Source organism: Notechis scutatus, chromosome 3 (genome assembly GCF_049901735.1).
Source record: "Notechis scutatus isolate UNSWTSFEM ecotype Mainland chromosome 3, rNotScu1.2, whole genome shotgun sequence".
NCBI classification, from domain to species: Eukaryota; Metazoa; Chordata; class Lepidosauria; order Squamata; family Elapidae; genus Notechis; species Notechis scutatus.
In genome coordinates this window covers 152128428-152272606 of record NC_142011.1, presented here as the reverse complement: position 1 = coordinate 152272606, position 144179 = coordinate 152128428, and the positions used below count along the sequence as shown (strand labels likewise).

At 36.7% G+C, this 144179-nt stretch overlaps 4 protein-coding genes across 15 annotated transcripts; 2 read left to right on the top strand and 2 right to left on the bottom strand.

Moving 5' to 3' along the window:
• Nucleotides 1-28078: 28078 nt before the first annotated feature.
• On the bottom strand, nucleotides 28079-51133 carry FBXO15 (F-box protein 15). Its single transcript, XM_087961468.1, has 10 exons — nucleotides 50823-51133; nucleotides 47108-47215; nucleotides 45631-45735; nucleotides 44109-44354; nucleotides 43540-43743; nucleotides 42387-42516; nucleotides 35810-35889; nucleotides 33377-33522; nucleotides 29409-29533; nucleotides 28079-28490 (listed from the first exon to the last, which is right to left on the bottom strand). Exons 1-10 carry the CDS (start codon nucleotides 50984-50986, stop codon nucleotides 28221-28223), a joined length of 1578 nt encoding a protein of 525 aa, XP_087817594.1. The 5' UTR covers nucleotides 50987-51133; the 3' UTR covers nucleotides 28079-28220.
• A 3624-nt stretch (nucleotides 51134-54757) lies between these two features.
• Nucleotides 54758-63601, top strand: TIMM21 (translocase of inner mitochondrial membrane 21). 3 transcript variants are annotated; one of them, XR_015748852.1, is made up of 7 exons: nucleotides 54849-55383; nucleotides 58450-58512; nucleotides 58618-58715; nucleotides 59383-59456; nucleotides 61940-62045; nucleotides 62832-63002; nucleotides 63099-63601. XR_015748852.1 is itself a non-coding variant. In XM_026669903.2 (6 exons), exons 1-6 carry the CDS (start codon nucleotides 55089-55091, stop codon nucleotides 63189-63191), a joined length of 729 nt encoding a protein of 242 aa, XP_026525688.2. In that variant the 5' UTR covers nucleotides 54758-55088; the 3' UTR covers nucleotides 63192-63601. The 3 variants fall into 3 exon arrangements, 2 of the variants coding, with proteins under 2 accessions (XP_026525688.2, XP_026525689.2); XM_026669903.2 differs by lacking the exon at nucleotides 62832-63002 and having other exon boundaries at nucleotides 54758-55383; XM_026669904.2 differs by lacking the exon at nucleotides 62832-63002 and having other exon boundaries at nucleotides 54838-55383; nucleotides 63075-63601.
• A 14562-nt stretch (nucleotides 63602-78163) lies between these two features.
• On the bottom strand, nucleotides 78164-95820 carry CYB5A (cytochrome b5 type A). 2 transcript variants are annotated; one of them, XR_015748853.1, is made up of 5 exons: nucleotides 95535-95820; nucleotides 86358-86486; nucleotides 84886-85198; nucleotides 83305-83339; nucleotides 78164-79078 (listed from the first exon to the last, which is right to left on the bottom strand). XR_015748853.1 is itself a non-coding variant. In XM_026669905.2 (5 exons), exons 1-5 carry the CDS (start codon nucleotides 95682-95684, stop codon nucleotides 79000-79002), a joined length of 423 nt encoding a protein of 140 aa, XP_026525690.1. In that variant the 5' UTR covers nucleotides 95685-95820; the 3' UTR covers nucleotides 78164-78999. The 2 variants fall into 2 exon arrangements, 1 of the variants encoding a protein (XP_026525690.1); XM_026669905.2 differs by having other exon boundaries at nucleotides 85169-85198.
• Nucleotides 95821-97692: 1872 nt separating this feature from the next.
• C3H18orf63 (chromosome 3 C18orf63 homolog) lies at nucleotides 97693-130730 on the top strand. Of its 9 annotated transcripts, none has more exons than XM_087961459.1 (14): nucleotides 97693-97814; nucleotides 100022-100188; nucleotides 102523-102545; nucleotides 106225-106281; nucleotides 114039-114088; nucleotides 115247-115288; nucleotides 116779-116855; nucleotides 118112-118221; nucleotides 119735-119831; nucleotides 119986-120062; nucleotides 122404-122587; nucleotides 125438-125516; nucleotides 125618-126390; nucleotides 129548-130730. In XM_087961459.1, the coding sequence occupies exons 2-14, from the start codon at nucleotides 100174-100176 to the stop codon at nucleotides 129629-129631; spliced, it is 1668 nt and encodes a 555-aa protein (XP_087817585.1). In that variant the 5' UTR covers nucleotides 97693-97814; nucleotides 100022-100173; the 3' UTR covers nucleotides 129632-130730. The 9 variants fall into 9 exon arrangements, with proteins under 9 accessions (XP_087817585.1, XP_026525672.2, XP_087817583.1 ...); XM_026669887.2 differs by having other exon boundaries at nucleotides 97702-97814; nucleotides 102523-102601; nucleotides 113977-114088; XM_087961462.1 differs by having other exon boundaries at nucleotides 97703-97814; nucleotides 113977-114088.
• Nucleotides 130731-144179: the final 13449 nt, after the last annotated feature.

Below are 144179 nucleotides of genomic sequence, written 5' to 3'. Positions count from 1 at the left end.
CTTCTGGTCTTAAGGAATATATTCTTAATTGTTCATTATCAATTTTTGTTGGTTGTCTTTGTATTCTAAAACTGAGAATGTGAAGCAGTATGTTTCTGAGTGATCTAGATTTCATGATAAAGGGTTGAATTAATCTTACTGATATTATTACATGGATATTTTTTATTTCCTGTATGTTAATTTGATTTTAAGCTTTATAATTATGTAGGGTTTTTTTTTTAATGTACAACTGCTTTTGTAGTTTCTGGGTGTTGTTATCTGTTATATTTCACCAATACATTTTTTGAAAAAGATAAATAAACACCTTTACTTCTTTAATGGGATGGCTATTGATTTTCTACAAATAGTGGCAATATCATTTTGTGAAAAGCAACACTTGGTTTTTTTCAACAATGCTTTCCCATAACTCCTGGCCCAAGTGAGACTTGTCATATGGATCTTGTTTCTTTACTTTTTATCTCAGCCTACAATAGAAAAAAGCCCTTAAACAATAGGATGAGCATGAATTTTATTAACAGCTTCTTTCTAAATTTGTTTTATTTTTATTCATTCATTCATTTTAAAAATCATTCCTTTTTTCTACTAATTGTTATTTCTGATTCTATTGCTTTCCATATTATTGAAATCCAGTGCTATGCTGGTCAGCTATAATGAGTGAAAGTAAATAACTTGGTAGATTTTACTAGACACAGTATCCCTTGTGTATCACAGGCAATTAAATGTTGATCTATCTAGATGGACCTTTAATTTGCTCCAATATGTCATTCTTGTTCTGAAAGCTGTAACAAGATCTGTGATGGTATTTTTAAAAATGGAAAATCCCAGGCAATTATCTTTCATAAGTGGCAATGTGTAATTATTCCTCCTCTAAAATTTGAATGAGAACACATTTCCAATAGGAACCTTCCACTATTATCTCATCTATAAAATAAGATAGGTCTGTGGGGGCATTCATAAGCGCACCAACGTGCCTACCGTCGCTGTCCTATTGTTTCTTTTATATATTTTTTCTTATATGTATCCATGTATTCATAACTATGTTTTTACTTATGCCTATTATCTTGTAAGCAATTGACAAATAAAAAAATTGGGGAATGAGTAAACTCTATTCTAACTATTAGAAAGGAAATGGAAACTTTTTCTTTTAATCCTGTCCTCACTTTTGACATTCTTTCTATAAAACCCATGAAACCTTCAAACTCACATTGGCTGTGATTTTCCTCCTACAAAAGTATCTCCAAGAAAAAGAGAAAAAGGTCTACTGCAGTCTTTATGTCCTGGTTTACCATCATTCTGTGAGAGAAGAAATTTGAGGTGTCAAGTGATGCTTTTCAAAAAGAAATGTGACCAAGAGACTAGCAGTAATATTCTTAATAGCTTCTGTAGACATGTGAAGACTTGCTGTTTGGTGCTGCTCATTTTGAAAAGAAAGATCTGATGGGTCAGAAAAATTACCAGGCACAAGATGAATGAACAACTACAGTCAAGGTCACTTGATTCTTGGCAGTAGGGATAATAATGGAATCTTTGAAGAATAATAACTCATATAACACTAAAGAACGCATTCCAACTAAAAGTCTTTTATCTTTTTCTCATCTCGTGACAGATGAGAAGGTATACCAAAAAAAGAAAAAGAATCAAATAAATGTCTTTAAATATTCTATCTCCTTTTCCAAAAGTTCCAATACTAAAATACAAATATGTGCAGTTATGAATCTTTAGTCCTTCTACTCAATTAGTCCTTGCATTTAATACTATCGGTTATAAACATAGGTTTCCCTAACCATACACAAATATTTATTCCTCACGTTTTAACGTTAAAGAAATAATTACCTTTAATATAAGCAGAGAAGCAGTTTCCAAAATGTTGGCTGGCTTGAAGTGGATCTAATTTCCATGTCTTTTTATTTATACCAATGCGCTTTTGCAGATGTCAAATAATGAGATAAAGCAAACTGAGCAACAGAGGACTCATAAGAAGTAATACAATGGACTACAACTGCAAAGTGAAGTATTGTGCTATGTATTGCTATTCTATATGTATATATGTATCCATCTTTATTCAACACACCTGTCTGCATTTTTACGCTGTCCTGGGGGATATAGCAGCAGCAACTGTCTTGATTAAAATCTTCTACTTCAAAAGCTACTGCTGCTTTCAAATGACTATTTGGGTAGGCTTATTAAAGCTGGAAGTGCATATGCCAGAGATAAAGGAGGCTAAAAATGGAGGATATTCAGCGTTGTACTTCAAAACCTAACAAGTTCCTCAATTCTTAAGCAGCAGCAATATCTTTGAATAAAGGTAGAATTTCTCCTTTGGAATAGTAATATTGCCAACATGTACTTAGAAAATTATGTGTGGATATGAATAAATGTTATCTACTTCTTAATTGAATAAAGGAGAAATACAGCTCCAGTGAAAATGCAAGTTAATGAAGTGAGTTTATCATCCTTTTAAAATAATCCTGTGCACACACATGCAATGAGCATTTAACCCCACAAACGTTTGTATCTTTTAAATGAAGCATTTGCTGTCAACAAGCAGCTTAATACTTGATTTAAATTACCTCCCTGTGTCATTTTATGGGTAGCCATAAAATAAATCTGTGTCTGATTCAGGGATCAAATGAAGCACAATTTATACTTCTTTAAGGTTTTAGCATTGCTCAGAACTGAGCACCTGTTTGTTTCAATACTGAAATAAATTCATGAAGACTAGAATGCCTTCTAGTTATATATTTTTACCAGAAATATCTGATCATATCTCAAACCTTCAAATTTGCATCAATTAATTTTTTTAATTTTATTTTCTCTCAAAAAAATTAATTAGCAAAGAACATATACAGTAGTTGATAAGTAATCATTCAACTAATACATGGACATACTGAACTATCATTTATCTATAACCATACTCACTGGATGCTTCAGAATATGGGTCAGGATGGTTGAAGTGCTTATTTAATCAATATATAGATGACTTCTCAAAGTTTATCCAAGCCAGAAGCCCCTGCAAGGGGAACAGGGTAGGTGCAGGAGCAAGGAAAAGAACGTATATTGTTATAATATAAATCCCGTGGCTTACACATTTGTACATTCTGCCATTTTTCCATCTGAAGAGGGTTTTACTTTTGTTTTTTATGGTTTTATAATTTTTGCAGTTTTATTGTTGCAGCAAGTTGCTCAGATTGTTCCAATTTTATTGTGGATGGTTGTAAGCCGTCCATACAATTCATTAAAATAAATAAATAAGCTAGAATGAAATGCAAATCCATATAGAAGAGTACTTTGAAACCGGTGGTAGATAATCAGATCAACTCCTGGGTCAAGTAGGCATGTAGTAACATAAACGTCCCAACTCCTTCACAGGCAAATGAAATGTACATACATTATAGAATTCCTTATTGGCCAAGTGCGATTGGTGACACACAAGGGCTATTCTGCATTTGCTCATATGCTACAGTCATTTAGGTTCCAATTTTGTCACAATGGAAATGGCGGGGGGGGGTCTTTTTGATCTGGAGGTGTAGTTTGCTGTTACGAGGGTGGCAAATGTCTCAGGGAAAAAAAACAAGACAGGGAGGCTATTTATAACAATTATTTACAACATAGATCGGGGTGGGATTCTACCAGTTCGCACCTATTCACTAGAACCGGTTGTTAACATTCTAAGCAGTTCGGAGAACCAGTTGTTAGAAGAAATTACTGGCCTAATCCTGTAAGGAAGGCAGGAAGGAAACATTCTGGTGTTGTTTACAGAAACTGCCTCTCCGTTAACCCTTATTACATTCTTGGCAGGATTAGACTCTGGAACATCTCTGGAGTTTTTTTTCCCTCCTTTGCTGATACTTTGCTTGTGTGGGGTGACTATTCAAAGTTACAATGGCACTGAAAAAAATGACTTATGCACACTTATGACTGTTGCAGCATCCCCACAGTCATGAGAGGCCAGGCAAGGAGATGCGTGCCTCGATGTGAGTGATGTTGAGTTGGCCACGCCCAGCCAATAACCTGACCACCAAGCCATGTCCACCAAGTCACATGACCACCAAGCCACGCCCACCACCTAAGCCATGCCCACAGAACCGGTTGTTAAAAAATTTGAATCCCACCTCTGACATAGATCATAATGTCAGGTTTCTTTCTGCCAGAGATATTTCATCCCCTTTCTCTCCAGGCCCCTGCCAGCTTTCAAGGTTAACGAGAGAGCAGATGAAAAGGAAGGAGCAGGCAGGTATTTAACAGTCATGTACTTAGCATGCCTGTTCAGCCAAACACCTGCTTCTCTGTTGGAGGAAGAATATCTCTCAGGGTGTTCTATTCAGTCCTTTCCCAGACACCAGGGTTCATCACCAACAAACAAGCTTCTCCTTCCTTTCTTGGGTGTTGGGTGAAGTTGACACCTGCAGCCAGCCATCTTCCCATTCTTCCCATTCTTCCCTTTTTCCCATTTTTAGTTCTTGGGGGCTTTCTAATCCCTCTAGATCTTTATTTCCCTCCTTCCAGGAAAACCACACCTTGATCCTTATTCTCTCTACCTGATTAAGAACCAACAGCTGCTCTGCATACTTAACTTTTCTCTCCAGTTACTCAATTCACCTTGCCAAATTTTTCCTTCCTTCTCTCTCTCTCTCTCTCTCTCTCTCTCTCTCTCCCCCTCCCCCTCCCTCCCCCTCCCCCCCTCTTTCTCCAATTTTTACTCAGACTGGCTACATGTGCCCCATCAACCAAAGAGGCACCGGACCTCTAGCCCCCAACACGTATTTACCAAACTGACCAATGGGACCGCTGCCTTGATATCTACCCACAATAGTCCTGCTAGGTCAGTTCACTTGCTAGGTCAGTTCACTTTTACTCACTCTGAGGCTAGCTCACATCACCAGAACATGCCAGGTTACAAAAATATGCCACAAATTTACTTTTCTTTTCTCCTAGTGAGGGAAGGCATCAATTTTCTGCAGTCACTGGAAGGAATAGACATAGTCTTCTTCCTTTTCCTTCCTCAGCAATGTTCATCAAGATCACTGTATCCTGATAAACCAGCCATTTGGGGAAGAATGATCAAGGAGACATTTTCCTTCCTGCTATTCATTTATTTCATCCATTGGTAACTAAGTATTTGGTCTCTGCAACAATCTCTTTCTCCTCCTCTTAATTAATCTATTTCCTGATGGCCAGTAGGATACCCTGATTACCTAGCTGCCAGAAAAATATGGGTGGGTGGGACTTCCAAGTTAATTAAGAAATCCATTCTTGCAATACAAGTCTGCGTGCATACCTGTTAATTATGTATTATCCATTTGTCCCAAATATATCCATACAGTAAGTAACTATAAGGATGAATAAAATGGAATTTGTCTGTACTTTGTTCTTCACTTCTACATTGTACAATCTCTTTTCTTTTAACTGATATCAAAACATTAGTGTTAAACAATAAACATAATAAAAAGAATAGGTTTTGCTTTAAATAATTCCTTACTAAATAGAATAAATTCATTATCATTTCATTTCATAGATTCATCCCTTTTCCCACTGCATCTCTCCTAGTGCTTTCTATTCTTTTTCAGATGGCTATTGTGTCCCAAAACTCAAAAGGAGAACAGAAGGCTCTGGTGCATGGAGAGATGGCACCTAAGAGTCTCTGGATCAACCCCTTAATTAAAAAAACATTATTTGAACAAAAATAATAGTATTTCAGATTCCATAGGCATTACAAATTTGAAGCAATAGTTCCATATGAGAGGAGTTCCTAAAAGAGCAATTATCAAATTATTGTATTTCATACTATTCTTCTCTAAATATTCCAGTGGAAAGAATTTAACCATGTAACGGTTTTATCTACTTTATACAACACAGCATGAGATCGATGCTACTTTGCTGATCTAAAGAGCTATGGAGTTTTTGAACGAAATGAGCAGACTTAAATAAACATAGGCAAATTATAAATGAATTATGTGATAATGGAAAAATCTCATTCCAATATAAGGTGAAATAATCAGTTATAGGTAATTTAATATATATCTACTTCATCTAGGAACATGGGTTCCGCATTGGATAGTAGGAAAATCAAAGAATTCAATCAGCTTTGGTGTTTGTATTAGTTAGAGCAATATTCCAATCTAATAGATGTGGTTCTTAAAAAATAAAATAAAATTCTATAGAAAAACTTCATAACTGTTTTAATTCTTAATTTCTCCTAACATAAAAAAACATTAAATGAGTCATTTCAAAGTTTATGTTGCTGCTAAATAAACTATCCTATTGTTTTTTTAAACTATAAAAATACTTCTCTTTTTGGGGACATGCATTTCCATAGTGCATGCTTTTTTCATGTAAACTTCTGCAGTGTCAAGTATCAAGTGTTTTTTTCTGATGAGACTTGTCTATCAGGGCAACATGGTCTACCCAATTATGGGATGGAGCATACTGCTTCCGCTTTCACCTTTCAGACCCAATCCAGGAGGCTTTGCAGGCAGTCACTTTTGCAACGAACTATTTTTGTGTTGAATTTATGTTTACCGACAAAGAAATTTTGCAGTGTCAATTCTCCAAAACAATAAACAGATTTTAAGGAAATTCTAAATCAATCAAAGTATCTAAATAGCATTTAAATCTTGGGTTTAATACAATATGGGTCGAGGGTCCAGTACATCCAAATGTTTTTAAATATAAAAGGCATTTGTGTGTTTGTATCTGAAACCCATCTACCATTCTGTGGTAGGGCACCAACAGGTATGCAGCCTCAAGTGTACTGCAGCCAGCTCATCTCTCAATCTTACCAGCATCTCCCCATTGATTTTCATGGCCGGCTGCCCAGATTGATTGATTATGTGCCATCGGCTCATTGTCAATTCATAGCAACCACAGAGATAGATTTTCTCAATGACAATGTCCCTAACCTGATCTTTCAGGTTTTCTAGCAGTGCACTCATTGGCACTGTAACTGAGTCTATCCATCTTGCTGCTGGTCATTCTCTTCTTCTCATTTCTTCTACGTACTTTTCCCGTCATTGCAACCTTCTCTAGAGCTCAGTTTTTCCAAAATACGGCATATCTGAAGTAGAATAATCTGAGTCTGGGCATTTCAGCCTGGAGTGAGAACTTCGATCCCATTTGTTTGATGATCCATATGTCTGTTGTCTTGTCTGTCCATGATATTCTCAGGGGTCCTTTTCAGTAGCCTGCCAGGGACGGTAGTAAAACCTTCATTTAACAGACTGTTATTTGGAGCAAATGTACAGAATTATATTGCACCCACTGCATTCAAAGTCTGTTAAATCAATTTTTACTAGGCACAAAAGTCAAGAAGAAAATTGGAAGACATGTTCAGCATTGTATCAGTTATGAGTGCCATGCATCATGAAATGATGGCTATGCTTTGGTTTATATATCAAAAGAATAATTCAAGTCACAAAATCCACAGTTAGAATTACAGGGAGGATAATTGTTTGTTGATCAGTTAAGAAAAAGCAAGGATGCTGTTCAAACAGTAAAAACAATTCTTCCCATGTGGTCATCAGTTACAAACAACAGCTCAAATTCCAAATCTTTACTTATCATGAGCTATATAGTTATACCTCAGAATACACCAAAGCATTCATTGATAATAATTCCTTTCTATGTCAATCAATCACCAAGCTGGAACTTAAATACATTTTTTATTTTAATTAAAAGCAATTAATAACATCTGTTCACACAACAAGCTAAAGGCTGTCAGTGAAATTTGAAACACCAAAAAATGTCATTCCCAAATATTGGAAATTTAAAGCAATGAAAAGGAAGAAAACACACCATTTAAGAAGTTAGGCTGAGAAAACCAAAGGCCAAGTCATATGGTATGTACAGGTAGTCCTTGACTTATGACTGCAATTGAGCCCAAAATTTCCATTGCTAAGTGAGACAGTTGTTAAGTGAATTTTGCTACATTTTATGATCTATTTTGTTAAGTTAATAGTATTGCTGTTAAGTGAATCTGGCTTTTCCATTGACTTTGCTTGTCAGATGGTAGCAAAAGGGGATCCCATGACCCCAGGACACTGCAACAATCATAAATATATGCCAATTGCCAAGCTCCCAAATTGTGATCACGTGTCCATGAGGTTGCTGCAATGGTTGCAAGTGTGAAAATCGATCATAAGTCACTTTTTTCAATGCCACTATAACTTCAAATGGTCACTAAACAAATGGTTATAAGTCAAGACTCCCTATATAGATGATTTGGTTACTTTCTCTCAGGGTTTTGAACAATATGTCCCCAGAATAAAAATCATTTCTCAGTCCCATCAGTCCGATGGCTCCAAACTCCACCTTCCTCCACCTGCAGACACCTTCTCTGTTCCCACAGGAAAGAATGCGATCTAGACCTAACATTCCCCCCTTATCTCTATAACCCCCCCACACACACACTTTCCAATAGCTAGAGTGTGGTGAGCCTGAAGTACTGTTAAAATCTTTTGCAGAAACCTAAAGAAATCTAAGAAAAGTATAGACAAAGGCTAAAATAAAACATGGCTACATATATGTCATCTTCAGGGTCGACATTTTCATCATTTTTTGCTGGATTGCCTATCCTTAATTTACCTTATATGAACATAATAGTTTACATTCTGTTTCTATCCCTTCTTGCTTCATCATGCTAAAGTGAAGCTACAATAACCATGTTATTGTTTCCTACTCAACATCTCTTACTTCCCATTTCTTTGTGAGAATGAAGGTTTCTAGCAGAGGTGGTATTCAGCAGGTTCTGACCAGTTCTGGAGAACTGGTAGTCGAAATTTTGAGTAGTTCAGAGAACCAGCAAATACCACCTCTGACTGGAGATTTTACAGTATCCTTCCCCTGCCACACCAACCAAGCCACACCCACAGAACCAGTAGTAAAAAAATTTGAATCCCACCACTGGTTTCTAGTATATGTGGAATAGTTCACCCATATGCTAAGCCTTTGTTCCACAGACATGTGCACTATAAGCACAGAGAACTTCTGTTCGCTTACGTCCTCAGCATAACTAGGGGAACAGAAAAGGTGCTGCTACCAGTTCTTTGAAATTATAGTACTCAAAAAGGAAACGCTTGAAAAAAATGCTTTTTTTCCCTCTTTATGCTTTCAATAGGTTGCAAGAGCAGGGGGATAAAATATTCACAGGAATATTTTAACTGGAGGAATAGCATGAAGGAGGATTAATAACTAAACTTCTCTTACACAGAGAAAAGTCATGGAGATCCTGTCATATGTATCCCCAATACATCAACTTCATCTCTGAAATTTTAAAAAATAATAATAATTCCACGGTATCAGATGCGCACCTTTCACCAAACCTGGCTACTGAACTGACATGCTGTACTCCTTGTTTCTTCTCTGCAAATAACCATCATTCTGAGATCGAAGCTGAAATAGGAGTGTTCAAATGCCATCTAGAGGAAGCTGTTAAATTCAAAATTGTGCTGATGGAGAAGTCACTGAATTCGTGCTTAAGAAGGCTGATACAAATTTGGTTTTGCTGTCACCTGATGGTGAGTGGAAAGAAACAGGGAGCACATTATCTCCCAATGATGCTTCCAAAGCGGAGAGAAAAATCTACACTAACTTTCTGAGGGCTGCCATTTTTTGTGTAAAAATCAGCGACTGGTAGCTGTCAAAGAGCTACAAGGCAGCAAAGCTTATTGCCGAGTAAAAAAAAAAACAGTAAACAAACTAAGGTGGATATTCTGGTGAACATTCTCTAACCCACCTGTCATTATCCACAATAGCAAGCTTACAGACTTTAATGTGAGATGCTGATACTGGTTTATATTCACCCACTTAATAACAGGGGTTCTCAAAAGAAAGCTATTTTCTCAAAAGAAAGGTATTTAGCTACCCTAAAAACATTTCTCTCTCTCTCAGGGGCAGGATATGGATCTATGACAAAACTTTCCCTCCCATATTCTTATGTTCAATGCCACAAAGCCAGTGGTGCAACTACAGTCATTTGCACAAGGGGTTATTTGGCCTTCTCCACCTCCAAGTGTTTTCTTCATTCGTAGTTTTGCTTGCAATTTAGCTAAATTCATGTCCTCTGAAAATGACATCTAATCAGTCATTTTACCACAGAGAAAGCCATTATAAAGAAAAAATAACTAGTTCGCATACAAGGTATGTCTGCTACCATGTAATTTTCAAGAAAACAGTGACAAATTGCTGTCTTGGTCAATAATACTGGAATTGTAGATCAGATAAGTTCCCTTTAGAAAAAAATCTACATTGATGTCAAAAATGACTGCACTCGATTTAAATGTGGTTACATATCATCATCGTTTCAAAACTATCAGAAGGCTTCCTCTTCCCTTTTTCTGAGCCCATTTGTATAGTCCACTACAGTAATACTTATCCTATAATAATCTATTATTTACAAATGTCCATAGAACATTCCTATTCAATGCTTCCCAAGGTCTCTTCCTGGCATTTTATTATTTAAAGAAAAGGGAACATGGGGGGGGGGGACCCCATGGGGCATTCAAACTTCCATCCCAAAGGCAAACATGCTGGCATGAATGACCCAGATACCCAGCCTGAAATGCAGGCTATTAAGAGACTTCTGTAGGGTAGACCAAATAGATCCTATTAAGAGTATATTCTACTGAACACATGGGCTAAAACTATGTGGCGCCGACACCTCCCCCTGCATTTTCAATTTAATGGAAAAGAAACTCCTTTTGAAATGTCATTCAGGGAAGAAATTTCTCCTTTGAAAAGGGATTTCAAAGCTGTCATTTGTTGCCCAACGCAGTTGATTAGTTTCAAGGAAGATGCCTCAAAGTCTGATGAAAACTAAGCAGGCTTCAGCACTTTCCTTCAGCACATCAACCCCTGCCACCTATACCTCCCATTAGTTTATCTTTTCATCCATCTAAATATGCTCCTGATTTGATCACACTTTAAGGCACTTTGGCCTAAATTTTTACAGCAATTTGTTCAATATTTCAACAGGAGTTATCCATCCCTTCCCTGACAACCTGTTGCCCAGCAGAAAAGGTATCAGAAAAAGAAAGAAAATATGTAAGAAAGTAAAGACAGGATGTCAGGAGGAGTGGGAGAAAACAGGGACCTTCTCATTTTTCATTCCCACTTCATCCATAAGTTGCTTCATTCTCATCTATATTTGAAATATGATTTTGGTGGGATTTTTAAAGTTATATACTCAAATATAAATCCATCTGCAGATAAGCCATGAAATCACACCCAACATGGCAGGAAAAAAAAGTGCCACTCACAGGTTAGCCAACTCTCAAAATTAGAACCAAACTACTGATTATATATTTAATATATTGTTAAAACTGGAGAAATAGATCAATGCTTATTTATCTCAAATTTTCTGGCAGCAACAGAATGGTTTGTCTCCTCCACTCTGCTAATAACTTTTAGCTTAAGAGCTACATCATATGCTAATCATTAGCAATTTCTAGACCTGATGATTATTTATCTACCAGAAATGTGTACAGCAAAAGACAGGAAACTGCAAGTGTTTATGTCATCATTTAAGCCCCTCAATTAAAAAACAAAAACCTACACTTCATCAACCATATAAGCAAATTTTCAGGGTGTGTTTTGTAGCCAAAAGTCCTCATCATCTATATAAGTATATATAGTATACATATAGTATATGTGGCTAGTGAAACACATTTTGTGAAAGCAAATAAAGGCTATATAACCTAATACCCTATATAAAAAAAATAACCTCAGCCAATTGCAAAGTCATTCTTTCTTTCATGCCACAAATCCCAATGGTCACAATGGTCCATCAGTCAATGGAGCCCAGCTTTACTATTTCACGAACAATCTTTTCAAGCTGAGAGGCATCAGAGTTTGACATATGGCTGGATCAATTTGCAGATGCTATAGTCTCAACTTCAGAATGATCCACATTTAGGGAAAGATAAAGTTAATATGACAAAATACAAATTGCAGTGTAAAGGAGAGGCAGTGTTTATTTAAGACAGTCAATGACTATAGCAGAAAAATTGCTACCAACTGCTGTCAATGCTGCTCACCTCAGTTGTAACAAGTTTCAGTGCTCCACTAAGTGACATATTGGTTCTGGGACAGGAGACTAAGGCATCCCTGTTCCTGAACAACATAATAGGAATTACATTCCCGAATATTCAAAGTCGCTGGAGTTGGAGGGATTAGCACTTCCCCAAGGAAAGAGGCTACATAGATCAGCTAAGGGTGTCAAACTAGAGATAAAATATACTTCATCCCTTAACCTATCCTCATTTTTTGGAGAAATTCAGGTGCCATTTGCTATGGATCATTTTTCTCTGTGCAGAAAGATAACAGGTTAAGATTCTCTCTCTCTAGGCTTGTCTCCTGGTGAGTACACGTACACACACTATGTGATTTTCAGCAATAATACATCCCCCCCCCCCCCGTTTTTTTATTTCATACTAGCTGAATACCCATGCTTCACGATGAAACTTTGTGATTGGGCTATGCAGGAGAAATTTGGTTCACATTCTGTTGGCTCAATGATGGTCGGTGATTGAAATACATAAGGGAATATCACTCCAGCCACCTTGAGCCCGGAAGCAGTTCCATAGGTGGAAGGTGTAGACATTTTGGTGAGGTACTGACATTTAGTACTGTAAGGAGCCCCAGGCTGCTCCTGAGTGAAGGAATGGAACATCTGCCAGTTTGAACTGAGGTAATGGAATGTGAGGCAACTGGAAGTTGGAACAGAGTTCTTTTCAGGTGGGGAGGGGAGTAGACCTGCTTAGCATCAGAGGTGTTAATTACTGTATAAAAAATACCAATGATCCAATGGTCATTTCGAAAAATCCTTTCTTAGCGAGCACCTAGAAGCCAAGAGGAACATACATGTCAAATTTCAAGTTTGTAGCCTTTACTGTTCTGGAGATTTCATGATGAGTGAGTGGTATAGATTCAAACCTATAGCCCCAAGATTTCCTGCAGATCTCCCATTCATGTACACACCAGCTATAACTCAGCTTAGCTATTTTCAAGTTCAGTGAATGTCAAGCTAAGTAGTGCTCATTATGATATATATATTTTCTGACTTATAATATGCTTGGTTTCATGCACCACACTAAGTCATAGTTAGCCTAAGCTTTATTTCACAGCTGGGTTCAGGTATTATGCTAAGTCAAAATAAGTCAAAGTACATGTTGGCCTAAGGTGGTACGCACACACATCACTTGAGAAGGACTACAGCACAGATTTTAAGAAAAGAAGGCAACCCTTAACATATGTACAAAGTAGCCGTTCCTTTTTCTTTTCTTCAGAGGACCCGTTACATGGCAAGAGTACCAATACATTTCCAAAGGTAGAAGACACAATTTGAAACCTTCTGCAAAAAAAAATGAAGTCTTTTTAATACGCAAGGAACATGCAAATTCACCGTGATCAAGAAGATACTTTGCAAATAAAGCTCAGCTACCTAAATATATAAAGCAAAGGTTAGTTCACAGAAACAGAAGTGGGTATGCTATTGTTATTCTATGATCAGCAGTGAAGTTAAGATCCTTTGGAAGTCTAGGGAGTTTGTGTTATATCAGTATCCACTTGTCATTTGCTTCAGATAGCAAACAGCACTGGATGGGAACAAGGGAAAAACTATTCCTTTTGACAGCTAATGCTTCTCCTTCCAACTTCCATCTCCTGTTTCTGAATTAAAGGACAAAAAGAGTCCCAGAGCGCTGAAGACAAAGAAATGCTGTTTAAAAGTTATTTCTTCTCACAGTTGAATCCTTCACGCTGGTGACTTTCCAAAGATCCAATACTATACAGAATGGAACATATCATGAATAATGATGAATAAATGGGCATCATCAGTAGGAAGGCAGACAAATTCATTTTAGCCTCAGAAGTATTGAGTGGTGTCCCCCACCCCTCCTGGAAATTAGCATGCATCAGTGAGTGGCAAATCAGACTGAATTTTCATCTTCAGCTTTGAAGTCACCATTTATACATAAAAATTCATGCATCTTGGGTAATTATAATCAACTGAAAATATACATTTGCTTTAGTGTTTAGAGCACATATTTAATTTCCTATTATATATGAAAGTTTCAGGCAATGGAAAAGAAACTCTCCTCTGTTAAAGATGTTATTACATTCATTGTAAAGTGAAAACAAAGGTTGTTTTAGCAAGAGAAACTCTTCCTATTACCAGCTTTGACAATAAGGTGGCTAACTTGAATATGTTGCTAGGGCTCCTTTTTTTATTTTCTTCTTCCCATCTCAGTTTTCGTCAAATATATGAGTTTTGCATTATTGTGAACCATTTGAAAGATTCAGAACTGAATCAAAAATATAAGGTATACATTATCTTCATAGCCAGCGAACTACAAATTGTACTTTTTAAAAAAAAATCATCTTCAAACATTTTTGGGCTGCATTTGTACCCCTATCACTACCCAAGTGTACAGGTATTGTTCTGACCCAAACCTTGTTCCAAAGAAACAAACACCAAACAGAGGTAAAAACAAAACCTTTTAATGTTTAAAAGGTTGTTTTTATAGGAAGGGGTTGCTTTTATAGGAAGTCCAACCACTGCAAAACAAAAAGTGACTAGAATTAGTTATGCTATTTATCTTTGTCTTTCTCTCCCACCTCAGCCAAAAAAAAAATATATCCACAGATGCAAAACTGGTACCAGACAGAACTAGGGGCAGGGAGTGGGTATATGACCATACTTTTCTTTGTAAAAAGTAAAATTATTACAGAGAGGAAGTTCCTAGGGGATTTTTTTTTGTCCGTACTTCACCACTAAGAGTTGCAATAAGGAATAGTAGTAGCACTTAGACTTATATATTGCTTCACAGTGCATTACAGCCGTCTCTAAGCGATTTACAGCATCAGCCTATTGCCTCCAACAATCTGGATCCTCATTTTATAGAATAGAATAGAATAGAATAGAATAGAATAGAATAGAATAGAATAGAATACCTTTATTGTCATTGCATTCTACAAATACAATGACATTTGAAAGCTACTCCAGCACAGTGTCCCAAACACCACACCACAATCACACTACAGAGTATTTAAAAATTAAAATAATTAAAATAATAATTAAAAACCTTGTCTAAAACCTATCAAAAACATATAGTAAGTTAGATAACTTAAAAATGCCACTATACACATAGGGCTAAATCACATATGCATTGTTTGATTCAAGACAATTATTGCCTTGGAAAAGAAACTGTTTCTCAGTCTATTAGTCTTCATTTTAAGACACCTATAACGCCCCCCTGATGGTAACAGTTCAAAATATGAATGTCCAGGATGAGAATGGTCTGTGGAGATTTTTAGTGCTCTAGAGAGGAGTCTGGTCTTCGCAATCTCTTCCAAAGAAGAAAGAGAGCAACTGATGATGTTTTGTGCTGTGTTTATAATTCTCTGGAGCATATTCTTATCCAGTATAGAACATCCAGCATACCACACCATTACACAGTATGCCAAAATGCTCTTGATGGTAGAACGGTAAAAAGTAACCAGCAACTTCTCACCCAGACCACTCTTTTTCAGCAGCCTCAGAAAGTGCAGGCGCTGTTGGGCCTTCTTTGCAGTGGCCATAGTGTGGACTGACCAAGTAAGGTTGTCAGAAATATGAGTTCCTAGAAATTTTATCGACCTTAGAAAGATGGAAGGTTGACTCAATTTTGAGCCGGTCAGGATTGAACCGCTGGCAGTCAGCAAAATTAGCCTGTGATACTGCATTCTAATCACTGTGCCACCATAGCTCTCCTAATGTCAATATCATTCATGTCACTTGCTGGCAACAGGAATAGGTGCCCTGTGTTGACTGGAGGATGCTTCTTGGATTAAAACTAAGCTTTTCTATAGCCACAGCCAATTCAGCTTATTCAGTCACACTCGCCCCGTTCATAACCTTAAGTGTGTCATCTGAACAAGCCTGTAAATTTTTTATCGAGAGACAGCATGTGGCAGGAGGCAAGGAGGCAACCATGGACTGCACTGCACAAACGCAGGATTATTGTTTAAATCTCTAGCTCCATCTCTCCAATAGGGCTACTATCACTAAACGGTGATATATTTTTCCAGATACTTTAATAGAATTGCTTACTTGCTTAGGTATGCATTTGTGTAATTTGCTTTATGATCACAAGAGGAAGGCAGAAAATCAATATACCTTATTAAATAAAGATACTTATCCTCAGAGAGCTATCGGGTTAAATGTCAATCAATTAATGCTCCCCTCAAAAATGAATTTAACATATTGCCTCAGTTAAGTACCTTTGATTTAGCTAATCAAAGTCTTCATGGAAAAATGGTTTCAAGTGCTCAAAAGTAAAGAGAATGGCCAATATACAAGAAGTACAATATTTCCTTCCCTGACAAATCTCTCTTGAATAATTCAGCATAAAATTAATGGGCCTCCCCTCTCTTAATTTACTACATACAATGTATACAATTCACCCTATTTCCACTTCTACCTATGTATACTTTTATAAACCATATCACGTATAAGGGATTTGGTATATTCCAATAAATGTGTTTTATTGTGCCTGTACATTATTCACTGACTTATAGTTAATTGATTGCTAAACATGTTCTACAAGCTTCCCTTATTCATTCTCATGTGAGTTACTGCACTGCCACTCTAGAGTCTGTCTTTCAATGATGGAGAAATCATTTAATTTTTTTGTTGTTGGTTACACTCCTGAAAACTTATGTATATGCTTCCCATTTCTCGAAGTAATGCATAGAGCAGAATGGAGGCTAGATTTTGGACAAGAATGCTTATTTATTATACTTTCTGAGGCATGTGTGCAAGTAGATAAAGCATAATGAAAATCATACCTGAAAGCTATCATCTGTTTAATGTACAATAGCACTTTAAATTCAGAGAACTGTCACTCCAGACATTTGACAACACATGGTTGAACCTAGAAAAATAGCATCCACAATTTCCTGTGGTCAAAAATCTTGTGAGATCCCCAAGAGATTGCAGGAAAACTTATAAAATTTGAGGCATTTTTAAATTTTTCAAATCTAGTGTTTTGTAGCCAGACCATTCTATGAGACTGTAATGAGGTATTCAAAGCCTCAAAAGACTTCCAATACTGAGATGGTAGCTGCAAGATTAGGTCTGAAAAAGTCCATTAAACTCTTGAAATATACTGTTTAACCTGTTTATGCACATTTAAAATCTAAGTGTATATATTAGTTGATCAATCCAGTTCTCTGTGAAGTAGAATCACAGAGTATACTAACCCAACATTAACATGTAGTAAAGGTAAAGGTTTCCTTGTCCAGTCGTGTCCAATTCTAGGGTGCAGTGCTCATCTCCATTTCTTAGCCGAGGGAGCCAGTCTGAAAACATTTCATGTGGCCAGTATGACTATACACCAAGGTACATGGAACACAGTTACCTCCCCATTGAATCGGTACCTATTTATCTACTCACATTTACATGCTTTCGAAATGCTAGTGGGCAGGAGCTGAGGCAAAGACAGGAGCTCACGTTGTCATGTGGTGCTCAGGTCTTGAATCCTGGCTGTCAGCTTTCAGCTCAGCCTCCTTAACCACTGAGCCATCATGCTCCCTTAAAATATAGTATTCTTAAACTATTGCTGGAAGCCCAGCTCCAGTATGCTTGCTGAGATCTAAAAGACACATTTATTGTACCTGAAATGACATAGGGCTGGTTTATTTGAGGAGCTTATATCTACCCATCTCAAAGGAGAGGCATGTTACAAATCATGTCTGAGTTCTATCTGATGGGATCTAGGATGTGAGTTTTCTTTCCACCTTTGGAACATCATCCATCATGAAATGAGAATACCTCAAGACTGACCTTTTGGAAATCTCTGCTAATAACAGTGTGCCTCTTTTAAAAGGTAGTCACTGTTAAATTCCCCCAAAGAGTTAATCCAATTAAAATGTATCTGGTCACTTCCTATGACCAGTGAGAGTTCTGCAGTAGTTTTGCTCTGCATTTTTCCCCCAGATTCCCTCCATCATCTATCAGTAGCATACCTAAGTCTGAGAGATCATGTAACAAGATGGCAGATGGTTGTTTCTCTTCTCCATTCAACATGGTCCTGTGAATTCGCCCTTGTTAGATAGCTCAGAAATTCAGTCTAATCTGCATAGATTGCACTTGGACAAATAGGTATGTTTATAATTATATGCCTATTATCATTATTATCATAACTCAAGTTATGAAAGTACTGAGTCATTTTGAAACACTTTTTTTAACTATAGCCAATTTAATTGATTAAGACTCAAAAGAGACTCTAAACCCATAAAATATATATCTTATGAGGACTGGGGAGATATTTTATTTTGAGGGGAAAAAATAAAGTGACAGATGGAAACTAACAAGTCAGTATGTGTTTTCTATCGCCTCTATTCTATACTATATTTACAGCACATTATTGGAACAATTGTAATACTCAGGTACTATTCAATTACTATTACACTACTACATACTAGAAGGGGCCATGAGAACTCAGTGTTGAAAACACTGAGCTTGCAGCTGGCCCAGGTTCGAGACCCAAGCTCTATATAATAGGGTAATTCCCATTACTTGCCCCAGCTCCTGCCTACCTAGCAGTTCAAAAGTCTGCAACCTAGATTAATAGGTACCACTTTGGTAGGAAGGTAACATGCACCCTTGGCATATAGCCATGCTGGCTACAGGACCACAGAAGGTATGTGCTCATGACTTCAGACAATGCCGGCTCCCTCTGCTAAGAAATGGATATAAGCACCGTGCCCTAGGACACAGCATACAGGGAAACCTTTACCTTGTTTTTATTACACACCACAATAATATTAAGAAAGTTTTATTTATAAAAACACTGTTCTGCCTGTAGTTCCACGCCTTGGAATCTATATATATATTTTCTTTTGCTGTACTTCCCACACTGCCTTTATATTTGCTCTTTTCCTTTCTGTACCTCTATTTTTGCTTTGTGTCTTTTCCCTCTCAACCATTCATTCCTTGTGAAAGAAAAACACCTTTTATTCTGCTGCTTTAACCTGTTCGCTGGTGACTGCTGTGCTTCCAAAACAAACATCTCCTCCCCCACCTGTTTCAAGGTTGCAGATTTATTGACACTTTTACCATGTTGACACTGGGGGACAAGGCTCAAATAGGCAGAGACGAAGACAGCATCAGGTTCCTGCAATTTTTCTAACCAGTCTGCTCTTCCACACACTGGAAGGTATCATTAGGACAGCTGAGCTTGCCATAGATGGCAGAAAGTGCAGCAGATTCAATAATAAGCTTAGTACAATTTTTCTCAGGTTCCGCTAAAATGCACACAGAGGGTTTGCTGAAAATCTTAAAGAAGAGGCCAAGCCAAGTGATCTTGCTTCCTTCTTGTCACCTGAGAAATTCTCCCTTTCCATTAAAATGGAAAGCTAGCCATTTTCTGTTCCTCACCCTGACCTGTGCAATTCTTCAGGGACAATTGTAAATTTATAAAATATAAAATTGTAAATTTATAAAATCTGACTATGATTTGACAAAGTTACTCATTGCATCTCATTTTTTGACAAGCTGTGATTGCACTATAACAATACATTATCTTGTGTTTAGCACAACCTGCTAGATCCAAGAGAGCCATATGTTTTTTGTAACGCTCAGTCTGATGGGAGATACTGATCCATCCTCTTAACCCAGGGATGAGGGGAGGGATAATAATTCATTATAATAAACCCAGAATGATTAAGAAAATTTAAAAACAGGAAAAGGGCTGAGCCTGGGTAGTTAGAAATAAATTAGAAACACGAGCCCCAATTGTTGGAAATGTCAAAGCATAGAAGGTACCTTCTTTCATTTGTGGTGGTCGTGCAAGGAAACCCAGAAGTACTGGCAAAAATTAGGCGCTGGCTAGAGGAAATAACCAAGGAACAAATAGAGTACAAACCAGAGTCCTTCCATCTAGGAATTTTCGATAAACAAATACCCAAAAAATCGAAGTATATTGTAATTCATATCTTAACCGCAGCCAGACTGGCATTTGCCCAGTGCTGGAAATTATCTTCCATTCCCTCTGAACATATGGTTATTCAGAAAATTTTACAATGCGCCGAAATGGACAAACTAACCCAAGCACTAAAAAAATAAAGAATCCTCATCATATTACAACAATTGGAATCCTTTGTATAATTGGCTAAACCAAAGATAGATCATCTCTAGGAAAATTATGGCCGAGGGCCTCCGAAGCAGAGATAAAGAAAAGCACCGCCGATGATACTTTTGAAGAAGAAAGGATCTTACAGACAGTCACAAAATATGGTTTTATTTTAACTGTTTTCCCTACTCTATCCTTCCCCTCCCTTACTCTTCCCTTTCCCCTCTCTTAGGCTTTCCTCTCTCTCCCTCTTGGTCTATGCCAAGGCCTATTTTTCTTTTTGTTGTACATAATTTGTAGTTGTGTTGTTTTTTTAAAGGTAAAACTAATAAAGTATTTTTCCAAAAAAAAAAAAGAAATAAATAAATATGTTATTTTAATTATTACAAGTGATATTCAAAAGAAAGCATAAGGGGGGAAAACTCAAAGGAAATTAAGCCAAACTACATATCGGTGATATATACAGTAAATTATAAAAGAAAAAAAATAAGAAGCCAATCCCTTAAGAATTTCTGGAAAGCTGTTAGTGGTTAAAGAAGATTTTACAATATTACAAAAGTTAAAATTTGTGTTTGAGGTGCTGCTAGAATGCTTTTATGTTCGGAACTCCAGCTGGGTTTGATAGCTAACCGTGTCATTGCTGCTGCATTGCTGCTAAGTGCTAATACGCACTTTAAACCTTTAAAGCCAAAATGCATTGGAAGCAGATTACCAATAAATTTGTCTGTAAGTCAATAGTACTTTTAAGATTTGCCTAGGAAGGTATGTGTTCAAATACCCCATTAAGATCATTTATCATGGCAAGAATCAGTGACAGGCTCTTTTCATTTGCAGTCTAGAAGTTACAGAATTTCCTCCTAGAGCAGGGCTGTCAAACTCGCAGCCCGCAGGTCAGATGTGTCATGTGCTGGCCAAACCCAATTTAGCAAAGTGGGGGGGAAGTGATGACATGAGTTTGACACCCCTGTCCTAGAATTGGCTCATTTGTTGCCTTTTCTCAAAGTTTTGAGAGCTTTCTGTTTTCAGTGTATTATAGATTCTAAATGTTTATACGTTACAACACCGACTAATGTCTGTTTTAAATTGTTTTGCTTTGATGATGTAGAACTTGAAAAATATTTTAGATACCTGTTTAATTCTTAAATTATAGGTAGTCCTTGACTTACAACATTTGTTTAGTGACTGAAGTTACAACAGCATTGAAAAAAAATGATTTTTCCCATTTTTCACAATGACTGTTGCACCATCTCCATGGCCATGTGATCAAAATTCAGATGCCTGGTGACTGGCATATATTTATGATAGTTGTACTGTTCTGGGGTCATGTGGTCACCTTTTGCAACCTTCTGACAAGCAAAGTCAATGGGGAAGCCAAATTCACTTAACAATCATCTTACTAACTTGGCAAGCAAGGTCATAAAATGGGGCAAAACTCACTTAACAACTGACTTGCTTAGCAACAGAAATTTTGGGCTCAACTTTGGTTGTAAGTTGAAGACTACCTGTAGTTTGTTTCATAGATGTACACCCCACATTTCACTGAGAGTTCAAGGCATCATACAGTGTCTCCACCCTCTGCCATCTTTGTTTGGTAGGTTGGGTTGAGAGTGAGTGACTGGCTCAAAAATTACCCAATGAATTTTTGTAGCTAAGGTTAAACTAGAAACCATAGTACATGTCCCAATTCCTAAACCAGCACTTTCGTGGACCTAGACCAGTCTATTCATAGACCAGCACTTCAGTGGATATAGTCCAATCCATCTCTGGATGTTTTTTAGATGTAGGGACTTTTTATAGAAGATAGCAACACCACCTCCTCTACAGATTTCACGATCTGATCAGTAAACATGATAGTCTCTTGTTGTGGTAATGGAGTCAGGGAGAGATGCATTGAGACATGTTTCACAGACAAATATGATGTCAAATTTAGCCGTCTTAATAAGAGGAGAAATTCAGGTAATTTATTTACAAGGCTTCTTGCATTGAGTAGCTTGCATTTAAGGCCAGTTGTGGTTGGAATAGAGGTAGTTAGGGTGTGCGTGCCTAGTTTTGAGTGATGTTGGATTGGATGGGGTGGGGTTGGATGCGGAGTTGTGAGACTTTCTTTTGATGCAATCAGCTCTGTAGTCAATGTATAGGTCCTTTTCTCCATTGTCTAGACAGTTTTTGAGTTCTGCACAGAGTTCACGGGAGCGGATTCTTCGCAGTATGGATAAGTCTGGTCTTGAGTGAAGTTTTTTTGTGGTTGGGGTTGGTTTTTGAAATGGCATTTATTGTATGAATGAATATGCATTTGCTGGACTCATTTTTGCATACAACTCTACAAAATCTTGGGGCCACAGAGCCGTCATTGGATTTGCACCCAGGGCCATCTCTGGTTATTTCAATGATATCTTCAGAAGAGATGTTCGTTGTATTTGAGTTGCTTATGATATCACGAACTTTGGTGATGTCGTCTGATTCGTTGGTGTCTTCGAGACCAAATAAGATGGCCTTTGGATGTTCCTGTTCATGTTCCATGGTGTCTCTGATGAGTAAGGAGATATTATTTGTGGAATTATTTGAAGGATATTAATTGTTTGTGGCGTGGTTTGGTGATTATTTTTGGTTTAGTTGTGATTGTAGTTGAGGTAGTGATTGTGGTTGTTGTGGGATTTGATTTTAAGCGATAGGTACTAACTGAGCTGTGCTGTATTTTTTTCAAGAGAGATTAGGCTTACTTGTATAGTTGTTTCAAAACGTGTTGCTAAGTGTTCTTCTATTGAGTGAATGAGTGATTCTATGCTTTCAACTCTGTCAGGTAGGGTACTCAGTTTGTTTAGCTTAGGAGAACATGATGGACATAGATAAAAGAATGTATCTGAATTTTTAACCATATCAGCTAGGCTTTTGTTTGCGTTTAAGCAGGCAGGGTGGGCTAGATTATCGCAAAGGCGGCATTTGATGTAAATTTCGCTTTCATTGATGGTTTCAAGACATTTGAAACATGTGCAGGAGTCTAGGAGGTCATTGGTAGAGATATTTTTCTTTTGTTTTGGTTTGGAGTTTTTGGCTGGCATGGTCAATGGCAATAGTAAAGTAATCAATTACAATAGCTAGTTAATGTGATAGGTAGACAGTTACTTAATGCATGTTGGTAATTAATAAATGTTAGTTGATATGTTAGAGAACAAATCAAAAGGTTACTTATTACTAAAAATAAATAAATCAATTGGTTATTCAAATCACTCTAATCAAATAATTTTGCTAAGCAACAAACAGCGTAATTTATTTCAGTAATTACTAAACACACTGGTCAATTAAATTCACTAAATCACTGGTTTTACTAATCAGATATTCAGTAATCACACTATATGCACTAAACACTCAATCATACCAATCAATAAAACAATAAATCAATTAATCATTTGATAAAAATTAATTATTTTAAAGAAATTGATTTTTGAGATAAAGTAATGAAGTTGTATTGAGAGTTAGTAAGTAAAGGGCTTTGCTTTGCTTTGCTTTGCTTAGCTGTTGCTGATATCTGATAATAGGTTCATAACCCCTAATAAACTGGCAGGAGGTCTCTTTTCCTGGGCTGTTTGAAAACAATCAGTGAGCAAGGGTTTACACTCTCTTTCTTGTTTTGTAGATTGAGTTTTTGAGATAGAAAAGATGCAAAGATGCTGAAGGGGGGATCTGTGGCCCCTTCTTCTGCAGAGACAAACAGAACAATTCACTGGGAGGTAACAGGAAACTTTTTGTTTTGTTTTCCCTTGATGAATGGGATTTCCGGCCCCCTTCTAGTTAATTTAAATACACTTTCAAAGTTTGTTGCTTTTAAGAGAAAGAGGCACGTAGATAGCCTTGCACTGGCAATTTGAACAGTTTATATTTTTACTATGTAGACTCAGATTTGTATTGAGCATTCGCTCCTGGCTTCAATATACTTCTGCTTCTATCACAGGAAATAAAATTGCTTCCAATCTTCACAGGAGTTCAATTATAACAAGACTTATTGAAAGTCCAAAGTTACTGTCCTTTTAAAGAAGGAGTCCGGATTAGCAATTTGGTGCAATTTGGTGAAGAGGGAAGAGAGAAGGAGGGGCGGCAGGGGGGAAGAAGTCTGCTTCACACCCTGGCTGCAAACGTCTGAAGACCGACTCACAGCTCCTGGTGCTCACCGCCTTGCAAGGATGGGATGAATCTCACCGTCTCACCGCCCCGGTACTGGCGAGCCCCACTGCCTTATCTTCTATTAAGGATGGGTCAAATCGCAGATCGTTGAGCGCTTTTGAATAGAGCGCTTTTGAATTTAGTGCTTACCGAGGAATGAGTTCTTTTCTGGCGTGCTGGTCAAGGATGGGAGGAATCGGAGCTCTCCCAGTACTTTTGAATTGAGCGTTTGCTGAGGAATGGAGCTCTTTTCTGGCTTGCTGGCAAGTCTCGAGCGTTAGGCTTTCCACCTCGCTGGCTGGCTTGTCGCCGGGCGCTGCCTGTGCCTGCAGGAGCTCCTCACACTCCCGCTACTGCCGCATTGGAAGCAGGAAGGGCATCCAGCCAATAAAAACTTAGGTCCATTCAGTTGCTCAGACAAGCGATTACGGGGTCATTGAAAGGTGATGATTGACGATGATGGTGATGATAGTAGATAGAGAACCCTAGTGCATAAATTTAAATGCACTCTCTTAACATTAGATGTGGTTCAATAAACAAAGACAAAATTCTGCTAAACCAGAAACTTCCAATAGTGAAGGCCAGCTGTAAAACACATAAATGGCAATCACATGACCAAGGAAACTATGATGGTCACACATGCCCACCAGTTCCAAAACACCTAAATCTCAATCACGTGACCACAGGGACACTGCAATGGTTTTAAGAGTGAGGGTCATAAAATTACCCTTTTCAGAGCCGTAACTTTGAATGTTCAGCAAATAGGACGGTCATTAAGTGGGAGTTACTTGTACAATATTCACTTAATTGCAAATACTTGTTCAGCTGAATTGTAGGTTAGCTGATATTGACTTATAATGATATTGTCAGATGGAGCTTTTTAATTATCTTAGATCATAGCAATGTATTCTTACAGCGTAACACAACTAGCATTATTGAGCAATGGAAGAAAAAGTGTATTCACAGATCTAAGTAATGCAATACTGTATGGGAACTGAGACATCTTTAGTTTTGTTTTCTTTGCTAGGTGAAACAATTTGAAGAATTTAAGTTGAAGTCTAACATTGTTGGAATGTTTTGATCACTGTTCAGTAAAACCCCAAAACAAATGTATTATGAATTAGAAGAACATGAGCAGTAGTTTTTAGTGATATTGTTTATTTGATTTGTATGGGTGCCCATCATTTTTAAGTGACACTGGGCAGCTGAGTTTTTAATTAAAAGTTCCCCAAAAGCCCACAAATCCACCAATCTACTGTATGATACGGCCTGGGGAAACTGTGATCCATCTTAATATTTGAAGTGCTATGAGGTAATGTGTCTCACAAAGCACCAAAGCAGGACAAGTTGGTAATGTGATTTTATTTACTCCTGCCAGCCTTGGCAAATTAACAATAGGAAAAGAACAGCATGCTTCAACAGGTAAGTGCAAAAATAATCAGTGTCCTTCCACAGAATTTCAATAGTTCATGGAATACAAAAAATCCTCCACTTTCTTCACACAGAAAGGAAAACAAATATACACTTCTCTGTATTTCCAACTATAGTATAATGTGCATTTGGCCAGTTTTCCAGAAATCTGAGTTACTGGAATGAATGAGAAAGCTGCCTATCCATGAAGAAATATAAATTTTCACATATAAAAGAATGATGGTGACATGATATCGAAGTGTAGTGACCAGGTGCTTTTTTGAAAAGCTCCAATTTGGATTATAAGTTTTGCTTCTATTTGGTCTAAGCAGCAAAAATCAAGATGAGGAACTTTATAGCAAAAAGTAAACTGGTTTATCAACTAATCAGATTTGCTCATAGGAATGACTTGTATAACTAGGAAAATGAAGCCTGCGTTGGAATTGTGAAAAATTAGGATTGGGTTTCTCCAATAAGGTTTAATGTGAAATTTAACAATGCTCCAGATCAATTGGAGAGTGAGGTCTCTACAAATGCAGAAACAGTTTATCCTCCTGCTCTGCAGAGCTTCAGTATCTAATGTTTAAAAGCAGATTTGCAATTTGTCTTGCACTACAGATGAACTAAGTCAGCCTAGTTCTTCAACACACATTGTAAAATAGAATATAAATTAAGAGTAAACCCCACTCTCCATTAGTACTGATATTACCTAGTTTGGTTAATGAAACCTCTCCAAGAAAACAACCAAGGTCAGAGAGCACCCCTCATGTTGTAAGATTAGAATGCAACCACTCCTAAAGATTGCCCTTCCACTTCACCAACTTATACGCAATATGGTTCATCTTTTAAAAGCCTGCTTCTTAATGAACAATTAAAGCTTAAGCAATACTTCTCTGCCCTAAGCAAGATTATCTTTTCTCTTTTGACAGGGAATTACAGTGAAAATAACTGCTCTGTTGGGGTCCCCAGAAGCAGTAGTTTTGAACATTTCTATTTTCAAAAGCCAAAGTTTAAAGGGTTGAACTAACCATACAAAGACCCAGAACCTTGTTCAGCTTCATCCACAAAAATGTCCTAGTAATTTGGAACTACTTTCTCTCTCAGCACAACCTACTTCATAAGGTGTCATGATAAGGACAAACAGGAAAAGGAAACGGTATGTGCTGTATAATTTCAGTGTTGCGAGTATCTTTTTAGTTTAGGGTGGGGTTTTACGTCTGTAAGTTAACATAATGGAATGTGGGGAAGATACAAGATAACATAGAAATTTGGTAAATGTAGAAATAAGGAACATTTACACAACACAGTTGTGTTCCTGGTAGTCCCTGACTTTATGACCACAACTGGGACCAGAATTTCCATTACTAAGTATGGTAGTTGTTAAATGAGTCCTGCCTGATTTAAAAATCTTTTTTTTTGCCATGGTTGTTAAGCAAATCATTGTACTTGTTAAGCACATTCTCCCAATTTGCTTTATTGGAAGCCAGCTGGGAAGACATTGAAACCATGGTAATACATGCTGGTTGCCAAGCACTTGAATTTTGATCACATCACTGTAGGGATGCTATGACAGTTGTGTCAGCAGTGGTCATAAATCACTTTTTCAATGCTCTTGCAACCTTGTTCACTAACTGAATGTTTGTAAGTCGAGGACTACCTATAAACTAAAATGGTTTATAAACATGTTTGCTCACCAGCAAAATATGTCTATCCTGTCGATATTAGTCTACACCAAGATTAACAATATTCCTAACCCTGGCTCCTTGATGGGAAAAGTATTCCCAGTCTAGGACTTTGAATATCTTGCAAACTTGTCCTTTTTCACACTGTTATACAGCATTCTCTCTTCTTTATGTGAAATATAACATAGAATGAGATTCCCTATCGTTTCATCGTCTGCTTCCACCACCCCTATTATCACACAGTATACAAAGAGCTGAACTCCAGTACAAAAGAAAGGCTATAAATCTAACAAATAAATGTCATGGATGAGAGATTTATATATAAACATACTCCCTCTATACATAATATAACACTGAAAGTTTATTATATTTTGCTTCATAACCTTCTATAGGTATTAGTTTCCAAATAAAATTTTCATAGGGAACCATTTGATAAATTGTGTGCTATAACAACAAATAGAAGAATTGGTATTGGCTATTTTATCCAGCAATTTTAAACTATAAATGAATAAATCCCTATATACAGCATACATACAGGCACACTTGGTTTATATAAACAGAGTCATATTAATTCCCGTCATATGACTTCAAAATCTAGAAAATTTCCCTAACATGTGTGTAATGTTTTTAATGCAATGTGGAATTTTCTCAAACAATAACTCAGAGAGAATACGATTTATTTTACAAATATAAATAATCAAACTATAAGACTATCCCCATAATAAGCTTTCTTTTTTTAGTCAAACACAACCAAGGAAAGCATTTTTTTCTGTACAACGGGCATTTATAACACATATTTTAGGGAGAAAAGTAATTTTAAAAAGCATTATTCTTAAGAAAATCAGTACTATTAAAAAAAAAATCAGTAATTTGTGCCAAAACGACTATTAACTTTCTGGGTGCTCAAATAAATGACTAGATTGACTATAAGGTATTCATTTGTTTCTTCCATCCATATTAGTTCCATGTACACTTTTCCAGTTGAATCCTTGTAATTAATACAATAACAAGGTCCCAGAGAATTATACAGAGTAGATGTTTTGACTGATAATTTCATCTCCACTGGAACACTAATACACCAAAATGGTTTTTGTGAATCATCCAGAAGAGTCAGATCCATAATGAAACAACTCTGTGATACAGCAGAAAGGAAGAAAGAAAATCAGTCTTTGTGTCTGTCATTTCCATTCCAGTGAAGAATTTAAAATCCTTTCCATAAAATACTCCTTTAGCAGGTGTAGAAAATAATGAAAAAATATAATACTGACTTTAAAAACCTTCGAAAACAAAATTATCAGGGAATAAGACAGATATTTTTGTTCAATAATTCTTGATTATAAAAGACAGTTAAAATGTGAGTCTTATATTCTAGATCAGGGTGCCCAACCGCGGTCCGCGGACCGGCACCGGCCGTGGAACAAGCCTTACCGGGCGCTGGTTGCTGGCGCCGCCATCTTTGGTAAAAGTGCTTCCGGTGAGCTTTTCCGGGTAGAAAGCTCACCGGAAGCACTTTTTCATCAAAAAGAGATGGCGGCGCCAGCTGGTGAGCTTTTCCGGTAGAAAGCCATTTCTACCCAAAAGCTCACCGGGCTGGCGCCGCCATCTTTTGACGAAAAGTGCTTCCGTGACGCCACCGGAAGCACTTTTTCGCAAAAGATGGCGGCGCCCAGTTGACGCCGGTACCGGGCCGCGGCGCCCAGCTGATGCCGGAACCGGGCCGCGGCGTCGAAAAGGTTGGGGATCACTGTTCTAGATTAGTAAGAAATAACAATTTTTTAAGTAACCATTACATTATCATTCCCGATAATACATCAAATTTGTTTGCATAATCCATTTCAAATCTATTCTGTATCAGAAAAACTGCATTCAAAATAACTGTATATTGAGAATTGTTAGGGTAATTTTGTAGAACTATAAATTTTATATAGTGTGTGCTGCATTTATTTATTTACAGTAAAAGACTAATACTGTTTTATACAGTACTAGCTACATGAAAACTTGTTTTATAAGCAGAATCAACCATTTCCACAATTCAGTAATTGAAAATTACCTTAATAATGCCTTCAAACGCATCTGTCCTCCAAGACAATCCAATGTTTCCATCAAGAGGAAGATGTTGAGCTTCCTTTTTGTAACTGATTACTGAAAGCCTGAGATACCCATTTCTAATGTATTCTGAAAGTGAATTAAAACATAATTATATCATGTCATGGCCAATAATGATATGTTGAAAGAATATGTCAATTCTTTATGTCTTTTCTCAGAAATTTTTATGCTACCTATAAATGAATGAGGAATATTTCCTAGGTTACAGTCATGGTCCATTGGAAAATGGAATAAACAGAGATTGCAATATTATCAAAGGCAGTAACAGTTTCGTTACTTTAATTTTTTTATGACTTAATGATGAGCACTATAAAGTCTTGCCATATTCTGTTATATGATATATAACATTTAAGCTACTTTGGCTACCAAACTGATTTTTTAAAATGCCATTTCATTTTAATTGCAGTATTATCAATAATTTGCTAGCCCTTTGTACTACCTATCTTTTGTGACACCTATAGAACAGTAACCAAATGTTTTTGGAGAACAAATTTTACAAGAAATACTATTACTCAAACTCAGATTGTGGCCAAAAATACCTTTCGTTTGATTCTCAGAAGAGGAAGCATCTTACGGATGAGAAATAATAAACAAACATAAATGGCTAGCCTATCGTGAGATGCTAGAATTTTGTTAAGAGGAAAAATAATAAAAGCAATAACTGAAGCAAAATATAATTGCTAATGGTCTTCTCATTTAATTATTAGAAAGATTAAAGGTGGAGAAGAGTTTATGTTTTTGAACATTATAAGACTAATTTTGAAGCAGAATTGTGTACAAATGAAAAGCATATAATTGTTAAAATGTATGTATTTATTTATTTAATTTATATTGCCACCTATTTGCCCATGGCGACTCAAGGCAGCATACACGATGTAAAACCATATTTAAAACAAAAAATAAAAATAAAAAAACAATAAAAACTAACAAAAAGAATCAAATAAATTAGTAAAGTACAATAGAATAAAATTTGGAAAAACAAAAAACAAAACAAAAAAACCCAAGAAAACAAAAACCAACTCCCACCCACCCACCCCCGCCCCGACAACACCAGATCACACTAGCCATTTGATGGGCTCCATCCCTCTCTGGGTTCCCCAGGCCTGCTGGCAAAACCAGGTCTTCAGTGCCTTTCAAAAGAGTGCTAGAGCGGGGGCCATTCTAATCTCTGGGGGAATGATATTCCAGAGAGAGGGAGGGAGAAGGCCCTTCTTCTGGTTCCCACCAGGTGTATCTCCCTCAGGGGTGGGACCCGCAACATTCCCTGCCTCTTCGCTCTAATGGGTCGGGTAGATGTGACTGGCAAGAGATGTTTCCTCAGATAACCTGGACCCAAGCCATGAAGGGCTTTAAAGGTGACAAACAGCACCCTGAATTGCACCCGGAAGCAAATCGGCAACCAATGCAGCTCCTGCAGGAGAGGTGACACATGTGCACACCAGGGTCTGCACAAAACCATGCAGGCTGCTGCATTTTGCACCAACTGGAGCTTCCAGATGCTCTTCAAGGGCAGCCCCATATAGAACGTGTTGCAATAATCAAGATGGAAAGTGACCAGGGCATGAGTGACTGTGAGTAGGGACCGCTGATCCAGGAAAGGGCATAACTGGTGCACAACCCACAGTTGCGCAAAGGCCCCCCTGACCATGACTGCCACCTGTTCTTCGAACAGTAGTCTTGAGTCCAGAAAAACCCCTAGATTACGCACAAGGTCTTTTGGGGGTAGTGCCTCCCCATCCAAGACTAAAGGTGATAATTCTCCCTGAACCCCAGTTAGCAAAGGAGGACACAGCACATAAATTTTACGGGAGGCATAGCGAGTTCATCAGCATATTGGGGATACCGTCCATGGTGGTGTTCACCTTAGTGAACAGGGCGGGGTACCAAGCGCTGGAAGGGGGAAGTGGGCGAGGGTGTCCTCCTCACACTGACTGAAAGAGCAGGGGGGGAAGGAAGCCAAGGCTGCCAACCAAACCCCAAACCCAGAGCCACTCGGTCTTACAAGGATTTAGTTTCAACCCATTGTTCCCATCCAGCCCCTATCAGTCTCCAGGCACTGCAAGAGGGAGGACACAGCAACATTTAAATCACCACGGCGCGAGACATACTACTGTAGAGAAGCATTAATCACCACCAGAGTCCACCCACCTGTCACTTCCTAGGAAGCTTTTACAAGCCAGGAGGGACATGGGTCTAAAATACAGGTGCTTGCGTGCATACTCCCTAGGATCCTGTCCACTTCCTCAGGAGAAACAGGGTCAAACCATTCCCAGATAACAGGGCCAGAACCTGCCTCAGGAGCTTCCAACGGATCAGCAACCACCCCAGCATCTAACTTGGAATGAAGTCAAGCGATTTTGTCTTCCAGAAAATCCACAAATTCCTCAGCGTGCCCCTTCAGGTGGACCTCAATCTCCTCCTTCCCTAGGAGGAGACGGCTCACTTTAAAGAGGGTCGCTGGGCGATTATCTGCAGACGCAATTAGTGTGGAGAAGTATTTACACTTCACCTAACGAATTAACTAACTGAAATTTAAAACAGAAGAACTAGTGAAAGAACATAGGACAAAGAGAAGTAAAATTTTTGGTTATAATATATAGATTGAATAGTGAAAAATGTGTGGCTGAAACAACTGAAATTTGCACTGTTACAATCTTAAAGAGAATTTTTATAAAATGATCTATCATTGTATATGTAACCAAAGAATTGGTCTAGGCACTAAAGGCACTTCTGTTTCTTTTTTAAATATGAACAAGAAGGGACATTTTATCATGTTTGATAGACATGTAAAAGCTAGAAAATTTTGGATTCAAATTCAGAGGATTTTAAAGATTAATATAAAATTGAGACCAGGAGTCTGTATTTCAGACAAACAACAGGAAAAAAATCAAAGCATTTTGAGAGGCAGTGAGATTATTATATGCAGAAATATGGAAAGATTCAGAACTAACCACAATAGAGGAATGGGTTGGTGAACATGGAACTTGATGAAAAGGTCAGCTTGATTTCTTTGATTAGAGAAAATATACTATCTACATTTATCGCTGACTGGAAAACCCTTATGGATTTTTGGCATAAAATAGACAAAAGTGAATTTATGATTTATGGCTTTATTATACAAATTATAGAATAAATAAAATCATGCTGTAACCTCAGAGTAAGAAGTTAATTTATCATTTTATTTAAAACTGCTGTAAACAAGATTGGAAGCCAGTTCTTTGTATATTTTACTTTCTTTTCTACTTAATGTTACTCTTTTCCTTTCTTGCATTTTTAGCTTTCTTTGATTTTTCTTTTTATTCTTATTTATATTAGTTTGTATCAATTTTTATCTTACTTTTTAAATATATATAAAATGCCATTAATCAACTTCAGTGTGAATACATATTCTTTTTTGTGCTCCTCTACTGTAGCTACTCAAAGCTTTAAGCTTTTTTTGGTGGCTTTTAAAAGGCAAACTGAATCTTTATTCAAAAATACATTTTCATAAATATTCCTAAATATTTGGGCTTGTACCATCATAGCTGGCTGTAATAGAAATCATAAAATTCTTCAAAATTAGTGCTAAATTGTGTCAAAATTTTTGTATTTTCTTCTTCCTCATTCTCTTACATATGCCATGTCTTTCTAGTATGTCAGCTTCATCTCAGGGGAAAAAATCTGTAAACTAAGAAAGCATTTAGACTGAAGACTACAATTAAATAAACACATTCCTTTATTGGTTCACTGAAGATATTGAACTCCGTTCTATACTGAAGTGAAAAAATCTAACAAGGAAAATTATTTCTAAAAAAATACTGCATCTTTGCAGTAATGAGAATTATTGAGATTTCATGCTTATTCCTCTGAAAATTAATTTAAAAGCATCGCCCCCACCAAGAAACATTACCAAGTCTGCAGTTCAAACAGTACCTTTTTTACAAAACAAACTGCGAAATGTACTACATATATAATTATTTCCTCTACTCTGTAAGTCAATATGCAGCTGATAGCCATGCAGGCCATATTCAGGGTCAATATCATCTGGGACAGCCTTAATAGAGGCTCCATAATGTCTCCTGAAAAAAAATAGATGGAGAAGATTGCATGTATAGGGTATATAATGACTATATAAAATGTTAAATCATGAACTGCATATGGGGAGAAGCGTTTTCAGTCCAATTTCTCAGAGCTACTTTCAGCTCTCAAATATTTTAACTTATATTGGGTTAACATCTGAGTAGTCTTTAGCAATTAAACTATTAATTTAAATATATAAACATGAATCTCTTTGGGGGATTTCAAATATATTTAACAAATTATAAATGTCTTATTCTGTTCATACAATCTTATCTTTTAATATGGTTGTGTAAACAGCTTATATAAACTCTTTATTTTATATTTTGTGTTTCTTATTGACAATTGTTAAAACTATTATCTGGCAGGTGCTTGTTTGTTTGAGTCTTAAAGTCCCAGGTCACTTTAGTTTTTTCGTTTTCTATTATTTTGTCTATTTTATGGTTCCACCAGATCTTTCTTGCAGGCAAATGTTATTTCTTGCAGATATTCCAATCTTTGTGTTTACTTTGTCATGCTGTTGCTTATAAGTCAGTCTGTGTTGCTATCTTGCAGCAGCTAACCAGGTGATCCACTGTTCCTTCAGCTTTTGCTATCTGTTTCTGTCTTTTCAATTCTGGCTTTGTATGCATTCATTCTCAACGATTGATTAGTGTGCAGCCAGAATTAGACCCTCTGTCTTTTTCTTCAACTTTCCTGCTCTTAGGCATTGTCAGATCATCTAGTTATTTGCTTTGCCTGGCAGTTCTTTAATGTACTCGCCATGTATTATTTTGTCTTGCCATGTCTCTTCTGTTCTTCATTTGGTCTTTCATGTAAGCCAATTTTATCTCTCCAGTACTCAGTAAGTTTTCCTGTTGTATCAGAGTCACAGTGGCGCAGTGGTTACAGTGCAGTACTGCAGGCTATTTCTGCTGACTGCTGGCTGCTGCAATTTGGCGATTCAGATCTCACCAGACTCAATGTTGACTCAGCCTTCCATCCTTCCAAGGTCAGTAAAATGAGGACCCAGATTGTTGGAGGCAATATGCTGACTCTATAAGAGGGTTGTGAAGTGGTATGTAAGTGCTATTGCTATTAGTGTCCATGCATCTTCTTCACTGTTCTTCAGATATGCTTTCAATGCCCTTTTTTTCCCTTCAACTATCTGCTATATTTGGAACATTTCTGTTTCCTTTGATAAGTAGAGTCTGTCAACACTGCTGTGTGGATGAAGAGCGTGATTCATTGTCATTATTTTTGTCATCTTCCTATCCAGGACTTTTAGTTCTGCTTGAACCCAATCACTATTCTAGCTGCATATCTAATGACTGGAATTGTCTAGATGCTAATTGCCTTAATGGTATTTACTCTATTGAGTTTGAACTTTAAAATATTCTCTTTCATAATGTATTCTCTCCCAATCTTCTTAATTTCAAAGTGCTTGAAGTCAGCTTAAAGAATGCCCAGGTATTTGTAGTGATTGTATTTATCCAGAATCTTCATGTTATTTCCGTGCTTATTGATTCCTTTAGTTTTTAACAAACTCTATTGCTATGTATATTTCTCGTTTTTCCATAAAGCTTCAAATCGTCCATGTAAAGGGGGTAGGCCAGCCTAGCAAATGTTTTTGATGCTTGATATCTATGGCCTGACTTATTAAGTACTGCTGACAGAAGAATCAGTGTAATGACAAACAGTAGCAGTGATAGTAAGATTCTGAAAGATTGCTTCATGGATATTAACTGCTTCCAAATGATCACCACTGATCAGCAACTGCGTCTTATTGTGCCATTGATTATTATTTTTAAGAAGTCATATCTAATTTTGCTTTCCACAACTTAGGATGACTACAGTAGTTACATTAGCACCAGACAAAAAATGTTATTTGTTGTCCCACAACATATATAGATATATACCCAGAAAGGAATACAAGAAAAGTTAACTATTTGTTCAAAGAGTAGCATAGCTACTCCAGATTAACACAATCTGAGAAAACCAAGTGGGATCTTAAACCAGTTCTTTTTATATTACCACAAAAATTCTTTGTTTTACATCTAGATATGCTATGGAGCCCTTCCTGGGAGAATTACTCCCATAATATTCTTCTTTTCAAAGGTACCAATCTGCTACTCTAATTTTCTCTAGCCATCAGTACCAAGGGGAGAATTAGTATCATGCTGTACAAACACTTAGAAATGTGATATTACTAAAACAAATACTATTTTTCTTAGAACACATCTTTTTTTCAGTTCTGAGGAGGATCTTAGATATGAGCATCTCTGTTAAAGCAATTAAAACAGTACTTACAGTGTAGCAGAACCAAAAGTGCTTCTTTCAATGAGCTGGTGGTAATGAAGACTTGCCATAACAAAAGCAATCTCATCTTTCTACAAATAATTACAAATAGCATACCTTTCAAGAGTAAAGTATTTACCTTTCTGAAAAGTTTTGGTAAGCAAAATCCATTTAAGGCAACAACATAAAGGCATTTTTTGTTCTTGTGTGATCACAATCCATTTCTGATGTTTTTAAATTTTACAACTACAGTATTAAAATAAGAGTTTGCAGAGACTACATCATCTTTTTTTAATGATCAGAAACAACGTTCCAAAAATAAGCCTTTCTAGCCCAAGTTATTCCATACATGATCAGATTACCCTTGAACCTGGAGTATAATGAGATTCAAAGAAAAGTGAGAGGTTTCAAAGGATTCTGAAATTTGCAATCATAGAGTTTATGAAGAGTTCCTTTTCAGGAAATTACTATGACATTTTAATCATGCTTTCCTGAATGCAGTAGGGCCAAATATGGTGTAGTAGGAATGGACTAAACTTTTCCATAAAATAAATCAGTTAGCTCGTACAGCTCAGAGACTATTCAAGATAAGAGAGTGGACAACAAGATAATGACAGGGAGAATTTACTTAACTAAGGATATTCCTTACCTAATATAAAATCTTACTAGAAATCCAAAATTTTGAGATGGACTAATAATTTGATTGCAGCACTATCTCAAAGTTCACAATGATTTGAAACAGACATTTTTATCATTAATCAATTTTTACCCCTCCTGAATGTGGTATTTTATATAAAATGCCAATTTTTTATTTTTGGTAGAACCACCAGAAATACAAATTATAGTAAATCAAAGCTGAAAAGTAACAAAAGTCAGAGCTTTGTGGATGCCTACATCTGAAATACATCTCATATATGATTTTGAAGTAATGAACAATCTTTTCTAAAATTGTTGTGCTTCATTTCAAAATGTGGGTTTTGCCTGAATCTGAATTTTTGTACAAAAAGAAAAAGCCTATGAAGGAGAAACAGAAACCACTTTAAGTAATTAATTACTATCCACAAAGAAAAATCAGAATGATAAATACCAGTTTTTGCAGTAATTTCCTACTTCCCTTTTAATCTAAATCATAAAAAACAATATGAAGTTGTATTCATTATTCTATAATTGCAAAGCAACAGCAAGAGGGGTAAGCAACTTTATCCATTTTAAATATAAACAATAATTTAAAATTGCCACTGTATTGCAGTGTATCTCCCAGGACCAAAAATACAGAAGTGTCCAGATGCTAATATAATGTTACATTTATCAGTATATTATTAATTACTGATAATTTAATATAACATACTCTATTTCATCAAATTTCTACTCCCATTACATTTCAGTTATCACTTTCCTCTGCTCCAATCCTCACATATTTCATATAGAAGAATCTTAACTTGGCCAGAATTAGTAAATTACTTGTAAAGGTAACAGCTGGTAAATCAGCATTTCCTATAAAAAGTCACTTTTATATGTTCTGACATAGAAATTGAATTGGTTTCACATGTACAGCTATAATGCCTTCAATGCAACAAATTCATAACACCAATTATTAAATATTAATATTTCCCCCCAAAAAAGTTGTTTATTGAAAAAATAATCTTACCTTCCAAAGACCCAGCATGAATCCTTGATCAAAATGGTAGAGTTCAACAAGTGCATCACAACCAATCATTTTTGCATTTTTAGTCATGTTTGCCAACTTGTATTCAGAAACTAAAGAACGTTGCCATGGGCTTCAAGGATATTAAGTTAGTTAAACACAAAATGCCAAATTAGTAATTGAAGTTCAACAACATTTCAACTTTTTAATGTGCAATTACTAGCAATAACGTAAGCTAAAAGCAGTTCTAAGTCCATTGATTTTCAAACAGATTATAAAACCAATACTATATATTTATTTACATCCCACCTTCATACCATTCAAGGTGACATACATAACATTCTTTCTCTTTCCATTTTTTTAACACAACCATCTTAGGTGATATCTTGAGCTGAGAGAAATTAACTGCTTCATAATCAGCCTGAGATTTTCTGAAGCTGAGTATAAACTGGAACTATTCTCTCTCACTGTTAATCCAACCCCAATTCCCTCCCTCCCATGAGCTTTTTATTATTAGATAATGGAAGGGATATCTACTTTCTTATAATTTAAGATGAACACTGTCTTTCACATCTGTATAAATATTCCCAATAGTAAGGCAGGAAACATACAGAATCAATAGAAGAGAATATTTGTAGCACAGAGTTGAACTATGGAGTCTTTGGTGCACACTGAGCTTAATTGTTTTCTTCTAGATGTTTCATTATTTATTTATTTATTTATTTATTTGATTTGCCAATTGTTTACAAGATAATAAGTATAAATGTATACATAGTTGTGAATACATGAAATGGGTACATATAAGAAAAATAAAAGAATAGGAGAAACAATAGGACAGGGACGGTAGGCACGTTGGTGCGCTTATGCACGCCCTACAGACCTCTTAGGAAAGGGGTGAGGTCAATAGTAGACAGTCTAAGGTTAAAGTTTTTGGGGTTTGGGGAAGAAACTACAGAGTCGGGTAGAGTATTCCAGACATTGACCACTCTATTGCTGAAGTCGTATTTCCTGCAATCAAGTTTGGTGCGGTTTACTTTGAGTTTGTATCTATTGTGTGCTCTTGTGTTGTTATGGTTGAAGCTGAAGTATTCATTGACAGGTAGGACATTGCAATGTATGATTTTATATACCATGCTTAAGTCAGACCGAAGACGGCGTAATTCAAGGTTTTCAAGTTCTAGAATTTCAAGTCTGGTGGCATAAGGTACCGTATTTATCGGCGTATAACACGCACAGGCGTATAACACGCATCTTCATTTTAAGAGGGAAATTTCAGGAAAAAAATTAAATTTCTAAATAAAAACTTTGAAGCAAAATAAGGGTAGCTCAGAACTTTTTTTTATTAATATTATTACCACTTATAAGGTAAATCAGTGGTCCCCAACCTTTTTGTACCAGGGACCGGTTTCAAGCAGAAAATTTTTGCAAGGACCGGGGAGAGAGAGAAGGAGGGCTCTCTCGCTGCTCCACCATCCAAGGAAGAAACTGCTTCAAAGAAGCGGGGGAGCTTTTCCTGTCGCCGCAGCTATTCCAAGCGCCCGTTTCACCCCCACTCCCACCCTGCGCGCGCGCTTCAATCCACAGTGTCCCATTCTGCCTGCCTGCCTGCCTGCCTGCCTTAGTTTCTGGTTGTTTGGGAGCAGCTTCGGCTGAGAATAATAACTATTCGCCTCTTTTACTCAGCCGAAGCTGTTCGATTCAACCATTAATGAAGGCAGGCAGGCAGGCAGAACGGAGCACTGCGGGCGGGCGGGCGGGCGGACGGGGTGGGGTGGGGAGAAACGGGCGCTTCAGGAAGCTGCGGCGACAGGAAAGCCCCCGCGCTCTTTGAAGCAGTTTCTTCCTGTGCTGGTGGAGGAGCGAGAGAGCGACTGAGAGAGCTGACCCAGAGAGAAGGACAGGCTTCGGTTGCTTCCTCCCTCCCCTTCTTTCATTTGTGTCCTTGATCCCGATCCCAGCAGCATTCACCGAAGGTGAAGAAAGCCGCCATTTTTAAAAAAAATTCTTTGCGGCCCGGTAGAGAGTGCTCCACGGCCCGGTACCGGTCCGCGGCCCGGTGGTTGAGGACCCTGAGGTAAATAATGCAAAATAATGCCCTCTGCTCGTACCGCCCGGCCTCCGGCCGCACCGCCCGGCCTCCGCCGCACCGCTCGCACCGCCCGGCCTCCGCTCGCACCGCCCGGCCTCGCGCTTCTTAACATTATATCGGCGTATAACACGCATACATCATTTGCCCCCTATTTTCAGGGGGAAAAGTGCGTGTTATACGCCGATAAATACGGTATTCTATAACAGTAGAGGAGTGGAGAACTCTTCTTGTGAAATATTTCTGGACTTTCTCAATTGTGCTAATATCAGATACGTAGTGTGGGTTCCAGACTGATGAACTGTATTCGAGTATTGGTCTAGCAAATGTTTTGTATGCTCTGGTTAGTAGTGTGATATTACCAGAGAAAAAGCTACGTAGGATTAGGTTAACAACTCTTAATGCCTTTTTGGCTATGTAGTTGCAGTGGGCTCTAGCACTTAGATCATTAGAGGTGAGTATTCCAAGGTCCTTTACAGAGCTTGAGTCATCAACAAGATCTTGACTATTCAGCTTGTATTTATTTTCTGATTTTTTTTGCCAATATGTAAGACAGAGCATTTATTTGTTGAGATTTGAAGTTGCCATTTGTTTGACCACTCTGATACATAGTCAAGATCTTTTTGTAGGGTAGCAGTATTGTCTGTGGTATTGAACAGCTTTACATCATCAGCGAAGAGAACGCAATTGCTCTTAATATGATCACAGAGGTCGTTTATGTAGAGTATGAAGAGAGTTGGTCCTAGAACACTGCCTTGGGGAACACCACTATTGACAGGTACTGGGTTTGATAGTACGCTCCCGATTTTGACCATTTGTTGTCTGTTTGACAGGAATGCTTCTATCCAGTTATTCAGTTGTCCAGAGATACCATAGGATTTTATTTTTAGGAGTAGTTTGTCGTGTACCACTGAATCAAAGGCTTTACAGAAGTCTATGTAGATTGCGTCTATTGCTTTGCCCTGGTCGAGTTGTGTCGTCCATATGTTTTTGCAGTGTAAGAGTTGCAGATTACAGGATAGTTTTTTTCTGAAACCAAATTGTTTATTGGAGAGTAGGTTATTTGTCTCTAAGTGAAGGATGATGGATTGGTTAATAATTGATTCCATGACTTTACAGGTGCCAGCATAAGGAGATTGGCCTGTAATTTTCAACTAGGCTTGGGTCTCCCTTTTTGAAGATGGGGATGACTGTGGCTTGTGACCATAGGTTAGGCAAGGAGCTGGTTCTAAAGATTTTTCAATCAAAGCTGAAAAGTAACAAAAGTCAGAGCTTTGTGGATGCCTACATCTGAAATACATCTCATATATGATTTTGAAGTAATGAACAATCTTTTCTAAAATTGTTGTGCTTCATTTCAAAATGTGGGTTTTGCCTGAATCTGAATTTTTGTACAAAAAGAAAAAGCCTATGAAGGAGAAACAGAAACCACTTTAAGTAATTAATTACTATCCACAAAGAAAAATCAGAATGATAAATACCAGTTTTTGCAGTAATTTCCTACTTCCCTTTTAATCTAAATCATAAAAAACAATATGAAGTTGTATTCATTATTCTATAATTGCAAAGCAACAGCAAGAGGGGTAAGCAACTTTATCCATTTTAAATATAAACAATAATTTAAAATTGCCACTGTATTGCAGTGTATCTCCCAGGACCAAAAATATAGGTGTCAATGTTACATTTATCAGTATATTATTAATTACTGATAATTTAATATAACATACTCTATTTCATCAAATTTCTACTCCCATTACATTTCAGTTATCACTTTCCTCTGCTCCATTCCTCACATATTTCATATAGAAGAATCTTAACTTGGCCAGAATTAGTAAATTACTTGTAAAGGTAACAGCTGGTAAATCAGCATTTCCTATAAAAAGTTACTTTTATATGTTCTGACATAGAAATTGAATTGGTTTCGCATGTACAGCTATAATGCCTTCAATCAACCAATTCATAACACCAATTATTAAATGTTAATTGTTCAGCTCTAGCAGTCAGTTGTTTTCTCCTAGACCTAGGCTATCACATTTTCAATGTTTCCTAAATTTTTAATAAAAGCCAGACCTGGTACAAATCATCTAGTGTCTTCCTAATGGTTTGAGGTTTACTTTCCAAGTTTATTTTATATCATTGTTTTATCTGTGACATGATATAATATTGGCCTTGGACCATAAATGAACAAATATTTTTAGCTGAAAAAGTATCACACAAAACAGAAGTTTATTTTGCATTCATTCTGATTTGTAGAACAATTTCATCCCTATTCATAAGAGGCTGAAAAATAAAAGAAATATAGAAGCAGGAATATCCAATCAAGAAATAACTATCTCCAGAATAGAAGTGTACTTGGAACTGGAGTTTCTCAGGATTCTAATCAATCCACAGTAAACCCAATATTTATTTTACCTCATTTCTATACCATATCAATTACAACCCTGCCTCATGTAAAACATCAGAAAACACAAATGTATGGCAAAGTTATGTCCAAAGACCCATTACATGAGGATTGATTTTACTTTCCTTCTAAATGTTGACAGAAATTGTATATCAATTTGTGGCAAGCCACAGAGAAGGTGAATGTCCAGGTCCTTACCCCTTTTATTTTCATTGGAGGAGAGGTACATTGTAGGAGCATGGCTCCTTTACTACTTAAACAAGTCTACAAATGTGTATAAACTCTTCCAAGGAATAAAGCAAGAACTAAATAATTGCTAATCAGCAAAATTCAATAATTAGTCTAATGGTAAATTTAAAAAATAGCTAAATTAAAATACCGATTTTAATTGCTGTGCATAAGCAGTAAAAACGAATATTCCCCCCAAAAAAGTTGTTTATTGAAAAAACAATCTTACCTTCCAAAGACCCAGCATGAATCCTTGATCAAAATGGTAGAGTTCAACAAGTGCATCACAACCAATCATTTTTGCATTTTTAGTCATGTTCGCCAACTTGTATTCAGAAACTAAAGAACGTTGCCATGGGCTTCAAGGATATTAAGTTAGTTAAACACAAAATGCCAAGTTAGTAATTGAAGTTCAACAACATTTCAACTTTTTAATGTGCAATTACTAGGAATAACGTAAGCTAAAAGCAGTTGTAAGTCCATTGATTTTCAATCAGATTATAAAACCAATACTATATATTTATTTACATCCCACCTTCATACCATTCAAGGTGACATACATAACATTCTTTCTCTTTCCATTTTTTTAACACAACCATCTTAGGTGATATCTTGAGCTGAGAGAAATTAACTGCTTCATAATCAGTCTGAGATTTTCTGAAGCTGAGTATAAACTGGAACTATTCTCTCTCACTGTTAATCCAACCCCAATTCCCTCCCTCCCATGAGCTTTTTATTATTAGATAACCCTAACCCTAACCCTAACCCCTAACCCTAACCCATGAGCTTTTTATTATTAGATATCTACTTTCTTATAATTTAAGATGAACACTGTCTTTCACATCTGTATAAATATTCCCAATAGTAAGGAAACATGTCAGCAGATAGTTCACAGATGATGGTCTCAGGAAGAGCAAGCTCCTGGGTAACTTGGATATTTTTTAGATGTAAGGATTTTTATAGAAGATAGCAACACCACCTCCTCGACGATTTTCACGATCTGATCGGTCAAACATGATTATCTAACTGGGTAACTTCATCAGGGCCATATTACAGGTAATGAAAGGTCTTCAAGAAACAGCCAAACTCAGAGAGCACAAAGGACTCTAAAACCTACAGAAATTGATAATCAATCTACTTCCTTAGATACAGAAAGAACCACATTTCTGCCATGTGAAGCAGCATATGCATATCTTGCTTCCCCGATTTCTGGCATAGCTAAAAATATCATATTAAACTGAAATAGCATTCCACTGATTTCCAATCTGATCACTACTTTTACTATTGTGCTATTCATATAAGCATCTACAGCATATTACACTAATAAATTAAAATTATACGACAAAGATACAACTTAAAGAGCAACTCTTAAATTAACTTACCCATTACTATTATGCACCTCGCCCAAAAGTACTGGGATCACTCCAAATAAGTGTAAAGTTGACAAGGTATCTAAGGGAGGCCATTCATTATTATACCAATATACGGTAACAGATGTTTCATTAAAAGAAATGTCAGCCTGATCCATTTCATGTTCCTTTCCATTTTGATCCTTTAATAAGATTACCCATCTCAGAGCGGAGGTTCTGTGATTGGAAAAGAAAAAGTGTTGAAGGCTTTACACCATCCCTTTAATAAGGAAATAGTTTATTTAATTCTTTAACAATTACCACTACGTTTGGAAATTCCAAGGACATGTTTCGATATTTTTAAAAAAATACTGTATATATTTTGTTTCTCCACCAAGATAGGCTCTTCAACAAGATTTACATATATCTAACCAACTATATTATTCAACTTTATGAATTTGTATTTTTGATCTTACAACTAAATATTAACAAGAAATAAAGAACTTCCACATGTTCCTCTGATTAACAGAAATTTATAAGTAAAATATAAAGCTATTAAATGTAACTTTTTATTAAAATCTTATTTTATTAACATTGCTTACTTGATAGCTTCTTTGGTTTTAAGTGGAAGACCAGTATATGTGTTTATTGGCTTAAGAAGCTGAATTACACTGGATCTTTGAGCAGCTATTTTTTTCATAAAATACTCTCTTTTCCAGCATCTTGACTTGGAATCTTGCAATTCCGGAAAGCTCAGAGATGTGCAGTCTTTATCCTGGACAGATGTAGTTTTCCATACTTTTCTTTTAGGTAGAAAAGACTTAGAGTATATTTTGAACCAGACAACACTATTGAAAACATACACATAAATACAAATACTATGACAGTTGCCAAAATCATTATATAATAAAACTTAAAAATAAGCCAATATTCAGATATGCATTCCGAAGATAAATTACTAACAGGATTCAATCATATATTTGAATTTAATGTAAGGAAGTCCTCATGGGTGGGACAATCCAATGGGTGGGACAATCCAATGGTATGCTGGAACTGGCTTACATCTACATATAAAAGCCAGTTTCAACTTTGTGGAATTTTGCAAACTGATTGATAGCAGAGGTGAGACTTACTATCCAGTATGCTAATAAGCTGTCCTATGGCTAGTAACAAGGCTACAATAATGAGCCAGCTGAGCTACATTAAGAATCCAGTTAATTCTTAAACATTTACCATTATGCCACTTTACAAATCCATGTTTTAATGAAATCAATGGCAATAATTTCACCAATAACAATGAGCCAGCACTACTATGAGTATAGCCAATGTCATAATTTCAACTTAGATTTATTTTGTTAGTGCTGAAAAATTAAATACGATTACTGAAAGATGTTATATTACCTAACCAATTTTTATCCTATCATTTTTCTAGGAAAAAAAGCAATATAGTTAAGTTGCTCTTCATACTTTAAAAAATAAATACCACTTCAAATCTACCTTTAAAACTTGCCTTAGTGAAAATAAGATGTTATTATCAAAAAATTAGCATCAATAGCAGTGATGGCATGCTACCAGTTAGGCCCAGTTCAGCCAAACCAGTAGTAAAAAAAGCTTCCAACAATCAGCTGAGAGGAGGAAAAAGATGGCCCTCCCACCAGCCCGTGTTTTTCTCTTCTTTATCCTCTCAGCTGATTGGTGCTGCAGGCCTCAGCTGGTATGTGGAAAGCTGTGCGCGCATGTTAGGTGCGCGCACACACACGTGATCACCAAACTGGTAGTGGAACAGGTAGGATCCCACTACTGATCAATAGTGCTTCAAAATAACTACAGAACTTCATATGCATATCTTGTTGTATTTATTTACAATATCATTTTCCTCAAAATGGTTCTCACTGCAGTGAATGCGGAAGAATATATAGCTTAAGACATTACCCAATCAATTTGTCTCATATAAACATTAAACAACTTGATTGGGTAATATCTTGAGCTATGTATTTTTCTTCATTTACTGCACTGGAACAGTGAAACCCTTCCTTTTTCCCTGATACATACTTCAAAGATTTTTATAATTTACATTATACTGACTACAATTATGTAGTAGCCATGACCCATGCTATTCCTTACTTGTCATTGGACAGATCATAAAAAAGCTTGTTCACACAGCCGATACACAATAGAGATGCAACATCTAAGTAGGAAAATATTTTCAGAAGTATTTCTGATGGTATGCTGCAGAAATGAACATGAGAAAACAATGTAGTGATTTGACTAAAAATTACAGCCAGCAAGGTGTGTTTTAAGGAATGTAATTTCCAAATAAAACTGAAGATTCACATTACAACTTCATTAAATCAAACTAAAAATCTCAAAAGCCACTAAGTCAGAAGAAATTAGTTCTTCAAAGCACAGAAAACTTCTTATGCTAACAATATAAATTACAATATGTAACTTTGAATCATTCATTTTAAAGGGCCTTTCTTTCAGTTATGGTATATTATATCAACAAAGGCTTCTCCAAAGATTATTGAATATTATTTTAACAGTAATTGTAATAAATAATAATATTTGGTAGGAACATTGGAAAACATTACATATGAGACCTGACCAAATTTCACTACGCATATATAATGCAAATATTCACATAATAATTCATATAATTTGCATTATATGAACAATTATACTTCTTTACTTCTGGCTAAGTATCATCAAGATGCTTCCTTCAGATATCTCAAGTCAAAATCAAATATCTTATGCCACTAAAGAAGCCTAAAACCATGAAAAGAAAAATATTCTGCATTTTGAAATTCTGAAAAATCACTGTAATTGTATGCTATATAAAAAGTGTAATATAATTTCCCATTTTCTACCAAATAATGGTTCTAAAATAAAGAATATTTCATTTCTACTAGTTAAATTATTATTTATATTACATCCTATTAATTACAACTGTCTTTCTTCCTTTGGATTGAATCAGTATTGTTTATGGAACAAAGTTGTCAGTTTAAATCCTCTACAATTGTTCAAAATTCATCAAAAATAGAATCTTCTTCCTTGAAAAAAAGGGTAAAATGTACTTTTGGTTAAAGACTCTTCCACTGAAACTAAAGACAAATACTGTATAGTAAATATCAAGAGTTATTGATGAGTCAATGCCTTAAAAACTGATGAAATAAAAATACTGATGCTGCATTTGACTTTTTCTTTCGTCTATAATGGAATTCACACATTGAGTCAGAGCTATCAAACTCCCAGTCTGCAGGCCTGATGCATCACAAATCACATGCCCGATTTAGCAAAAGGAAAAAAAATCCTGATATGTCACGTAATGCCCCCATGACAACGTGAGTTTGACACCCCTGCACTAAATCATAAATAAAGCTTTGTTCAGTTTTGGCTTTGTATACAGCTTGTTCATAAGTCTTGATTTACCATGCTATGTGCCATATAAATTCAATCAGTATGGTTTAATGGTATGCACAACCAGACCATCATTATGATAATTATATCTTGGTTTACTTTTATGTGAGAATATAACCAATGAGATGTACATATCTGAGTGAAAATGTTTCAGTTACTGCTATAAAGTAAAAATGCATCTTACCTGTCAAAATGTATTACAGCTTTTGATTTATTTGGCTTCCTAAATTGCCAACTGCGTATCTCTTTCATTTTAGAAAGCTGCATTATTGATGAATATTCTGACTCAGCACTAGAAAAACAAACAAATACTTAATCTTAAAACTACTCTGACTCAAGTACTGTATGAATACTTACTACGCTTTGAAAAAATATTGGTAGGCCACTGCACATTTGAAAGATTATTTGAAAGATTATTATTATTACTGATTATTTTACAACAGGAACCCTCTTCGTCAATAACCTAATCAAACGTTCCCTACAGAATTATAAATGATGGATAATTACTAGTTCTATGTGTTACATTGCTATTAAAAGTGAATAAAAGAAAAACCAAGAGAACATACTGTAGCAGTTCCTTATACAGAACAAAATAACTCATTTAAGAAACACAAAGTATATAAAACTGGAGACTCATTATGCTAAGCAATAATATATTTTATTAAATTAATATGCCACTCATCTCACTATTGAGCAACTCTGGGTAACAATATAATTTATTCAATATAACTGAATTGAATTGAATGATTTACTGAACATAAATTCAATTACTGTTGTTGTATGGTATCAAAAACATGCCCACTGGGGAAGTGGATTTGTTTAACCACCATGCTTAATGCCTGCTGTAAAAATTGTTATAAAAATCTGATCTGACTCAGATGTATAACAGTCGAGTGGTTCTAAGTTGAGGACTACCTGTATGCAGTTCAACCACAGCTAAAACAACCATGATTAATACCACATATGAATCCAATTGTACCACACCCTAAATTCAGGTTTGTCTTAACATAAACTTAACATGTAAGACATGAGCAATTTATTAAATCAAGATAAATTTCTTATTTATTACATAGCTAACTTTTCATTTTAACTTATATTTCAAATGATATCTGTTGACCCTTGTACAGAAATCAAAATGTAATAATAGATTTATAATTTTAAAATGGCATTTAAACATTATTCAAGAATTTAGCCTCAATTTTCTAAATGTCAACTTTGTCCCAGGTAAACCAGATAGGATGAGCTAATTCTGCTCATTTCCATTCTCTCCTTTCACTAATCCATCTCTTTTACTAATCATGTTGATGTATTTTGTTTTTCCTTGTTTATTTTATTTTTCCATTATTTAATTTTGCTTTGTTTAAACTTCTTTATTTCTGTTTTTTATAGATGTGAGCCACCTACAGTAGCCTCATGGCAAGGCAGGCAAATAAATAAATTTAACAATAATAACTCCATCAAACAGATAGGATATCTACCTATCCCAGGTTCAAGGGCTCAATAACTAGACAAAAATGCCAAATCCAACTCTAACATTTGACTAACTATGGAACAAACCATAATAATAACTTTTTTTGGAAAGCTAAAAGAATCTTCCATGACTGAAGATACCAATTTCCTGTCTCCATTTTTAACCACCCAATCCATTTCCATCTCTGAACATTAAATGGGGGGACTCCTTCCTCTCTTCCCCTTTCCTGGAGGCCATTTCCACCTTTACACTTAACCTTAATGCTTATAAATCTCTTGGTTATTTACTCTGTTCTATTTTTTCCCCTTTTCATTCTTTTAAAAAAAGACAATTAAAACTTTAAAATTGCAGCAAACCAGTCTCTGATAGGGCAACCCTGCTAGCATAGAATTACTTTTACATTAAAGGTTTTCCATTAATTGCTAGTAGGTGGGTGTCTCCAATTCAAAATGAAGATTATTACTTTTAGAGTCCTAAATAGTACAGCACTAGAAGGTAGCATTCAACACCTCACCACAGCCAAATTTGCTTGTTTGATGCATTCATCTAGAGCAGAATGTTAAAATCAATATTCAGAGACCAGGGTCTGCACTATCTGACCACTGAAGCACAGCATTATTTATCTGGAGAGAAAAAAAAATCAGCTATTGGACCAGTATATGCCCTCAATTTACAGCCAGTCACAGTGTTAGATACAATTGGATGTGGAAGCCCAGTCACACTGAGGGGAGCATGTAGATCAGGGGTGTCAAACTCATGTCATCACAGCAGCGTCACGTGACGTATGGGGACTTTTTTCCCCTTTGGCATGCATGTGGCCAGCATGGGATGCTTCCAGCCCGTGGGCCAGGAGTTTGACAGCCCTGATCCAGAGAAAGCCTGCTCAGTCACTACTCCTTGTGAGATGCATGAAGAGTGGACCAGAGGGCAGGGCTTTTCTGTAGTGGCCCCCTTCTTATGGAATACACTCCATACGCTCTTTACATTAGGTCTGTCAAACTTCTGGTCAGCAGGACAGATTTGTTACCATCTGGCAGACGGTACAGAATAATAAAAACAAGGACAAATAGGCTGAAAAACAGCTTCTATCCCAGGGCAGTAGCTCTTTTGAATTCTGCTGTATAATGCAGTGCTGGTGTGGTGTCAGGGGTTTCCAGTTCAATGTGTGAAGGGTGAAGGGTGTGTGTTTGTGTTTATTTTCATGGTCATGGTCATGATGTGCACTGAAGATGGTGTTTGATTTTGTTGTATGAGGTGCAGTGACAATAAACTAATCAATCGTGTGCTACCCATGCCAGGTTTAGCAAAGGAGAAAAAAGTCCCGATACTTCACATGACGCTGCCATGACGAAATGAGTTTGACACTCCTGCTCTACATGCTCCCCTCAGTTTGACTGTGGGCTTCCACATCAAATTGTATGTAACACTGTGAACAGCTGTAAGTTGAGGGCAAATACTGGTCCAGTATCTGATTTTTTTTTTCTCCAGATAAATGATGCAGTGCTTCACTGGTCTCTGAATATTGATCTTTTTAACATTCGTATTTTATTGCATTTTTAATCTAGGTGAAATGTAAATGAGGACCCAGATTGTTGGGGGCAATATACTCACTCTGTAAACCTTTTAGAGAGGGTTGTAAAGATAATAGATAATAGAATTCTTTATTGGCCACACAGTAAATTTGTCTTGGTGCATATGCTCTCAGTGTACATAAAAGAAAAGATACATTTGTCAAGAATCATAAGGTACAACAATAAAGCGATATATAAGTCCAAGTGCTATTGCTAATAGACGTTGCAAGCCCATGTTATGCCACACACTAAATAAACACAGATTTTTTTTTCTCCAAAAATATATTCAGCCCTTATTTTTCTGCTATTTCAAGGAAATAAAAGACCTAAAATAGTTTTTATTCCCATAAGATTTTGGACCTAGCTGACTCCTCATGTAAAGTTAATATTGAATTTATCTCTAGTTCCAGAAATAGTTTTTAAATTTATGTATATGCCTTGTATGCAGCAGACACCACACTGAGGCTCCAGAACGGGTTCAGGCTATAACAGTTAAATATTTTAGAGTCCAACCATAGTTTATATAGTTTCTGGCAGTTTATATACCCTTACACAACCAATAAAGGAAGAAAGCCATGAATGAAATAATCATAGCAATCCAGTGGTTTAAAACTAGCCACAAGCAGAAACTAGAGAGACAAAGTTTTCCACAGGGACGTCGAGAATTAACCCACCCGTTTCCCTACCGGTAGACACCGTGTTAAGTCTCTACCCCAGGCCTACGAAAGGTGGGTAAATTGGCGGCGCCCGGGAGGCAAAAGCAGCAGCGGGCAGCCTAAAAAGTTGCTCCGCGGTAAGACCGCCTCTTCAACCCGGCTTGCCCCGCCATCCCTCAGAGCAAGCGAATTCGGGGTTACCCATCTCCCGCTGAAGAGCTGACCGCCAGGGAACTATCTCCGGCGGGGAGGATAAAGAGAGGCGGCGATGAGGCGCCAATTCCCCGCCCAGTCACGGCGACAACCGACGATCGCTGGAAGCCTAAGCTATGCTGCTTCAGAATCCAACCGCGTCCGGTTGCCATAGAGACGGGCCTCCGGGAAGGCAAGCTTTGGAAGCCGACAAGTGGAAAGCGCACCAGCCTCTTCGTGGGATACCAAGCCCAAACTTTCTGTCTACGCCCGGACGCGCTTTGCCTGGAGACGCCCGCTCTCCTGGCTTGCTTTTGGCCCTGTGCACAAGGGGCGTGGCGAGCAGGCCAAATGGAAAGGAGCGCACGTGATTTTCATTATTGAACTACCACCTCGCTGTCCTGATTTCTGAGGGTTTGCAGCTACTAAGGCAGAGTCCTTCCAGCAGAAGGTGGGGGTGTGTATGGGGGGGGATCAATAGGATCAGTGGATCATTCTTAATACAGGTAGTCCTTGACTTAACAGTTCTTTTAGTGACCGTTCAAAGTTACAACGGCACTGAAAAAAGTGACTTTTGACCATTTTTCACAATTACGACCTTTGTAGCATCCCCATGATCAAAATGTGATCAAAATCCAGATGCTTGGCAACTGGTTTATACTTATGACCATTGCAATCTCCCAGGGTCATGTGATCTATTTTTGCGACCTTCTGACAAAGCAAAGTCAATGGGGAAGCCAGATTCACTTAACAATCGGGTTGCTAACTTATCAACTGCAGTGATTCACTTAACTGGGACAAAACTCAATTAACAAATATTCCTCTTAAATTTTGGGCTCAACTGGGGTTGTAAGTCAAGGACTACATGTACTGTGATATTCTGCATCACTCCTCAAATATTTATTTGCAATCCCTTTTGCCTATGCCTATCCCCAACCATAGAATATATATGCCCTGCCCGGCAGCATCTTCAGCAGTGCTCCAAGTCCTCCACCAAGAATATTGCTTTCTGTTCATCCCAAGTCTCTGAGAGATACAGCCTTATAGGCCTTCCTCCCGACTGCTGAGTTGAAAAGTTATGTTCAATTTGTCCCAGAGCTGGCAGAAATTATACTAGTATAAAATGTACTTCTTGGGTGCTGATACTCACTTCTTGCCTCTGTTCCCAGTCATTGACTTAACGGTAACTAGCAGCAAAGTTGAACAGATTTTATGTATCTTGAGTCTGTCCTTAATTGGAGTAAGTGAAAAAGCACTACAGAAGGTCCTCTCCTTACGACCACAATTGAGACCAAAATTTCTGTAAGATTTTTGTTAACAGTTGTGTCCCATTTTACAACATTTAACAGTTAAGTGAATCACTATAAGCTGTTGAATTAGTAACATGGTTCTTAAATGTATCTGGCTTCCCCATTGACTTTGCAGAATGCTCACAAAAGGTGATCACATGACCCCAAGATACTGCAACAGTCATAAATATGAGTCAGTTGCCAAGCATGTGAATTTTGATCACGTAACCATGGGGATTCTGCAATGGTCGTAAGTGTGACAAATGGTCATAAATCACATTTTTCAGAGCCATTGTAACTTCAAACAGTCACTAAATGAACTGTCAAGGACTAACTACATTTCTTAACTTCAGCAACTTTAAGACGTGTGCACTTCAACGCCTAGAATTCCCCAGCTACCAGTTCTGGGAGTTGAAGTCCATACATCTTAAAAGTTACTGAGGTTACAGATTAACAGAGTTGGAAGGGATCTTTTAGGTCATCTAATCCAACCCCCTCTCCCAAGCAGGAGACCCTACACCATTTCTGACAAGTGGCAGTCCAATCTCTTCTTGAAAGCCTCAACTTCCACAGCTTCCGAGGGCAAGCTGTTCCATTGGTTGATTGTTCTCTCTGTCAGAAAGTTTCTCCTTATTTCCAGGTTAAATCTCTCCTTGTTCAGTTTCCATCCATTATTCCTTGTCTGGCCTACAGGTGCTTTAGAAAAGAGCTTGACCCCTTCCTCTCTGTAGCAGCCCCTCAAATATTGGAATACTGCTATCATGCCTTCCCTGGTCCTTCTCTTCACTAGACTAGCTATGCGGTTAAGAAATATTGCACTACTCTAACACTAATATAGCTAAGCAGGAGTTAAGCCTCTTTGATGCACAAGGTTGAGATGAAGATTAGATAACCATCTGTTTGGAATGATGTAAGGACTCCTGCCTTGAGAGGGGTGAGGCGGGGTGTTTGAGATCCCTTCCAGCCTTATGATTCTATGAAGATAAAGCCCCAGGACATGGCACAAAAAGCTGGGGGAGGGAGCCAATCATAGCACTGTGTTAGGAATATAAGTCACCTAACAGCTATTTGGGTTGGAAATATATAAACCAGGATAGACATTTTAATACTGTATCTTTAAGAAAATGCAAAACTGTAGTTGGGTGTGGTTTCTCAAACGGCCATAAGATGCAGCCAGAAACCTGGGTTGTCTTAGTCTTAGTCTCAGAAGAGAGTGTGAGTGAGTTTCTGTTTCCTTCTGTTGGAAAGTATTGCAGTTCCTCCATTTTTCCTGTATTGACTGTTATTCTTGGATTTGATGTAAGTCTGACACTGAACTGTTTTTTGATACTGGACTTTGTTACTGGATTATCCCTGGACTAAAAACTGACTGATCTTACCTGTGAATGACTTTGGACTGTTTGTTTTGAACTTTGCTTAAACCTTTCTAGAAGTAAAAACCTACCTTTAATGTAGTGTATCTGTGTGCTGTGTGTGTATTATTCAAACACTTCTCTCAAATACGTCTCCCTGTATGCGCTCATTCACAACTATGTATACACTTATACTTATTATCTTGTAAACAATTGGCAAATCAAATAAATAAATAAATAAATAAAAATAAAATAAATTCTCCTAACGGGAATTACCTCAACACACTGCAGCAGGAATATTCACCACAGCCTGCTGACCTGCTTAAAGGGACCTATTTTGGGCCCAGTTGCAGGTGCCTGTCATGGATCCCTCAAAACAACTCTGCATACATTACTACAGCTGGTTACATAGCTTTTTTCTAATCCTCAAAAGTCCTTTCAAGCAAAGGCTTCTTAGAATTATGGCAATTACATTTATATTTATCTTCAATATCTAAAAAGGAATTAATAGATAATTATTGTGCTAACTCTACAATATCATTATTTTCTGATCTTTGGATTTGTCAAGCTCGCAAGAAGTTTGAATAAAAAATATCTGACACTAAGGTTATGTGAGGAAAAGCTTTGTAAGAACCATTCAGGGATGTTATTTTCCCAACTCATGTAGTACAGAGGAACTCTGTATTTGTGTTTCTTTAAAAATGGTTCTGTACTTTGTATAGCAAGAAAATCCATCTTTAAAGCTATTTAAGAGAACGCTATTAAACCCAAGCTCTTTCATAGAATGAAATGCTGAAATACCACCAATAATGGCTTTACAATTTATAGGAGAAAGGTGACATTTCTCATTAGTGACTTGAAATTCACAAAAATCCAAGAGATACCAGCGATTAAGTATTTCAAATGCCATTCGTAGGAGAAGATGCATTTCTTTTAACTTGGGGCTTTCCAGTTGTGTAGGACTTTAACGTATAACAATTTCTATGCAGCTCAAACTAATAAGAAAACACAATTTAAAGGCTTTTTGGGGGGTCAGGTTTAGAGAAATTTGTACTACGGAGGTAATCCCCAGTTAGACCAATATGTCAGACGCGCGATATTTGATGCTATTCTCTATTTTGAACTTGAATAACGTATGCTATACGGATCTAATTTTTTTTCCTCTTGTGCATTTAGTCGTAATGATCAAATTCCGCCAAAAGCTCCTTCTCTATCACTTGAACCCGTGAACTAAAAGCCGGAACTCTACTTCTGTCCTATAATGCGCTGACGGCCCTATGGAAAACATCGCGCCTTGCATTTTGGGAATTGAAGTCCTTCCATTTGTTCTCTGCAGATCAGTGGGCAGATCCGTACCTGCTGCAAACTACGATACCCACAATCGCTTGCAAAACGTAAATGGTGCGACGAGCGGCAAGTATTTGGGACCGTAAAGGTCGTGGCGGCCTTTGCTCTGTTCGAATTCTTTCAACAAGTGAAAGCTGCAAAGAAAAACATTGCAATGGGTCGTTCAACGGCTACGGGCGCTTTGCACCGAGAGTAAACTGCAGAGCGATGCCTCCGGCTGCTTGCACAGGACGCAAGAGGGCTGGAATTGATTCCTGGGTCTTTTGGGGGGCAGAAAGTAAATCATAATGCTTTCCGTCTTTGTGCGAGGAATTTGCTGTAGTGACCAGCTGCTGAGATCTGCGGTGAAGCAGGCGCTTGCACGACATAGGACGGCATTTCTAAACACTTGGGCATGGTCCAGAGTAGGACAGGGGCTCAGTCACGACCATGTCTTGAGTCCTGAGACAGGCTGCGATGTCATAAAGCGAAGCCTATGGGTCCCCCTGGGTGCCCTGAGATTCGAAAAATCAGAGAACAGGAGCTCGCAGGTACCTGCGCAAAGTAAAAAAGGAGACGTTTCAATCTCAGCTGCTCAAAAAGGTAAGGAGGGAGAGAGAGAGAGACATTGCTTTCACTGATTAAAACGTTCAGGACTGTAAAACTTTCCCTAAAATGCTGCAGCTTTCCGTGTTTCCAAATATCTCTATTACTCTGGGAAAGAAAAATGCAGCCCACCAAACGATTTAGGAAATGGGATCTAGAGTATCTTGCTATGGACAATGCTCTGGACGATTTCAACATTTGAAGAGTAAAAAATTTGCCTGCTTTCAACAAACCCACCTTGGCCTAATATAGTCTTACAATCTCAGCCTGCAAGGCCAAATATGATAATTTCAGGAGTGAATCTTAAGCAATTCTGGAGGGCATGTGGTTGCAGCAAAATGTGGAAGAAGAGGGGATCTCACAGCCAGCTGGGTTTTGCAGAAATAAAAATATTAGTGTTTTTCATTTTGCTGGCATTTGTAGTTCAGCCATTATGCTGGATGGAACTTAGGCACTTTGACGGCCAAAGGTGAAATATCTTGGCAGGCATAAGGCCTGTTTCCATTCCTAAGTTGAATGTTTGGCAGAAAATAAAATTTACTGTTTCCACTATCTGTCTATTTCAAGTCACCTTGGGCACATGATTTATTATCAGAGCAATGGGAAAGCAGCTTAGCAGACTTGGATGTTGCTTTTGGATGGTGACAGAATTAGGAGAGACATAGTACTTAGTTTATCCTAGTACAAAGGACAATTTAAAGTTAACTCATTTTTAGGCTAGGGACGAGCCTGTGTTCAATTGGATTCATTCTTTGTAATTCTCCAGTGGTGCTTGATGCATTTCTTCCAGTATTTCATCTCACAGACCTCTAAAAAGAAAGGAACATTCCAGGTTCAGCACATAATGAGAGATTTCATAGAAGCAATGCCATCCAAGGCTGTTGTCCCATCCCAATTCAAGGCTAAAGTCTCAATCAAATTGGTGTTTGGGGCAGAATACTAATAGGTCTTGTCTTCCTAGTGGGGAGGGCAACACCAGCAAACTAAAAAAAAAGACGTACCATAAAAACTGGTGGTAATGTCCTCAAAGTTGCCCCGAGATCTAACGTCTCCCATGGAGCCTTCATGACTTGGGTCAAGTCTGTGTGACCATAGTAGCCATGAATTACTGAATTGCTGCAGTCTTTATGGCATCTGGGACAGTTTGAAGTCACCAAGAACTGTTAACCTCCGCAACTCTGCTGATAACCTATCAACAGTCTGTCGGTTCAGACAAGAATCTCATTACACAGCAAGCAAACTTGGTACAGCAGTGTCAAATCCAGTATTGACCAGAGGGCCTCACATCCAATACGTGCAAAAAAGAACCTGTGAAAATAATCAAAAGATTAATAATAATAATAATAATAATAATAATAATAATAATAATAATAATAATAATAATAGCAGATAATAGCCATGATTCCAGAGAAGGAAAGGGTGGGTGGCAATTATTGTCAGATTTGAGACCTAGGCCTCAGTAATGAATGCCAAATCAGCTGTCTTGTCCACAGCAAGTTTATCACCAACCTTAGATTCAAAATAGCAACGACTGGAATCCAGGACCATGCAGAATCCAGTGACTTGGAATTGATATGATACTGATTAATTCTCAACAGAACTAAAAACTCTTTCTTGCTCCTAATTAAGCAGTATTTCTTGGCATAAAGTTAACTGTTATACTATGCCAGGGGTGGGATACCACAGGGTTAACTACTAGTTCGTGATTTACCAGCTTCCCTGCAGGCTGTGAGCGGCAGCCTGTAAATCGTCATCAGCAGCTGCGTGCGGAGAAGCAGCCTTTGAAACAGCTCTCTTTTCTTGCTTTTCTAACTGCAGCTGTGCCTCGTTCGGCAGCTGAAGTTGAAAAATCAGGAAATAAAGATCAGGTAAGAAACCGGGTGGGCAGTTGGGTAAAAACATCAGCAGACATAGAACCAGTTCTATGTCTGCTGCTCTACAGAGGTGGACAGAACCGGTAGAAACCCACCCCTGAACTATGTTATTTATAATATATATGTTTTGCTCGGGGGTCCTTGGTTCTCTCTTTTTTTTCTTGAAAATGTTTCATTACCCTAACTAGGTAACATCAGTGCTAGTTAGTAACATCAGTGATGATGTTACCTATTTAGGGTAATGAAATATTTGCAAGAAAACAAGCCAGCTCAGAGAGCATCAAGGACCCCTCATTTCAACCCTGAGCTACAAATATACTTCTTTAGATATGTTTTACTATTTGTAAAATACAACACATCTTGACTATTCCAATTTTATTTTTATTGAAATTTATTCTGTTTTTTATTGCTGCCACATCCTTTGTTTTCTTTTTACTTTGCTTTTCTTAGTTGGTCTATGATTTGTAATAGCATCTCTCTCAAAATATACAAGCTCAGTAAACATTTTGGTAGTCAAGTTTAACTTAGTATATTTATGAAGTGAAAAACACAGCACAGTTGAATCTTTTCCAATTAGTCAAAAACCTGGGCCAAGCCATAGAGGAAAATAATCCTGGCAATGTTTTGCCTCTGCTGTTTTTAGAACTGTTATTCCAGAACAAAGATAAGTATTTTCTTGTCCATCTTGTCTCTGCCACGCTAGTTAGTAATTTTAAGTAAAGGGAGAAAATAGATATTGGCAGAGATTCAGTCAAAAGATTTGAATAATCCAAAATATTTTGCTGCCCCCATTAGTGGAACAACAAAATCCTTTCTATATAACAAATTAACCAAGAACAGTATCCACTGATCAAAACTAAACAACCATAGAAAGTTCCTGATCAAAAATCCATCCAAACAGATATATTTTTAACATTCTTGTGAACGGAAAGCACAAGTACCTCCTCTTGTTCCTTAGTTCAGTAACAAGACTACATAAGATTCTTAAAGACATGGAAAATGAAACAGCTGTATAATGTTAGTACATGTCATAGAACTAACAGTTTTAATGCTTTTCTTATTCTCAAGATAAAAGCTGTTAACATGTTTTGATTCTCAGAGGATGCTCTAAATGGCATTAATTTTAGACACTGCACTTTTTAAATCTGGTATTTTACAGCTATCTTGTTTGTTTTCTTTTCTCTTTCAGTGAAAGAAGCAGGAAGAGATTTCACTTACTTGATAGTGGTGATTATTGGGATCGGTGTGACAGGTGATTGAAACTGGGGGTGGGGGGGAATTCTAGTTTACAAGTGCTTTACTAATGGCTTTTTAGAAGATTTTTGATTCATTGGCATCTGGTTTTCTTCTCCTTCAGGTGGGTTATTCTATGTGATTTTTAAGGAATTATTCTCTTCTTCCAGTCCCAGTAAAATCTATGGAGACGCCTTGGAGAAATGCAGAGCTCATCCTGAGGTTTGTTTTCAAATTTCAATGAAAAAGATGTTGATTGTAGAAAAAAAAATTGCTCTTAATTTTTTTTAAAAAAAACTTACTTTAATTGATCCTCAGAATAAATGGAACTTGGTTTTATCATTATCAAGTGAAAGATAGTTTTCTTAAAGAGAACTGATTCGCAACATCTGAAAATAAGATTGGCCTTTCTTCTTCTACCATACCAGAAACATTACATCATAGCATTTTCACAACATATGAGCTATAAATAATCTATCTAAAATAAGCCACAGGTGGTAGAAAGAGTATCTGTGCCTACTGCTCCACTGTGTTCTTTTTTCATGAATTGACATTTTGAATATTCTTCATAAATTCCAACATGGTTTTCAAATAATTCAGCAAGGAAACTCAAATTTTATATTAAAAAATTACTGAGGGGAGACCACAGAAACTATGTAATTGCAAAGGCAGGTAATATTAGACCAGATGAAAAGCACATGAAGCTTTTTTCCCAAAGAAGCATGCTTCCTCCTCATTTTACTAAAATTTTGAAATCAGTATAGTAAAAAGATATAAATTATGTCTGATGGGAGATTATATAGCATTAGTAGTTATTCTGATGGAACTATTCACTAGTCCTGGATAGAAAGTGGATCACTAAGCATGTTGTCTTCTTGTAACTAATTAGGTAATAGGAATTTTTGGTGAACCCATAAAAGGCTATGGTGAAGCTACACGCCGTGGGAGAAGACAGTTGGTCAGGTATCTATTAATGCAACTCTTAACATTTCTATTAAATGTTATTTTCTGGTTGTTACTGTCTTTGAACTTGTTTTTACATTATTCAGCTTAATTAATTCTTCTTATATTTCACTTGAAAAGTAGTAATTTAGTCTAACCTAAATTTACCCCAATGAATGCAATATTAATTAGTAACAGTCAAAGCTTTGGATAATTTCTTAACACATATACAAGCATTTGTTTAGTATTAATTGTTATCCATGTCAGTTGATGCTGATATACATCTTATATTGTTATGGTATAGGTAGTCCTCAACTTAAGACCACAATTGAGCCCAAAATTTATGTTGCTAAATAAGAAATTTGTTAAGTGAGTTTTGCCCCATTTTACGTCTTTTACTTGCTACATTTGTTAAGTGAATCACTGCAGTTAAATTAGTAACTCAGTTGTTAAGTGAATCTTAACATTGACTAGTCCAGGGGTTTTCAACCGTGGCAACTTTAAGACTTATGGACTTCTGGAGTTGAAGTCCACAAGTCTTAAAGTTGCCACGGTTGGAAACCCCTGGACTAGGAGACAATGGATATATTGAATTCATAGATTTCCTCTGGCTTAAAGCAATGAAATAGCTTCTCTTTTTATATATTCCTATGACTATTAGAATCTTGCAGGAAACCATTTTGGAACTGGAAAGTCAGGTTTTGTTCCTTTTTTCACAGTGTGGAAATCTGGTTTTGTTTTTCTTTAAGCATCTTGTTTTCAATAATGCAATTTTTGCCTTAAAGAATAATTTAGAAAGTAAGTTATGTATATAGGATTTATATAACAATTGGATCAGCAATTTTTCTAGATATCTTAAATCCTAAACTTGTATCACATTGAAAGAAAGTCCAGGTTTACGACATTCTAACAACAGAATCAAACGTGTTATACCAGTGATAGCTAACCTTTTTGTCCTCATGTGCCAAAAGTGCATGCATGTGTGCATACGTGCCTGTACCCCTAATGCAATGCACGCATGACCATCACCCCGCCCCCCTGCACATGCATGCACATCTCCCATGCATGCCCCACCCCCACACATATGCAGCAGATACCCAAAAATCAGCTGGCTGGTGAGAGGTGTGCGTGCATGTGCAGTGACCTGATCTGGAGTGACAGCTCGCGTGCTGGCAGAAATGGCTCTGTGTGCCACTTCCGGCATGCGTGCCATAGGTTCGCCATTACGGTGTTATAGTGTAGCTGAAGAGTAATGAATGTCATTTTCAGTGTGAAGACATGGAAGATTGCTGGCAGGAAGATTGCTGGCTATTTGTCAGTTTATTTAAATTAAGACAAAAAGATGCCCTATACCCATGATGGAGAACCTATGGCACGCGTGCCACAGGTGGCACGCAGAGCTATTTATGCCGGCATGCGAGCCCCAGCCAAGCTTACCTCACTGTGCATGTGCACTCCTCCCAGCTGATTTTTTGGCCTGTTTGAAGCCTTTTTCAGCCTCCCAGAGGCTCGAGGGAAGCCTCTGCAGCCTTTGGAGGCCGAAAAACAGACCTATTTTGTCACTTCCCATATTTCTGGAAATACCGGAAGTGATGAAACAGGCCCATTTTTCAGCCTCCAAAGGCTGCAGAGGCTTCCCTCGAGCCTCTGGGAGGCCGAAAATCAACTGGGAGGTGCGCAGATGCGCACCGCAGGTAAGGGGGTGGGGGAATCGCGCGCATTGCCTTCTGGATGCTGGCACGCGAGCGCATACAATTTTCTGCACAGGAGCCTAAAAAGATAAGCCACCACTGCCCTATACAACTGTCTAGTACATTTTATGATATTTTAACTGTAAATTCAGGAATGCATATGGATCCTTGATCTCTATGCCATAATGATAGGTGTTACTAGGCAGGGGGCTTAGAAGCTAATATTTACTGAAGAAGGAAGTCCATATTACTGTTGTATTCTTTAGCTTCTGACTTTATCCTAGTGTACACTTGATTCAGTTCACTTCCACTAAATACTCCTGCTGAAATTTGCTTCTGAATAAACTTGATAGAATTAGACATAAATAATATTTATCGAAATATTCTATCTGATTGTGTTGGTAGATTTGGAAGTCAAACCCATGAGCCTAAGTAGGTTAGGTATAAAAATATTTAATTACACTCTGGAAGGAAGATAATGTTTACTGTGGCACAGATCCAAAGTACATATAATAAATGGATAGATCTAATCAAATACAATTTAGGAAACTAGTGTGTCTCAACAAAATAGTTCAAAATTTTCCTATCCTTTCTTCACACTCCATGGAAAAACATTAACATTTCATCGTATTATTATTGCTCACTACCTACCTTTGTAGGACTTTGTGTTTCCATCTGGTTAATTATTTACCATTGGCTGCACCATATATTTAAGTTTTGAAGTCACAATTGCTTCATCCAAAAATTGCACGTGTACGATTTGAAGAATTGTTTTCTTAAGTTGGAAAATATTTCTTTTGTGCTTTTCATCAGCCATATTGAGTTTATAAAAGATGGATTGAAATACATGCGTCTAAAATTCTACATTGAGGGATCTGAAAAAGGAAAACAAGGAACTGTTCATCTTGAAGTCAAAGAGGTACAAAAACTCCAATAAAATATAGACCCTAATTTAATGCTGATGTGGAAAACCTCCAGCTTGTAGAAGTGTAAGGCTCTTCCACAAGGTTTCATACCATGTAAGCTGGGACATGACAGCACTGTGTATTAAGAGTAGGTTTACCTATAAAGGAGAAGAGAGTGAATGTGAGAATTTCTTCTTTTTAAAAGAAAATCCAGCCCTTGCTTATCAGCGGAGACCGAGTGGAGCAAGTGGCCAGTTTAAAGTTTTTTGGGTGTTATCATAAAAGAGGACTTGACCTGAGGCACTCACATTGCAGCACTGGTCAAAAGGGCCCAGCAGAGATTATACTACCTAACACTTCTCAGGAAACAACAGCTGAATGAAAAACTGCTGGTGACCACCTACCGCTGCACCATAGAGAATATTTTAACTTACTGCAACTGTGTATGATTTGCAATTGCACAGTGGCAGATAGGACATGGTTAACATCATTGCCCAAAGGATCATTGGTTGCCCTCTCCCCTCTTTGGAAGAGCTTTATAGCTCCCGCTTTCTTTAAGAAGTTCAAAACATTCTTACAGATCCATCTCATCTTGGGCGCCCCTTTCTTTGAACTATTACCATCTGGCAGGTGGTACAGGACAGTTTAAACAAGGAGAAATAGGCTGAAAAACAGCTTCTATCCCAGAGCAGTAACTATATTGAATTCTACTTTATAGTGCAATATTAATGGAATATCAGGGGTTTTCAATTCAATTGTATAGAGTGCGAAGGATGTGTGTTTGTGTTTTATTTTTATAGTTATAATGTACACTGAAGATGGCATTTATGTTGTATGAAGTACAATGACAATAAAGTAAAGTAAACTTTTAAAAAAGCACTGTGGGTAACCAGGATTTTAGGCTTTCAGCTTCTGAAATTCCACAGCTCAGATAATGTGATCTTTGTGACATGGAAGGATTCAGCATTTAGGTCAGATTTATTTCCACATCTCTGATTTAATACTTAAATTACCCACATCTTCTCTTTCTTCTTTTTTAACAGAAATTACCCTTCTTTTTTTAACAGAATCCTGAAAGTAGAAAATATGAATATCGTTATATATTTGTGGATATTGATAGCTACCCTAGAAGAACAATAATTGTTGAAGATAATAGATAGCGGAATGATTGAAAAAGTCTTTCATTGCTGGGATACTTGTTGATAATATGCAATGAACAACAGAATAAATATAAACATGAAAAAGGTAACAAGGCATACTGCATCCTTACAGACTCGGTGTAATTCAGAGGAATCAGTGGAATTATATATAATGAAGTTACATAAATATTGGAAATAGACAATTATGAAAATAATAGAAAGGCAAATAATTTTGTTATTTTTATACAAAATTGGCAGGAAGTCTCACTGCAGCAAATGTGTTAATCATCAAATGTTATAAATGAGTGAATTAGTTTTTATCTACGTGCATCCAACAAGCAAATACTCATAAACTTCTAAATTTTTGGAATGAATATTTCTGTTTAAACGGATTTCATATCAATATTGTAATAAAGAATACCTAAAATGTATTAAATGGTGTTCTTTTTTAATACAGTTTGTGTGCACATGAAGATGATAATGTATTTTGCCCCAGAAACATTAATTTAGAATCTTAATGTTAATATATATATTAGTTTGAAATTAGCATACTATTTATTTATTTATTTATTTGCAGCCAATAGTGAAATTGTGCCTTTTTCATTTGCATCTATGGCCATAGTCTTTCATTTGTTGAATTTTTGTCAGGAACATGAATGATCCTATGAAATAAGCATACAACAGGTGAATATCTATCTAAACAACAGTATTTACCCTATCTAACCTGACAATGATGACTAGTAACTATAATGATAGCATAAAACTAGCTTTGGGTGAAACAGTATCTTTTGGATCAGTCACATTGGCAGTTAGGTAGCACTAAGAGAATAGCATCCTGCTGTGACATTTATAGTCATTGCAACCTTCTGTTAAATTGTCACAAAGTCTCGTATTCTAATCTAAGCTCTTCCAAGGGCAGAGGAATATTTAACAATAATCAAATAATTCTATACAGTATTTAGCATACTTATTTGGCTTCATTGAAAGTAAATAATGTTGCCACCTGTTGTTTTAAGGGAAATTGCACCAATTAATTTCTTTCTAACTCATCTTTTTCCATAGTTTATTTAGATCTAGATCTTCCTGATGCAATTAATGTATGCCTCAAAGTAATTACATTGTTCAAAAATTCAGAAAATGTTCATATGTTTGGAAAATACGGAAGGGGGGGAGGGAGAAGGTCAGGAAGGCTTGTACTTTTAAATTAGATAATTAGAAATCTAGCATCTGACATTTTTGTTTGCAATATGGCACTCTTATCACATTTAAAAGCCTGTGTCCCATTCCATACACACCCCCTCCAAAGTCTCAGGGTAGCTTGATAGCTGCAAAGACAATTTAAAACAATTTAACAAAACACAGGCTGCAGTATGCCTATTGACTTCATGTACAAGAATAAAGAGTATAATTCCACATGCTGAAATCTGTCATAGGCCCAATTTGGGATATGCAATAAGTTGCTAATTTTCAGGTAGGCTATATAAAAGTACTCTGCAAAATCAAATAGCCATGCAGAATGTAATTTTGCCCACTGAACACTTTGGGAAGAATAACTCTTAACCCTGTTTGTAACCATCCACAAAGGAGATTATAAACAAGTAAGCTGAACATGTGTTCATAGTTTGCCTAGACTGGCCGTTGTGCACAGAGCAGCACATGGAACAGTGGAAACTTGTCCAGTAAAGAATAGATCAGTTTGCAGAAACAATCTTTCTCCTAAGCTGGAAGTTTCTTTTGTGTTGGTTTTTTTCTTGCACATCTTTTGTTCCCTTGCCTCTTGCAAAACCACCTAGATTGGAAAATAGTCAGTGATGCTTTTTGATAAGGAGGAAATTTTCAGAAAGAGGCTCACACTAAAGATTGCTGCCTTAAAATTCCCAGCATTTTGTTCCATATTAAACACTATAAAATATGCTGTCTGGCATTGTTTTGGGGGTTTTACTTCCTCATGTACATCTGTATAGCAAGATGGAAGCCATTTGGAACTGAAACATACTGCCAAGCTATAAAAACAAAACACCATTTCAAAGGATTGGAAGTAATGCAGTTTTATTCATTCATAAAGTGAGAAAACCTGCCACTTCAGCATGTATTCCTAATTCTACTAATATATGGTGTAATATAATTGCAAAATATGATTTTATTACTAAATTGGTTGCCAAGAAACATCACAATATAATTAGTTCCATTTTATTGGCATCCATTTCTCTCACACATGCACACACATAGACACGTGTTTCTGTATTTTTAAAAAGCAGCAGCTGTGTTTTATTATAAAAGACTGCACAATTCTCAAAACTGTGTAACAGACATCAGTAACTCAACTACAGTTTAAAGTGGCTAAATGCATTTGTATCCATTGAACAAATCCATTGGCTAATGAATGGATATGTATTTTTAAAAAAATTTAGAAGACGTAGTATTTACCTAACATTGAAGAGGTGAAATAGTCAGCTTCATTAAATTTTGTTACCAGTGGGATTGTTGAAAGACACTTTTATGTCAACCACCGTTTCTATTTCCTTAGCTTTCCAAAATGATCTCTGAACACTTTCATTTCTGACAACTCATAGTTGAAGGCTTTGATTGCAGCTCAACTATTATCAGACAGTGATGATGTTATCCATTCAGTTGTTTCCAACACTTGGTAATTCTATGAGCCAGACCTCTCCCCATCTTCCAATCTTGCACTAATTCTATGCTCTGGCTGGTGTCAACTTTTCAGAGAAGGGTACTAAATTGTGGAGGAGATGTGAAGCTGTTAAGCAAGCATTCTTCTCCAGACAATGGAAATTCTGGAGCCAGGAGGAGAAGCAATGCAGATGTTTCTTCTGAAAGGAAATAGATCATCCCCAACTTTGCCCAGGTCTGGTGTTTCCAGCTGAAAACCATTTTTAGGGCACCATTGCTGAGCCAAAAGGAAAAATCAGCTCAGCTTTTGGAAAGAGAGAACAGTTTAACATTTCAACAGAACTGAGACAAACATGCGAGTGGTGCAGACTTCATATGGAAGTGTAGTGAGAGGTGGTATCCAGCATTGTACTATAATTTGCGATGGCCAGTGCAGCAAGTAACGTGGATAGTTCTCCGGAACCATGAATAAATGCTTCTTTGCCGGTTATAGTTGGATTAGGTTTGCTTTGGATTAGTGAATAGAAGAAACAGATTTTACTTAAGGTGGAGATGGGAAAAATTGCAGGTCAGTTTGTTCCTATCTAGAAAACAATGTACATTTATTTAACTAACATAAAGTCTATCTAAATAACATTGGGGGGGGGGGGCATTTTTCTATCAAATTCCTGCCCATAAGGCTAATGTCCAACTATTTACAAAGTCTGCACTACTATTACTATTAATCTTCTCATCACTCCTTATCACCCATCCCCTCCCATTTGTGACTGTATGACTGTAACTTTGTCGCTTGTATCCTTACGATTTATATTGACTGTTTCCTAGTATGATTTGATTGCTTAGTGTACCCTTAGTGTTATACCTTATGATTCTTGACTCTTGATCAATGTATCTTTTATATACACTGAGAGCATTTGCACCAAGACAAATTCCTTATGTGTCCAATCACACTTGGCCAATAAAAGAACTCTAATTCTAAAGTATTCTGCCAGAATAGGAAGCAAGCAGCTTTTCATGTTTACATTTGTTGTGATTGTGTTGTGGGTCAGGGGATGGAAGGTTATATTTTTAATCTCTTGATTTCATGAAATGCTGGCTAACCAATGTATTTTTACACTCAGCTAGAGTAAAGATAGGATTTAAAGATAGGATTTGTCTATCAAATTTATATAGCTGCCTATCTTGCACAGCATGAGTTTAGATAGCATACAGTAAAAAGCAAATCATTTGAAAAGTTATTTAAAAAACATTCCACGATTCTGATCTATATTACATGTGTGATTGGAGACACTTAAAGCTTATGTCTTCAGACTAATGTTTTGCAAAATTGCAGCCAGAGGCTATACAATAAATATTTTCATGCTTTTGAGAATTTTGCTTGAGTATTGCTTGAATATTTTTCTAGGATCAAAGTTTTGGCATATTTTGATTTTCTTATATATTTATTTGGAAAGTAAAACTATATTCACAAACTTATATTTATGCTAGCTACTATGGTTGTTTTGTACCTGTGAGAGAGCAGATATTTGAAAATACATACAAAAGGCTTCATATACAAAGCTCTTTAATTTCAGTAGCCTAGTATTCTTCCAGATTGAAAGCTAGATTGATAGCACTATCAAAGACCAAAAGTTATCCCTGGGATTTCACACACTCGAGCAGATTCTTAGGAAGAAAATGTGGCAAGAACAATTTACTGAACTTGCAACGTTCCCTGCTGGCTTCCCCCTTGGTTTTGTTTGTGGGAAGCCAGCGGGAAATGGTTGAAAATGGTAATAACTTGATATAGTCCTCTGAGACATCATAATCATGATCTGGGCACCCAAGCAACCCAACCCGTATCAAGTTCATATGACTACAGGCACGCTGCAATGGCTGGAACTGTGAGGATAGGTTGGATAGCAACTTCTTCAGCGCTGCCATAATTTTGAGCGGTCGCTGAACAAAGGGATTACAACTACCTGTACTGTACATGGAGACAAAGAGGTCGTATACAGATAGTCCTCGACTTATGACCACAGTTGAGCCCAAAATATCCACTGCTAAGCAAGGTAGTTAAGTGAGCTTTGCACCATTGTATGATCTTCCTTGCCACAGTTGTTGACCTCTCTTGTTAAGTAAATCTCATTTTAGGGATTTTCTTGCCGTGGTTATTAAGTGAGTCACTGCAGTTGTTAAGTTAGTAACACAGTTGTTAAGTAAGTCTGGCTTCCCCACTGACTTTGCTTGTCAGAAGGTCACGAAAGGGGATCACAGGCCACTACAACTCTCATAAATATATGCCAATTGCCAAGCTTCCAAAGTTTCATCATGTAACCATGGGGATGCTGCGACAATCATGAATGTGAAAAACAATCATAAGTCATTTATTTCAGTACTTCTGTAATTCAAACGGTCACTAAATGAATAGTTATAAGTTGAGGACTAACTTTACATAGATTAGAAAGAAATCTGAGGACAAATATAGCACAAAGATAAAGTATGCCCACTAGAATGTGAGAAATTAGGGTATTCCTTATTCGGAAAGTAAAACTTGAAAATTCTAGAACTAGATATCTGCCCTAGTGACCATAAAATGGCTTTGCACCTTTTTTTCCTTTTTTTTCTTTTTGCAAGCGGCCAGTCACACTCAAATGCTTTTGCTTTCTTGATAATTAAAACTTTTTTGATTTCTGAATTAGGGTATCTGGCATTTTAACCCGTGAGGAACAAACCAAAAAGGAAGAAATTATCCTAACAGTCTTTTAAAACGCTTTTTAAATTGTGTTCTATTCTTTTTAATATCCAGAATAATTTGGATATCAGGTCGCCTCTAAAACAGGGGTGTCAAACCCAAGGCCCAGGGGCTAGATCCGGCCCAGGGGGAGGGGGGTAGTTCTGGCTCATGGAGCTGCCCTGAAAACAGTGAAGGACTGGCCCATGGTGCCTCTGCCAGCAAAACTGAGCTCGGGAGGGCCACCCCAGTCCTTCCGGGCTCCATTTTCGCTGGCAGGGGGTTGCAAGAGGCCATCGCAGCCAAAAACAGAGCTTGGAAGGCCATTTTCATTGGCAGAGTGCTTGGGCCGCCACAGGTGCCATGATGGAACAAGTGACATCATGCTGGCCATGACCCCTGGCAATGCCTATTCCCCCCTCCGAGGTGAAAAACAACCTTGATGTGGCCCTAAATGAAATCAAGTTTGACACCCCTGCTCTAAAACAACAAATGAATCCACTGCATTATTTTCAATAAATAGATTCACTGCGTTTCTGAATTTTGTTGTCTGATTCATTGTACACCATCCAAATCTGAATTGATTGGCATGGATGGCAAATAAAATAAATGATTGGAAACATTTGATTACAACTGCAGATGAACTGCACCCAAATATGCAGCTTTCCTGTCAAGAAGAGTTGCACTTAGTTGCACCTTCAGCATCCTTTCATCTTATCCTCATTGTAATCTAGGCCAGATTCTCTCAAGATTCATGGTAGCTGCCAGAATGCTGGAGACAAAAAGAAATAAAATAGATCTTAGTAGTAACAAAAAGCATGGCCTAGTCTGTTTCAGCTCCTCCCATTTTCAGCCATTTGATTGATAGAAGCCATTTCAGCACAAAAACATATTTCACTGTTTCTACCATAATTTTATAGCACCTTACTTTTTACGAGAAGGGCACGCTGATGGACTGTCAGATCTCCTAGTAAGGAAAGTCCATCATACACTTTTGGTCTTTCATTTAGGACAAATTTCAACACTTCGCCTGGAGACACTTACGTATGGGAATTCATCATAACAACTCTTAGAGGATACTACCCTAGTTAACTTTATTTATTGTTCAAACAAACATACTATGAAGAAGTATGTTTTGACGTGATCATCAGTTTCTAAGTTGGCTAGGTGGACTCATATTCTTCAGGTATCCATGCATCAGTATTCAGCCAAACTGCCATTAAGTGACCCTTTTAATAATTTTTGGAAGAATTCTATTCCCATAAGACAGTGCTGTCAAACTCATGGCCCGCAGGCTGGATGTGTCACGCGCTGGCCACGCCCACGCCCAGTTTAGCAAAGTGGGGGAAAGTCTCAGCACTGTTCCGTTAATCAAATACATTATGTAAGTTAATGAAGAAATAATTATGTATTTTAATGCACACCTGTTCCAACACAACATAAAGCAATACAGGTGTTTACACAACATCCCACTTAACTGGAAAGTATTTAGAAATTAATTGAAGTACCGAGCATTAAGATTGATGAAGTCCTCTGGGAAAAGCAGCACTAGCAATAGCTAACAACCAATATTATTATCTCCTTGCAGTCCCATGTTTTAAGGAACCAATCTGGATCCCTCCAAGGATAAACAGCATTTCCCATCACTCGTATCATTGTCTCTACCGCCTAAGGCTTCTGGGAGTTTGAGTTCCCCAACTTCCAGTGTGATCTGGGCAAACACAAAAGCCTCCCTACAGCAAGAATAAAATGATTGTGCATAAAAACTGAGAATAAAGTAGGCTTTGACTTATAGCCACAATTGAGCCCATAATTTCTGTTGCTAAGGAAGAGTTAAGTGAGTTTAGCAATAGCACTGAGACTTATATACTGCTTCATAGTGCTTTTACAGCCCTCTCCAAGCAGTTAACAGAATCAGCCTATTGCCCCCAACAATCTGGATCCTCATTTTACCCACCTCAGAAGGATGGAAGGCTGAGTCAACCTTGAGCCTGGTGAGATTCGAACTGCCAAATTGCAGGCAGCCAGCAGTCAGCAGAAGTAGCCTGCGGTACTGCATTCTAACCTCTGCGCCACCCCGGCTCTTTTGCTCCATTTTACGACCTTCCTTGCCACAGCTCTCAAGTGAATCACTTAACAATTGTTCAAAGATTGTCACACAGTTGTGAATCTGACTTCTGGCTTCCCCATTGACTTTGCTTGTCAGAAGGTCGCAAAAGGTGATCACATGACCCCAGGACACAGCAACTGTCAAAAACACGTCAGTTGCAAAGCATTCAAATTTTGATCACGTGCAAGAGCATTGTGCAAGAGTCATAACGTGAAAAATGGTCACTTTTTCAGTGCCATTGTAACTTCAGTCACTAAATGAATAGTTGTAAGTCGAGGAATAGATGTTGGCTGGGGAATTTTAGGAGTTGAAGTTCACACTTCTTAAACTAGTCAAGGCTGTTCCAGAATAACCCAAGTTCTTCCAGACTAAGAAGTGCTACTCCTGTCAGTCCTATGCAATTTTGTCTGTCGGGGATTTCTTAGAAAATGTGTCTCGGTATAAAATATGGATATGCTTAGAGGTGGTTGGGGAATATATGAAAACGAGCAGAGATGCATTCATTTCAGATTACTCCTATTTCACAACTTCTGTTTTTCTTCTTTCAAATGAAGAACAGCTATCTCCCTCCCCACAAGTCTGCATCTCTTACAGTCTTTGGTTTTAATCATATTTACACAAAAAAAACATAAAGCCCAGGTGGCAGTAAATAAAGTAAAATCGAGCTGGGAAATTATGGTGGCAGATGGATACATCATAGAAAAGAAACAGCCAGAATAGTGAAGCTACGAACCACCTGCTAAGGTGTACAGACAGCAGTGAACTGTTTCTATAGCTGCAGATCAGAAAAGAGAACTGGTTACTAAGGTATTTAGTTTTTGATTGACAATATGAGATTATATGTAATGTAATCGTAATTGAAAACTACGAAATGGAAGCACAAAACAATTTGTAAACCAACCGGCACACTGTATGTACACTTATGGAAGACAGCTTGATGTTTTTATGTTTTGTTTGTTTATGTTTGTTTTTAAAAACCAATAAAATTTCATTAAAAAAGAAAGAAAAGCAAACTGGTATAAAAGAAAGCAATTGCAGAATTTACATTAAGGTTTAACCATTTATTTCAGGGATGTCAAACTCAAGGGCCACAGGCTGAATTTGGCCCATGGGGTGCTTAGATGTGGCCTGCGGGACTGGCCTGGAAACAGCAAAGGACTGGCCTATGGTGCCTCTGTTAGTAAAAATGGAGCTTGGAAGGCTGTGTGCAGCCCCCGGCATCCCGTTTTCAACCGTGATGGTCTCCTGCAGCCTTCTGCCAGTGAAAATGGAGCTCAGGGGGCTGCACACGCGCCCCCCCCCAGCTCCATTTTCATTAGCAGAGGAACTGTAGGCCGGTCCTTTGTTGTTTCCAGGCCTTAGCACTTGGCCACCACAGGTGCCCCCAACACGAATCCCATGTCAGGCCCACCATGGCCATGCCTTGGCCACGCCCACCATGGTCTTCCCCACAGCCACATTCCACCCATCCTCAGCCCTCTGAGGTCAAACACAACTCTGATGTGGCCCTCAATGAAATTGTGTTTGACTGATTTATTCCATTCTGACAGGAAATATGAGGCCCAGTTTGGTCTAGTGGTTAAGGCACCAGGCTAGAAAGCAGGAGACCAGGAGTTCAAATGCCCGCTCAACCAATGAAAGGCACCGGGGTGACTCTCTCTTTCAGCCCAACCTACTTCAGAGGTTGTAGTTGTTGTGGGGAAAATAAGTCTGATAGATACTGCTGAGAAACTATCTCATATATACTCCAAAAAGAGGAGTATATGCTTTTTGAGCAGAAAAAAGCTTTTTCCTCCTATGAAGTCATTAGCATCGTAAACCGCTGTTATCTCAGACTACCCTATTTCATAAGATTCTTGTAAGGACAAAACATAGGTAAATGATGCCAACTTTAATATTCAGTACAATTATATGGCTGAGGAGGAGCATAGATAAAAGCTCCTCAGTTGAGGAAGTGGGGTTGGTAAATGCTCTTGAATTTCAAGAACTTGTCATGGACAAAATGCCTGGGATAGTGACAGAAGCCAAACAAAATTTTTCCAATATGTAGCTCTGGATACCTCCATTAGAAGTAAATCCTCAATATACAAACATTTGTTTAGAGACCATTCAAAGTCACAACAGCACTGAAAAAAGTGACTTATGATCACTCCTCACACTTATGACTGTTGCAACTGGCACTTGGCAACTGGCATATGTTTACCAGATTTGCAGCATCCAGGGGGTCATACAATCACAATTTGAGACTTTCCTACATAACAGTTGACCAGAAAGGTGAAGGGGCGGAGCCAGATTTGCTTAACAATACAATGATTCATTTAACAGTAGCAAAAAAAGACATAAAATTGGTCATGACTCATTTAACAATTGAACAATGGAAATTCCAATTCTGGTCCTAAATCAAGGACTACCTGTAACTCCTTCTTCCTCACCCAGGTAGATCTATTTCACCTCAGTTTTTATTCTTGGAATACAATATCCTTTTCTTCCCATTTGCCTCATTTTCATCCTACCTTCTTTCTTTTTCTACATAAAAGCCTAGTGTAATGAAAGGCATTGTTTTGTACTACTAAAATTAGTAAAAAGATCATGTCGGCATAGAATGACAAAGACCCCATATGGCAGCCATTTTATTTAAATCACATCTTTCAAAATACCACATACTCTAGAGGACTTCTCTCTAGAGGACTTCTAGTATACTCTATCACCAGGTACAATTATTCCAAATTTATTCTCTTATGTAAGGCATTAGAGATTGACTAGCTGCCATGCCAGGACCAAGGGAATTAGAAAAAAATCTGTAATTATCTAGATTGAAAATAAAGCTTCTGAAACAGTTGCAACTCCAAGATGCAACTTAATTCAGATGCTGAAAACTGATGTTGGACCAACGTACTGAGAAACTCCCACATTTAATTCATTTAATTTCTCTGGTTATTGTATAATTTTGACAAGTATTCTTAGAAGTGCTTAGCTTAGCTGATATTTCAGCTTGATTAGTTATAATTAAGTTTGGATCAGCTGCAAATTTTTTGACCCTGAACTTTTGATACTGTGTTCTTAACTTTTGAGTTTACGTGACACAGAGGATTTTAGTAGAAACAAACAGCTTATGAAATTGCTGTTTTGCTGTGGAGTTTAATATAATGAATGCAAGACCATCCACTATATGGTCAACAAAAGTAAGCACCAAGAAAAGCTGAAATGTTTTAGGCAATCTGATGTTCTCCAAATGCTTTAGCCTCAAATTCTCTTCAGTCTCAATTGCCCAAGCAGTGACAAGGAACTATGGGACTTGTATTTCAAAATATGAGGATGGCATCAGGTTATTTAGATCTGCATTGTTCTGCAAGCATCTTATTCAAGCAAATCTAACCAGTTAAGACCTGGTGATATTAAATTTTCTTCCTCATCAATTGCCCAGGCATCTAGTCATTTGTAGGACAGAAATGTTCTTAACAACAAATGAATATATTGTTAATGTACTCTCCCACTTATGATTTTTAAAAACCAATTTCTCAGTTAATAGTATTCTTTTAATAAGCGAAATCACTTTTTCGGTCTGAGACTATTATCAGGCTGTTTCTCTTTTCACCAGAGGATGAATAATCTTATTCAGCAATTATTGCCAAAACACATTTTCAAATATTGTTAAAGTCTATCTAGAGTTCAGTAAAAAAAGAACTTTCTGCTTTTGAGATTGCATATTCTTTTATCAGTTTTCAAACTTCATATGGCTTTAAAATGTAGCATATTAAGTATATATTTTGATGACCTCCACAGTACTTTTCTAGCCCGAATGCAAACCAGAACCTGAACCTTGTCTAATCTTGTCTTAAAAATGATGGAACACCACAACTTATGAAGGCAAACTGTTCCACTGTTTAATAGTTCTCACTGTCAGGAAATTTCCCCTTATTTCTAGGTTGGTTCTCATCTTGATTAGTTGCCATCCATTCTTGTCTTATCTTCAGGTGTTTTAAAAACTAGGTTGACTGCCTCTTCATTGTGGCTGTCCCTAAGGTATTGGAACACTGCTATCATGTCACCTTAGTCCTCTTCATTAAACTAGATATACCCAATTCCTGCAACCATTCTTCATATGTTTTAATCTCCAGTCCCCTAATCATCTTTGGTGCTCTTCTCTGCACTCCATTTTACAGAGTCTCAACATCTTTTATGAATGAAGGCAAATATATGTGTCCTAGGATAATGTCGCATGATCCAATCTGGGTCTGTCACTGGGGCCAAAGGTTTAATCTTCCAAGATTAAATGGATGCTCTTTATTAAACATTTTTCCAAAACTTAACAATGATATGATGATAGGACAGAAATGTGGCCCTTTATCATCATATCATTGTTAAGTTTTGGAAAAATGTTTAATAAAGAGCATCCAAAAATCCAAGGTCCAACCATCTAGAAACAATGATCATCAAATAATATTTTTTTTTACAAAATGCAAGATTATGCAGAACATCTAAATGGAAAACCAAATTCTAGTTCTTCAGCTGCATTTTTTAAAAGGAGGTAATGAACTGTGAAAACATTCATACATCCAAGCAATATTATACCTTAGGGAAGAAATAATTGACTATACATGCAAAACAACTGCTGAAAATTTACACGAAACTTACTCATGATTATAATAAAAATGATGTTGCCTTTTCCAAATTGATTCTCTTCAAACGTGTTCCGTCTGTAGAGGTTGTCTTTGTTTCTGATTGGAATGTTTTTATCCCGTTACTGTATGTTTAATAGACATGTTTTATGTATTCAACTTTTTGTCGTTATTTCAGAAAGAATTGAATATAAAGTAGCAAATAAAACTTCTACATCAATTTGTGTAGTCATCCATTTATGTATTTGGCACATTAAAATGTATTTAGGTACAGCAAAGCAATATGTATTGTCAACTTCAGTAATTATATTTTACTTATATACAGTATCACAGTTATATCCTGCCACAGTCATATACAGACTCTCATTAGTAATCATATTATTGGAATAACACCTTTAATTTTCAGAAAGAAAAAGTAATCTGTAAGTAGCAAGAGCAATCATGAAATTACATGATGACATTACAATACTTGAAAAGTTGTCAGTTCATAGCATTATCAAATCTTAAAATAAACCAAGTATTTGCGTTTTTTAAAAGAAGTATCCAATTATTTAAATCTAGTTTTACAGAAAAACATTTACCTTCCACCATTGTTTTACTTTTAGTCCTACAAATTGCAGTTTAAAAAATCCAGATATCTTTTTGTTGCCCAAGATAACAAATTCATGGATACCTTCATACAAATTATGGTCAAATATTTAGAACATTTACTAGTGACAATTAAAATATCAATTATTGAATTATACAGAGCAATGAAATAAGCAATTCCCTGCTGTCATGAATTACATTTTTAATATTGCTTAAAGCTTTTTTAAATAGTTTCATGGAACATTGTTTTTTTATATAACTAGAGCAAGATTATTGTATGTAGAAAGATGGAAAGATTTGGCAAGCTTATTACAGGAGCAGTTGGGGAACATGACAGAAGTTGCTGAGATGGCTAAATTGACCTGTTTGATTAGAGAAAAGATATTTGATGAGTGGAAACTCCTTATGCACTTTTTGCATTAAAATGGGGAAAAATGAACTTATGTTCTATGGTTTTGACAATTAGGACAGATTATAGAAAGAAGAATCATGATACAACTTTAGAGAAAGAAAGAAAACTACAATTGTACTTACAACTACTGCAAAGATCAGAAGCCATTTTTTTCCATTCTAATTTTCATCCAGCTTTTTTTTTTCTTTTTGCACTTTAGGTTTGTCTTTTATTTATTCCTTTTTTCCTCCTTCTTTTAGTTTGTATTAATTTTTACTCATTTTTAAAACTTTCAATAACTTTATATTTTAGAAAAGTTACAATTTCAAATGTAATGCTGTTCATTTGTCCTAGTGTCAGGGGACAATCACTTAAATACGAGCCGGCAGTGTGCTGTAGCCACCAAAAAAATCCAATGCAGTTCTAGGCTACATTAATAAAAGGATAGAATCAGGATCAATCATGTGAAGTTTAGTACCATATATAATGCCTTAGTAAGACCACTCTTGGAATATTGCATCCAGTTTTTGTTGCCATGATATAAAAAAGATGTTGCATCCAATGTGGGTTGGTCACCTGGACCATAGGTTTAATCTTCTGAGCTTTCAGATAAATGACAAGTTCCGGAAGAGAGAAGTTCCCTGAGGATGGGTTCCAGCGGGAGTCTGAAAGCTTGGAAGATTAAACCTTTGGCCCCAGTGACTGACCCAGATTGGATCATGCGACATTATCCTAGGACACATATATTTGCCTTCATTCATAAAAGATGTTGAGACTCTGTAAAATGGAGTGCAGAGAAGAGCACCAAAGATGATTAGGGGACTGGAGACTAAAACATATGAAGAACGGTTGCAGGAATTGGGTATATCTAGTTTAATGAAGAGGACTAAGGTGACATGATAGCAGTGTTCCAATACCTTAGGGACAGCCACAATGAAGAGGCAGTCAACCTAGTTTTTAAAACACCTGAAGACAAGAAGTAATGGATGGCAACTAATCAAGATGAGAACCAACCTAGAAATAAGGGGAAATTTCCTGACAGTGAGAACTATTAAACAGTGGAACAGTTTGCCTTCATAAGTTGTGGTGTTCCATCATTTTTAAGACGAGATTAGACAACCATATGTCTGAAATGCTTGAGCAGGGAATTGGACTAGAAGACCTCCAAGGCTCCTTCTAACTCTTTTATTTCAAAACAATTCTACCAGCCTTTAAAAGAACACCCCAACATTTGACATTGGGTTAATTATAATATATTGTAATGATCAACTCAAGGCTCTCTTGTATGAAAATGATTTTCTAAATCCATGTTAATTCAGTGTTAGGGCTTTTGCAGAACAGAAATCATCTTGGTCACTCCATCGGATAATCTGTAGCAGGAAAATGATGGGGAGAATACAACTTTTTTGGTCCTCCCAGATCTCCCAGTCTCTTTTGATACTATCAACTGTGGTTACCTGGATAGAGTGTCAGTGTTGGGTTATGGGGATACTGTAAAATGGTGATTCTGCTCCCACTAGGAAGGCTACTTCGAAAACATGGCCTTTGGGTGTATTCTTCTGTCTCATTGGGATTGGGTGACATGGTGTGTCCTTCAGGAATCCATTTTATTGCCCATGCTCTTTAACACATACATGAAGCCATTGAGAAAAGTAATTCAGGGATGTGGGCTAAACTCTGTCAACATGCAGCAAATGGGAAATGGGCCTAGGATAAGTGTCAATATTTTACCAAGGGAGCATGAATAGGTGCTGGAAATTAGGTATTTGTCTTTCAGGTACTGAATTCTGCAAGGCAGGCAAATCCAGGGTAACTTACAACAGACCTTCCAAACTTCTTGCTGGCAACATCAATAAGATGGAATCATTTGGTACTTTTTTTTTCTTTGTATACAGACACAAGAAATTTTTTATTTCTTGCATGAGGTTTTATATTCTGCTGTTTCATACCTGTACAACAATTTAATAAATCAATGATCCATAATACAGCCAAGAACCATACAACACAATACATAAACATTTTAAGATGAAGTTATTTAGATCTAGATTTGCTCTCAATTAATCCTCCCTATGACCTACTGTTTAACATATATATTAACCTCTATCTGCCATTATTTCCTTTTTTTCTTACGACGTTCAATAGATCTTATATAAACAATGAAGACCACTGACAATTTTGTGCCCATTATAAATCCTCCCTATCTCAAATCATTTAAGGATAATTAGTATTTTATTTTACACAATGAAATATTTGGATCCACAGCAATATTCTTATTAACAAAATTGAAATTATTTTGAGTGTTTATTATTTCCATACTGAAAACTCTTTAAAAATGATACAGCTATACAATAAAGAAAATAGAATATAAGCAATGGCAAAGATGGAAAAGTTTGGTACAGACACAAACCTCCATCTACTTATTTTTGTAAAAGAAGCCTAAATAATTCATTAAACAGAATCAGACAAATTTTAAATAGGAAGAAACTGGAGACTATGTGAGTGTTCTTAATTTTAAGAGCAGCATTGTAGCATCATGCGATTAAATGATAGACATGAAGATATAAAAGAAAAAATATTAGCATTTGAAAACAAAATAGAAAAAGGAAGCATTATGTAGGATGGTATTAAAACAATCTAATTCTGAATTTCTGATAAAAAGAGGAATGCACTTCTTTAAAGTTGGTTTTAAGATGCTGTCCTGATGCGCCGCCCCTAGGTATATATTTCATTTTCTTTCCCAAAACAGAGTGTCCCATTATTACTTCTTAATACTGGGTTTACTCCGACATGTAGAAGCGATACATAAGAGCCACAATGATAGCTGCTATTGCTGGAATCACCCAGTTGGTCCATGAACTGGAAAACAAACAAACCCAAAACATTATTTTCATACTATATCCACTATTTACAAAATGTTTCAGAAGATATATTCATTTACAGGTTGGCCTCATTTAACCACTGGGTACTTAATGACCATTTTAAGTTACAATAGTCTCAAAGCAAGTTACTTATGACCTTCAAAGTTACAACTGCCACACTATCTCCCGCATTTCAAGTGCTTGGCAACCGTTCACTTTATGACTGCAGAATCCAATGGTCAAGTGACCTTGATCTGCAACTTTTCTTTTTTCTGTTTTCCAGCAGAAAATGGCAAAAAATACAGAGATGCTGGATTTGCTTAACTGGATTTATTTAATGACCATGTGTTCACTTAATGACCCTGGTGACTTGCTTTACAACCATCATAAAACAGTCATAATAGCAAGACAGATCATACAGTGACCTGCTTAATAACTGCAATGACTTGCAACCCAAATTATGGGCCCAATTGCAGTAGTTAAGCAAGGACTACCTGTATTTTCAACACAGAAAGAAATTAACTTGTTGCCACATGGTTAGGCAAGCAGTGAGACAATCTCTTTGATAGTAAAATAAATGCTTTATACAACGATGATTGAGTAAACATAATTAAGACTGCCTGTGTGTGTCCCAAGAGAAAGCAGCCTTCTTGAGTTGAACTATACAGACGGAATATGTGCCATAGCCGAACCTCTAAGCATAATCTTTGAAAAATCTTTCAGGACCAGCTCCTTGCCAAAACTATGGTCACAAGCCACGGTCATCCCCATCTTCAAAAAGGGAGACCCCAGCCTAGTTGAAAATTACAGACCAATCTCTTTATGCTGCATCACCTGTAAAGCCATGGAATCAATTATTAACCAGCCCATCATCCTCCACTTAGAAACAAACAACCTACTCTCTAATAAACAATTTGGTTTCAGGAAAAAACTATCATGTAATCTGCAACTCTTACACTGCAAAAATATATGGATTACACAACTCGATAAGGGCAAAGCAATAGACGCAATCTACATAGACTTCTGTAAAGCCTTTGATTCACTGGTACACGACAAACTACTCCTAAAACTAAAATCTTACGGTATCTCTGGACACCTGCATAACTGGATAGAAGCATTCCTGTCAAACAGACAACAAATGGTCAAAAGTGGGAGCGTCCTATCAAATTCTGTACCTGTCAACAGTGGTGTCCCCCAAGGCAGTGTTTTAAGACCAATTCTTTTCATACTCTACATAAATGACCGCTGTGATCATATCAAGAGCAACTGCGTTCTCTTTGCTGATGATGTAAAGCTATTTAACACCACAGAAAATACTGCTACCCTTCAAAAAGACCTTGACTATGTATCAGAACGGTCAAACAAATGGCAACTTCAAATCTCAACAAATAAATGCTCTGTCTTACATATTGGCAAAAAAAATCAGAAAATAAAATACAGGCTGAATAGTCAAGACCTTGTTGATGATCCAAACTCTGTCAAGGATCTTGGAGTACTCATCTCTAATGACCTAAGTGCTAGAGCCCATTGTAACTACATAGCCAAAAAGGCATTAAGAGTTGTTAACCTAATCTTACGTAGCTTTTTCTCTGGTAATATTACACTAATAGCTAGAGCATACAAAACATTTGCTAGACCAATACTTGAAAGGTCATCAGTCTGGAACCCACATTACGTATCTGATATTAACACAGTTGAGAAAGTCCAGAAATATTTCACGAAGAAATACTCCTCTACTCGTTGCAGAATACCTTATGAAATACTCCTCTAAGAAATACTCCTCTACTCGTTGCAGAATACCTTATGCCACCAGATTCGAAATTCTAGACCTAGAAAACCTAGAACTACGCCGCTTTCGGTCTGATCTAAGTATAATATATAAAATCATGCATTGCAATGTCCTACCTGTCAATGAATACTTCAACTTCAACCATAACAACACAAGAGCAAACAATACCGTGTTTCTCATATAATAAGGCCAGGTCTTATTTTTTTTTGAGCCCCCCCAAAATGGCTAGGACGTCTTTTCGGGGGTGAATTAATTTCTTTCCCCCCCCCTGGCACCCTGGCTTAGGGCGTCCCATGGGCAGCTATGCCTCGCCACCAGCCACTCCTAACAGACAATCATGGCGGAGCGTGGAGGGCTCCCTACCCCTGCCAAGTGTCTTTGCAGACCCGGGTCAGCGGGCGGGCAGCGGGGATGTCCGCCAGCAGCATTTCAGCTGCTTCTCAGGCCTCCATAGATTCCACAGTTCCCGCTGCTGCTGGCACCTCTCTCGCCAGTGCCGTCTCCAACAACAGCATCTGAGTTGCTCCCGCTTTTCCCCCATTCCCGTAACAACAGGAAAAAAATTTTTTTGAGGTACCTAGGAGCGCCGCGCACTGCATTTTGGTTTAACCCCGAGCGGCTGGGTGGGCATGAGAAGAGCCGAGCGAGCATCTCTGCTGCTGCTATCCTTGGTGCTCCAAAAGTCCCAGTGCGCAGCCCGTTCCTGCATTCCAAGCGCGTCCAGGCCCAGCTGCAGCTGTCCCTCTTGCCAGCAGCATCTCCAACAGCAGTGGCAGCAGCAGCGGGAACCATGGAAGCGTTTCAGCCTCTTCTCAGGTGGGGGAGCCATCTCCGTAACTTCCACGGTTCCCACCGCTGCTGCCGCTGTTGTTGGAGACGGCGCTGGCGAGAGAGGGACACCTGCAGCTCGGCTTGGGCGCACTTGGAATGCAGGAACGGGCTGCACACCGGGACTTTTGCAAACTTGCAGAGCCCAAGGCTGGAGCACCAAAGGTAGCAGCAGCAGAGATGCTCACTCGGCTCTTCTCATGCCCACCCAGCGCTCCGAATTAAATCAAAACACAGCGTGCAGCGCTCCCAGGTACCTCAAAAAAAAAAATTCCCTGTTGTTATGGGAATGGGGGAAAAGCGGGAGCAACTCAGATGCTGTTGTTGGAGACAGCACTGGCGAGAGAGGCGTGAGCACCAGTGGGAATCGTGGAAGCTACGGAGGCCTGAGAAGCGGCTGAAACTGTCGGTGGACATCCACACTGCCGCCTGCCTGATGACATGGGTCTGCAGCAAAGGTGCTTGGTGGGGGTAGGGAGCGCTCCACCATGATCGGCTGTTAGGAGCGGCTGATGGCAAGGCGTAGCACTCTTAATGGCAAGTTCCCTCTGCCTCCCCCCCCCCCCCCCCCAAATTTTGCATGTTTTAAAATAGGTCTAAATTTGGGCGGAGGGGCTTAATTTCATTTTATGCCTAGAAAACATGCTGGGTCTTCCTATTGGGTGGGGGCGTATTGTTGGAAAAACACGGTAGATACAACCTCAAGGACCAAACTTGATTGCACCAAACTTGATTGTAGGAAATACGACTTCAGCAACAGAGTGGTCAATGTCTGGAATACTCTACCTGACTCTGTGGTTTCTTCCCCAAACCCCAAAAACTTTAACCTTAGACTATCTACTATTGACCTCACCCCTTTCCTAAGAGGTCTGTGCATAAGCACACCAACGTGCCTACCGTCCCTGTCCTATTGTTTCTTTTATTTTTTATTTTTCTTATATGTATCCATGTATTCATAACTACGTTTTTACTTATACCTATTATCTTGTAAGCAACTGACAAAAATAAATAAATAAATAAATATATCATGGTCGTAAATGAAATGCAAAATAATAACAGTTCTGTTTTTTTAGTTAAAGGTGACCACAAATGTATTCTTAGATATAGCCTGATTTAAGAGATGTCTTCTGTTTAACAATCTGAGCTGTTCAGGAAGATATAAGCCCAATGAATTCTTTTGTACTCTTACAACTGTATACCTCTCAAAGCATATCCAACATAAATAGGAGATTCCAAAAGAATTAGTGAAAGCTTCAGGAGGAATGATCAATAGTCATTCCTGGACTGCAGCCATAAAGGATACTTAAAGCATGCTAGCATTAAGTATCCTTCCTAGTTTTCCAAATATGATGATATGTTATACTACATGAACCATTTGCTATGGGAACTAACTTACTTACATAATAAAAGCATTTATACTTAAGAAATTAAGATAAATTATTACATATGAATTATTATAGAGAAATTCACATCTATAGTAACTGTTAGCAAAAAGTAATTCTGCTCACCCATTATTATCCCAATCTATTCTTAATAGAACTCATGCTAGATTAAAAAAAATATTAGAACACAGTACTATCAAATTGCAAATTGAATAAAAAATGTACCTGGCATTAGATTCAACAGTGGTAATATAAGGGTCCTGAAAGACAAAAACATTTAGTTACAGACCTTAAATGATTTCTAAGTTTTTCCTTCGTAATAGAAAAAGAGCTCATACAATGACAGATCATTTTTCTGCTAGGATTCTTCAAACTAGCCCCAGGTTTACTATTGTACCCTTGTACTATCTATTTTGAGATATCATTAAATATTGGTGCTCCCTTGTTAGTTAGAATTGTTAGAATACTGGTTCATTTAATTCTAGAGTATTTTAAATGGGATCCAAACTCCGCACAAACGAATTAATTGTATGAATTACACAGTGTTTTTAGGAATTCCATTTGGAGCATTTTTACTCATGAAATTGGTCACACAATTCTCCAAACATTCAATTTGTTGTCTGTTGAGTTAGATAAATGATTAACATTAAGTACTACATGTGCATTCCATTTTTCTTCAGAATGGAAAAAGCTGGTAGAAGCACTATAAAGAATGCTTGCCAATAAAGATTAATTGTCCAACTTTTATTACAAAGTTTAAGCGTTCACAAGGACCCAACCCACCCACTTTTTTTTGCTCATAAAACATAGATAATAAAACATTTATATATATATATGAACATCTTGGAGACTACTCAGTATTGACTTTACTTTATTGCTGAAAACTGGGGAATGTGTACATAGATAGATAGAATAGATAAAATACCTTATTGGCCAAGTGTGATTGGACACACAAGGAATTTGTCTTGGTGTAAATACTCTCAGTATACATTAATTCAAATAATTTGAACATGCCTACTATTACCATGTTTTGGTTTGAAATCTCAATTTTCAACTGATGCATATGTTATTGGTTTGATTAAGGCATAAGGAATTATGATTCTTCATACAAACCCACTAGCCAACCACTTTTTCTGAGACAAGTTCTATTGTTACTTTAACCTTACCTGAACAACAAGATTCAGTAAATATACCTTAATATGCACAATATTTTTTTTACACTTTGCTCAACATTGTTAACTCCAAAAGGGTATACAGTCCAATGGGCAGTTGGCTTTGACTAATTTTTACTGAAACATACTACCTATTCTAATCGTCTACCTGGTATAATTTAGAGGGAAATCACTCTGACAATATCACCTCTACAAAGTTTGAAGTACAGAAACCAGGAGACTGTGAATTAGGCAAGCTGGGTGACTTTGAACCAGTCACTTCCTCTTATCCTTAAGCAGACATTTTGGCAAGCCATTTCTGAGAAACCTTAGCAAGAAAACTGCAGGGACCAGTCCAGGCAGTTACCAAGAATCCATAAAAAAAAAAAAAAATCAGCCTGCGTTCCTAAAGTTTAGGGTTTCTCCATAATACCTCCAAATAAATGATTTGTGGTATAATCTTTGATGGTGCCCTGCTCAAGGTTCTCTGGGGCTACCAGTATTAGCTAATAGACCAACTGTAGTTAATTCACATCATTGCGTAATACAAGACTGACTCACTGAGACAATGTTAAGACCATACATACTGATTAACAATCTAGTGACTATCCCATAGATTGCATTAAAGATTATCTGTTCAAGTATTGATATTTACCTAAACTCTCGGAAATAATACCACCAGTATAATGAATAGCTCTTCTCATCATATAGGATGCTCCTATTTAAACCTTTGTGCATTCCACCCATATCCCAACACTCAAAAAACTGAGATAAAGAGATATTGCATTAGAAAATGTTTGACTGGGCTGAAGATGAATAAAACTACAGTTCTGTCAACCTCTCCAAAATCTGGGATTCCTTTAAGAAAATGTAGCTGTAGGTGTGTTTAGTGTTTATTTAAAATGTTATGAAGTGGGATTTGAAAGAGAAATGTTTACCGTTGGTTTTTCAACTTTTTCCCAATCATCCTGAAAGATATAAGACATTTTATTTTGTTAGAAATATATATATATATATATATATATCTAATCCATTCATGAATAACTCTTGGTTACCTCCTCAAGAGATAAATCATTATCTTTCCTTTAAAAAAATAGACAAGTGTTTACAGCACAGCAACTGAGCATAGCACAGCTTGAACTGCAGCAATGACAGAATGATATGCAAGGTGGTATTAAAAGAATTAACATATACAATATCATGGTGAAATACAAAGCTGTACTTTTCCACGGAGAACCATTAATCAGCAGGAGAGCCCATTTACAAAGAATGTAGAATAAGAAATCAAAATATATATCAGTTTTATGTATGTTAATTAATAATTTTATTTACATTTTCATGGAGGAGCCCTGCAATTTTGAAATGAACAGAACACAGTATTGAACCAAAAGATTAATAAACCTAACATAGCATTAGCAATAGGAAGACATTGCTCATTAATAATGTCCCTTTTTTCTTTCCTGTGTCAGGTTGCTCTTTTATTTGAATTTATAATATTTCATAATATGTTTTGAATGTAAAAGTACAATATAGAAATATATTATAAAATATACTTCAATTATTGCACTTTAGTTAAAATACATTATCCAATTGTGCCAGTTTTCACATCCTGCAAATTACTTTGAATAATTATTGTAATTCCTGATAACAGGCTATACAGTGACTGGCTAATACAAAAATATCTTGAGGAATCTAGGTTACAGAAGAATGTTTTTAACAATCCTAACTTAAGAGCTTTTACAAAAATATGAAAACTACAGGTAGTCCTCGACTTACGACAACAACTGAGCCCAAAATTACTGTTGCTAAGTGATACAATTCTTAAGGGAATTTACAACTTTTTTGTCTTACCTTGTTAAATGAATCTGGCCTCCCCATTGACTTTGCTTGCCAGAAGTTTGCAAAAGGTGATCACATGACCCCAGGACACTGCAACCATCATAAATATGAATCTGTTGCAAAGTGTCTGAATTTTGATCACGTGATTATGCAACAGTCGTAAATATGAAAAATGGTCATGTCGCTTTTTTCAGTGCCGCTGTAAATTTGAACGGTCACTAAATGAACTGTTGTAAGTCGAGACCCACCTGTATAAGAACATGTAATATCCATGCTTTTTGTACTTACTGGATGAAGCTCCCCTATAATAAACGTTTCTGACAATGCCCGGGCATCTGTAGAATGTCCAACATCTTCAAAACTTTCTGTTGCATCTCCACCTGCTTGTTCCCTTAGGACTTCTTCTCCACCAGGATGCTGTTCAATAGAAGAAAGCATGAAGGCTTCAATGTATATACTTTAGAATCAATAAACGTTGCTGTAACTTGCACTATGCAAACTGATCTATTTAGAGTATAATTTACCATCCTAGTATTTTTAATGTACAATCTGAAAATAAAGTTCATTTTTCCTGTTCACTAATTGACTTTGATCTTTCTTCTTGGTTCAATACCATAGCATAACTCCTATAATTGAAGTTAAACGTCCGTTTAACCAAGCCATTATTTAGTCACCAGATTTATTCATTCAATTTATGTCCACTGAAATTAAGGAGAATGTTGGTGGTTTGCAATTCATCCATAAAGAACAAAATAAAATCTCCGCAGTCCAATAAATAAAAATAGCAATAACAAGATAAGGCAACATAATAAAGCCTCCATAATACATAGATAAAATGAAGATAATCAGACAGCAGTTAATACATAAGCAATTACAAAGCAAATAAAATAAATCACAATACTTCAAATTTCTAGTGCTCTATTGAATAATTCTGCTTTTAATAACTTGCAGAAAATTAGCAACATGGAAGCTGATAAAATTTTCAGGGTGAAATTATTCTAGAGCAGGGGTAAAGCAACAGAAAAACAGTTTCTGTGTGCTCTGTCTCCTTTATTTCAAAGAGAAGTAAATTGGCAATCTCTCATTAACAGATCTTTCCTAGTGCATATTAGTTAGCAGGCCCCCAAACTGTACTTAAAAATCATCCTGCAACTATCTCAGTATCAAGCCACAGAGAGCTTAAATGTTAAAACTAATGTACTGAACTATTGAGTATTTGGAAGCATATGAAGAGGTAGGATCCAGAGGACAGAATTCACATACTCAAGCTGACCTGTACCAGCAAACAAATAGATGTAGGTCAACACTATTTTCCAGATGAGTCTTCAAAGTCAGTTCGATATAAAATGTAAATAAAATATATAAAATAAAATGTAGTTAAAATATTCCCGGAGAAATTCTTAAGCAATTCTTACAGTATGATCCACTGTCTGTTTCCAGTATTCATCAAAAATACATTTGCTGATAACAATATTCCTGGCAAGAAATCAAAATTACATGTTCATAAACAGCTCAACAGAGCAGGGGTGAGGTGGGGCGGGACTGTCTTGGCTCAGCAAATGTGTATCTGCTGTATAAATGGCCATCCATTAGCTCAGGGTAGGAATTATGTACCTATTTTATATAAAGACAAATATATTTGAGTTGTTGCTGTATGTAAGAGTTAAGACTTAGTTTCTTAGGGCAGCAATAAAGTAACCCAACTACAAAGTCAAAAAGAGCAAGGCAAAAAAAGTATATTAAACTATGTGAAGAGTAGAAATTAAGCCAAATGAATGAAAGTTCAAAATTATACCAACACACCATCTCTACGTTCCATCATAATCTAATTTTACCAGCTGGCTTGCTTGTTCTTTTTCTATACTAGCATTACGGAAGCTTCTTGGAACAAAGTCCCATTTCTTTATAGAAAAACAGCCAACTACATACAGGTAATCCTCAGTTAACAATCATTCAGATTGGAATTTCAGTACTAATAATAAAGGACAATGACATGTAACTACATCACTTACCGACCAAAATGCTGGCAGTTCCCATTGTTGTCATTAACCAAATCCGACTAGTTGTTAGACCCAGCTTGATCCAAGTCATTCCCAGCTTGGTCCCTCCCAGCTCAGAGCCTCAGTAAGGTAGGAGTCTGCTTTCTATTGAACTCCACTCACCTGCTGCATATCCCCCTGCCAGCAGCTGCTTCCACTGCCCAGTTTTGCCCCTTACACTGCTGTACCAGCTAGAGGCTTCTTGTGCCAGTGCAGCAGAGGTTTCTCTTGTGCTTCACCTAGGCTTCTGTTTGTACACCAGACAGGACCTCTACTTGTGGTCCATCCCAGGCCTTCTGCGAAAGAAGCTTGATGCACAAAAGACGATCCTGGCTAGAAAAGTTCTGCAGTCGAGCATCCTGGGCATTTTTCCATAACAGGCATATTTTACAAAAGAAGGACGCAAATATAGGCCCTGGTTGGTACACAGAGGCCCTGAATGGAGCACGAAGCCCCCTATGCACCAGTGTGAATGGAGAACAACAGCTTCAGCTCAACCCTAGTGAGAACAAGTGGTGCCAGATTTCAGGATCCCCTGCTTTTGAGGATTTTCCATCTCTTGTTATAGGTGGAGTTGCACTGTCCCAGAGAGATCCTGTGAATTATCTGGGAGTCTTCCCTGACTCATGGCTCCTGCTTTGCACAGCTTTGCATTGTGCTCTGATTAGTGTTACTCATGCCTTAAGTCACTTGCCAACTGGATTACTACAATGTGCTCTACATGAAGCTGCCCTTGAAGAGTATTTGGAAATGTCAGCTGGTGCAAAAGGCAGGAGGAGGACAGTATTAGGGGACCCCTCTGCTCTGCAGCACTGCATCTGTATGTTCCAGACTGCAATCTAAGCCCTTCATGATCTGAAGCCAGGTTTCTTATGGGACTGTCCCTGCCTAGTGATATCTACTGTTGCACTGTATTTTTCTAGATCATAAGAGGCATCTAGAGGACAACTCCTAGAATATATTAATTGTTTATCTGAATTATAGCTTTCCTTTTGCTCCAATGAATCTAAGCCGGCATGAACAATGGCCACAATGATGGAAAATGCAGGAGATATATCAGGACAAATCAGGAGAGTAACTGTCATAAGCAAAGCCATCTCACCAATGTCAATCTAGGACTGTGCAATCAAAGGTGGGAAATTCTTTGAAGGAGATGGGTGGTTCATAAATGTGAACAACAAAGAAAGTGTAGTGCAAGACCTTTGTATTGGTATATATCATAGTTAAAAATCTCTCATCACTCATGAAATCCCACCTGCATTGCCCTCTCCAAATGTTTAAGTACAATCTTTGCCTATTGGAAAACTATTTGGTTCTGAATATTGCTCTAATCCAACTTTCAAGTATAGGAAAATCTTCCAATATAAATAAGTACCGTGTTTCTCACAAAATAAGGTCGAGCCTTTTTTTTTTTTTTGAACCCCCCAAAAACGACTAGGACGTCTTTTCAGGGGTGAATTAATTTATCTCCCCCCCCCCCGCGCACCAGCACCGTCTCCAAGAACAGCGTCTGAGTCGCTCCCGCTTTTCCCCCGTCCCCGTAACAGGAAAAAAACAACCATTTTGAGGTACCTGGGAGCGCCGTGTGCTGCGTTTTGGTTTAATCCTGAGCGACTGGGTGGGCGTGAGAAGAGCCGAGCGAGCGTCTCTGCTGCTGCTACCCTTGGTGCTCCAGCCTCGGGCTCTGCAAGTTTGCAAAAGTCCCGGTGTGCAACCCGTTCCTGCATTCCAAGCGCCCAGCACCAAGGGTAGCAGCAGCAGAGACGCTCGCTCGGCTCTTCTCATGCCCACCCCGTCGCTCGGGATTAAACCAAAACGCAGCGCACGGCGCTCCCAGGTACCTCAAAATGTTTTTTTTTCTGTTGTTACGGGGACGGGGGGAAAGCGGGAGCGACTCAGACGCTGTTCTTGGAGACGGTGCTGGCGACAGAGGCGCCAGCACCAGTGGGAACCGTGGAAGCTACGGAGGACTGAGAAGTGGCTGAAACACTGCCGGGCATCCACGCCGATGCCGCCCGCCTGCTGACCCGGGTAAGGGAGCCCTCTGTGCTCCACCATGGTGTTAGGAGTGGCTGATGAGTGAGGCGTAGCTGCCCACTGGGCACTCCTAATGGCAAGTTCCCCCCCCCCGCCTTCCCCCCCAATTTCGCATGTTTTAAACTAGGCCTAAATTTGGGGGGAGGGACTTAATTGGGGGGCGTATTGTTGGAGAAACACGGTAGTTTCGAACTGTTCTGTTCTTTGAGCTTTTTAATACTTTTTATAATTAATAACTAATTTTATGCATTTATGTACTGATTTAGTTTTAATGTATGCTGCCCAGAGTCACTTTTGGCAATATGGGCAGCTTCATAAATTTGACAAATAAAATAAAATATTCTATAAAATCTAAAAACAAATTGTGTTGCTAACAGTAATTAAAATATGTAAATTTTCAAAGGTTATTTTTTCCCTAAACAAAACATTCAGGTTTAGAAAATATAAAATGCTTATGCACAATGACTAAGCAAAAGTGCACAGATTAAAGATTATGCCTGATCACCAATTCATAAAAGGTTAAGGAAGTGCATTCAAAGAAGTTACACAAGACTGACATGCAAACATGAGAGCCAAATTCTGCCCTTGAATCAGTATTGATAATGAAACACTCAAGAGAATGGAGCAATAGTGTTAAGGATAAAAAACAACTATCCAGTGCTTTAAGATTTAATCTTAACCAACTGAAACCAGAAAACAAGTTACTTTGCTTAAGTTTACTTACACATTTCAGACCCAAGAGTCATGGATGCCAAACACTCAAAATTTTAACAGTTTGGTAACAGCTACTGCATTAATAATTTTACCAAAAGCCTGAGAAAACAAACTAAGGACATATTTGCTCCCTGTGCCATTTTCTTACATAGGGACATTTTTAATAGAAAAAAATCCACTTGTTAATGGATCTAAAATTAACCCAAATATGTAATATTTTGCTCTAGAAGTAAAAGGTAAACATGTACTGTGCTGTTACATTGAATGCACATAAATATCAAGAGTTAGTAGGATTAACTTAGGCATTCAGTGGGTTTTAGGTGAAAATCTCTGGGGCTAAATTTAGGAACCCAAGTGAAAATAATTAAGTGTACAGTAGAATTTTGTCCTCCTTTAGGATTAACCAGCTTTCCCAAACTGTACTATCAATGCACTGTTTCCCTTAAGGCAAAGTAGATATCTAATAAGATCTATGGCATAACTATATGTTCTGGGGGGGGGGGGTGTCATTAAAAACAGCCACATATATAAATTCTCACATAGAATAAAAATGCAATTATTTTCTTTATTCAAAATATTTCTACATGCGGTGTTCTGGAATTCAAAACTACTCACTCCATACTCTTAGTGATAGCAAAGTATTTTTCTTCAAAGATAAACTATGTCTTCAAAATTAATACACATGAGATATCCATTCATTCTGTACTATACTAGAGAGTTGTACAATTATTGGTTGAAAAACAATTTCATGGTTGTTAAAAGCAGTAAGAAACCTGGAATCTATCTGACCCTATCTGACGCAGCCATTTCTGGTTCAATATATGTAGGACAACTGCCAGAACCGCCCAGCCTTGGAAAGAATTTGAAAGTTCCCCCAACCTTGGAAAATTACAAAGCAAGGTCTAACCATTTTGTTCAGAAAGAATGCTGACATCAGGTTCAAAGACTGTATTTTGGCAGCTGCCCCCACCCCCAATGCAAACTCCAAAAGTCAGTTCAAAAAGATTAGGAAACTAAGTTGTAGTTTTTAACATGACAGAATGGGGAGGAAAACTCAAGTATATGGGAAGTAAAAAATCAACTGTACTGAATTAAAGATTACACTTTCTCAGGCCACCCTCACTTTGGAATGCAGCTGTATGTAACCTTTGGCCTAAAAAAAGCCACTTGTGCTTTCCAGTTTCAAGACATGGTTTGCAATGCAGTACACTCTTTAGAAATGATTTAAGAGAAATGCTTTAACCCTCATGCTGGAGCAGGATATCTTATTTGAAAAATCCTGACTTTAACCCTTTAACCCTTCTTCATCAGCCCAGAAAGATAGCTATTATATTATTATATACTGCTCCTCAGGTTAATATGTTTTGAAATATAATCCAAAGGAGAAGACAAGATTTATAACCAAGAATAAAAAACCTGGATTTAAATGCAGAAAAGGATTTTCTTGAGAGATCTGCTAATATATATATACAGTATAAGCCATAGGTACTCTAGGACAGGGGTCTCCAAATACTTGGCAACTTTAAGTGTTGTGGACTTCAACTCCTAGAATTCCTCAGCCAGCTGGCTGAGGAATTCTGGGAGTTGAAGTCCACAAGTCTTAAAGTTGCCAAGGTTGGAGACCCCTGTTCTATCTAGGAGGATGCAACCTTGAAAGTTCTTCAAAATTACCGTAACACTGTGAATTTTAATATGACAAAAAGAGCAAATGATTAAACATAATGGGGACTAAACTTATTTAAATGGATTTAATTTAACCTGTGGTTACTGTGCCTTAAAATTAAATTAAGTTTTTTATCCTTGACCTGCTCATGATTACTGACATTTTTGAAAGATCAAAGGTACTGTTGTATTGTATGACAGGATCTAAAAGCCAGCAAGATGGCATCCAGTTCAATCCAGTTCTCTATACCTTTTCCTCAAATTCACCCTGTTTACCCCAACCTTTTCCCTATATATCTTATACCAAATAACAGAGATTTCAAAGGTAAACATTTCTCTTTGGCAACTATTTAACAAACAAACAAAAATCCAGTGGATTGAGATATATATGGACTGCACATAAACAGGTATGCCAATAGTTTCCAAAGATGCTGTTTCCTGAAAATTCTATTGTACCTAGAATTTGTGTGGAAGATTTTCAGTATATTAGCATTATTCACAACATAGGTCTGAAATACAAGTAGTCCTCTACTTACAACAGTTCATTTAGTGACTGTTCAAAATTACAAGCGCACTGAAAAAAGTGACTTATGACTGTTTTTCACACGACTGTTGCAGCAACTGGTTCATATCTTTGACAGTTGCAGCATCCTGGGCTCATGTGATCAGCAAAGTCAATGGGGAAGCCAGATTTATTTAACAACCGTATTAACTTAACTGTAATGATTCACTTAACAACTGTGGAAAAAGGTCGTAAAATGAGGCAAAACTCACTTAACAAATGTCTCACTCAGCAACATAAATTTTGGACTCAATTGTTAAGTTGAGCACTACCTGAAATAAGCTGGCTATTATTCCATACAAACTGATAGATGCAGCTGTGGATTTACAAATACATGATGTCAACACTGCGGTCTTTGAAACAAGATTATTCCATTCTTTCTTAACAATGCCATTAAATCGATCCATCTCAGCATGCATTTCTACTAACAACACCATAAAAACTACCCTAACCAAAGAACATGCTACTAAGACAAAGAGAAGAACTGGCAGACCTGTTGAAAATCCAAGTTACGAATAAGGTCAAGTATCTGGGGATATACTTGACAGCAAGATGTAGCACATTAAAAGAGAACAATTATATTAAACTTAAACAACAGATAGCTTCAGATTTGAAGAAATGGGAAAATTTAGTTGTCATTAATAGGGAAAATTTCAACAATCAAGATGAATATTTTACCCAGAATCCTATTTTTGTTTCAAACAATACCAATTAGGCTCGGAAAAGACTATTTTGAAGATTTAAATAAGATTATGCTGAAGTATATATGGCAAGGTAAGAAAGCGAGAATAAAGCTAAAGCTTTTGCAAGATGCTAGAATTAGAGGAGGTTTTGGCCTGCCCAATTGGGAATTGTACTACCAAGCTGCAAATTTGATGTGGGTTAAGGAATGGATAACATTAAGAAAGAAAAACTACCCTAACCACACTTCTTTCTCCAGCCCAGAAAAACTATAAGTAGAATTTCAGTTTAACTCAGCAAACCCAGAACAGAGTCCCTGAGAAATGGCACCATAAGTATGCAGAAGGCTAAGCTAACCTGGTAACAATACCTACTAATTTTATCATTCTCCAGCCCAGAAGATAAGAGAATTGAGAACTATATTGTCCTATTTACATTAGTGAAAATATAGGCATACTTTATATTTCTCGTTATTGGATAACCCAACTTGGCAACATATTATTCTTATCTTAGGTATAATTATTTCTTCTTTTGTATGAAAACTATTTCGCATGCAGGGAATTCAATGCATTTTTAAAAATATATTTCATAGATATAATACAGTTAACTAATGAAAAGTTCCAAAACTTTAAGAAATCTTATCAAGAGTTGAAAATTTGATGTCCTATGTTATACACAGCCAGTCCAAGATAGAAGCAAATGAGATAATCTTTGCTATGAAACCTGTGAGGCCAAGATTAGATTTGAGATATGTTAGCAACTGTGTAGGTTTCTATGTATTAACTATTAGGTAAGCAACATGTATAATGTCACTGGCTTATTAATCTTACGTATTGCTTAAATATGCCTATTTGTATTGCAATTTGATGGGTCAGAGTATACAAACAAGTTTTAGATCTAACCAATGCAATAGTTCACACCAGGTAAACAGTGGAGTGAGTCTATATTCATTTCCTCTACTTAACCAACATATATAGCTTAATCTTATAATTTATGCTGGGTAGGTAGCATAAATGGAAACAAAATTTTACATGTTATAGCTGCAGATATTCACATATAAGCAAATACATTTCAACAGAATGAATCAGCTTGATATCTACTCTCAAACATGTGAACAAATGGTATATTTTGCCCAGCTTGAGTTTTTTTATGCATTTTAGATTGAGTCACAATTATCATTTTCCCAATCTCCATCTTCCACTATCTCTGCTACACAATTATTAAAAAACCGCATACATATTACTGCAAAATGATGACTTGTCCTTAATCCTTCTCCATTACAAAAAACACATTGCTCAACCATTTATCTATGAAGATCTGGTAAGTGAAAGGTGCATTACTTAATGGAAGCAAACAAAGGATTTTGTTTCATCATAGCAAATCCTACAATTTTAGCAATCTTGCTTTTCTCAATTATAACTGGCTTTTTCTACAATATCACTTTTATTCCACAAATACGTCCCGGTATTAATTTCAAATAAACAATATAATCCGTTGTTTTAAAATACTGTGGTTTTTTTTACAACGCAAGCACCTTGATGTACTTAAAGCAGCCACCACTAGACTGATGCAACAGCTTCCCAACTGAAGCTAAAGATTGTCAGTTTGAACCCTGGCACAGGCAAAGCCTTACTTTTCATTAAACATGCAGAATCTTGAAAACCTCCCAAACCTAATCAGTGCCACCGTTAATTCTTTCCTGCAACTTTAGCAGCACGTTAATAGCGGTCAGCAATCCTCTCTAATCCCATTCCAGCTCTATATACTCACTTCTTCTAAAAACTTTGTGAGATCGTATATACGACGGTTTATAATAATCCAAGTACTCTGGCTATGATTGTGTTTCTGGACTTCCTCGAGCTTGTAATAGGAACCCCGCCACGGTTCTTTCTCGGACTTGTCGCCGCTGGACTTCGTCATCGCCGCTTGGTTCTGTCCCCTTTTTCGCCTTTAGCAACGCAAACTCAGACTTCCACGCGAAGCGGCAGCACCAGCAACCAGAACGGCGGAACTGAAACGCTCAATAACCTATAAGCCTCTCACCTCACGCAAGCGCAGATAAAGTCCTTACGTGAGCAACCCTTAAATTGCACGCTTGAGGGGCGGGGGCAAAATAGCCTTGTCGGCTTCTTATTGGTTGACTGGCTGCTGCTGGGTTGGTTTTCTGAATCAACGCTGCGAGATTCCAAGAAAATCTTGCTTTCTTACGCCAGAAGAGAAGGGGAGGAGCAATTGACGAAAGTAATATAGAGATAAAACTCGTGCAAAGAGCAGAGACGACGAAGCAGAAAACGGAACCTGGGGATGGGAATTATAAAGTGTACCACAGATATTACTTCGACCGTGGGAAACAAACTGTTTATCTGTTATCAAATGGCATGTTAATTTGTTTCTGGTGTTGCAAAATGTTTTTTGCACGTTTGATATAATACTGATGGAAAGTTGTTCAATGAATATTTGTGGTACATTAAAGTATATCAAAAGCCAACTGCATTGTCCACAAAAGATTATCACTAATAAAAGTAATTTTTGCTGAGAGGTGTGGTTCTTTTTTTATTTTTATTTTTATTTCTAGGTGGGTATAAATTTGGCTGTTCAAAGTTGATGTAAATTTGTGATTGATGTAAACTTTTGTGTCTAAGTTGAACAGTAGTGGCATAGAATCACCTAAAGACTTTATTGTTATCTCTATATTTATTTATTTATTTATTACATTTATATGACTCCCATCTCGTTAACAAGTGACTCTAGACAGCTTACAACATGATGCTTTCTAACACCATCATTTATACAACAAATATCTCACTATGGCCAGACTCTTCATGGTTGAATGATAATTTCTTTAAACCAATTACACACCTGCATTTTCCTGATACTTTATTGCAATGTAAGTAGTGATGTTGAAATGTGGACAAACTGTTACAGCACAAAGACTAATATGGCAATGACTTGGGTTTAATATCTTCTCAAATACAACTTTTTAAAGCTGCAAATTCTCAGATAACAGGCTTTGTTTTCAAGAGTAATAAATCAGACAAAACATTCTGGCACAAGAAAAAATAAAAGGCAAAAAGATGCAAAATCTGGCTTCCCTGGGTATTTTGAATATTTCCAATACCAATCCCACTTTTTTGATGGGCCGCAAAGTGAGTGAAATAGGATGAGAAAAACCTGAAATGTAAATTCAGTATAACTTTCTTGTGGGACAGCAGAAAGTTTCAACTTTCTTCAACCTTTCAAATTTTGGGGACAAATTTGTGACATTTTACCACAATTAACAGAGCTAAAAGTATCTGCTCACATGTAGTTATGTATTTGCACAATAGGTAACTTTGTTTAGTCTTGTTATTTGAACTGCATAGGGCACAAACATAGTTTTGAACTAGAATTATCCCACTTTATATGTGCTACAGTTTTCCAAAATCCTGATAATGCAGTCCACTATGATCAAGCTGAACAGTTGGTGGACTGTCAAAACATGTGAAAATCAAAAATAGCTGCTCCGATTTAGAAAAAATAAAATAAACCCAATCTTCTTACAGTTGGACAATATCTTTATTCGGGAATAAAGCTCAAAACAAACTTCTGAATAGTTAGTTACCTGCCCTATCACTCAGGATAATCAGAGATTACAGAAATTAAAATATGTTTTAATTTCTATATGTTTTTACGGAGGCGCCTCATATTTATTTCCTCGTGGCACTAAAACCATCTGTTCAGCAGTTCGACAGCAATTACGTAATCTACTGTAACGTCAGAATCAGATTTAAGATCTTCTTAAAAGCCGGGACATTTTCCCCTCTACAAATCAGAAGGAAAAGGGTTGCGTAATCCCGTTTTCTGTCCCCAACTCCGGCGTGCCTCTAGGCTGCCCCAAAGGCTGAAGGTTATCACGTGCTGGTGAACTTTGGACCGGCAACTCAGCCGAATCCGGGGTTGCGATACTAGTCAGCGCCCATCTTTCCGCGGCATTGAATTGCACGACAGATCCTTTTGCTAAACATACTTGTACATACATACATCGCCATACATTCGCTTTTGCTAAATCACGTGCGTACTTTTCCTCTCTTCTTGAGCGTTTCGGGGCATAACAGAAAAACGTGAAGTGCAAGGAAACAAAAAGACGGATTTTTAAAGTCAAATCGACGATTTTCCCCGCGTGGTTTGCTCCTTCTCTGCGCCTTTGTCTTTCACTCCTGCTTCTGCCTTTATTGCCCATCTCCATTGTGCGCCGTTCCAGGCGTCCTTTCTCTTGCCTCACAACATTTTCCCGCGGTTTTTTTTTTTTTTTTAAGATAACCTGTTTCTTGTCTACATATTTTTCCCAGCGTTTTGGAGCTGGAGAAATCGTACAAGTAATATGGCCTACTGCGTTTCCTAACTGAGATCGTTCTTCAGTGGCAGTTTTCCTATAGTAACATGACTTTTCAGACAGTTGTGACTCATCCATCAACTTGATATAGTCTTTAAATGGATTTCACAATCTCCATGCAGAACATGTTCTTCTAGTCAAACTAGGCTACTTAGGCACTTGATGCCTTACTTAGTGGAATATTTATTTATGTGACAAGTTCCCAAAAGTACATCATTTGCTCTCTTTTTCAGCATTAAAGACTGTGTGAGAAGATTGATGATATAAAGCAGAAGGAAGGTTTAGCTCCCGTTAAACCTGTGGTGACTCAGCCATATTAAAACAAATATTAATTGCTTAGATTTCCTCTGGTCAACAAATATATTTGATGAACAAAACGCTCCCAGCTTATCTTGTAGGAAGAGAAACAAAAGCTATGTGGTATAGTTCGTGTTTTTCAGGTTTTCCCAGGCTGTCAGGTTTAGGCCTGGAGACAAAAAAGGTTAAAGCAACTCTAAAGTAGCAGTTCTAAGGTTACCATATTTTGTAATAATCATGGAGGGGGGGGAGAATGAGTGGTTTCCATCACGTTTTTCTCTCACACCTTTGAGAAAAAAATATTTCTGACATTCTAAGTATTCTGCCCTTTTAACTTTTTAGATGAAATAATTATTTTAAGACAGTCAAATCAACTTTGCTTCAGTTTTTAAAATCTGTGTGGTAAGACCTGCAGATAGAAATTATGACTGAAAATGATAGCTATAAATATAGTAGCATCAACATAAGTTATTTATTTTTTATTTATTACTTGGTCTTATATTCTAGTTAATTTCCAATAGGGTTATCAAACTTCAAGCAATTTGTCTTCATGTCTCCAGCGGGCATAGCATAATTAAATATTGTTCAGCTTTTCAGATATCTAACTTGATATCTCTTCCTGAGCATCCTTTGTCCTTGGTGCAGCACTTCCCTAAATAAGTGTTGGGCAAAATTAACAAACTCATCTTTGTGACCTTAATTAAATTATTAGTACTTTCCAGCCAATTGCACTGCTTCCTGAAATTATAGGATCTTAATCTGTTACACCCTGAAAACTTTTGTTTCCTAAGAGGCCCTAATGCATTTCTGTGATTGAAAAACCAGTCTTATCTGTTGTAGAACCTGGGGGCATTTACAACTGTTTGCATGTTCACAACTGGCTTTCAACAAGCAGAGTCAATGGAGAAGCCAGCAGTAAAATTGCAACTTGAAGTAATATCATGCTTAATAACCACAGCAGAACTGATGTCATAAAATCAATACAATCACATGATGTCTCACTTAACAACCATGTTGCATGTGATGGAGTTGCTGGTACCAGTTGTGATTGTTAAGTGAAGACTACTTATATCTATATAGTACAGGTAGACCTCAACTTACAACAGGAATTGAGTTTGGAATTTCCATCACTTAGTGCCACTGTCATAAATTATGATGGCATTGCTTAGCAACAGCAATTCCTGCAGGCCCAGTTGCCATCGTTAACCACATCCCATGGTCATTAAGCAAAGCAACCTCCTGCTTGCTTCTCACAACCAAGTCAATGGATTACCTTTAGTACTAGCTTTATGAGTTGAAGAATAGGATTTGCTTCTGAATAGTTAAAATATACTTTGAGCCATTTGCAAAGAATTTCAAAATGTCATATACTGAAGTACTAATGGGATTTATTAAAATGATCCAATTTAGGCATAGAATAAGATAACAAGAATGTTTTGGCTTAGAACACCATGTTTCATATTGATAAGTACTACACTCAAACATCCAACTTCACTATCAAAGAGAATGACATTAAAAATAGCTTTCTAATAGCTTGAATTGTATCATATCTTTACATCTTTTTGACAACCACATTTTTATATTACAGATTGGATTACTTTCTCATGGTTAGCAAAACAAAATGAATGATGTTAGAAGTCAGTCACTGTTTTTCAGCAGTCTGCCTGAACTGCAGAAGCTTTATGCTTTGAAGATTACATTGAGTTCTCAACTGGCAGCAACTGAAGTTAGAACGGAACAATGGAAGATGTGCAAGTAAAATTTGTAATAGATTAAGTTTTAAAAAGTATAAAATACAGGATGACACATTGCTTAGGTTTACCATATTTTGATTAAAAGCATTGTCAGCACAGAATCTGACTTAATTACACCCTTCTTCCTGAAATCTGAAAGGCATACACCAGATGACAGGCAGGCCAATGATGGTGAAAATATGACCCATGTTTCAAAGGTGACATGCCATGACGTTTGGGTGACATACCAGCATTCATGAACACTTGAAAACAACTGTTCTCGAAAGCATGCCCCTTTCTGTCATGGAGTGATGCTGCAGAGGCCACATGAGAATGGGGTCTTTAGATCCGGGCTGTCAAATTCCTGGCCCATGGGCCAGATGCATCACATGCTGGCCACACCCACGCCTGGTTTAAGGAAGGGGAGAAAGTCCCAATACGTCACCTGATGCTACCATGACATGAGTTTGACACCCCTGCTCTAGACTCTCCAAAAATAAGTTTGTTTTACATGTATTTAAATTTTGTATTTATTTATACAATACACACATCATTGGCATGTTTTTAATTAATGTACATTTTTTAAAAAATGTTTCCCTTTTGTTTGGGATATCTGTGTGTGAGAGACATGCCACCAGAGTCAAGTTAGGCATTTTCCAAATACTTGACAAACCAAGGTTTGCCATCACATTCCTGTGAAGCCTTGAAAATCCAGTTTTAATACAAGCACTGAAGTAGAGTGAGATTGAAGCCAGTAAAATTTTTGTTAAAGGGGAGGGATGATATGGGGAGTTTTTATACTTTTACTGCATTTATTGCTGTTTGTAAGCCACCCAGAATTATGATGCTTAAAATGAACAGCTGTTATAATTAATAGAAATAAAGCTTTGCATTGATTATGCCTGATGACATAAAGAAGGACTCTTGTTCTGTCAATGTTAAGTTGCATTTGAAGCATAACATGTTAGTCGTAGCTCAAACTGTAGCAATTCTTTCATTTGCATACTTAAATACAGTTCATATTTTAACAGTCTACCTCACAGGTGTCAAACTCACAGCGTCATATTGCTGTCACGGGATATTCTGTGGTGTTTTTTTTCCCCTTCGTGGAGCTTGGGTGGACATGGCCTGAGCATGACTAATCCGGCCCTCAGGCCAGATGTGATATTCAGCAGGTTCTGACCAGTTCTGGAGAACCGGTAGCAGAAATTTTGAGTAGTTCGGAGAACCAGTAGTTCGTAGAACCAGTGAATACCACCTCTGATTGGAGATTTTACAGCATCCTTCCCCTGCCACCAAGCCACGCCCACAGAACCGGTAGTAAAAAAATTGAATCCCACCACTGCCACAGACCGCCAGTTTGACACCTACCTGATTGCAAGTAGAATTTGATGCTTTTGTTATGATAAAAGATTTTTTACCTTTACGATTGAACTCAGCTTTATAATTGCAGATATTTAAAAAAACCCAGCAAAAATAAAGCTTTTATTTTAAAAACCTAGTCTCTTTTATAATGGTATAAATGTCTCATGTGAAGAGGAATCTCCAAATTCAGTTTCAGGTTCAATTTAAGTAAATGCTATTCCAATTCTACTTTCAATAGAATAACTGGCACATCAATTTTTGCTATCCAGTGCTGGCATAGTTTTAGAACTGGACCAGTAGGATTTGCATACAATCCTATGTCAGGATTTTTATATTTGGGGGATGGCTGATAGGCCATTATATTAGAAATCATTTTGGTGAGCTATGTAGTTAAATGGCTAATTGTAGTAAAGACACTGGTAAATGGCAATACTTTATTTCCTTTCCTTTTTCTGTGTGACCTGTTATATGGTAGAAGCTGAATATGGTTGAACATGGTAGAATAATGAGAACAGCAGAGTAACAGTTCATTAGAACAAAGTTCTTTTTTATTTTTGTTTATTTTCTATGTCTTATGATGTTTGCTTTTATTATTAGGAGAAGTTTAAGCTGTTAAAGATTTTTTAAAAACTCTACTAAAAGGGGTTAGGATTTTTCCCCTTCAGGGATAAAACTTTGAGGGCTGGAATGCTATCATTGTGATTCTTAATTTGGGAGGCAAGGGCCATTGATTTTAATGCTTGTGGAAGCATTCCAAACTTAGTAAGGTCAAGAAAAAGAAGTAGGCCAAATTAGTTTAATAGTAAATTAGTAAATAAATTTAATATATTATCATTTGTATGATTACCTGTTTATTTTTATTACCTTCCTCTCTTGTCAAAGAAAAAAATATTTGTTAGCAAGTTTTAAAGATTCCATGCCTTATATACAAATCTTAATTAAAAGTATAAAATTATTAAGATTAATGACAAGCTTTTAATATTTTACCTAGGCAACTCCTGCTGCTGTGTCAAGGTATCATTTCTTCACCTGTTCCTGGAACACTGAATCAAATTTTAGTAATTATGACGGTCAGAAATATTAAATGTTACTAATTAAAAATAATAAAAAGAATTTCAGTTTATGCAGCTTAAAAATGTATAGTTTAGTCAATAGGAAGTTCTCACATATCTCTCACATAGAGTGCTTTGTTTCAAAAAGCATTTTTCCCTTTTAGCCTACTGAAGGTAAGCAGATATGTATTTCACACCCTCAATTTATACTAAATTGATAAAAAAGATCTAAGAACTTATCAATATTTATCATAACATATTTTATCTACTATAAAATACACCTGATCAGCCTTTTATTTTTCTTTATTCATCAACAGGAAACAATACTATTTTTGTTCTTCATATGCCCTTTCAGTCTTCCTCTCCCTTGCGTGTTAGATGTCTCCTGAATTTCATCTTGTCCTCCATAAGTAAACAAAATGACTAGGTGGATTGCTTTTATGTTGGTTTTATTTCCCAAATCCTGATTGCAGGAACATTTTGCTCAACTTCTGCTGCAATTTAAGATGTTAAGGAAGGAATATGTCTAAGTTTGTCATGAAAACCAATCTTAATGCTTCTGATTGATTTTATAATCCCTGTTAATGTTATATTTGATTTTATCTGAAAATTGCAATGTTCTTTTTATAATAATTATATTAAGTTTTAATCTTAATATTATTGCACTTATACTTTATAAGATTATACAGTAAAAACCAATACAAACTTGAAAAAAGAGCAAAAGATGCAAAAAAGGAAAGGATAATAAGAATATATTAAAGAAAAATAAAAGAAATATATAAAGAAGTGGCTTCTCATCTATTCTCACAATAAGTAGAAACAAGTTTAGCAACTTATCGCCTCTTAAAATACAACAGATGAGTTTTTCTTCCCATAAATCATCTCTTATCTATAAACAAATATATAAAGCATTGTTACTTCAGTCTCCAGCAAAAGTCTTTTAAGGGTTAGCAGAAAAAAAATAACATCTGTTTTAACCTTGATCAGATAAACCAACTTTATATTCCTTCCATTTCTCCATATTAGTTTGTGTCCATTCAAATAATGTTGTAGAACTGGATATGTTTTCATTTTTTCTTTGTTCCTTCTCTTGAGTTTCTTTGAAACTTTAACAAACTGATTTGTAAATCCAAATATATTTTTCCTCCATAACATATTTTAGACATAAAGTTTCCATGTAGGCAGCTATCACTGTTAATGCTAACATCAGAATCCATGTTTCAAAAATATCCTTCATTATATCCAATGTTAGAATATTTTGCATCATTCTGTAATTATTGGTTGAGTTTGTGTTGTCCTTTAATTTTCATCTTTGGTTCCCTCTAGAGTCCAGTTGCTTAAATCTTACGTTTTTTAAAAGTTCAAAACAAAAGCATTTTCCTATGGGAAGAATTCTTTATAATTAATTTCAAAATCTTATTTAAAATTTATTTGTACCCTTAACTGTTTATAACTTCCTAAAATCAAAGTTTTAATCGGCTTTTTGCTGTTCATTAAAAAATGTGTTGTTACACTTGTAGCTGAAACTTACAAAGGATTAAAAAAAAACTCATCAGGTGCAATCAGACATGATTCAAAGGTTTCTAATAGCTGAAAAGCAGTTAACCAGAAATTTCCAAAAGTGATTAGAAAGGGAAGTATACATTACTTAATGTCCTTTCAAAGGTTCCAACCATGATTTAAGCAAGATGGCTATTCTGTCATCTCACAAAGCTCTAAATCCAAGGAACTGCTATCTAGAGCAGTGGTCCCCAACCTTTTTGTACCAGGGACCGGTTTCAAGCAGAAAATTTTGCAAGGACCGGGGGGAGAGAAGAGAAGGAGGTTGGCTCTCGCTGCCCACCAGCCCAGGAAGAAACTGCTTCAAAGAGCGGGGGCTTTCCTGTCGCCGCAGCTATTCCGGCGCCCGCTCCCACCCGCCCGCCCGCGCGGCTCAATCCACAGTGTCCGTTCTGCCTGCCTGCCTGCCTGCCTTAGTTTCTGGTTGTTTGGGAGCAGCTTCGGCTGAGAATAATAACTATTCGCCTCTTTTACTCAGCCGAAGCTGTTCCGATTCAACCATTAACGAAGGCAGGCAGGCAGGCAGAACGGAGCACTGGGTTGAACCCGCGCGGCGGGCGGGCGGACGGGGTGGGGGTGGGGAGAAACGGGCGCTTCGGAGGCGCTGCGGCGACAGGAAAGCTCCCGCTTCTTTGAAGCAGTTTCTTCCTGGGCTGGTGGAGGAGCGAGAGAGCGACTGAGAGAGCTGACCCAGAGAGAAGGACAGGCTTTGGTTGCTTCCTCCCTCCCCTTCTTTCATTTGTGTCCTTGATCCCCGATCCCAGCAGCATTCACCGAAGGTGAAGAAAGCCGCCATTTAAAAAAAAAAATTCTTTGCGGCCCGGTAGAGAGTGCTCCACGGCCCGGTACCGGTCCGCGACCCGGTGGTTGGGGACCCCTGATCTAGAGTACTTGTATCCCACAATCATTTGTAGAGTTAGGGTTAGGGTTAGAGTTACTCCTCCAATTTACTAATTTCTGTCTGTTTGTCTGTCTGTCTATGCAGAGAGCCACATAAATGCATACAATGTGTTTGGAAGCAGGGAGTGAAAGTAAACTATTTGTTTTTTCATTTATGTGGTATGGGAATAAGAGGGTTTTTTCTGATTTCTGAGGCTGTGGTAGTTAAAGGTTTGAGTTTCATTTTTTAAAATTGCCCTATTGGTCACGCAGCTCAGAAGCAAATTAAAATTCAAATCATAATAAGGTTGCCTTCAAAGGTTGGCTTATGACAGACAGATGGTAGGAAAAAAATGAAATCTCTCTTATGTGAATGTGCCCTGAATCTTATCACAACTTTGCATCAGTCAACCTGTTTATTCAATAGCTCCTCCCTATTTTTCTGTTCTTAAAGGCTACATTTTCTTAATTACAAATTTATATCTCAGAAGCTCTGATTTGTCTCTCTTGATTTTTTACATATTTTATGGAAGTTGTCTTTCAGATTAAAATGCTCAGTGATTTTGCATTTGGTTTCAATGTTGGACATGTTAACAGTAGTATTAAATGAGTTTCTTCTATTTGAGAAATGAGTTTCTTCTATTTTCTTCTAAATGAAAAACTGCCAAGGGCCTGTCCTATAGCAGGGGTCCCCAACCGCCGGTCCGCGGACCGGTACCGGGCATCGGAACAAGCCTTACCGGGCCGCTGGTTGCTGGGCGCCGCCATCTTTTTTGGTAAAAAAGCAATTTTTCAATCCAAAAAGATGGCGGCGCCAGCGTTTAGCGAGCTTTTCCGGTAGAAAGCCATTTCTACCCGAAAAAGCTCACCGGAAGCGCTGGCGCGCCATTTTTTTGACGAAAAATCGCTCCGGTGACATCACCGGAAGTGATTTTTCGTAAAAAAAATGGTGGCGCCCAGCTGACGCGGAACCGGGCCGCGCGCCCAGCTGACGCCGGAACCGGGCGCGGCGCCAGCTGACGCCGGAACCGGGCCGCGGCGTCGAAAAGGTTGGGGATCCCTGCTATAGCAGAAACAATACCTTTCACTTGTATTTCCCAAAGGATTCATGTTTCAGAACGATTTATTCAAGAATAGGTAAAAGACAAAAAAAGAGTTTAAAGCGGAAATATATGCTGAAACTTATTTTTTGCTTGTTTTAGATACCCTTTTACAAATCAGGAACATTTCAAGTTTATGTGGACAAACACGGAGCTACAGTAAGTCATGAACATTATTTTTTTTGGTTGTTCTTCTACATACAAGATGTGTGTATATTGTTACAGGTTGTTGGAAAATTACATTTTATGTACTTAAATATGAAAAAATGGAATGCTTGTTTATTGTATCTGAGTTTTAGATATTTTAATTTCATTTTATGACATAATATGGGCATTTAGTTCAATGCAATTCATATCCTATATTGATGATATATTATTCCGCAAACTTGGCAATACTTTCTGTATCAACTTCATCTCCCAGATTTCTTAGCAATCAACATGCTAACTGGACAATTTATTTTTATTTTTTATTTATTTGATTTGTCAATCGCTTACAAGATACAGGTATAAGAATAAACATAGTTTTGAATATATGAGATAGATACTTATAAGAAAAATAAAAAGAAACAATAGGACAGGGACGGTAGACACGATTGGTGCGCTTATGCACGCCCCCTTAGGCCTCTTAGGAAGGGGTGAGGTCAATAGTAGACAGTCTAAGGTTAAAGTTTTTGGGGTTTGGGGAAGAAACCATAGAGTCAGGTAGAGTATTCCAAACATTGACCACTCTGTTGCTGAAGTCATATTTTCTGAAGTCAAGTTTGGTGTGGTTAACCTTGAGTTTGTATCTATTGTTTGATCTTGTATTGTTATGGTTGAAGCTGAAGTATTCATTTGCAGGTAGGGCATTGCAATGTATGATTTTATATAATATATTTAGATCGGACCGGAGGCGGCGTAGTTCTAGGTTTTCTAGGTCTAGAGTTTCAAGTCTGGTGGCATAAGGTATTCTGCAATGAGTAGAGGAGCGGAGAACTCTTCTTGTGAAATATTTCTGGACTTTTTCAATTGTGTTAATATCAGATACATGATATGGGTTCCAGACTGATGAGCTGTATTAGGTCTAGCAAATGTTTTGTATGCTCTCGTTAGTAGTGTGATATTACCAGAGAAGAAGCTACGTAGGATTAGATTAACAATTCTTAATACCTTTTTGGCTACGTAGTTACAGTGGGCTCTAGCACTTAGATCATTAGAGATGAGTACTCCAAGGTCCTTGACAGAGTTTGGATCCTCAACAAGGTCTTGACTATTTAGCTTGTATTTATTTTTTTGATTATTTTTTTTTGCCAATATGTAAGACAGAGCATTTATTTGTTGACATTTGAAGTTGCCACTTGATTGACCATTCTGATACATAGTCAAGGTCTTTTTGGAGGGTAAGTAGTATTGTCTGTGGTGTTGAATAGCTTTACATCGTCAGCGAAGAGAACACAATTGCTCTTAATATGATCACAGAGGTCATTTATGTAGAGTATGAAGAGAGTTGGTCCTAAAACACTGCCTTGGGGGACACCACTGTTGACAGGTACAGAATTTGATAGGACGCTCCCAATTTTGACCATTTGTTGTCTGTTTGACAGGAATGCTTCTATCCAGTTATGCAGGTGTCCAGAGATACCATAAGATTTTAGTTTTAGTAGTAGTTTGTCATGTACCAGTGAATCAAAGGTTTTACAGAAGTCTATGTAGATTGTGTCTATTGCTTTGTCCTGATCGAGTTGTGTAGTCCATATGTTTTTGCAGTGTAAGAGTTGCAGATTACAGGATAGTTTTTTTCTGAAACCAAATTGTTTATTAGAGAGTAGGTTGTTTGTCTCTAAGTGGAGGATAATAGATTGGTTAATAATTGATTCCATGACTTTACAGGTGATGCAGCATAAGGAGATTGGTCTGTAATTTTCAGCTAGGCTGGGGTCTCCCTTTTTGAAGATGGGGATGACCATTGCTTGTGACCATAGGTTAGGCAAGGAGCTGGTCCTGAAAGATTTTTCAAAGATTATGCTTAGAGGTTCGACTATGGCAGTGGATAGCTTTTTTAAGAAGTAGGCACATATTCCGTCCAGTCCAATAGATAGGGATGATTTTAGATTGCGCAGTGCTTTTTCAACAATGTCTTCTGTAAAATCGTTATGTATTAGATCATTGCTGTTTACAAATACTGAGCCAAAGAATGTATTAAAGAGGTTTGCTTTGATGGGGTCGTCGTTGCAGTCTTTGCCATTAGGTCCTTTCAGGGGTGGGATGGACCTTGAGTCTTTTAGTTTGTTGTTTACAAAATTGTGGAAAGCGCGGGTGGAATAGGTGCATAGAAGGTTTTCCTCTTGTTTAATGTGATAATTGGTGCATTCAGTCTTTATCTGGTGGCATAAATTTTTGTGTTGGCTTTTGAAGTTGGCAATGTGACCAGATTTGTTTTTCCACCAGAATGATTTCTTTTTGGATTGAAGCTTCCTTATTGTTGTGGGTAATCTGTTTTTCCTGGTTTTGGGAGTTGTTATTGGTACATATAGTTTGATGGCTTTGATTTCTAGTAAGAATATGTTGTAATGTTCTTCAACAGTATTGCATCCAGAAATTGCCAATCAAGGGAAGAGAGATCGTTGATTATAAGTTCATAGTTGCCTTTTTTGAAGTTATAATTGGGGATTTTGTCATTGTGATTATTTTTGTGTGAACGTATGTTGAGACAAAAGTCAGTCATGTTGTGGTCACTGTTGGAAAAGGGTTCTTTAATTTGTATTCCGTAAATTGAATTCAAACTATTGCAGAAGATGAGATCGAGGCAGTTGTTAAGTCTAGTGTTGTTGGTTACTAGTTGTTCCAGTCCCAGATTTGTTACAGCATTGTAGAAGATTGCATGTATGGGTTCAGTTGTACATTTGTTTAGGGTCCAGTTAATATGAGGTAGATTGAAGTCACCAAGAAAGATAAAAGCATGTGGGCAGGATGCTGCCCATGTTAGTAGTGAATTTAGCTCGTTTACATGTTTGATGTCATAATCAGGGGCTCTGTAACATAGCAAGAACCGAAATGTGATATTTAAGGTCAGTTCAGATAGTGGTCTCAGGAAGAGCAAGCTCTTGGGTAACTTGGATGTTTTTTAAATGTAAGGACTTTTTATAGAAGATAGCAACACCACCTCCTCTACAGATTTCACGATCAGATTGCTAAAAATGATAGTCTCTTACTGAGATAATGGGGTCAGGGAGAGATGCGTTGAGCCATGTTTCACAGACAAATATGATGTCAAATTTAGCCGTATTTAGTAAGAGGAGAAATTCATGGTATTTTATTTACAAGGCTTCTTGCATTGAGTAGCTTGCATTTAAGGCCAGTTGTAGTTTAAACTGAGGTAGTTGGGTGTGTGTGTGTGCCTAGTCTTGGGTGATGGTGGATTGGTTGAAGTAGGATTGGATGCTGAGTTGTTGGTTGTGTGACTTTCTTTTGATACAGTCTGCATGGTAATCAATGTACAGGTCCTTCTCTCCATTGTCTAGACCAGAGGCGGTATTCAGCAGGTTCTAACCAGTTCTGGAGAACCGGTAGCAGAAATTTGGAGTAGTTCGAGAGCCTGCAAATACCCCCTCTGACTGGAGATTTTACAGCATCCATGCCCACCAAGCCACGCCCACAGAACTGGTAGTAAAAAAAATTGAATCCCACCACTGGTCTAGACAATTTTTGAGTTCTGTGCGTAGTATACGGGAGCGGGCATGTTGCTGTAAGGTTAGGCCAGGATGAGATCAGAGGTTTTTATGGTTGGTAACTTAAATCCAAATATTTGGAAGCTGACCAAATTATGGAAAGTAGGTGTAAGTGATAGCAGATCTGATGTGCAGTGATTCCAAGTTAGTCTCCCAACCGATCGGAGAACCATAAGAATAATCTTGTAATATAATTATGTCACTGTAAGGGGCTTGACCAAAGGTGTTATGCCTTTGAGGGAAGCAATAACAATTAAAAAGTGGGGAGCCTCTGGAAAACACTACCATTTTCAACCTTAAATTCATTACCTAAGCGTTTAAAGATGGCCTGAAACTGTGTTCCTGAAAATTGGCCATTGCTGGTAATTTTGGCATTGCAATTTTGGGGAAGAAAGGGTTGGAAATGGGGTGCTAGAGATATTACATGGTCCATGGCCATGAATTATCCAATCCTGATTTATAGGATCAAAGTGGACCTTTCTTTTTAAGCCATGCTAATAAGCTGTAATGACAAAGTAGCAAAAATATTATTGAGCATTTATAACTGTGTCAAACCTTGCACAGAACTTTTACTTAACTATGCATTCAGGTTGATCTGTGTACAAGAGTATCCATGATAAACTAAAAAATATATTTTAGGCCAGGGGTAGCAAACTCATGGCCCGCTGGCCGAATGCGTCATGAGCCCGCACCTGGTTTAGCGAAGGGGAAAAAAGTCCTGATACGTCACATGATGATGCGAGTTTGACACCCTGTCTTAGGCCATACACTCTATAGATGTTGGCCAAGATGGCTTTACTGAAAATTTGGTGACATACATCCATTCAGTGGTAATTTTATGCTTCATGAATAAAAATATAGGTCAATGAACAGGATGTCAAAGCCTAATGGATCAATCAGAAAATAATAATATATATGTTTTTCTTCCAATTGTGGTAGAAAATGTGTATATCATTTTTAAGAAGGAAGAATTACAAGAAAGTAAGATGGGAATACACTTTGAAAAGAGTGCTCTCAGGGCTGGGAGCCATGAGTGGGCTGTACAAATAGATCAGTGTATTTCTTATTGTGTGCCTACTTATTCTCTTGTAATCCCTTTCTCTCCAATCCAACAGACCTACTTGAGAGCTACTTATGACTCAGATTCAAAGTTTCATTGGTTGCCCCCCCCCACAGTCACATGACTGCACTTGGGCAGTGGGCTACATTTATGACCATTTGCAGCATCTTGTGGTCACATAACCATGTTTTATTACACTTTTGCTGGAAACCAGCAGTTGCTTCCTGTTTTAGGCAAGACCAGCTACATAGGAAACCATTGGTTTGCTTTATGACCACGGCAGTCACTTAACAACTACCACAAAAAAGGTTGTAAAATATGGCCATGTTGATTTACAGCCATAATGGGCAGGCTCCATTATGGTCATAACTAGAGGACTACCTGTAAGTAAGTTAAGATGGTAGAGAACATCCTGAAAGTCTAAAGGAAGTGGGAGACAACTTCATCCATTTGCTTTCTGGTAAGTGGTACTTTGTGTTTATCTATGGCCACCTTATGAGACTGCTATATGTTTTAGGTTTTATACTTTTTAATGTTCTGTCCATGTTCATTCCTCCAGGCATAGAATCTACATAGAAATAGCCTGTCATAAATTGTACTACCCAGATTGTCAAGTTCTATTCTCCATCAATAGCAAGGCTGGCAAGTGGTACCATCCTTATCAGTTTCAATGTAGCTCAAGCCATGAAAAACATTTAATGGATTCTCTTGGCTTTATTTCCCCCCCACCCCCCCCCCACCCCACTGGATATTATCTGCCTATCGGAAAAACAAGTGATAGGACAAGCTGGGCAAGTGTAGGCAAGTATCTGGAATGTGAGATTTAGCTGTCTTTCAAGCTTTGCAAGTGACAAGTTGCAGATGCTGAAATGTTCTGCAACTATGATTTTAAAACATGGGTCTAGCACGTGCAACAAATAGTGACAGGACGCAGGTAACACAGAGAGCTTGTGAGGATCATCTGGCATGTTGTAAACCTGTCCTCCGTGCCTGTGACCCCCTCAATCAAGCTATTTCTGAGAGAAGGTTTAGTGCTCTTTTGGAAAAATGCTAGCTCAATATCCAAATTAAGCTGAATGGTGCAGTGCCCTCTTATGACAGTGCCTGTGATCTCAGGATATTCACTAGTATCCCAATTAATTACACTAAGAGAAATATTCTTTGCCTCCTGATAAATGCTTGGGTCAGTAGTTTTGTTAATCTGTCTCAGTTTGTATTTTAATATATGAGTACAATCTCAGTTTGTGTTTTAATATATGAGTAGGTTTTATGTTACGCATCTGTACATGTTTGGACATTTTTTAATGTAAGTGCCCTAGCTCCTTTTTACCATCCATTGGGTGGTTAGGATGATAATTAGTTAAAAATGTAATAAAGTTTCTTTTACTTGGTGTATAACTCAAAGTAATTGTTTTAAATGTAAGGTATATATTTAAATCTGAATTGTAAGGTATATATCTAAATTTGAGTTTTGCATGAATGGTTAGATAACTTGATAATAATCTTTTGCTGTAATGCCTGCAACTGCTATTTATTTCTCTGTAAAATATACTGGGGCACTGGAGTGAGTTCAGATTATTTATTAAACATTTTTCTTTTTTGCTTGTTCTGGTTCAGATGGAATAGCTGCCGGGAGGGGCGGGGGGGGGAGGATGGTGTTCTATGTTCAGCCAGCCACAACAATGTTCCTGATTTTGGAAGCAGGAAAAGAGGGAGTGAGGATTCTAATTTTCTTCTCAACCAATTCTTCAATATATTGACTGACAATGTAACACTACAGCAGTAAAACAACAACACCATTGTTCAGATATTTTACTGATGTTATATATCTGTTTCTTTCATGGATCTTTGGTTTCTACCACCACTAATCGTGGGATCACTGGATTTTACTGAACAAATATGTGTAACTCTTACACTTGGCTTTGTTCCTAGAAATATGGAATATATGTTTACTAAATGGGTTTAGAGAAAGTAGGCTTTTCAATAAATATGTAAGTTTATATGATTGAAAATGAATTACAGCACTATATTATTTTCCTTAGTTTTAAGCATTTCCATTATAATCATTCCTTTGTTGTTATTTTAGATATTGTTTGAATTATTTTTAATTAATTCTGAATGTAGGTAATTTTACAAATAAATGTGGAAAAACGGTCTTTCTGGTGGTTTCATATGATTTTTCTAATTTCATGCATCTTCTTGATAGATAAGTGATTATACTGGTTTGCATGAATTTTATGAGTCATTTGTGGGTCATTTTATGGCTTGATAATAAGATACTATCTGTATCTTTTACAGTGATAGCGTTGCTGCCATTATTAAAATTTTGCCTTACCAAAGACTTGCCAGGGCACCCTAGAACCTTTGAAGGTATACCGATAGGAAATAGAAAAGAAAACAGGTGTGAAGTTCCAACAATCTTCTATGAGTTAGCACATTTCTTTACTTCATGTGTGTAACATACATTTTAAGAACAGTCATACAATTCCTACCATTTGTAACATTCAGTACTTGATTTGCAATTTATCATGAGTACATTAGCTGGATTATGTTGGACCTAAATAAGCAATTTGCCATATGCTTTACTGTACAGTAACCAATTTGCAGATGTCTTTTTCAGAAAGATTCTATATATTAAAATCAGTGAAGGAGGTTGTGAGACTAGAACAATCTTTGCCTGAAGGTCAGTCTAGAATAGATGCATTTTTGCTTAGTATATAATTATTATGACAGGAGAATAATATTGATTGAGACCAATAGAGTAGAAGAGAGGATGTAACCTTTGCTCCCAATGCAGCCCTAACTTAAGTCTATTCCTGTCTTGTTAATCATGAATGCAAATTATAGTCTCAGTGGAACATGTTATCAGGCCAAACATCCTGTAAGGGTTATTCACTGAACAAAAAGCAATAACATGGTTATTGTGTTTGACTCTTGATCATTGGAGAATACAATGTGCTCTACTAGATGGATTACATTTGATTAAATGTAAGGTGTTTCATAATAATATTCAAATTCTTAAGGAGGCAATGTTTGCAAAGAGAAAATGCAATACAGTGCGTTTTGGTTTCTTTGTATATTTATTAGGTAGGAATGCCAGAAAAAGTTACCCCAACCATCTTTCAAGTCTGCCTTTCTTATACTCTTAGAGCTAAACTTGCCCCTAACTGGAACCAAGCTGGTCACTTGTTGATACAAGGTAATTATTTGGAACCTCTGATAGTGAAAATGTTTTTATAGTGTTAGATATGTTCTGCATGATGCATATATTTATTATTAACTATAGTTGTTAAAATATTGTTCAATAAGTCTGAGTACAAATAGTCCTCAACTTACAATGGTAATTGATCCTGCAATTACGGTCGTAAGTCACGATGGTCATTATGGTGGTTTATCAAGTCACCTGTGCTTTGCAAAAATTTTGAAATTTCTATTAGCCTAGTAATAATGGCTCAGTTTAGGTATCATAAAATAGAAAACAAATTCTTCAACTGATTCTTCATTTCTGAAAATATTTCAAATGTAGACTGTATAATTTCAAGATCAGCCACTTCTACCTCCAATTCTTTATCATTTGAAAATTCCTCAAAACTGAAAGTTTGCACAATATTTTATATGTGTATGTGAGTAATATACATATTGCTTTATTTTTATGTAGTTATGGTCAACATAAATATGTTTAGATACCATTAAAATCTGCACTTTCCTCTTGAAATTGCAATCTACCAATTCCCTAATTAGGTTGGCTGACTCAATATTGCTGAGCTAGGTTATGATATGTATTTAAGGATGGTACATTTATAGCTTTTAAAAAGCAGGTTCAAGAGCAGTGATGTAGTTACTGTTTTGCCAGGAACCATCAGGTAATTGGGACCACTGTCTTAGTTCCTATCTCTTCCCTAGGATTTTTATGGCCATTCATGAGAAGCTTCCACCTGACATGACTCCTCCTCCAGAAGATTGGAGGCCCAGTTAAGTAGAGAAGTCCTAGGGCCTTGACATAGAACCTGGATCAGAATGCAAGAAGACCAGAGCCATGTGTCATCTTAGTTAATGGACTTTGGTTCCAAGCTTTAGTTATGGAGGCCAGAGGGGAGGATCTTTAAGCCTCTTTAAGAACTGATGGGACCATTCCCTCTCCCAAGGAGGAGTTAACTACCGCCCAGACCCAATCATGCTTCTCTCCCTGTGGCCATTTATCAAATGATACATCCCTCTTTAATACATAAGGAATATGTTGCAATGCAAACATTACATAAACAATGTATAACAAAATATAAACATATTTTCCTCATCAGACATTGCTTTCGTAAAGTTTTAATTTTGAGTTATAATACAGCATTTTCATATTTTTAAGGGAGAAATTTTTTGTCACAGATGGGAAAGCAAAATGCAGTTGGTGAGTACACTATGAATAAATATTTTTTTTCACTCTTAAAGACCTGGAATTACCTTAGATATATTTTGTACATGCTCTTGGTTAAAAAAAAAAAAAAGAATGAAGAAAATCAATGGTATATCAAATGTAACCTACAGAGATTATCAGTTGAGCAACTGCTAGGCATATAAATTTATCTATCAAAATGATTGAAATCAAGACTGAGAGTCACCATGCAAGCAAATAATGAAGACCTATACCACTGCTTTGTTTACTTGTTAGTCCTGTTCAGGGGTGGGATGCTACCGGTTTGGCCTGGTTCTATAGAATATGTAGCTGCAAAGAGCCAGTTTGGTGTTTGGCCCACCCGTCTGCCCGGGCTCTAGGCTGTCTTTTATTCCCTGCTTTTCCCTTCTCAGCTGTTTTGCACGGCACAGCTAAGGTTGAAAAAGCAGGAAACGAGGATTTTTAAACGCACCCAAGCGCAGCACTTGTCAGCTGTCCAGGTGGCACAGCTGATGATTTCTTACAAACGCTGCACACACGATTGTCCCCAGTTCGGAGAACTGGCAAATCGCTCCATTGGCTGGCCCCGGCCCGCCTCGCCCACTCATTCCTTACCTGGGAAGCGAGCCATCCAACTTGCCTGGTTTGGTAAGTTGCTATTTTTCCTTCCCTCCCGCCTCCTCCACCATTAGCTGTTCTGCTCTGCCAGGAGATTTAGATTAGCTAGAAAGCAGGAAATCCTTGGAAGAGCAGAAAGCAGAACCGAACCTTTCTTAGGACTGAAGCTTTTCAGTGCAGACTCAGATAGCTGATTGCAGATAGAGAGATCTCTAAGTTAACCTGTGATTCTGTGATCAACTCAATCTGCCTGCCTGCTTTGCCTGCTTTAGGGTAAAAATTGCTTTTTTAAAAATAAAAAATTCAATATTTACATACATGGTGTGTTGTGAGTTAATCTTGTGAGTTTGCTTACTAGCAAATTTTATGTGACAGACTCAGATAGCCGATTGCAGATAGATAGATCTCTGTGAATCTGTGATTCTGTGAGCAACTCAATCTGCCTGCCTGCTTTCCCTGCTTTTGGGTAAAAGTTGCTCTTTTTTAATTAAAAAAAAATCAATATTTACATAAATATTTATAATATTTACATAAAAGCCATGCCCACTCAGTCACATGACCACCAAGCCACACCCACAAATTAGGCCACACCCACAGAACCAGCTGTTAAGAAATTTGAATCCCACCCCTGGTCCTGGTCCTGCTTAGCAATATTTAAAGATGTAAGCAACCACAAGCAATTATTTAAAAAATATTAAATTAAAATGATTAAAATTTATTAAAAAATAAAAAATGTGATTTCACTTAAACTTTATGGACTCATGGACTGTTAAGTCACTTGGTCACTCCTGCTTTAGAATTCAGTATAAATTTTCTCTTATACACTTATAGGGAAAGTAGGGATATATGAAAATGCTGTATACTGGATCTTATGAATTTTATTTCAGTTGTGGATATCACTGTATCAGAAACTCAACTTTGCATCAGTGTGGAAATATGCAGGATATGTTTACCACTACCTGAGGTACAGAATTAATGTAACTTTTTACATTTGCATTTTATGGGGCTTCATTGTGCTTGTGCATCAAGGGCTACTTAAGATTCTTTTACATAATAGAAAATCAACAATTGTTAAGCCATTCATCTCACTTTTTAATTTCTGTCTTTCCTCTTTTCTCCAAACTACCATGTATTTTTTCTTGTGGTCTAAAACAAGGGTCCCCAACCTTGGCAACTTTAAGACTTGTGGACTTCAACTCCCAGAGTTTCTCAGCCAGCAAAGCTGGCTGGCTGAGAAACTCTGGGAGTTGAAGTCCACAAGTCTTAAAGTTGCCAAGGTTGGAGACCCCTGGTCTAAAATACACACACACACACACACATTTTCTCTTTAAAAATTAATTATTGGGTGAACATTTGCCAAGAAAACAAGTGTTTTTTAATATATCATCATATCTCTCAGATGCATACAAAAATTATCAGGCATAATCTTCATCTTACTGAAGAGTTGTGTTGGTGATTTCTGATCTATCAGTGAGATTTTAAAAGAAAGGTATTCAGATATTGAGAAAACTAATTAGGTGTAAAAGTTAAGGCATCAGTCCGGAAATCAGGAGAGTGTGAGTTCTAGTGTTACCTTAAGCCCAAAGCCAGATCAATGACCTTGGGCCAGTAACTCACTCTCAGACATTGTAAACAGGCATGGCAAACCGCTTCCGAAATCTTGCAACGAAAACTGCAGTGACTAATCCAAACATATCCCAAGAGTCAGCAACGACTTGAAGGGACAAAAAGAAAGAAAAAGAAGGGAGGAAGGAAGGAAGGAAGGAAGGAAGGAAGGAAGGAAGGAAGGAAGGACAACAATAACACGATTTATAGGTGTATTTCTGATTATGACCACAATCAAGGTTTACTGGTTATTTTTAACTCATTAGAAAGAAAATTGGGTACTTAAATTTAAAAACATGCATTTTTCTTTTAATGCTGTAATTTATTTTAATATACATATTTTTGCAGTAAATTGTAAATCACAGATCCATACTGAGAGTAATTTCAAAGTCTGAAAGGATTTAAATGACTGCTTTATTAGGCATCCCTTAATTTTATAGCATGATTTTTATGAAGAGATTTAGTTATTAAAATGTAATTTCCATTACAAATGTAGTAACTAAAGCTTTTAATGAAAGCTTTTGTGCAATATTATTTTAACATACATTACTTTCTGTTTTATACTTTTATACCTAACCTTTCAAAAATTGCTGTATTGATTTATTTTTATTTTAGCTTGAAGATTTTGATATTTCAACAAATATCATAAAGAACTTTAACAATGATACTACTGCAGTCATTTCAGAATATTCTATTTTAAGTAATTGGTGTTATGTTTTACCAAGGTATGTTTTTCATAATTTACAAGGAATTGTACTAAGATGAATGAAACTTTTCCTACAATATATTTTTATTACAGTAAAGATATAAGTGATAGGAGTTACTGAGAAAAGGTTTTCATTCTCAGGGTTTCGTGAATATTTAGACTAATTTTTTAAAATATAAATTCAAAAACAAACAACTTTGAGTAGTAACATAACCAAACAAATATCTTCTTTAAATTTGAACAGGCATTTTTGAAAACTCAAGTATAATATTTAGTTCTTTCCACTTAATTCTAAATAACAAGTTCACATCTGTGAGCAAGACTACCCTACAGAAAAAAATCCAGTTGTATAGTTTATTTCTTTGGGTTTTAATAATGCTAGAACAACAGTCAAGCAACATATTTGGGAATTACAATGGGGTTCCAGTCATCTGTATGCAGGTTTGGTTTTTAACAGCCTTGCTTCTACCAACTTCATTTCCAATATCATATTACAGTAGGACTTTTTCATTAGTTCTATGTGCAATACTAATGAGGGGCAGATGTTGGTATATCACTTGAGCCATGTTTCTGCTTCAGTGGATTGGTGAAGTGGAAATAGTAACTTTGTTATTTTATGGTATGGCTTTATAGACATATTTGAATAACAGATCATTCTTCTTTTATGGAATTTTCCAAGCAAGCAATCTCAATTCTGTATCTCATAACTCTTAATCAGCCTGAACATTTGCAGTGATCTAGTAATTATGATGCCCAACTGTTTGTAGAACTTGGTGTCCCTTTTAACTTTCGCTTTAAGCTTTTGGATTATTTAAATCCAGATGTGTCTACTCTTTTTGTATGCTAAATGCTGATTCATAATAATAAACTAAACAAATTTATTTATATATATATATATATATATATATATATATATATATATATATATATATATATATATATATATTTGTTTTCTTAAGTTTTCATGGGTACTTACATGTATGGCCTTCAGCTTTGTTCGGATTATTTTCCCACGTCATAGTAGTGGTGCTTTTAGTTCAGCAGAATCTCATCTGCCATCATTCACATCATCAGGCTTTTGAACACAATACAAAGCCTGATGATGGCAGATGAGATTCTGCTGAAACATGCCACAACTTTAAAAGCACCACTACTATGACGTGGGAAAATACCCGAACAAAGCTGAAGGATATAATATATATATATATATATATATATATATATATATATATATATATATATATATATATATATATATATATATATATATATATATATATATATATATATATATATATATATTTTAACTTTACAGATTTCTATTTCTATATATTTTACTCTGTGTCTGCTTTTTCTCCTTATGACTATATTGCATTAAATAAATGCAATACGATAAATTCAGTTTCTGCTTAGCTCATTTTAGAGTAATAGAAGTCCACATCTTTCAAACCTAGTTCAAAATATCTGTTACATAATTATGGTTTCTACTGCTTAATACTAATTTTCTAATATTCTTTTTGTATCTCTGCCAGTATGAAAATGGGTCAGATAATGAGTATCAGTCATTTAATTCCGCATGATTCTCCGTTTCATTCATACAGTGATTTACAGTTACATTGGGAAAATCTGGTAAGGGTATACTTGTGTGTGTGTGTGTATGTGTGTGTATGTGTGTGTATATGTATATATGTGTGTGTGTGTGTGTGTGTATTCAATTATAAATAATAAATCAATTGACAAAATTATTATTATGTATTATCTTATGTATATATTTTATCTTTAGTATGGCTACCTTCTGCCAGAGGATTCACAGATGTATTTCAGCATTTATTTCAAACGAATAGGAGAACAATTATTTACGTATCTTTTATATGTTTTATTTATTTTCATGTGGGGCCTTCTTAGGAACATGAGCCAAGATTATAATATGAAAATATGCTATTAAAATACTCCCTTACTGAATATTAGTTGTAAAGTTAAATAAATTTTTGTCTCTTACCACATTAAAAATAAACTTTCATCGTCACAGTCATCTCTCATTTGATGAGATAAATGTAAAATAAATCAATGCATGTTCCATTTCCCCCCCCAATATACTGTAAACTGAGTTTCTTAAAGCAGAATTCTGTGCTCTAATTGTAGATTATCTACATTTTGTGTTTTCATATATAGAAACCCATCTGCAGCCATTTTTCTTCAGAAGATAGTGAAGTGTAAATACCAACCATTTATTTATTTTTTCCAACTTTCCGCATCATGGTCAGTTTCCAAATAAACTGGAAAATTCTGCAAAAGGCTTCAAAATTTATTTAGAGTATACAAGTCTGAATACAAACAATTAACTTTGACTTAACCCTGACAAGGCTGTATGGCTGTAGGCTTCATGCCCTACTTCATCTGTATCTAGTGATTTGCCATTAGTTATAGGCAGTTGCACAGTTAGCCAGAAGTTTACATTACATTTGGCATTTTTGTCCACCTAGCAAGTACTTCCTAAAAACCTAGACTAGGGATATGTTGTTTAATTATACTAAAGGTATCATTGCAGGATGTAAGATATTTCAAGTAAAATTATCTTTGGCAATTGGTTGACGGTGACTTTATCATTGTTGATGATGTGATGGTGTGGGGCTTCAGATATTTGAGGATTTTTTTCCCCAAGGCATGTATTACTATTGATACTATATGAGCATTTGCACCAAGACAAATTCCTTGTGTGTCCAATCACACTTAGCCAATAAAGAATTTTATTCTATTCTATATTGCTTTCCTGTGCAGTCATTCTACTTCTATTTACTGATTTCATTGCATCTTCTTTACCTGCCTTCAGATATTCTTCCAATGTTCGTTTTTCTTCTTTAACTGTTTAATGTACTTGTAACAGTTTATGCCCATTGTGCTCCAGGGCTTCTAGTTCCTGTATATTCATAAGTTCAAATTTTTAACTTACATCAATCTTCTTCTTGGCTGTCTTTACATAATTACTCAGTTCACACTTTTTTTCTTTGACCATTTGTTTGACTTCTAAATCTCTGCCTCCATTTCTACAGGGCAGGTATAATCTATCAATACCACAACAGAGAAATAATGCATAGTGAATAGTCATCAGTTTTTGTGCTTTTTGGTCCAAAGTGTCCAAATTGGTTTGTGTCCACTTAATAATTCCAGCAGTGTATTGTATCAAAGATAGGACCCAGGCATTGATGGTGTTTCCACTGTTCAATTTTGCCTTTAGCAGTTTTCTCATTCTTTCAATGTATTTTTTACCAAGCACATTTTTAACTAGTCCATGGTTGATGTTATTCAACAGTGAATGTCCTGATACTCGTAGGTGTCATTATCATACTGACAATGTAGGTTCTTGTGAAAAACCCAATGTGTATGAGGACCAACTATGATTTCACATTGTTGTGTAAATGACAACAACAACAATAATACACTGCTCTCCTTGGCTTCATTACTTCCTCCATTGTTGTTGAATGCCTAGAAGATGGAAGTATCACAGATATCCTTCCATTGTCACTTCTGCCATTCTAGCTCCAGACTACAGTCTTTAGTGCAGTGCATGCTTCACTCTGATCTTCTACTAGTTCCATTGCTACTACCAGAGCTATCCATCAGGGCTCCGCTCCTCACCAATGTTGAGTGAATAAGCCTAGCAATAACAGCTGCTATATTTACTCATTACAATGTTGCTGCCAGTGTTGCTGAGATCTACCGAATTGCAGCCAGCTAAACTCTGACTGAACAATTCATCCCCACCACAGAACAGTATTACCACTGCCATCTCTTCTCAACTTCATTCCAAATTCTTCTTGTTCTCTTATTGTCCCAGTCTCTCAATTACACATAAACCACACAACTTCACCTAGCAAATCTTGCTGTACCAGTGGATCCTTAGAGCCTCCAAAACCTATAAACTCTTATTTCCCTTCCTCCAACACCAACATTTAAACTTAATCATCAAATAATGAGTTTATCTCCAAACAGACTTTGCTGAAACAATTGAAACATGAGCAAGTTTTTCTGAAGTTCTCATTCATTTCACTGACTTTGTACAGAAAGTACTTGTAGTAGATTTTACTCACTCCCTTTATTTTAACGAATCCCTATCGTTCAAGCCATTGTATCTATGGTAAACCTGATGCTTTTTTATATCAATTTGTCAAATTATTTATTTCATCCCTTAATACTGATTCAGATATCCTTCCAGTTGCATCAGAAGTCAGCCCATACAGTACTTTCCTAGAGCAGATATAGAAGCTATTTTAGATTCTTTTATTACTGATCTGAGGACTTCCATTCCTGATATATGTGGATTTCCTTTTAAGATGACACAGAAAGCAGTGTGTACTACAAACAATTTTATAACGGCATCTGTTCAGGTAATACTATATATGTGACTGGGTATGTGTGTATCATTTATTGGCATATACTTGGTTAAACATTGACATAGTCAATTATCTTCATTTTTCTCAATATATCTTTTTAATGCTTTATTATGATAACTTAGAAGGCAGCTAAAGTGTGATAATCAACACTAAGAGCAGACACAGTGTTTTTGCTGTGATAAAAACCGATGTAGCTGGTATATCCATAAATAGCTAAAACGATTCCTTAAGGACTAGCTAAATGCAAATTCTGATTACTATGACACTTATTTTTCTATAGAAACCTGAATAATAAAAAATAAAATAAAAATGACTTCCTTGCAGAATTATGTACTAATTACTTCCAGATGGAGATTTATATCAATATTATTATTTGATAGTACTCAGCCACAAGTCTAATCTAAGTTGTCTTGAGTAATAGAAATAAGGGAGGAAGAGCTGACAAAACTGCTTATTTTTATTTTTTAGATGTTCCATAATAAGGCTAGATACTCAGTAATTTCTAAAAACTGCAGTTGAATTGTAATTTAAATCACTTGGGTTTGCTTGTACCTATTAGCTGTTGATCACATTGCAGCATAGCACTGCCTGTTCCCTACAGATGTAGCTTTGAGGTTTTATATATGGGCTTTGTCTAAAAGTTTGTGCTTACAAAACAGGAGACAATTTTCTATTCTTATATTTTATTTTCCATCCATTTTTAAAATCTATATTGTATAAATATGAAATATAGTAAACCAAGATGGCTCTTGCTGTTGATTTAGTTATTAGAAGGCATACATTGCCTAACATTTTTTTTCCAGTGATATGTTAACAGAATGGAACAGCTTTGCTTCAGAAGTTGTAGGTGCTCCATCACTGGAAGTTTTAAAAAAGAGATTGGACAACCATTTGTCTGAATTGATATTATAGGGTTTCCTGCCTGAGCAGGGGGTTGGACTAGAAGACCTCCAAGGTCCCTACTCAAACATTAAAAAATAAAATAATCTTCTCACCATGTTACAGTGATGGAAAAGAAAGAAAAAAGAAAGTTGGAAACATGAAAAGAAGCATTTAAGTGTCTGTACTATCTTTGGCTAGTAATTGAAGGCAGATTAAGCCTCTGTTCCTTTTTTTTTTCAGTTCAAAGGCAATGAGTACTCTTTCTGGCATTAAAATAAAAACAAGCTCCCTACATCTGACATTTTCTGAATGAGAGATGTAATTTGATTACATCATTTTAAAATCTGAAAATCTTCCAGGGAGGAAGGGAATATAACTAGTTTCCCATCTGGCTTTAGTTAACAAAGTATTCTAGATATTTCTGAAAGAAATTCATCACAGCAAGCAGTAATGAACAATGGAATTGATACTGAAGGCGTCAGTATGTAGATGGCATCTAGTCCCATTTCTAATTTGAAAACAGATGTTGTATCATGCCCAGTCAGGTACTAACCGTGCTGAAATCTGAGATGAAAACATAAATGCATTCAATCTGAACAAGGCTAACGAGGTTTAATTTACTCTGTTATCTTATTCAGAAATGTTTAAAAGTAGTATTTTTATTATATGGCAGAAACAAGATAATTCATCTTAGAAAATATGTTTTTTATGATATAGCTGCCAGGTGTTATGTGAAAATTCCTCTATATCTTACTTTTGGTAATATAGCTTTATATGAAAAGTGCTGATACCAGCAAATGCACTGAAGCTAGAATGAATTATAGATAGTCCTTGACTTCAACCATTAATTCAGGGATCATTCGAAATTACACCAGTTTTGAAAGAAGGGTTTTTGGACCTGTGCCTGAAGGTGTGGACATTGCAGCAACCCTATTTTCTTTCCATCCATGCCCTTTTAGCCCTCTGCTTCCATGCTTTTGGTTGCTTTTCCCTTTCTCTTTTTCCCCCAGCATGTAGGTGCCTGGCCTGGCCCTATCTAGGATCTCTATGCAAACAGTTCTTTGGGCAAGCTATGGGTTAAAGCTGCTATTTCCTTTCCTTTCCCCCAGCATGTAGGCGTGCCTGGCCTGGCCCTATCTAGGATCTCTATGCAAACAGTTCTTTGGGCAAGCTATGGGTTAAAGCTGCTATTTCCTTTCCTTTCTTCTTTTCCAAAGTATGAAGCCTGCAAAATACAGCCCCTGTACTTCAGTGCACCACAAAGCCTAGCCACAAGCTGGCCAGGCCAGGCACGCCTCATCAGAGGTGGGAGGAAGAAGAGAGCAAATGTCAGTGCGGGACTAGGGAGCACACATGTGTGCAAGTGCAGGGAGGTGAGGGAAAAATGGTGCAGGATGAGTGAAGCCGGGAAAGAGGGACTACACAAATGGCCCCAGGAAGAAAACTTACTCAAGCAACTTGGAACCTTCCTAACTGGCTTCCCCATTGATTTTGCCTGTGGGAAGCCAGCAGGGAAGATTGCAAATTGGCAATGACAGCAGAACTATGCAGCCTGCCATAAATATGAACTGGTTGCCAAGCATCCACATTTTGTTCATCTGATCATGAAGGCAGTGTAATGGCCAGAACTTTGAGGAACAGCCGTACGTTTCTTTCATTCAACACCGCCTTTGCAAACGGTCATTGAATGAATGGTTGTAATTCAAAGACTATCTTATTATTGTTAACTTTCAGTCTCTTAATAAAACATACAGATCAATTTGAATGGATTTTTTTTAATCCAGTGTCACTTTTTATGAGAAGATTATAGTATTTTATGTGTTACTAATATCTAGAAAATTAAATTTTCTATTGCATTACTCAGTTATAATTGTTAATTCCAAAATATTTACAATTATATATAAAATTAATTAGTGATGTGTAATGTGATTTAAATTGTTCTATTTGGTTCCCATGTTTTAGAAAGTAAACTCTAAACCAGCCAACCTTACTGTAGGAAGGAACTGCAAGGTACCTTTGACTCAAGTAATCCCAAAGAAAGGTATTTCAAACTTTAAGCATGTACTATAAATAATAGCCACAAGGTGGAGCTTAAAGTCAACCATCTGAAATATTTTCTTTAACTATTATATACTTCTGCAGATGATGAACATGCAGGAGTAGAAGACAAAAACAATATTGGACAACAGTGGAAAATATCAGAACATTCTGGTTCAACATTGAAATCAAATAACACCAAGAGGATCATACCCATTTTCAAAGGAAAGTTACTGCAAGCGGATAGGCAGTTCACTAAAAGAATTCATGAAAAGAAAAGAAAACATGTTTCAAAAGATTTACCAAAACTAGTAACAGATCATGCAATTGCTAAATCGGCTGTATTCAGCCCAATTGCAGATCAGATTAACAAATCACTACCTAATACATCATTTCAAAATGTTACAAATAAAAGCGTTTCTCAGAAGGTAAGAAAAAATATTAGAGCTAACCAATTTATAATAAAAGAAGAAAATAAAGATGTTGGGTATCTATTAAACCTCCCTTTACCTAGTGGAACAGTTTTAACCAAACATTCCAATAAAACCAAAGCTACAAAGCTACATTTTTCTTTGATATCTGCTGATAACCAATCAAAGCATCACACAGCAAGCATCTGTCAGAATAATCCTGCACATCTCAGTCCAGGTCAGAATCTTCTCAGGTCAAAGAAAGCTGAGGAAATAGCTGAAGGAGCTCTCAGAATATTTCAAAATCAGATACAAAATCCAATGAAGGAAACAAAAACAAATGCCTACAGATTAACCAGTCCAGGATTCGAAAGGCTGACAATATCCAATAAATCCAAGAGAAAAAGAGATTGGAAAGAATCAGTGTCCTATCAAGACATCCCTAAGACCTCAAGACCTCATGTGCAGGTATTGTAAATAACATAGATGTGCATAACATGACAGCTCAGGAGCTTTTCATGGTACTGATTTACACATAGTAATAATGAAAAGCAGAGAGCAAGCATGTGACTGCCAAATTGCATGCATATACTTTTAGTATGTTACTCCTCATGCTTAACCAGAAATTTCTCATGACACCTATTGCCTTTTCATATGAAATTGTTTATGTGGTCTATATGTATGAAGTCAATTAATTAAATCAGATCTGAGATATACAGAGAGTGGGTGTGGTGGCCTAATGGTGAGGACTCTCAGCTCCCACACGAAAGGTTGGAAGTTCAATCCTAAGTAGCAGCAGATGTTTCTCTACTAGGATTCAAAGAAATCTGTTGCAGCTCCAAGGCAACAGGGAGGGCATCCGGCCAGTAAGCACTCAGTTCCATCCCGTTGTCCCTGTATCCCGAATTAAAGGATTACAGGGTCATAAAAAGAGAAATTCTGAGCTATGCAGAAAAGTTATGTATTGATTTTTCTTTAAAAATTGGCCTGAACCAGATATTGATAATGCATTGGCAGTGAGCACCAGGATAGAAAACTTCCTGGTCTGTATATCATGAAAATCTCTGAGCTTTTAAAATTAAAAGTATTGATTTGTGAAATAACAAGATATAAGATTAACCTTTTATTACCTTTCATGTAGTTCCTTTTATAGGTTACAAATGAATAAAACTTTGAAACTGACTTTAATAAGAATATTTAATAGGAACTATATGACATTAGATGGCAGAAAATATTAGTTGATATAACCTTTGAAATTTGTATAATTCTCATAAAGGCTCTTTAAAATATTATAACATGTAGTACACTTTTTAATTTTAAGATACATTAACTTCCATTATCAATCTTTCAAAGAAGAAAAGTTCAGGGCAACTTAAAACCCTTTAATATTCACAATCAATATTAGGCCTAGGAACTTGGAAAAATTATGAACTTCTCCAATTTTCTCTGAATCTCTATTGTCTTATATAGAGACAAACAGAAACAGAGAAAGTGACTGTTAGGAGTATCTTTTGTTTGAAAATCAACATGAAATGAATTGATACTGGTATGAATATGTAGTCTAATAGCTGATGTCCTAAAAACAGTTAGGTTGTAGAATTGAATATTTTAAGCTAGAAATGGCAGACTGTATCTTGTAGATATTTCAGCTCTGAATAGCATCAACCAAGATGATAAACAGCAGAGCTGCAAGATTGTTCAAAATGTTTGTAATCCGCTGCAGTTGTAGAATCTGGGGAATGGCAAATGGCTCTCCAGATTTCTATTGCTGATCCTAAAGAAACTATTTCATGTTGCATAAGAATGAATGACCACGATAATTCATTTAACTATATAATGATTAATATTATATATACTTTTGAATTTTAGTGTAAACTTCAAATATATAACCATTTTAGATCAATTTTGTTTTTCAAATGTACTCTTTATTAAGTCATTGATATTCCAAATTCCAAATTTATAAAACTATTTGGAAAATAATATTAGCATTATGCAGTTTTATACTGAATTGAAGTCTGCATTGTTTTAAAAGCTATAGCTATATAATATTAATAATAAAGATACAGAAAGAGAGAGAGATAAAGCAACTGCATTCATCAAGAAGGCTGTCAGCAAGCCATAGATAACTGTCACTTTACTTCATCTGCCACAGGAAGCCAAATTGTACAAGACATGCCCCACATCACAGTTACCACCCACAATCTCGCAGTTCAGGGAAGGGGAGACATGTCGTTTTGGGAATTCAGCTTTCTCCTTACCCAGGGACCACCTGTGTCTTCTATGCATTAAATTTCAAATTGTTTTCCAATTCAAATTATGTAGTGATCAATGGTACTGATTGGTTCCTTCAAATTAGAGAGTAGGGAATAGCAGAGTTAGTTCTTATTGGTGTATTGATGGCATCATATCTAGAATTATGGGTTATCATCCCTGGAAGTTCCATGCAAATGCTAAATTATAAACAGACAAGAATCCTGTGGAATAGTATTAATTACTGGCCTAGATATTGAATCATTATTCTCCAGAACCACCTTCTTTTCAAGTCTCAACAAGAAAGACTAGGGGCACTGCAAAATAATTACCCCAATGCCCAGCCCAACCAGACAGCTCAAGTTATCATATTTGACCATAACAAAAGAAGCCAACATGTCCAATAGAACTAGCAGAATTACATTCCTTCTTCTATATAGGTCATCTTTTGAGATAAACAAAGAAGTCTCAGCCTCATACCCTGAAAGAAACCCAGAAAGAAGTAGGTCCAGAAAACAATTTTGCAAATATAAGTCTCAAAATCTTTTACTAAGCTATTTTTCCAAGAAAAGAAACCACATCATTTTGGATCAACCAGTCCATTGTGAATATTATTATGCATAGTAGTAATGAATGAAATAAAATAGATTAAAATAAGACTAATTGAAAAATAGCTGTACAATTTTTATAAATAGTTGTTCACAAATATTCTTATTCATATTCCCTGTTCCATATTCTGATTTTGGGTTTTTTATTTATATACAAAAGGAGGGGAATTACACACAAGCAACAAAAAGGATTCTTTTTTAAAAAAAAAATCAAGTATATAGCTTTAAGCCTTGAGCTCACAAAATAATGTTGATCAGACTTTCCATTACATGAATAAAGAGCCAGTTCATAAGAAGGAAATGAAAATATGTTATCAATCCAGTTTCGTAAATCTTGGTCAGCACTGTCTTTTCTTTTTTTTATCTTTCCACTCTTTTTTTTTTTGCTCAATAAATTCATAGATTTAAATAGGGATAAAATCCTTTTTTTGGTTATAATTCATCTTTAAATCATATTACTGTTCCAGAACTATTTTGACATACATAAATTAAATGGGATGACAGTAGACCAACTTCATATCACCTGTGCAAATGTGCCTCACTATCAGCCTAATGAAATTCACTTCTTTGACATGTCCATTTGATTACTTTTTAAATCATAGCTTTTGATAGACAAATGAATGGTAATCAGCCAACAATGATTGGTATATCATATATACATTTTAACATAAATTAGTAACAAACAGAGATGACATTTGTTATAGCAATTTTGGTTTTCTTAAATGTAAATATAATTTACTTTAATGCTTAATATATTACATTGACAGGAAAAAGAACGAAGTTATGCAAAATCTAAGAAACAAGAACCAGTAAATCATCAAAATAGAAAAAAGATGCAAAAGAGAAAATAAACAGGAGGTTTGTTGAAACTAAACCATGAAAGGATGGTGATGGAGTTTTCATTTAAGACTTGAAGTATTTAATTCATATTGTGCTTTTCCTGTTTCATGATTGAATAATTTATGATTAGAAAATGACCAGGTTCCAATTTTTCCCCCACAGCAGTCCAACCATACACATTCAAACAGACAAATAAGTCCCCAATTCGTGCATAGAATCCAACTCATACAACATAGTTGTTCTATGTGTACATTAGAATTACTGATTAAATTTTTAAGCTGCCAATAACAGATATTCTCTGGGCAAATAATACTCATTCTTATGAATTATTTGCATTGAAAATAATGGAAGCAATACAGGCAATAACCTCCAGTATAACTTTTATGTTCTGAATGTATAATTAGTATGACCAAACAGATTGCTATTGTTCATATGCAATGCTAACTGTAGTTTAGATCTAGATCTCAGCAGAAAGAAAACCAGGAAGTGCTAGGTGCAGATATACAATTCTAATTCTCAGCATTAAGAGGAAGAATGAAATAGGATTCTGGTTTATTTTGTTCAAATCCTGGCTTACCATTCAATTTACACCAGGAATTATAATTATAATAAAACTGTAAACATAATGGTGATCTGCCAACAACTATCTAAGGCAGTAATGACAGGAAAATGTGAAGGACTGCAGGTGCAACAGGAGTTTTCCACTTTTACTCTAAAGCATATATTCAATCGTCCTTGCATGTCATTAATTGTGGTTTCTTTGCTATTTCCTAATGGGATTTAAAAAACCCTAATATTTGTTCACACTACACAAATGTTTTGAAATAGTGTTTTTATTCTTGCTGTTGTTTAAAACATAAACTTTTGTTAAAAACATGAATTTAATTCTTGATACTTCCTTAAAAATTATAATTCAGACTGTTTTTATAAATTTTTGGAGATTTCTTCTCTTATATTTCCTCTGTCCTCTATAGACACCATACTTCTCTTCTATAGATGAAAGAATAGGTACTTATGTGATTATAAATCAAAATATACTCTTTAGAAGTTGTTACATAATTATTGTAGTTGATTTGTTCCTCTGAAAAATAATAAAAGAACATTCTTGCGTACTTTCCTTCCTTTCTGTATCAATATACAATTTCTAATTTTGATTGGTATATATGATCATAAATGTGCTATGTGCATCTATAATATATCAAGAGATTATTTAAACAAGTTATACATATGTAACAGTTATAAAAATGATAACTATATAGAGGTGGTCCTAATTTAATGACCAGTTTTTTTAGTGTATATTCAAATTTACAATGGTGCTGAATGGTGACCATGTGATGTCCTCACTTTATGAGGTGTGGGATTTGTTTAACAACAACAACAACCTGGAAGTGCTGTTGCTAAATGACTTTATGACTATGTCACTTATCAATGGACATTCCAGTCCCAATTGCCTTCATTAACTGAGAACTATATGTAGTGTCCATTGTTATAAGTCATATTTCACAATACAAAGCACGTGCAGTTTTGCATATTAAGATTCGCTTTTTATGAAATAGATTAAGGTAAAATACAGCTTTAAAATAGCAACAGTGGTCTAGATTCAAATGCACCCTATTTTGGCATGTACTTATATTCCTTTGCACCAAAATAAACAAGATGCCCACTTTGAAGGTGTTGCTCCTGAAACAAAATTTTGAACAGTTTCTGCAAGAAAGGCATTTATAATGCAGCATAGGCTAAGGTACTTTAAAATTATACTAAATAATTGTACTGATGTACAGGCCTAACTTGATTGGCTTAAAGAATATGCATCTTGATTCTTTGGTGTATGAATCAAAAAATTGTAATCATGCTTTATTGTAAATCATTTGAATTCTAATATGCATAAGTGGTTTAATTTAAAGGCTTTATAAAGTGGGAGTAATTTGTCAGAATATTCTGCATGCAAATATAATCTTATACATGTGTACTTTGAACAAGCATCACTGAGTTGAAAAGGATTTATATTCCAAGATAAATTTACAGATTTTTTAGTTTTACAGTTATACAGAACACGGTATTTGAACAAAAAAAGCTGAGTTATAGCTCTTCCCAAACATGTTAGTTTTCCCTAAAGGTAGATTTTAATATGGAGTAATATCTGCACATATAATTGTTCTGTACCTAATATTAAAATTTGATGTAACTTCATTGTACTGTATCCGGGGTTATTGACTTATGCCTATTTTCTCCATCCTAGCATTTTGTAGAAGCATTAGATCTGCAACTTCCAGAATTCCCACTCAGCATGTCAATTAGCTAGCTAGCTAATTTATTTCTTTATTCTCATTTATATCCTGTCTTTTAGCTCACTCTTTTCCTGATTCCTCCCCACCTCCACTCTCTCTGGGTATACATGTGTGTATACACTACAGCAGATTTACTGTATTACATACATGTTTATAGCAGTTCTCAAAATTGTTTACTGTATATATTGTCCTAAGATTTAATTTGTGGATTGTGCAATTTATAAAATCTTAACTAATATACTAAGATGTGAATGAATTGTAATGAAACCATAAGAAAGCAAATGCAAAACATTGATAATGTCAAAAAAAGGCAGCATCAGCGATAATAGAAACATTTTGTCACGAGTCCTATGGGAATACGACATTATAGAAATGTAGCAAATAAATACTGCCATTGTTAAATTAATATCTTCAATATAATTAAAAAGATCCATAAAAGAATCTCAGAATTTTAGCATTGTTTAGTTCAAGGATAGCTATCCTGAAGTAGATGGTGGATATTAAATTATTATTATTAAAATCATTTAGTTTAAGAATAGAGACCTTCTGATCAGATATAGCAGATCATTTCAATGACATGATTTTCAATCAGTTATTTATTAAATGTTGACCTGAAGATGGTCATTCTTAAAGTAAATAGTTTCCATAATAATAATTGAATGAGCCAAAGGTGTGTCCTTAACAACAGATAATCTCAGCATTCAGGTAACTCTGAATCTTCCTCTAGAAAAGAATAGTTCAGAAAAGATACAACCCTTAAAAATGGTCCAAACAATATTTTAGCTATATGAATCACCCATATGGTTGAGCTCATCAAGCTGCCTTTGAATGTCCTTTAAATTTTCTGGCAGAGTTATTTTCCACAGAATCTCTTAAAAGTTATGAATCCAAACACAAAAACAGAAATGAATTATAAGGACACTTCTTTGCCTGCTGTAATGCTGATCTCTTGTTGTAGAAATGTAAAAGCATATAGTGACTCCAGAGGTCATCCTGATTCTGCATCTTTTAAGCAGATGAACAGAAATCATAATAGTTTAATATCCCTGCCCAACAAATCTCCTGCATTGTATCTTCAAAAATTTTAAAACATGCACATGGAATTGAAAAGCTGACATAACAAAGAGAAATTGATTTGCTATAAGACAGGAGTGATATTGAGCCCTCTTCTAGTCTGCATCACATGCAGAGAAATGGTCCTCATTTGGTTTAGAATAGATTATTGCTACTGAAGGTCATGTCTCAAAATCCCCCTCTCTATGGATTCTCCACTATTTCAAATCAGCAATAAAATACTCTTTCCTAAACTCAGAAGAAATGTTAAGAGCCTGGATTTAAAAAAAAAAAATCCAGACATTTTCTTCTTAATATTACAGCTGAAATTCACAACTGTTTCCCCCTATTTTGAAACAGATCTAGGAAGTTCATGTTTCCATTCTAATGGAGTATGTTCCAAAATGCTTTAAAAATATTGTATAAAAATAGGTTTCTGAAGATATAGCCTTTTTTCTTGTATAGACTCTGCTGTGGAATCTTAATATAATCATGTTTCAAGTTGAATTTGGTAATTAGTTTTTAAGCTTAAAGTCTGAACTCCATTAAAGTCATGAGAACTCCATTCAATTTAATTGCCCTTTATTTTGAGTAGGATTATGCTGGAAGGCATATGTTACCTTTCCTGTGTTATGCTTTGCTATACTGTATCTAGATACCATGCTTTGCCCTATTGATAAAAATCTGATTAAAAGTAGAGTTTATTGGACTAATGTCAATATCTGCTGCTGAGATATTTAAGAATAAAATGACCAATAAATTTCAGAATGTGGAGCGAGGAAGTCAGTGCACTACAATAATTGAAAACAGCTGGGCACATTTCCAAAAAATGTCAGGTGTGGAATGCATTTGCTCCATTAATCCTAGAAAAACAGGCCTTCAATGCTATATCAAATATCTTTAAAAAGGCAAGGGATGTGGTAGATTTGAGTACTTTATTCGGTTCAATTATTAAATAAAACAGAAATCAACCCACTCTTTCTGCCTTCATAATTAGAAAAAGTATGGGTATGTGAAAGAGAGAGAGATCCTTAATCTATTAGCCATTTTTTCCGAGCCTAATAAAAAGGCTATCTGAAAACACAGTATCTGAAGACATGGGAAAAGGTCACTTTATATTTTCTGCTTGGGTTCCCCTATTAGGGCCTACATGCTGTTTTAAAGAATAGTTCAGTCATCACTACTTTACCTTTCTTGGAAGAAGAATGGTTTTAAAGAAGACTGCTTATTAGGTAGGCAGGCTTATTTTAAGTAGCAAAGAACTGTTCAGTTTTCAGCAATGCTTTGTCATTAGTTCTATTGGACCACTTATTGGTTGGTTCTACAAAGGCAACTCTTGAAAAGATCCCTGGATTTTTGCAGCTGAGCCAAAACATCAAATACTGTAAGAATTTCCACTATTTCTATGGATATTACTGCTCAATTCACAAGGTACAATGTCATGAATCACCTAACCCCAAGATAAATCGTATTTCATTCAGAACAGAAAAAGGAACAGTTCATTTATGCTTTAATGTATTAAATAGATAAACTATATAAGAAATTTGGAAAAACACCTCACGTACTATAGAACAATATTCTGCAGCATTGGTAGAGTGCAGAGAGGGAAGAATGCTGAAAAATAGTGTTTCCTCATCAAAAACATCTACCTCTTCATTATGAACATGCATGAACAATAAGGGCAGAGCTTGTAGTGCAACATTGGAGATGCAAAAAAAAAAAAAAATCTATAAGGTTCAGGCCTCTATCCATCTGTCAGTGGGATAACCCTCCGAAACTGAAATTAAATGCAATCAAATGGGGAGGGTAGAAAGTGGCCAAAAGAAATCAGTTTGAAAATAAACCTATTCTCATGGGACAGGTCAATATCATTCAAGAAATAATTCTTTTCTTAGCCCCCTAGAGTGGGCTGCTCTAAAGCAGAATTTTTATTAAAGAAAAAATGCCCAAAGCAATGCTCAACATGCTTCCTCTAGCTTATTATTCTTTCCAACCTAATGGAAAGTTGGAAAGAAATGTGAGTGAAGGCATTCGGAATTCTGTCAGCAGGATAATTCTGAAAACTACAAGATAAAGACATTAGTGAGAGTCCAAAATGAAGAGAGAGCAGGAACTCAGAGCAATGCAATATTGGGGGAAAATGCATTCCTGGTAAAATAATTGGGGGGGGGATCCAGAAGTCAGGCTTTATGTGCTTTTTTTCCCTTTCTTTGTATTGACTTTGTAGTATCTAAAATATACAGTATAATATTCCTTACATATTATATTCTTTAAACAACTTCCAGAACAAAGGGCAGGTTTTTAGTCATTTAATTCACATGAAATTGTACATTAGAGAGAGGGACCACAACAGGAGAAAATGCAGTTAAAATACCATTTAGCAAGTAACCCAGAATGGGCTTTTTTTTTTTTACATAAAAATATATTCATTGTCAAGAACAGTTCTACATTTCCACAAAATGATTGTGTTTCTTATGGTGTCTCATACTTTAGGGAAGGGAGTCCGAAATATACAGGGACTGTAAGCAAATTTTAAGCTGACCGAATAGCCAGAGCAAGGATTCAAATATACTTTATTCTTCTCCATCTCTCTACCTGCACCTGCAGAGATCAGCAATGATCCACAGACCAAAAATGGTGGAGAAGCTAAAATATATACCGAGTCGAAGGACAAAACCATACATTGTCATATCTTACAGACCCAGGTTGCTCAGAGAACAAATTCTGGGAGCATCCTGATGACCCTGTGATGAAAGTTGAATCTAAGAGCGAGAGGCACTGGGATTACGCTTGCTTGGTTTTTCTTTGACAGAGTAATCTCTCTGCCACTGATTTCCAGAGAGGATAAAAATGCACAGAAGACAAATATAACAAGGGAACTTGGGTAAGGGAGGCAGGGGTGGTGGAAGTGGTTGTAGTGATAACACAAAATGTCTCCCCTCCATTAGTTTTGGGAATATGCATCAGATATACCAATTAGTAAATTAATTTGCATGGTTTTGTCTCCATGATCCATATTTTTTCATCATCATTATTTATTATGTGCATATAATTTAATTAGTATTTATTACTATTATCACCGTTATCATGCTTTCCATTATGAAGGTATTGTATGTTTTTATGTTTGTATAAACATTTTTACCTACTCCTGCCTTGGTCCCTCTGTCATGTTACTGTTATGAATCAATAAAAAACTTAACAGTTACTGTCCCTAATGGCTAGTCAAGCTGATTTTCTTCCATCTGTCCTGCCCCTTTGATAGCAAAACTTTCTGTTTTCTAATTTTGAGCTTCTTGAATCTCACAGAGATGGGAAGATTGGGATTGCAGTTTTGCTCATGCCTTTTGTAAAAGCAAGGATCCTGCAAGTATGTCACATGTACACCATTACTGGGAATATCAATTTATAAGGAGTTGCGAATTTAAATTAAGACAATATGGAAAACTGGAGCTGTCCTCAATTTTTCCTCTCTGAATATGTCTTCCCTATAAATTCTTCTTTTGAGAAAAGGATTCTCATAAATTTACTGGGGCTGGGCCAACTGGTGTCTTCCAATATGCCATCTATATTTCTATAATGGGTGATGTAATGGTAGTGATGTTGTATAATGCAACTTACTGTATAATTTTATTAAGGCAAGTTACCACTCCTTTTGGGAATCCCTGCTCTAGATGCTCCCTTCTCAAGGCTTAGCTAGGATTCATTAATTCAGGGCTGTCAAACACATGGCCCGCGGGCCGGATGAGTCATGCACTGGGCACGCCCATGCCCAGTTTAGCAAAAGGGGGGAAAAGTCCCGATACGCCATGTGATGCCACCATGATGATGTGAGTTTGACACCCGTGAACTAATTGATATTTCTGCTAGAAATACATTGATTTTAGAAATATCTACTATTAATTGCTAAGTCAAACAGCATTAGAAGGGTGGGGGGACTGGACTTTGATATGGCCAAAAGTACTTTCAAAATGTACTTTTTAATATCACATATTTATTCTGAAGCCTCTTAAAATAGATGACATTCTAAAATACAGAACTGTTTACCTATTGCATAGTTCCTAATGTTGCTCAAGGGAAAGCTGAGCCAAAGTTTGTGTCATCTGAAACTATTATGAATGCTTAATACAACATGTAAAAATGAATTCTCAGCACAATAGTAAAGCTTCCTTTTTAATATAATGTGCATAACCATTTCCCTCTTACACTGAAGACAAAGACAGAGCTCATCAATCATTATTTCTTATTGCATATAGAAAGAATAAAATATTTATAACAGTTTTAATTATTAATATTGTTTATCTTCTTAATTAAATGGTTTAAGCTAGTTTGGCAGCTCAGTGAAAGCAGAAAAGTCAGATGCTCTGTGTATCAGACAATATTTGACAGATACCGGTGTACATTATATATATATATCTCATGTCGACTGGGAGTTTTTCCAGATTCAGAATTTTTGAAAAACAGCAGTTCAGCATGTAAGACTTTACTTGTGAAAAGCAAATCTATCACTATTACTTATCTTCCATTAGCATCCAGTCTAAATTATTGCACTCTTCTCTATAAGTCCTGCTTTTGAACAAACTAGTTCAAGCATTTCAGTTTGTTGCTAATGAATGTGAAAATCATTTGTTTGGAACATTATACCAATATTGTATCTGGTATTCTTCTTTTCTGGCCCCACCATTAGACACTGGTGGCACAGAAAAATCAGCATAGGTCTTGGAGACAATCTTCAATAACATAATAAATTAATTATGTTATAAATAAATAATTGTTATTTACCCAAAACAATAAAGAAACTTCAATAAAAAAAAAAGATCACTATGGCGTAAAACCAAAACTAGCTACATAGCAAACTTTAAAAACCAATACAACACCCTATGTTGACAGATAAAGGCAGAATGCACAAATTACCACTGCAAGCAAGAGGAAAACCTCCTACGTACAAAATCCACCCGCACCTTCTACAATTTTGTTAATACCAAACTTAAAGAATCAAGAACCATCCCACCCCTAAAAGGACTAAATAGAAAAACTGCAACAATGAAGCTGTTAAGGCCAATCTCTTCAACACATTCTTCAGTTCAGTCTTTGTAAACAGCAATGGTTCATGCCCCACATTTCCTAGTCGTAACACAACTAACTGTAATGACCTACTATATATTGACTTTACAGAAGATAACGTAGAAAAGGCACTATGAAACCTAAAACCATCCCTATCTATTGGCCCCAATTGATTATGTGCATACTTCTTAAAAAAGCTCTCCTCTGCCATAGCAGAACGCCTAAGCATTATATATGAGATATCATTCGGAACCAGCTCCTTACCAAACCTATGGTCCTTAGCTAAGATCATCCCTATCTTCAAAAAAGGTGACCCCAGCCTGGTTGAAAACTACAGACCAATCTCACTGTGTTGTGTCACGTGCAAAGTCATGGAATCAATCATTAACCAATTCATCACTCTCCACTTAGAGTCAAACAATCTACTCTCCAAAAAACAATTTGGTTTCAGGAAAAAATTGTCCTGCAATCTACAACTCCTACACTGCAAAAACATGGATTACTCTATTTGATCAGGGTAAAGCTATAGACGCAATTTACATAGACTTCTGCAAAGCCTTTGATTCAGTGGTACACGACAAACTACTGTTAAAACTAAACTCTTACAGCATTTCTGGATCCCTCCATAAGTGGATTACTGCATTCCTATCAAACAGGCAACAAATAGTAAAATTAGGGAGCGCTATATCAAACCCTGCTCCAGTTAACAGAGGTGTCCCCCAAGGCAGCATTCTAGGACCCACACTTTTTATACTCTATATAAATGACCTTTGCGATCACCTTATAAGCAACTGCGTCCTCTTTGCGGATGACATCAAACTATTCAACACCACTAAAAATGCTACAATGTCCTACCAGTCAATGACTACTTCAGCTTCAACCACAACAATACAAGAGCACAACAGATACAAACTCAATGTAAGCTTCAAACTTGATTGCAGAAAGAACAACTTCAGCAACAGAGTAGTCAATGCCTGGAATGCACTACCTGACTCTGTTGTTACATCCTCTAACCCCCACTCCTTCAACCGGAGACTATCCACTGTTGACCTCACCCCATTCCTAAGAGGTCTGTAAGGGGCGTGCATAAGTGCACCATCGTGCCTACTGTTCCTGTCCTACTGTCCCCATTTATTCGTACCTATTTCCTGTATTCTTACTCATGTTTATACTTATATCTATTATCTTGTAAGTGATTGACAAATCAAATAAATAAATAAAAAATAAACAATCATGCAATTGGCACTGCATGGTAGACTACACCCTCTTATGAGTTACCTGGTGTAATATATGGACACACAACATTCTCTATCATCCTCCCAAACTCATAGCTGCTTCCCCCCAGAAGACCAGATATGGTTGCCTTTAAAGGTCTAAAGACCTGATTCCTAAGGGACTTTATATATATTTTAGATTCCTTTGTAATCATGCAATCATTCCAGAAATCTGGTTTATCAGATTGTCTCCTAGCTGTGGATTTTCATTTTTTTCTGAAGAAATATACATTTTAACTGTAAATTGATTCTACAGATGTTTTGGTTTCAGGATCTACAACTTGTCAGAGTCTGTTGAACTGTTAAATACATTACAACAATTCAATTCCTGGTCTTTACAAATGGCATTGCTTTAATTCCGTGAGCTGATTTGGGAGGACTCTGCCTTGGAAAGCAGAGTGATATTCCAGAAGGTAAATAAAAAAAATAATGTGTGGTTTTTTTATGATTTATCTCAATTTGAATAATTCTCAAAATGGATTGTTATTTGGGAAAATGATTGCAATTTCTCCATACACATTTTTAAAAAAAGACATTCAGGAATGAGTAAACGTGCATATTCCAAATGAAATTACATGCCCTCTTCAATTAATTGAAGCAACAATAGGAGCCATTAGAGTTTACCAAACTTCTCCATAAAGTATATTAATTCTCTAAAATCAATTTTTCTGCTAACTGTTCAGGGTCTTTAATGAACCTAAGGGGACATGGTACCAGCTGTTCTTGGTATAGTTTCAATAAACATCGTATTTCAACTTCCAGTGAAGAAATTACTTTCATTTGGCCCTTTTATTGAAGATTCTGGAAGTTTAATTCAAAAAGCCATTTAGTATACTGAAAAAATCAAATATCTGTTAAATAGTTTGTGAGCTGAGCTATGGAACAGCTACGCTTTCTTACTGCAATTTTCTTGGCCAATACCTCTTCCCTCTTTGTTTCATGAATCACCATCTGCCTTACCTCTTTTTGAATCCTCTGTGAGTTATTCTCAGAAGGATTTTACTATCAGAAGTATTGAATGCATATGGCTTTCTGTGAAAGAGAGAAAATTAGAGTCAGTATGCTTTTTGAATTTTGCATTAATATTATCCAGAATAATCAATGCTGGTCTAGTAGTTAAAGCACCAGGCTAGAAAATGGGAGACTGTGAGTTCTAGTCCCACCTTACCAGGGGTGGGATGCTACTGGTTCTGTCCGGCTCTATAAAACCCGTAGCTCTAAAGAGCAGCAGACAGAACCAGTTCTGTGTTTGCTGCTCTTTGGCCCACCCACCTGCCCGGGCTCTTACCTGTCCTTTATTTCTTGTTTTTTCAACCTCAGCTGCTTTGCGCGGCACAGCTGAGGTTGGAAAAGCAGGGAAAAAGGCTTTTTGAATGCTGAGCACCTGCGTGCAGTGTTTTTCAGCTGTCTGGGCAACACAGCCTAAGGTTATGTTACATACGCACACAGCACGCATGCATGCGCAAAACATAATCACCAAACTGGTAGTAACGCCGGTTTAATCCCACCCCTGCACCTTACCCATGAAAGTTGGTTGGATGACCTTGGGCCAGCCTCTCTCTCTCTCTCTCTCTGTCTACCCCTCCTCACAGGGTGGGGGAAATGGGATAAGGAAGGTATATTGGATATATTTTCTGCCTTGAGTTATTTGTAGAAATAATAAAGGCAGGATACAAATAAATAAAAACAAATTCTCAGAGAAAAGCCTAACATTTAAATATCATATAAATTGTTCTTGCCCATGTCTGGAATATTTGATTTTCCCTCTTTATATACACTTCAGAGCTGTGGGTTTGTGTGGGTTGCAAAACTTCAGAAGACAGCAAATGGCAGCAAAGAGTGTTTAAAGGATAGGAGAAAAGCAAGATATGCATTTTCCCCTTCTGTCCTTCACTTCTTAAAGTGAAGCTTAAATGAGTGATTGATTATATGTCATTTAGTTGGTGATGATTCTTGGAGACCACACAGATGGACCTTCTCCAGTATGACCTCTTTCCAGATCTTTAAACTGTAATGGTATATGAGAAGGAACTTGGGAGACAGGAGGAATATCTTCAGCCTAGGCAACAATTTGATAAGAGGCAGCTCAATCCACAAGCGGAGAAAAAAGTACCTTTCCTAGTTTTCCAGAGACTAAAAAGAGAGGAGAGGAAAGATGCTTTCTGTCTCACAAAATTCTGCTTAATGTAACCTCACAATACAGATGGTGCTTATGTTCCTGATTGTTCTTTTAGACAACTTTGATAAGCTCTAATTTCTGTCTTGCAAGACTGAAAAAATTCTGGCGTAGACTATATTTAAGAGCCATTGTTAGTTCATGAAACACTCTGGAATGTGCACCTGAAAATATGAACTTTTGCCTCCCAAAATTCTCACACTGATTCTGGACTAGCTGATAGGCCCTTGGATTGTGTCCTGCCAACAGTTCCCTCAATGATTTTGACTGTCACTGCTTGGAACTTATTTGCAGGAAAGCTCACATAAGATTGGGACTTTATTGAAATGTGGCTATATTTTCATCCTGATGCTATCTGTAATCACTTAAACCAGAAGTACAGGCCTAGCAACCTAATTTTTCTTTACAACAGAATGATTGGTTGAAAAAGGACATATGAAGAGTAAGCATGTCAGTTTTTGAGAACTGCTTCAACAGTGATGAGTGCCAAAAGAACTTAAAATGACAAATGAATCCAGGTTTGTTAGTAATGAGTTCACTCTGCTGCTGAAGCTTCTTTTGCAATATCCAAAAGTGATTATGAGGGAGGAAAGCAAGATATATTGTCAAGAAGAAAAAAGAGAACAAAAACTCAAAATTATTGTGAAAAGGTCAGTTGGTAATGAATATAAATGCTTCTAGCATTAGCAAGCATTAATATTTATCAGCGTGCAATTTAATTCCATTTGTCTGAACCAATAACCTTTAAACTAATGCAAGTATAATATAAGACATATCCAAATTTCCTGTTTAAGCTAATTCTTTTCTGTACAATAAGGATAAGGTGAGTCTGCTTAAGATAGTCCTGATCAGACTAAGATATTTTGGCAAGTATTTCACTCCAAACAGCAATCTCATGTCTTCCCATTAAGATAAGATGTGTGTGTGTGTTGTGCCTGAATATGCACACATGTACAAGATAAATTATACTTATATGCATAGTCAAGGCACAGTAAAGGTCATAGCCCTCTGCTCAACCAGGAGATTCTAATCATTCCAGACAAGTGACTGTCCAGTCTCTTTTTTTTCAATTTTTTTATTTTTTAACAACAAACAAAAATAAACACAAACACAAAACAACAAATAAAACCATCTTTCCATTGTACAGTGTGTTGGTTGGTGCATATCTTTTGTGCACAATATCAGCACTCTCCCTTCTAGATTTAAATTATAATTCATATTATATATATTGACTATGCCTATTATATTATTATTACTAACACCTTATCAGACTTTAATTATAAATTCACATCATTCTTTTTGAGCAAACTATTACATGACCTAATGCAAAATATCTGTCCAGTCTCTTCTTTAAAACAGCCACAACGACTGAAGGCAAGCTGTTCCACTGGTTAATTGTCCTCATTGTTAGCAAGTTTTTCCTTAGTTCCAGGTTGCTTCTCTCCTTGGTTAGTTTCCATCCATTGTTTCTTGTCCTGCTCTCTGACACTTTGGAAAATAAATTGACCCCCTTCCTCTTTGTGGCAGCCTCTCAAATACTGGAATAGTGTTATCATGTCCCCCCTCGTCTTTCTTTTCTCTAGACTACTCAAACCCAAATCCTGCAAGTGTTCTTCATATGTTTTAGTCTCCAGGCCTTTAATTATCTTAGCTGCTCTTCTTTGCGCTTTTCCCAAAGTTTCAACATGTTTTTTGTAATGTGGTAACCAAAACTGGATGCAGTATTCCAGCTGTGGTCTGGCTAAGGCTTTATAAAGTGATCATAATACTTCATGTGATTTTGATTCTATGCCTCTCTTTATACAACCAAGGATTGTATTAGTTTTTTTGGCTGCTGTCACACACTGCTGACTCATGTTTAAGTGATTGTCCACCAAGCCTCCTAGGTCCCTCTCACAGTTACTGTTTTTGAGCCAGGTTTCATCTTATCTGTACTTGCATCTTTGGTTTTTCCTGCCCAGGTGTAAAACCTTGCTTTTCTCCAGATTAAATTTCATTTTGTTGGATAGGGCCCATTGTTGAAATCTGGCAAGATCCTGAGAATATCTTCTGGGGTGTTGGCTATTCCTGCCAATTTAGTATCATCTGCAAATTTGATTTCCCCTTTTATTCCCTCATTTAAGTCATTTATAAAGATATTGAAGAGTACTGAGCCTAAGACAGATCCTTGTGGTACACCACTGTTTATTTCTCTCCATGTTGATACAGTACCATTAAGGACTATTCATTGAGTATGGTTTGTCAGTCAATTACAAATCCATCTTGTGGTGATGCTGTCTAGCTTACTTGTGGTCTACTTTGTCAAATGCATTGTTGAAGCCTAAATACAGGATATAACCACAGCATTCCACTGGTTTACTAATTTAGTCCCTTTGTCAAAGAATGAAATAAGATTGGTTTGGCATGATCTGTTTTAACAAACTCATGCTGGCTATTAGCTATAACTTCATTTGTTTCTAGATGTTCACAGATCTGTTTTTAATTGTTGTTGTTTTTTTGCAGTATCTTCTCAGATATTATGTTAAGCTGATTGGTCTGCAGTTTCCTATGCCTGTCCCCCCCTCTTTTTTTTTTGAAGATGGGAATCACATTATTCTAATAATAAGATTCCTATAAGTGACACAGTATGAACATACAATTTTTCTATTCCTATAATTTAATTCCTTCCATTCCATCCCAAACTAATTCAAGTGAGCTAAAAAAAATA

What these genes read in the sequence shown, in the direction of transcription:
- FBXO15 (XM_087961468.1), bottom strand. Translation starts at nt 50,986, where the DNA reads ATGGCAACCGGACGCGGTTGGATTCTGAAGCAGCATAGCTTAGGCTTC. An exon ending in AAAACCAAAGAAGCTATCAA is followed by an intron (nt 43,744 to 44,108) that starts GTAAGCAATGTT and finishes TTCCAATCACAG; the next exon opens with AACCTCCGCTCTGAGATGGG. An exon ending in CGTTTGAAGGCATTATTAAG is followed by an intron (nt 28,491 to 29,408) that starts GTAATTTTCAAT and finishes GCTGTATCACAG; the next exon opens with AGTTGTTTCATTATGGATCT.
- TIMM21 (XM_026669903.2), top strand. Translation starts at nt 55,089, where the DNA reads ATGCTTTCCGTCTTTGTGCGAGGAATTTGCTGTAGTGACCAGCTGCTG. An exon ending in GGGAGAAGACAGTTGGTCAG is followed by an intron (nt 59,457 to 61,939) that starts GTATCTATTAAT and finishes GCTTTTCATCAG; the next exon opens with CCATATTGAGTTTATAAAAG. An exon ending in TTCATCTTGAAGTCAAAGAG is followed by an intron (nt 62,046 to 63,098) that starts GTACAAAAACTC and finishes TTTTTTTAACAG; the next exon opens with AATCCTGAAAGTAGAAAATA.
- CYB5A (XM_026669905.2), bottom strand. Translation starts at nt 95,684, where the DNA reads ATGACGAAGTCCAGCGGCGACAAGTCCGAGAAAGAACCGTGGCGGGGT. An exon ending in TTATAGGGGAGCTTCATCCA is followed by an intron (nt 85,199 to 86,357) that starts GTAAGTACAAAA and finishes TATATCTTTCAG; the next exon opens with GATGATTGGGAAAAAGTTGA. An exon ending in AAAAAGTTGAAAAACCAACG is followed by an intron (nt 83,340 to 85,168) that starts GTAAACATTTCT and finishes TTTGTCTTTCAG; the next exon opens with GACCCTTATATTACCACTGT.
- C3H18orf63 (XM_026669887.2), top strand. Translation starts at nt 100,055, where the DNA reads ATGAATGATGTTAGAAGTCAGTCACTGTTTTTCAGCAGTCTGCCTGAA. An exon ending in AGTTACATTGGGAAAATCTG is followed by an intron (nt 119,832 to 119,985) that starts GTAAGGGTATAC and finishes TTTTATCTTTAG; the next exon opens with TATGGCTACCTTCTGCCAGA. An exon ending in ATAGGAGAACAATTATTTAC is followed by an intron (nt 120,063 to 122,403) that starts GTATCTTTTATA and finishes ATACTGATTCAG; the next exon opens with ATATCCTTCCAGTTGCATCA.